We start from the raw sequence: 144,179 nt of genomic DNA on the forward strand, positions 1-144,179 counted from the left end.
ACAAAATAAATACAACGAAATTGGTTATATATAGCAGTGGTCCCCAACCTTTTTATCGCGGCGGACCAGTCAGCCTTTGATAATTTTACCGTGGCCCGCTGAGCGCGTCAATGACCAGAGCTAGTAGCGTAGCCTTGAGCAGGCGCAGTTCAGTATGGCTAGCGTAGATAGCGTAGCACAAACTGCGCCTACGCAAGGCTACGCTACTAGCGCTGTCTACGCTAGCCCTACGTAGCTGCGCAGGCGCTCTTAGGTTTTTTTCAGGAATCGGCCAGCGCTGAAGCGCTGAAAAGGAATGAGAAGGGCGGCGCTGGACACAGGGGGGCGGTGGGCCGCTGGTGACGTCAGAGTGCCACCAGCGGTCCAGTAACACCCCTTGTGCCAGTTAGCCCTAATTTGCATACAGAAAGAAACTATGGCCCCCGGCCGCTGCAGCGATCATGGCCCCCGGCCGCTGCAGCGATCATGGCCCCCGGCCGCTGCAGCGATCATGGCCCCCGGCCGCTGCAGCGATCATGGCCCCCGGCCGCTGCGCGGCCCGGTGCCAGGTACTCCACGGCCTGGCACCGGTCCGCGGACCGGGGGTTGGGGATCACTGATATATAGGCATGTGGGTATACAATTTTCCAAATATATCAATTTTATTCCTGAATGTAACCTTTTAAGAAATCAAGAGTCAGCTAAGGAATTGTTGCTAGAGGAATGTGGGCAAGATTTCTGGATCGTCTTCATCATGGCTTTGCTCATCACCCCCTGATATTTTCTTGGGCAGGATATGAACTCTTTGGCTTCATCAGTCACATGGGAACATCCACCATGAGCGGCCATTACGTTTGTCATCTTAAAAAGGAAGGAAGGTAATATAGCATGGCATTATTGGTTGTGATACAATTGTTACACAGTGCCCAAAAGTTGAACAAAAAGTTTGAGATCGACACTTCCAAGGAAACCCAAAAGGGCTTTTTCAAAGGCCACTGGACTTGTTCTTTTTCCTTGAAGATGTTTCGAGGATGGAAGGATTTATAAATTCCTGTTGTAGCCCGCCAGCAGAGCTGCTGGCAGACTCAGACAGTGAGGAGGTTGGGGAGGAACATGGGCCAGTCCTGGAGTCTGGGGAAGGCTCTGATGAGGGCTCTGCATTGGAGACAGAGATGGGGCCTTCAGAGTCAGATATCAGTGGGGCAGAAGAACAGGTGGAGCCTTTTCCCAGTGTGTGCATGCACAGAGTTGCCAGGAGAAGGGAACAGCTAAGGAAGAAGAGCCGATTTGGTAGTAAAGGAATAGGTGGACGGTGAATGGCCCTTTCCATAAAGAGGAGCGAAAGGGGAATGGAGTTTGCAGGAGACAATTAGTTCAATTCATTAGGGTGAGGATCTGTTCCTGACTTCTTGGTGAGTAATTGCTGCTACAGCGTGGCGTTTGGAAGATATCGGCCTGGCAACTCTCCAAGCCTGATAAAGGTCTGTAGTTGTGAAATCTGATGAAAGACTGTTTGCCGGGACTTTGCTGGAGAGGAATTCTCTTTAACCTAATTAAAAGAAGTTTTATCGGGACAAGGAGTCTGCCTCATGATCGTGGGAAGCCTAGGTCAGAATAATTCCCTTCAAGTGGACTCAATGACTCTCAGAAAGAATGCTAAAGAGGAGATGGCTGCAAGGCATATAAATCCTTTCACCCTCCCCCATTCAGTCAGAACTGATGCAGCTTCTTTGGATGAGAAGTGAAACTTTACTCAAAGGTTAAAACAGTCCAGCTGTTTTTTGATAAAGCATTTTTGGAATAACCATGACTTGGATGACTGAGAATCTCCATAGTCTTCTATGGAAACCATGTCAGAAAATTCCATTTCTAACATGAATGAATGAATGAATGAATGAATGAATGAATGAATGAATGAATGAATGAAGGAAGGAAGGAAGGAAGGAAGGAAGGAAGGAGGCTGACTTCCATATTGGCAGTGGTTTTGGATGTGGATTAAGATCCTACCACAGATTCTTTTAAATGTTGGAAGCAGTCAAGCTGCGGCTTGTTCCTTATCTTAATTATCCAGATAAGAAAAATCAATATTGTCAGAGTTTGTGGAGCAACACATCTGACTAGCACACAAATAAATGAACTTCTGCAGGATTCAATTATATATAAGAAACTTCTTTAGATACAATACCATACATCAGAAGTCAGCATACAAAATCAGGAACACAGAAGCAATGTTCATAGAAGCAAGTCATTACAGGGTAGAGAGATACAGAGGCCTATATTGTACAGAAGCTGCGAAGTTACAGAGTCCAAACGAACTCTTACATACAGTTCAGCAAGTCTAAACCACGCCCACTCTCTAAACTGTCTCTTATGGCCCCATACAAACAAATACTATGTTTCAGTTTCCAAACAGTCCCCATTGGCTGTTACCATGCCTATCCAAACAATCCTTTGGCTGGCCTGTTACCATGTCTATCCAAACAGTTCCCATTGGCTGAGCTGTTCCCATGTCTATTCCAGTCTATGAACATTCAGACTCTGACAAATATATGTGCTTAATCATATAAGATGGCGGTGATGGTAGTAGTGGTCTCAGCGGTTGTAAGCGTTCCTTGTCCATTTAATTTAATTTGATGATGTTCACTGCATTTTCTTCTTTTTTCTCCTTTTCAGGTGGGTTATCTACAACGACCATAAAGTTTGTGCCTCCGAGCAGCCACCCGTAGAGCTAGGATATATTTACTTCTATCACAGGATACCAAGTTAGACCTCACTATGTTCTGTGGCCTTAAGAAGCCATAAGCCTTTTTATTCTGCCAAAAATGTGTTTCAAGTAAGCAAAGCCTTTGGACTGCCAAAAAAGAAAAAAAAAGAAAAAGAAAAAGCAAAGCAAAGCAAGAAGGGAAATATTTGGTCCTATTTATAGCTTAAATCAGGATAATTCAATTGATGCCTTCTTAAACCTTTAGAGGAGAGTTTTCTGTTAAATGATGGTGCACTGTAGGATTTTAAAGTTTGTCTACATTTTGTGGAGACCTTAAGACTGTTCTGAACCACTAGCAGAGGTTGCAGCAAACATCCAGAGAAAATTGTTCCCACACCGAGAAGAACCTGCCATTGTTTTAATCCTTAAAGACTGATGGTTGCTAAGCAGTTGCTTTGAACTAGGAATTCGTCACTCTGCTGGATGGAATCTATTTGCTAGCATGAAAAGTTGCTTATCTGGAGCCCTAAGTTTCCGATTAAAAAGGAAAAGGTAAAAAAAAAAGACCCCAGAATATTTTGCAGACTTCAGAGCTTGAAATTAAACCTAATCATTGAAGCCAAGGTGACTTATATTGTCTCCCAATACAGTCTGAATGTTCTTTTTTTTTTTTTTTCATTTGGGATTCGATCACATGCCATGATTTTTTTTTAAATTTCTGCACTGGATGATTGATGGCCTTAAAGTTCCTGTCTAAGAAAGTGCCCATGTCATCCACTGCCATGAATCAGTGTACACACAGTTGCGTTTATATAGCTGTGTAACTGTGTCCCTGCCACCACTCTGCACAAGTGTTTATGTGGATGGATTAACATCAGTAGGGCTGTTTTTCGTTTTCTGTTACGAATTGCGAATAAAGTTGTAAACATGCATCATAGAAATGCATAGGAAATGGCTCTCAATATTGTCTTGTGATGGGATGTAAACGGTAGCTAGTCCTCACTGAGCAACTGCTTGGTTGTTAAGCGAAGCAGTCCCTCCGTGAGAAGGGTCTAGGACAGTGTTCCTCAACCTTGGTGACTTTAAGTCCTGCGGACTTCAACTCCCAGAATTCCCCAGCCAGCTATGCTGGCTGGGGGATTCTGGGAGTTGAAGTCCGCAGGACTTAAAGTCGCCAAGGTTGAGGAACACTGGTCTAGGACAACTTGCCATGGCCAACTTGCTTGGCCAACTTGCCATGGCCAACTTGCTTGGCCAACTTGCCATGGCCAACTTGCTTGGCCAACTTACCACAGCAAACTTGCTGCGGAATAATAGTTACACTAATACCGAAGAAATGATTGAATAGAGTCATTAAAGAAAGGATGTCAAAGGAGGGACAAAATGAAATGTGTATGACAAAAATTAAAGTTATTTTTAAAATTATTTTAAATAATAAAACCGAATCGTAAAATTTCCCACGGGGAGCTGTTCCATGCCGAATTGGCTGTGGTGAGTTGGCCACGACGATTCGGCCGCGGCGAGTTAGTTGCGGCAAGTTGTGCCAAGTGAGAATCACATGACTGTGGCTGTGCTTATGATCTTACTTCAGTTTTCCTTTGGTTCTTGCTACTTTCTTCAGCTGAAAAGATCGTCTTCCTCCTTCTCTTTGAGGACATCTTGGTATGAGCTAAATAAGCAAATAATTGAGCAAGGGTGTCAAACTCAAGGCCCGTAGGCTGAATCCAGCCCAGAGACTGCTTAGATCTGGCCTATGGGGCCACCCTGGAACCAGCGAAGGACCGGCTCGCGGTCCCTCTGCCAGCGAAAACAGAGCTGGGCAGAGGGTTGTAGGACGTTGTGGCAGTCGAAAACAGAGCTCTGGAACCCGTTTTTGCTGGCGAGCACTCGGGCTACCACAGGCGCCCCTAACACAAGTGACAGTGGTGGGTTTCTACTGGTTCGGACCAGTTCAGACCATTAGCTCTGACTGCAAGCCGAGAGCAAACCTGTTCTCTGTTTCCGTGAAAGTGGGCCCGCCCGTCCCCGGGTTATACTGACCTTTATTTCTGCTTCCGAAGTCCAGCTGATCAATGGCAGCAGATTGAATCGCCTCCCCTCAGCTGCTTTCCTTGCTCCTTTCCTTGTTTGCAATGTGGCACAAAATGAAGTTGCGCATGGCACGCACGCAAAACCAACCAGTTGTTTAGCCAGTAGCAACCCACCCCTGACAAGTGACATTGACGTGACCATGCCCACCCTGGCCACGCCCCCAGCCCTGGTGGAACACAACATTGATGTGGCCCTCAATGAAATCGAGTTTGACACCCCTGTTGTGAAAGCCATAAATGTCAGGATTGATCGCTCAGTTGTTGTTTTTTAGCACTGTTTGAATGATGGCTAAAGGAAGGCGCCACTAAGCAAGGACTATTTATATCCAACTATTGAGCACCCTTGGATATCGTTCACAGCCAGAAAGCCATTTTTGGCACCAACACGATCGCAACACACCCTTTGGAACAAAGGTGCACCCGTCCTGTGTTTTTATTGCAACGTTCAGCATTTTAGCATTCAAGAACCCGTGTTGTTATATGCCTTCCACTGAGAATTTTAAAATAATAGCCCTGGTCATTTATAGAGAAATTTGATGAAGCCAGCCTCAACAACGAAGCAGTAGAAGTGATGTGCCAGTGCCTAGAGGCTGTTAGGGTCTGGATGGTAGCAAACAAGTTGGCACTCAATCCAGACAAGACCGAGTGGCTTCTGATGTTCCCTCCCAAAGATTGGCTAAGTATTCCATCTCTCAGGCTGGGGGGTGAAATTATACGCCCCTCAGAGAGGGTCCGCAATTTGGGAGTCCTCCTGGATCCCCAGCTGACGTCAGAACACCATTTGTCGGCTGTGACCAGGGGGACCTTTGCCCAGGTTCGCCTGGTGCACCAATTGTGACCCTACCTGGATCGGGAGGCCCTTCAGACAGTCACTCATGCCCTTGTGACCTCAAGACTGGATTACTGTAATGCGCTCTACATGGGGCTGCCCTTGAAGAGTGTTCGAAGACTTCAGTTAGTCCAGAATGCAGCCGCGCGAGCGATTGTGGGTGCACCCAGGTATACCCACGTCACACCTATCCTCCGTGAGCTGCACTGGCTACCCATTAGTCTCTGGACCCGCTTCAAGGTGCTGGTCGTCACCTATAAAGCCTACATGGCATCGGACCTGGGTACCTGAGAGACCGCCTCTTGCCGATTACCTCCCTTAGACCGATCAGATCTCACAGGTTAGGTCTCCTCCGGATTCCATCTGCCAGCCAATGTCGGCTGGCGACTCCCCGGGGGAGAGGCTTCTCTGTTGCAGCTCCAGCCCTCTGGAATGACCTCCCAGTGGAGATCCGGACCCTTACTACCCTCCCGGGCTTCCGCAAAGCCACCAAGTCCTGGCTGCTCCAGCAGGCCGGGGGGCTTGTGAAATATCCAGCCCCACGTTAACTGTGAATGTTGTGTATTTTAAAGTGTTGTTTTGTTTATTTATCCCCTTCCCTTGTTTATTGTGAGCCGCCCGGAGTCCTTCGGGAGTGGGCGGCATACAAGACCAATAAACTCAACTCAACTCAACTCAACCCAACAACGACATATGAGAAGAAACAGATTTGTGACAAAGCACACCTGTGCTTCCCAAACTTCTTTTAATTGCTCGAAACCACTTATCAGAATGTCCTTTTGATTCAATGTTGGTCAAACATTTTAAATCAATTTAAATATTCCTGTTGTGATCCGATAATCGATCGTTACTCAAAGAAAAAAAACCACTTTTATCCAAGTTTGGGTTATTTATCCAGGTCTGGGAAGCATTCGGATATACCGTCTTGATATCTGGCAAAGGTCTTTTAATAATTTAATTCTTGAGTGGAAATTATTGCTTAGTAAAAGTGCTGACCGATTGAGTTTTTTCCTCTTTTTCATTTTAAATACAAATCATGCTGACTCAACGGTAGTTTGCAAAGAAGTCAGTCTTCCAGCTCTTTCACATTGCTGCATATTGGAGACTTTGCTTCTGTTTTTTTTTTTCTTTTTAAATATCTCTTCCTGAACTTTTTAATAGCTTTTCTAGAGGTTTTAATCTGTGTTTTGGTTGTTTACATAAATCATAACCCCGAGAAGCATTATTTTTTTTTCATATGCAGTAACATTTGATCATTGAGGTATTTACAATGGCATGTAAAATCATTTCTTTTTTTTATTATTATAATTTTATTTTTTATTACATAGACAACATAATCACATAACAATAGGAAAAAAAAGGCAAAGGGAAAAGGAAAAAAAAAAGGAAAAAAAGACCCCATCATCCCATACAATATGTCATTTGATCACAAGTGCATCCCTACTACGTTTCCCCCCATACACACATCCCGTATCTCTCTGTTGTATATTTAATATACACCACAATAACCTAGGGTTTTAAAAAAAAAGGGGGGGGGGAGACAAAAAAGAAAAAAAACAAACCATCACATGCAGCATGTCGTTTGGTTACAAGTGTTTTAACATCTGTATCTTCAAATAATATTTACCGTCTCAAATATTTCATCTAATATAACTAAAGGCCTCATTTTCATTCTACAATATATATTCAGTTAACATTAGCATTATTTTCCCCCAGAGAGTATACTTCTATTTATTGTTAACCTTGCATTTCATACCTTCAAACAGAGATCTTATTCCTTCATTTTTCAACAAAGCATCACTGCCTATATATACCAGTTTTCATTTGTTCCCCTATTAGAATTGCTTATCAGCAGCGAAATATCATTATAATAAGTTCTTAACCTTATACATTATATCCCCAGACCTTATATTAATCATTTCTAATAATTGGAAAAGAAACTCAAATTGCAAGGGCAAGTAACTCAGATTAAAACAATGGAAGATTTGAAAGTGATTATAATGGATACAGGGATGCGGTGGCTCAGTGGCTAAGACCCTGAGATTGTCGATCAGAAAGGTCGGCAGTTCGGCAGTTCAAATCCCTAGCGCCGCGTAATGGAATGAGCTCCCGTTACTTGTCCCAGCTTCTGCCAACCTAGCAGTTCGAAAGCACGTAAAAAATGCAAATAAAAAAAAATAGGGACCACCGGAGGAAAGGTAACAGCATTCTGTGTGCCTTCGCCATTTAGTCATGCCGGCTACATGACCACGGAGACATCTTCGGACAGCACTGGCTCTTCAGCTTTGAAATGGAGATAAGCACTGCCCCCTAGAGTCGGGAACGACTAGCATGTATGTGCGAGAGGAACCTTTACCTTATGATGGATGCATGTATGAACAGATTTACATTGTGACACATTTATATAAGTATCCCCTAACACATACGGAAAGGTGGGAATTATAGTTCTTTATGTTTGAGGTCAGAATTCTATATTCTGCAGTTTAAGGGCTTGTGTCTAGAAGCTCACAAGACAAGGCATAATAATACATATTACTGTTATAAATAATAATGCTGCAGGGCATCGTTTTTCAACCTTAGCAAGTTTTAAGATGTCTATTCTCCTAGAATTCCATGGCCAGCATACTGACTAGTTAATTCTAGGAATTGAAGCCCACACATCTTAAACTTGCCAAGGTTTAGAAACCCTGCTGTAAGGAATATTTTGGTCTCCTTCCAACTCAATCTGGCAACTCTTGCTATTTCTCTGCAGGCATCTTGGCATACTGAACGTTCTTCCAACCTTGTCTGGAGTTGCTCTGCTTGGGGGTTTTTCAACACAAATTTGACCTTCTGTATCAGTGGTGGGATTCCATGTTTTTTACTACCGGTTCTTGGGGCGTGGCTTGATGGGCATGGCTTGGTGGGCATAGCAGAGGAAGGATACTGTAGAATCTCCATTCCCTCCCCACTCCAGGGGAAGGTTACTGCACAATCCCCATTCCCTCCTGATCAGCTGGGACTCGGGAGGCAGAGAATAGATGGGAGCGGGGTCAGTCAGAACTCATATTTACCAATTCTCCCAACGACTCAAAATTTCCACTACCGGTTCTCCAGAACAGATCAGAACCTGCTGAATACCATCTCTGTTCTCTATCCTTACTTTTAGCCAGATAGGCAATTGTCAAAATAATTTTCTTATTTTGATGCTTTCTCCAATCTGCCTTATTTCATTTTTTTTTCCAAATTTACCCCGAAAGGTTATCCTTAGGAATTAGGAAAGATAGACATGTAGCTGGACAGTTCCAGAAGGGGCTACTCATGAGTAAGGGCATCCAAAAGTCATTCAGACTGTCTTACTGGCATCTGGAACAATACTCAATACTCAAAATGGTCCAAAAGTCAAAAATATAATCATTCCAAGTCCTAGCTGGGTTTCCAGCGAGCCAGAACAAGAAAACAAAGCTCAAGGACAGGATCTCGCTAGCAAATAATCTGTATACCCAGAGGTTCTGTCAGGAAGTAAAGATTTACAATGCAACGATATCCAGAAATCGAGGTTTGCAACTTAATGGGTAGAGTCCTCAACTTGCAACTGTTCATTTACTGATTATTGAAGTTACAACAGCACTGAAAAAGGGACAATGATTTTTAACACTTAATATCAGCGTTGCCTCCCCATGGTCAGGAGATTTACATTTGGATGCTTGACAACCAACTCACATTTATGCTTCCCAAGAGCATGAAGCAAACTGCTTGTCCCGACAAAAAAACCCTTTTATTAATTTATATTGTGAATTCTTCTCATTCACATCCAGCAAAGTCTTTCAAGGGAAGATTTACAGTCACAGACCTTATCTGGCTTGGTGAGCTGACAGGCTGGTATCTGCAAAACTTGGCAAGGAGTCTCGGAGAGTCACGGACCAATTAAACAAACTGATTGTCTCCTGCAAACTCCACTCCCCTTTCGCTCCTCTTTTATTTCCTCTAGGAAGGGCCATTCACCTTCTGGCCTTACTCCCAAGTCGACCCCTGTTCTTTAGCTGTTCCTGTCGTGTGGCAACTCTGCATGTGCGCACACTGGGAACAGGCTCCAGCTGTTTGTCTGCCTCACTGATGTCTGACTCAGAAGGCAGCTGATAACTGGCGTACAACTCTGGCCCCCTCTCTGCTTCCGACACAGAGCCCTCATCAGAGCCTTCCCCAGACTCCAGGACTGTTCCTCCCCAACCTCCTCCCTCTCCGAATCTGCTGCCAGCTCTGCTGGCGGGCCACAACACCAGGACAGCCCCAGGGGACAGTTCTAACCACCCCACAGGTCAGATTTAGCCCACAGGCCTTGAGTTTGACACCCCTGCAGTAGAGTATAAATTAAGTGCAAATCCCACCCCCTACTCACACTGATGATATTACCTAGTTTGAGTAATGAATGTCTGCTAGAAAACAACCAAGCTTGGAGATCATCAAATACCCCTCAAACCATTATAAGGTTGAAATTAGGATTGCTTGAGGTAAGACTGGAAATGCCCATTTCGAAGATAAGGCAGCCGTTTTGAACATAAAACCTTCAATTGAGTCAGCTTTGCTGCCAACTGAAAATTTCCTTTCTTCTTAGAACATCAGATGTTATTGGTTTTCTTCTAAAAGAGCCACTTTTAAAAAGGACGCACCACTGAAATATACTGTATATGAAATCAGCAGGAAGGATAATTTTGATTGTGTGTAGAAAACAAGTCCCGAAGGAGTTATCTGCAAACCCCATGGAATAATGATCCTGTTAGACTCAATTTGCTGCTGATAAATTCAGAAGGAAAACATTTCACTAGAAAATGTTGTATCTTTTCTATCCTGTTCTACTCAGTAGAGAAAACCACTTGAAGAAACTAGAAGCATTTGAAATGTGGATTTACAGACGGCTGTTTACGTATAAGTTGGGTTGACAAAATCACAAATGAGGTGGTGATAAGCCACCTGGGAAAGCCAAGGGAGATCATCAAAGCCATTAAAAAGCAAAAGTTAGAATATTTTGGACATATATGACACCCAGAAAAATATGGGATACTTCACTTAATCCTCCAGAGAAAGATTGAAGGTAAACAAGGTCCACGCTGAAGAAGAACATCATGGCTTCAAAACTTAAGGGACTGGTTTGGATAACACTCAGCAGCACTTTTTCATGTGGCTGTTGACAAAAATAGGATTGCCAACATGACTCCAACATCTGATGACGGGTATGAGAATAGGCTCCAGCTGTTCGTCTGCCTCACTGATGTCTGACTCTGAAGGCAGCTGATAACTGTTAGATGGCCCTGACCCCCAATCTGCCTCCGACGCAGAGCCCTCATCAGAGCCTTCCCCAGACTCCAGGACTGGCCCATGTTCCTCCCAACCTTCTCACTGTCTGAATCTGCTGCCAGCTCTGCTGACTGCTGGTTGGCCACAACACTTCCATTTGATTTCATTCCTTTCTCACTTCTGAGAATATATCGGCTATGCAAAATTATGGTAGAATTGGATATGCCTCTGAAGTTCATCTCTTGGTTTCGCCCTGGTTTTCAAACTGAATTAAGTCACAGTACAAGGTCTCTCTTGTCATTTGCAGTTACCTCCTGTAGGTTTAGGTTTATTAGATTTATATGCTACCCTTCTCCCAAGGACTCAGGGCGACGTACAACATTAAAAAAAAACACATATTACAAAAGTTTTTTTAAAAAATTAAATAGAATATCCAAAAAACAAACCCAATTTAGATTAACAATAACATTTTAAAAAGAAATTTGATTAAAATTAACAATAATCAATAATTTATATTGTTTTGTTCAGGCCAAGCTGGCTTACTGGAAAAGCCAACTTTTTATCCATGGAGATGTTTGTAACTTAGATGAGTTTTGCATTGTTCACAATTCTTTCCTTGAACTGTTATTCCTGTTTTGGAAAGGCTTTGTCTGACTCAAAAAACAATGATTTGCCTTTTTTTTCAAGTAAAACAAACAAACTTGCATCTCTTAGTTCAGTTTGTCGTGTGTGTGTGTTTGTGTGTGTGTGTGTGTGTGTGTGTATGTGCGTGTGTGTGTCCACCATTTTCAACAGAATTTGCCTAGAAAGGAAATATGAAATTTCTGTAACTAGGGAATAGAATAGAATAACAGAGTTGGAAAGGACCTTTGAGGTCTTCTAGTCCAACCCACTCTTAGGTAGGAAACCCTACACCACTTCCGAGAAATGGTTATCAAACATCTTCTTAAAAACTTCCAGTGTTGGAGCATTCACAACTTCTGGAGGCAAGCTGTTCCACCAATTAATTGTTCTAACTGTCAGGAAATTTCTCCTCAGTTCTAAGTTGCTTCTCTCCTTGATTAGTTTCCACCCATTGCTTCTTGTTCTACCCTCAGGTGCCTTGGAGAATAGTTTGACTCCCTCTTCTTTATGGCAACCCCTGAGATATTGGAACACTGCTATCATGTCTCCCCTAGTCCTTCTTTTCATTAAACTAGACATACCCAGTTCCTGCAACCGTTCTTCATATGTTTTAGCCTCCAGTCCCCTAATCATCTTTGTTGCTCTTCTCTGCACTCTTTCTAGAGTCCCAACATCTTTTTTATATTGTGGAGACCAAAACTGAATGCAGAACTGAATGCAGAACTGTCATGGTTACCTCCAACAAAATCTATGCCTCACTTGTGGGAAGGTGCAATACAAAGAAAGCTTTCGTCTGCTTCCTTGGCCTAATTCAGTAACAAATACAAGAAATTAACTTCAAATAATAAGAAATGCATCACCAGTAGCAGAAATAATCCGTGCCAATGTCGAGCTAAGCAATGAACTTGAAGCCACAGAGAAAAGTTTATTTTTTTTAAAACTTATTTAAAAATCGCACAATTTTATAGAAATACAGGAAAATAAAACAGGAAGGCATGCTTCCATTACTGTACAAAAATACATTGACTGTGGTGCTCTGCAGATTTTGTCAGCCATATAAATTAAACACAGTTTTGATTCCATAAAAGTTCCAAAATAAAAGCGTAAGTTGCATTAATGAGCATAGCAAAAAGAAAATCACTTTAAAGATGCAGTAAACTGTAGAAATTTGTATCTGCTGCTAATAATGCAGTAAATATATGGTAGCAAAGTTTTCTATTGATTGGAGATGAACCTTATTGGTTTAGAAATTAGACAATAAATCCAGGTTTATCCTATCGCATGAAAAATGAACGGAACAAATTCTAAGAGGAAGGATTATTCTGCTGATACTTGCATCTTTGTTGTGTAGTCTGGAATAAACTTCTAATTTTGCAAAAATTGTGCATCTGTTTTCCCACTTGTTCAAGATTGTTTATATTCTCCCTGCCAGAGTCTAGCAATAGGTAAGGGAGGAAAAGTGGAGTGAGCAACGTAAAAAGTTGCAGATGTGAAGGGCGATTCCTTCAAAACAAACACAACCAATTTAAGCATGCTTTTTAAACATACCAAATGACTACACAATGCAGTTGGATCTTGAATGCATGGCCCCTATGTGCTAATATTTAGAGAGCTTGCCAGAGCTGATGCTGAATTCCCTTGCCCCCCTCAAAGTATGAAGTTCCATGAATTATGGCTTCTCCAACTGGTGCCCTCCAGTTGATACCCAACATATCTAGAAGACATCAGGTTGGAGACGAAATTGGCACTGTATACAGGTAGTCCTTGAGTTATGACCAGTTTGAAGTTAAAAAAAAGGGACTTACAACCCACATTGAAGTTCTGAATTCCATTACCTCCCCTCCCTAGAGTCACATGACTGCATTTTTGGCAATTGGCTGGCATTTTCGGCCATTTGCAGTGTCCACAGTCATGTGACCATGATTTACTATGGTTCTTTCTTCCAGAAACTGACATTTACATACTTCTGGTTTTTGGCAAAACACGCCCACCGAGAACAATGGTTTTACTTAATGATGGCTGTTTGCTTTATGATTGCCAACTCCTGTTTTGTGACTCGTGTTCACTTAATGACCATTGCAAAAAAAAAGACTGTAGGATGGGGTGGGGTTATACGAAGACCCATTTTATGACTATAATAAATTCTGATACAAATTGCAGACCCAATTATGGTCGTAAGTCAAGCACTACCTGTATAGTGATGTCAGTCCTTTGAATGTATTTTCCATGTGCTAGCAGTCAATGACAGAGGAAAAACATGTAACATGTAAAATGCACAAAAGTTGATAAAAGAACAGCACTCCTTAGAGCAAACAATGACCCTCCCCCCCCAATTCATGTAACAATCCAATAATTGCAAGTTTGATGCTTACACAAATTAACTTATATATCATGATGTAAATGGGGGCAGATTCTTTCTTCTTATCGACTGTAGTTCAAAAGAAAATGCCAGGTAAATGAGCTTAAATTCCAAACATCACACAGCAAAAGCAGCACAAGATTCTCCTGTAAATTATATGCTTGAGTTTCATCTAGACCTTATACTTGAGTTATCAAATATATATATATGTATATTTATAAATATATCCTCTAAATGTACAGCGGGTAGCATATATTAAAAGCTGCAAACTCTTATGCAGTCTTCATATCATCTATAAGTCCTAGAAATGATGCAGACAGAGGAATAGAAAACAGAAATACAGAAGTCTCACAAATGCATGAATCTTCGACTTGTCTACAGAACTGTAAGACCTGAGGCTGATTCACACACACAATGGTTTCACTCTCGTGCGGTGTTTCTCAACCTCGGCAACTTGAAAAGAGGTGGACTTTAACTCCTAGAATTCTCCAGCAAGTTTTTCTGGCTGAGGAATTCTAGGAGTTGGAAGTCCCCACCTCTTCAGAAATTGACAAAAGCTGAGTTACAGTGCTGTCGTGCTCTGTGGATCTATCACCTACAGCTAAGTGGATGCGTTGCCTTGATTTGGAGGGTGGATTTTGCTTGTGAGAATCTAAAAGTTGTTTCTAAGATTGATTCTGGGATGACTTTCCAGGTCTCTGATCATGGTCTGATGCTAAGGAGATGAGGGTCTGTTTGTAAACCTGGCTTTCTTTTTTTTTAAACCATTGCTACTCTTACCTATACATTACAGGCGCGCACCCTACAAATACTACACTCATGTGCTCCTTCTTTCAATCACTATAGAGATTATTAGTCATTCAGGTCACAGTTGTTCCAAAGGTGCTTTTTCAGGAGGCAACTGGACTCCCTTGTTTTTTCTTTTAAGATGTTTCATTTCTCATCCAAGAAGCTTCATCAGCTCTGACTGGATGGTGGGGAATGGAAGGATTTATATTCCTTGCAAACAGCTGGTCATTTGCATCCTTTTAGAGAGTCGCTGAGGCCACTTGGAGGTTTGACTGTATCCTCGTGGTCACCTGAATAGTATTAATGGTTCCTGTAGTCTGCAATTTCCCCCCCTCCCAAATCCATTCATATTCCCACACCATTTGAAGGGTGTTTAGGGTTTTCTAAAAGTTTAGACTTTTAGCTATGCAATTTGGGATAAACGCCCTTCAAATGGTGTGGGAATATGAATGGATTTCCAGGGGGAAAAAAGTAGCAGACTACAGGAACCATTAGCACTGCTCAGATGACCCTGAGGACACAGAGAAACCTTTAAGTGACCCCAATGATTCTGTAAAAGGATGCAAATGACCAGCTGCCTGCAAGGAGTATAAATCCTTCCATTCTCCACCATCCAGTTAGAGCTGAAGAAGCTTCTTGGATGAGAAGCGAAACATCTTCTAAGAAAAAAACAAGGAAGTCCAGTTTGCCTCCTGAAAAAGCACCTTTCGGACTTTTTTCAATGGCGTTTCACACTTCAGCGAACTATCTTCACACACATAAGAGATTGTCCTATCCATAGAGCAAACTTTTCCAACCTCAGATGCCTTTCAGAGTTGCTAAAATTAACTCCTATCATCCCCAAGGAATATGGTCAGTGAATCTGCTAGCTACAGATGCTGGGATTTTAGGGGAGACTAGATCAGGGAAGCTGCTACGCAGTACGTTTTGCTCTCTCTTGTTTTCTTCGTGAATCGACAAATCTGCATGTTTGAAGAGAGGAGAACTTTGGCTTTCTAGAAATGATCTATCCCAGTGGTCCCCAGACCCCCGAAGGCCGCAATATCACAGGCTCTGCAAAAGTTTGGGGGGAAAAATGTTACGATTTAAATCTTGAGTTAAGTCTTGGGAGTCCATCACCATGGCCCATGGTCCCAAAAGGTATTTAAATGGGTGGGGTCCATGGTGAAGAAAAGGTTGAGAACCACTGACCTACCCCAAAACTTCAAGATAAATTTCAGCTGCGGAGTCAAGATAAATTTCAGCTATGGACAATATCTGATTGAGCCAATTTCCGAGATATACAAATAGAGATCAAATCAATGTCTCTTCATTACATCCATTGTGTGACATGAATATATTTGGGTTGTTTCAGAGGTGGGTTGCCAATTTTTTCTACTACTGGTTCAAGTGCGGTCCCACGTGCACTCCTGCGTGTGCATAATGCTTCTGCGCATGCACAGAAGCGTCCAGGTGGGTGGGCGGAGCCTCCTATCACCGCTACTACCGGTTCACCCTATCCGGGCCAAACTAGCAGCAATCCACCTCCGGGTTGTTCCATCTGTGTAAGGTATTGTTCCTTTATCTTCTCCTGCACTTGGGTACATGCTGAGTGTTACATTATCATCTTAATGCTTCTCATCCTCCCATGACTGCTAAAAATCTCATGCTTTAATGATACATCTTCCATGGCAGGAAAGATGGATATATAGGAAGCTCTCGACTTACAACAGTTCGTTTAGTGACGGTTCAAACTTGCAACAGCACTTAAAAAGTGATTTATTATCCTTTTTAAAAAACATTTACAATCGTTTTCACACTTAAGACCTCATCACAGTCATGTGCACAAAATTCAGACGCTTGGCCACTGACTCGTATTTATGATGGCTGCAGTGTTCAAGGGTCCTATGGGGACCTTTTTGTGACCTCCTGTCAAAGCAAAATCAACGGGGAAGCCAGATTCACTTAACAATGGTGCTACTAACTTAACCCCTGCAGGGATTCAGTTAACAACGGTGGCAAGAAAGGTGTAAAATGAGGGAAAACTCAGAGATCCGAGCAGTTCTAAGACATTTGGAGACTGGGGAGAAAAGATCCAAAAAGACATACCCTGTTTCCCTGAAAATAAGACCTCCCTGGATAATAAGCCCAATTGGGCTTTTGAGCGCATGTGCTAAAATAAGCCCTCCCTGAAAATAAGGCCTCCCCGAAAATATTACCACACAGCATCAGCCATGAGGTAACCATGCTCGCCGCCTCCTGCCCCTCAAAAATAATAAGGCCTCCCCGATAATAAGGCCAAGCGCTTATTTCAAGGGGCAAAAGAAAATAAGGCCCTGTCTCATTTTCAGGGAAACACGGTACATGCCCTAAGAAAACTGTGGCTCATTAATGTTATTTTCTCAGGGACTGGTTAAGCCAGCTGTAGCATTTGCCAGGTTTTTTTAAAAAAAATCTGGCAAGCATTGTAATTGTACACTCTTGTTAAATATGGCTACATGCAGTGTACTGGTACCTGAGAGTCTATATATATATATATATTTTACAAAAAAATTATCTCTTTAGCACAAACTTTTACCCCTATAAGAGCAGACACACACTCTCTCTCACCGTCATACATGCACACATATACAAGCACACACACAAATATATAGTAAGGGAAAAGAAGAATGGTAACGAGATGGTATTTTGCTAACTTAAGTGGATATAGCTATGTATATTAGATAAAAATAGAAATGTCCTGTAAAAAACATGATTAAAATTTAAAAGGGGCGAAGGGAACCCATAAGACCAAAATGACTTCTAAAAGGACAAATGTGATTTTTACCCTTATCGAATAATATTGGATGCATGTATAAAATGGCCAGGGTTTTTTTGTTAAATGGAAGAAGTACGCATGCATAAAATGGAGGAGAAACTGTTGTCTGTTAGATCCAACATCCCCTCGACTGAAGAGGTCCAATGCATTGAAGGTTAATGTGTCTGCAAGGGGAAAGCCAGAACATTTAAAAAAATGGACCATATTTTTCGGAGTATAAGACGCACCAAAGTATAAGATGCACCGGAGTATAAGATGCACCAAGATGTTGAAGAGGCAAATAAAAAAAAAAGTTTTTGCACTCTGCAGACCTCCCAAAAATGGGTCTGTTTTTTTTGCCAAAAAAAGGGTATGCATAGCCTTTAAGAGGCTTCCAGAGTGCTCCTGGGGGCTGGGAGGGCAAAAATGAGCAAAAAATGGCCTGTTTTTTGCTTGTTTTTGCCCTCCCCAGTCTCCAGGAGCACTCTGGAAGCCTCCTAAAGTCTACGCATGGCCATTTTTGCAAAGGGGTGGCGGGGTTTCGGGAAGCCAAAATGCTGTATTCAGTGTATAAGATGCACCCAGATTTTCACCCTCTTTTCTGAGGGAAAAAGGTGCATTTTATACTCCGAAAAATACGGTAATTAAAATAAAAAGGGGTCTGCCCGAGCAATAGGAAGAAGGTCAGGCAGTAGTAGGTACCACTTTTAAGATGCTGGGTTGAATTCCTTCTCCATCCTATCATCCTGAACCATTTCACTGATGCTGTTGCACCACTCGTGAGCAGCCGGGAAAGCATCGTGCTAGACTCTCATGGAAAGAGAAGGGAGCAGAATAACCTTGACACAGGATGGACCATTTGGGGGACAGAGCTTGTGTATTGCATGTCATGCTACCACGATTCAGCCACCAACAAGGTCCGGCAAGCCCCAAATTTAATCCACAGTCAGTCCTGATTGAACATTTATAAAAGGAGAGGAGCCCCCACATGAAATATTTGGTCACGTAGGCAGCCGATCTCATCAAAGATCCTTTTCTGGGCTTGCCTCCTCTCTCCCTTATAAGGTACCCATCCATCAGGGGTGAAATCATCCCAGCTGAACTGGAAGGGACGATTGTCTTTGGTTCTGCAAACCGGTAGTAAAAAAAATGCTTCTGAGGATCACGCCGCACCATCTTCAGAAGCTTTCCCCCCACTTTTTAAAGCATTTTTCCCTGCTGGTTCCGATAGGAAAAAATGCTTTAAAAAGCAAAAAAAGCTTCTGATGATCGCGTGGATCAGCTGTCAGACGTACGATTGTTGGAACCTCTTTTTCCACTTTTTAAAGCATTTTTCCCCTGGCTATTCGCCCAAACGGGCAGGAAAAAAAATGCTTTAAAAAGTGAAAAAAAGTCAGCCACGCCCACCAAGTCACATGACAGCCCCCCCACCAACAAGCCACGCCCACAGAACCGATGCCAGAAAAAAATAGATTTCACCACTGCCATTCATGCCATTACACTGACATTCCAGTCTCCCATGAAACAATATAATGGAGTTCTTTCAGTCCCGCTAATGAACTCTTGCATCTCGACTCTCGGAGAGCCATCCGCGAGGCAGGAAGGGACTGAGGTCTTTTGCTCACTCACCATAAAAATAAATGGCACTTTCCAATAGATATGCACTGGTAGCTTTATAACCTCACTGGAGAGGCTGGGAGGGGTGAGGGAAACGGCAAGATGGATTGCAGCATTTGCATCTAAATGTTATTGCGTCTGCTAAGGTCCCTGCTTATTAGAAGCGAATCGCCTGGGCTGTGCTGAAAATACATTTGATTTCAGGCTGGTGGGAAGCCTTGCAAATTCACCTGTGGATCCACATTTGGAGATAAGAGTGGAGAGTTGTAAGAGTTAACAAAAAGAAATCCCAGATGTTTGCTTTCACCTGAAGATACATGTAGCATGCTGTGTGCAGTGATGGGATTTGAATAACTAAACTACTGGTCCCCTGGCTGGGTAGGCGTGGCCGGTTGGTCATGTGACTGGATGGGTGACATCACTCATCACACCCAGCTCCACCTCCTGGCCACTCGCCTCAAAGGCAGAGGTAAGATTCAGCCTGTTGGGGCTAATTCCACCACTGGCTGGCCTCGCCCCACCTATTTTTCGGCCTCTTTTCAGGCCATTTTTGGGCCAAAATGGGCTGAAAATGTGGGGGGGAGGGGAATCCAGTGGTGGGATTTGCCAGTTCACCGAATTGCGCAGAATCTTAACTACCCGTTCACCTGAACCAGTGAGAACTGGGAGCGGCCCACCTCTGACCGTATGTATGTATGTATGTATGTATGTATGTATGTATGTATGTATGTACTGTACTGTACTGTACTGTACTGTACATATGTATATAATCTGATATCCTGTGGTGGATGGAAGTCCAGAACTGCAGGAGCAAAGAAGGGCTCTTTCCCAGAGGGCAAAGATAGTGGCTCTAGGAATATCTGGTAGGCAGGAAGAGGGCAAAGGTGGCACCACCCTAGCAGTTCACAGAGTATGTAACAGAATAACAAAATTGGAAGAGACCTTGGTGGTTTTCTAGTCCAACCCCCTGTTCAAACAGGAGATCCTGTACCATTTCGGAAAAATGGTTATCCAATCTCTTTTTTTAAAAAAAACTCCAGTGATGGAGCGCCCACATCTTAGTAGAAACTGAACAATCGCAACAATTCACTTAACAATAGTGGGAAGCAAAGACATAACAAGGGGGCAAAACTCACTTAACAAATGTTCACTTGGCAACATAAATTTTGGGCTCAATCGTGGTGAAAAGTCGAGGGATACCTGTATTTGTATAACTGTTACCTTCACGCCCAAGATCCCAAGCCCTCCTGTCTCTTTGTTGTGTGGGAAAGAGCCTCTGCAAGTCGAGGCTATGTTCCACCACATTTCTGCCTCTGAGCAGTGTTGAAAACTGACAGCATGTTTTCCCAGCATTTGAAACCAGGGGTGGGATTCTACCAATTCGGGCCAGTTCGGGCGAACCTGTAGCTCCGACTATCAGCTGGGAGCGAACCGGTTCACTCTGACTTTGAAGTGGGCCCACCCACCCGCTCCTGGGGTATACTCGCCTATATTTCCTTTTCTGAAGTCCAGCTGATCGGGGCAGCAGAGTGAATTCCCGCGCTTCAACTGTTTTCCTCGCCAGCAGTAATGCTGAAGGTGAGATTTTGGTGTATTGCACATGTATGCGCGGCACATGTCAGGTGCGTGGGCGAATGCCCAGTGAACTGGTTGTTAAACCGGTAGGATCCCACCCCTATTTGAAACCCCACAAAGCCTGTAAAATGAACACGGAAATGGAAAACCCTATTGATAGAGCCCAATCACTCTTTCTCCATCCAGAACATGCAGAAAAATCCCACCAATGGTATTCTTCCATCCACATGTGACCTTTTGTCAATGAGTTAAGGGGAATTTTTATTTTATTTTTCATGAGGCACTTTATTGTCTTGAGGTACCTGGAGCCAATAGATCGCAAACTCCTGCATTTGTTTTTAAGGGAAACTATACAATACAATACAATACAATAGCAGAGTTGGAAGGGACCTTGGAGGTCTTCTAGTCCAACCTTCTGTCTAGGCAGGAAACCCTATACCGTTTCAGACAAATGGCTATTCAACATCTTCTTAAAGACTTCCAGTGTTGGGGCATTCACAACCTCTAGAGGCAAATTCTGTTCCACTGATTCATTGTTCTCAATTTGCTTCTTTCCTAGTGGTCTTCGTGGGGTATATCTGTGTATTTTTAACCTCCCTTTAAGGTTGACCAAAAGATTTGGCCATGTTTCTCTCAAGGATGGAAAGCAATTTTGCATTCCATCTGCAACTTCTTTATTATAGCAATAGAAAAGTGGGCTGGAGTTGCTTTGTTTGCCAAAGCAAGAATATAGAATAACAGAGTTGGAAGGGACCTTGGAGGTCTTCTCATCCAACCTCCTGTTTAGGCAGGCTACCCTACACCACTTCGGGCACTGATCCGCCCATATGCACATTTTCTTGAGATAGGTGAAGGAACAGTTGTACCTTCTCTCATTGCCAAAATTTGTCATCCATGTTATCTCAATGCTCCACTGTAATTGTGTAACTTCTATTTTTTTTAAAGATAGCCTTCTTCTTATGCTTTCCCAAACTTAGCAACTTTAAGGACCGTGAACTTCAACTCCCAGAATTCCCCAGCCAGCCATGGGAGCTGAAGTCCACACCCCCTAAAGCTAAGAAACCTTGGTTTAGGCCAGGGGTTGGCAACCCTAAACACCGAAAGAGCCACAAAGGTCCTAACTGGAAGCCCTCCCATTTCAATTCTGAAGCCGACCGGAAGTCCGGTTCCCCCACCATAGAGTCTCCTCCTAGCATGGCCTTCTTTTTCCTCTACCTTTCCTAACCAAAAGCCCTATCAATTGTGGAGCCAATCGGTGACAGGGAGCTGCAGCAGAGGGATGAAAGAGCCACATGCAGCTCCGGAGCCACAGTTTGCTGAACCCTGGTTTAGGCCAATGCAACCACTTTTGAGGAGTTGAAAGCACGGCATAAGGTCTTCCTTTTAAAAAAAAGCAAGAAAGCTAGATTAAAGTGCAAGTTTTATAAATTCTATCTAAGTTGTGAGCTCTGCTCAAAACAAGGATCCGCAGATACAATGGCCAGATACCTGCTGAGACATAATGCAGCCAGCTGCTAAAAAAACCCTCCTGTTTGCTTTTCACCATACCTGTGGCCAACAACGTTGGCCTGTTCATTGAAGGAAGCACATTGCTGTTGCCTAGCAACTGCATGAAACCTTCTCTGACCACTTTGGGGATGGCAGCCATCTTGAACTGATTCCAATTACAGGTAGTCCTTGACTGACTTTTGTTCAAAGTTATGACAGCACTGGAAAATGTGACTTATGACCAACTTTCACCGTTACAACCTTTGTAGCAGGATGGCGTGATTAGAATTCAGATGCTTGGTAACTGGTTCATACTTAGGACCACTGCTGTGTCCCGAGGTCATGTGATTCCCCCCTTTGAAATCATTGGACCGGAAAACCAGTTTTACTTAACCATCAGATTTTGAACTTACCAACTGCAGCGAGTCACTTAACAACGGTGGCAAGAAAGGTCGTAAAATGAGGCAAAAACTCACTTAACAAATGTCTCGCGTCACAACAGCAATTTTGAGCTCGATCGTGGTCGTAAGTCGAGGATTGCCTGTACATTCTGGCATTCTTAAGTAACATCCCGCCCAATATTTCAGTGCATTTCAGAAACACCTAAAACAGATGATTGAAAGCTAATGTTCTGAAATAAGCTAGCTGTCCAATGTTACAATGTGTGGTGTTTGGAGCTAGAAAGACAAAAGGGGCAGAGGTCACCCAGATACCTGTCTAAGGTGCCCAGTTAGGTCCAGCCCTACTCTTACATACCCCGACATCTAGTGCAAATAGCAGTTTACAATTGCATGACACACAGCCCTGATAGATATTATTTGACATGCACACATAGTTTTGGAATTGCGTGAGAGCTCTGTTGGATGGGATTCGCCGGGTAACAGCTTTCAGAATAAAAATTCGGCTAATAGAATTGAAATCCCTAAGTATCTGCCAGTTTAATACAGGTATGGAGAAAACACAGCTATCTAACATGCACATATACTGAAGATCACATCTGTGGGAAATGAAACCTTGAGTTACCCATTTCCCCCACTGATGCGATGGGTCAAGGGCAGCAAATCCAGTGGACTAGAAGACGACTTTTAAGAAAACGTGCCCTTTCTTCCTGGTTTATGTGCTCTTGAGTCTCTGTAGCATGGTAAGGCAACCTTCCTTTCTTCTTTGTACCTATGGATGTTGTATAGAACATGCAAGCAAGGTTGTTTCTTGAAGTGATGTTACTTTATCCAGATAGCTGTTCTTCTCTTAATTCCGTCACAGACATCCAAGCCCCGTCAGGTGTGTATTTACAAAATGTTGTGCTTATGAACGTCTTCCCCCCCCACCCCTCCCAGAAGATCTGATGGGATCCTTCACACTGGAAAGAAGTCCAAATTCATTTCTGTTCGTGTTGTTGTTCAGGTTGTGAATGTAAAGGATGTTTTCTCTTAGGGGAGAGCATTGATACGATTCATTTGGAAGATGTGAGCGAGAAAGACCGAGAGAGATCGTAGTTACGACTCGATGTTGAACGCTTTTAATAGCACATCCAGGTCACCCACATTGGCAGCCTGAAAGAGTTCTGGCTGGTCCATCATAGACAATGCAATCCGGAGAGCAGCCCAAATATTACCTGAAATTACCGGCTGAGACACCTGCTGTTGATTCCGACTCTTGCGTTGCAGATTGAGAGCTGTGAGGAAGTTGCTCACCGCCTCTCTGCAGGTTAGGAAAACAAAACAACAACAAAACATGGGCAAAAATAATCCACAGTTTCCACAATATCTAACCACCAAAATAGTCAAAACACTACACAAGTGACCCTCAGGACACAGATAAACCTCCATGTGGCCTCAATGACCCTCTAAAAGTATGCAAATGACCAGCTGTCTGCAAGGACTATAAATCCTGCCATTCCCCACTATCCTGTCAGAGCTGAAGAAGCTTCTTGGATGAGAAGCGAAACGTCTTCAAAAGGAAAAAAAACCCAAGAACGTCCAGTTGCCTCCTGTAAAAGCACCTTTGGGACAATCATGGCCTGGATGACTTAGAATCTCTACAAACCAAAATGCATATAGACCTGCTTACCTGTATGCACCTAGGTTGATGCAGCTGATTCCTAAATTGTATCTAGATCTTATAAAGCCAGGTTGAATCTCTAAGGCTCGAGTGTAGGCTTCTACCGCTTCTTCACTTCGATCCCCATTTGCTAAGGTTGCGCCTAGACGGTTCCACAGCGAATAATCCTGACAAGACAACAACAATTTAGGTGTAATCAGTGGTGGGATTCAGCCAGTTCGCACCACTTCGGGAGAACTGATTGTTAACTTTCTGAGCAGTTTGGTGAACTGGTTGTTGGAAGAAATCGTTAGGGCAGAGAATGGGTTGTTAAATTATTTGAATCACTGGGTATAATACTTGTGCATCAAGTACTTTGATATGGGTTTTTTTGCTCATTCTGTTCAAATGATATCAGAGGTAGGTTCCTACTGGGTTCGGACCGGTTCGGCCAAACCGGTAGTAATTTGGCGCCATTGGTCGCTGGAACCTGCAGTGACCCAGGTTTGCCATGCCCCCGAACCGTTTCTCCTGGTGGCGCCATTTTGTTTTTTGCTTCTGCACATGCACAGAGCAATTTTAGTGGTACTACACATGGGCGCACAGCACGCATCAAGAGCATGTGCGTGCCGTGCCCCTGGGCAAACCAGCAGTAGCGGCTGCTGGAACCCACCCCTGAATGATATGGGTGGTAATAGTAAGTGTCTTACTAGTCCTTTCACTAGTATGACATGTAATTCAATATTATTTTCTGAGATTGTCTGAAATGTTAGAGGGTTTCCTCCGTGACCAGGGGGCTGGATTAGAAGACCTCCAAGGTCCCTTCCAGCTGAGTCCTGATTCCGAATTCTGAATTCAAGATAATTTTCTGAGATTTACTCCTAATTTTTTTTGTTAGGCAAGCCAGAATTGGAAGAAGAGCTGTCACAGAAAGGAAGGGGCCAATCTGTTTTCAAAGTGCCTGAAGGCCAGACAAAGGATAATGGATGGAAACTGATCAAGGAGAAATTCAATCTAGAATTAAGGATATTTTTTTCTGACAGCGAGAACAATCAACCCATGAAACAGAAGTTGCCTTTGGAAGTTCATCACTGGAGGCTTTCAAGAAGAGACTGGACTGCCATTTGTCAGAAATGGTGTAGGGTCTTCTGCTTGGGAGGGGGCTGGACTAGATGACCTACAAGGTCCCTTACAACTCTGTTAATCTGCTAAACTATTTAAACTACCGTATTTTTCAGAGTATAAGACACACCTTTTTTTCCTCAAAAAAAGGGTGAAAATCTGGGTGCGTCTTATACACTGAATACAGCATTTTTGGCCTCCCGACCCCCCCCCCCCCTTTGCCAAAATAGCTGTGCATAGCCTTTAGGAGGCTTCCAGAGTGCTCCTGGGGGCTGAGGAGGGAAAAAATGGACTGTTTTTTTCTCGTTTTTGCTCCCCCAGCCCCCAGGAGCAGTCTATAAAAGGGGCTTGAAATTAATGATTCACTTTAGGCACTTTAATGGCTAAAGCGAACACTAATTAATAGTTTAAAGGGCATTGGGCAATAGAAGTAAACATTTTAATGCCAAACTTACCTCTGGGCGCACAGTGAGGGCTGCATTGAATGCATCTATTGCTCTGTTAAATTCCCCATTCAGATGGAAGAGCACTCCAAGTCCCGTCTGCAAGTCGGGGTCAATCAATTCACCATTATGATGAGCTCCTTCAAGAAATAACTCCTTCACTTCTTCCAGCAGGGAACTAGAAATAGCGCCGGGTAGAGATAAAGGTACAAGAGCAATGAAACTATGGCCCGGGGGGGGGGGGGGTGTCTCAGAACAGATGGTAGAATTCATTTGCTCCCATGTCTCCCTCCCTTTTTTCATGGAAAACATGATTTAAATTCAGGCTGAGTTGGGTGATGTTTCAGTGTCCCAATTTTTTTCCTTGTAAATCGGGTAATCCGGGATTATTGTTACCTTTCATCCGCTGTCTTCGACATCCTCCTGGGCAATGCCGGAGAACCTTTCTTGCTTCTGAAGAGAAATCTGTACTTGGGATTCTGTTTGATCCAGCCTCTTAAGACTTCACAGGCCTCCTGCTGGTGGCCAGTGTTTGTGAAGCTCACGGCTAAGGCCATGAGGGCTTTCAAGTTGTTTGGCTGAAGCTCTAAGCACCTTGAGCAGAGGAAAAAGGAAACTTGGTTAAGCAGATGGTTCTCAGTGGGCTGAAGAGATGGACTTACTATCACCAAGGCCCAGTGGTGGGTTTCAAAAATTGTTCGAACCTACTCTGTGGGTGTGGCCTCCTTTATGGGAGTGGCTTGCCACCCATGTGACCAGATGGGAGTGGCTTGCCGCCCATGTGACCAGATATGAAAATGCCGATGACACTTGTCAGAACCACCTTAAATTACCTCACACACAGCATTGGCATGCATAAGAATAGGATGTAAACTTGTTTTTTAAAAGGCATCTTTGGTTTGTGTTAAAACAACTTCAACACACGCAATGTTCTGATTGCACCACAAACGTAGTAGTCATCCTTACCTTTCACAGAGGCACTGAGTTTTATAAATATGAGCATGATAGTGTAGAATAATCATATCCAAGGATCAGCGGTGGGTTTCAAAAAAGTTTGAACCTCTTCTGTAGGTGTGGCCTCTTTCCGGGTCCACTGGTGGAACCTCTTCTAACAGGTTCGGTAGATTTGACGAACCGGTTCTACCGAATAGGTGCGAACTGGTAGGAACCCACCTCTGCCAAGGCCTCTTGCTCTATAGCAACCAGGGGTGGGCTGCTGATGGTTTGCATGGGTTCGGGTGATCCTCTAGATAGGATTCTGCCCGGTTCAGTGAATCTCCAAATGCCACCACTGGTTGGCCCCGCCTAACCCTCCCCTCCCAGGAGTCTCCACATGGCCTGTTCATCATTCCAGGTAAGTGCAGGGCCTACGTGGAGGCTCGGGGAGGGCGAAAAATGGACACTCTGGAAATAGGCCTGTTTCTGTATTGTATTGTATTGTATTGTATTGTATTTAATAGATTTATAGGCCACCCAATCCCGGAGGACTCCGGGCGGCTTACAGAAAAGAAACAAATCTTAAAAATAAAGAATTAAAAAAAAACAGAGAAGATAGATTAAAACCTCATCATGCACCCAATCTGGTCGGGGCTGGACCTTAGTCATGAGGTCAACAGCCCCAGGCCTGCCGGAATAGCCAGGTTTTGATAGCCTTTCGGAAGGCCATGAGAGTGGGTAGGGTCCGGATCTCTGGGGGTAGTTCATTCCATAGGGCCGGAGCGGCTATAGAGAAGGCCCTCCTCCGGGGAGCTGCCAGCCAACATTGTCTGGCTGACGGCACCTGAAGAAGTCCCACCCTGTGCGATCTTATCTTTCGAACTGCCAGGTTGGCAGAAGCTGGGACAAGTAACGGGAGCTCACTCCATTGTGCGGCGCTAGGGATTCGAACCACTGAACTGCCAACCTTTCTGGTTGACAAGCTCAGTGTTTTAGCCACTGAGCCACTGCATCTCTTCATTAAACTAGACGTAGTTTAAGGAATGACCAATTCCAGGGACTGGTCTTCATAAGTTTTAGCCTCCAGTCCCCTAAAGATATGTCCATGATTTACCGGGACTCCCTCTTTCCCTCTGAAAGCAATAAGACAACCATTTGGGTACCCACTGGGCACATAAAACCAACAGTCATTAGCATCACTTACCGTTGGAGGGCAACTATGGCTCCCTGTTCATTTTCATTTTCTGCTTGGGTTATTCCAAGAAACTGCCAGGCCTGCAAAATGGGAAGTGTGAGCATTATACCATGCTAGGTATCAGCATAATAAACTCTGGGAAATTATTTTGTTATGAATGCCATGTCGGTCTTTATTTTAAAAAGCAAGGCTGAAAAAAAAGTGTGCTTTATTCTGGCAAGATTGATGTCAAGCTCAGAAATAAAAAAAGATACACTGGGGTTCTAAGCAGTTTCCTTTAGATTTCTACAGACAGAGATCTTGCTAAACTAAAGCAGACCACTTGCACCATTAAACCTATACACAGGGAGCTCTTAGGGAGGAGCTTCCTTCACTCTCTTCTCCCTCACAAACCATCTAAATTCCTCTGACATGCAGCCCCTCCTTCCTGGGAATCCAGACTACATTCCACCACATTACTCCCTCCATTCTAAATCCTGAATGTCGACTTCAGAACCAATCAGAAAGATGTTGATTCTGACTGGACACAAGGATATAGTGCTCAAGGGAATGTAAAACAGTGTTATCACATTCAAATTATATATAAGTGAGAAAGCACCAAGGCTATGAAATATACCGTATTTTTCGGATTATAAGACGCACCTGACAATAAGGCGCACCTCTGCACGCCTCATTTTTGGCCCTTTTGGGGGCCTCTTTTTGGCTCTTTTCCAGCCTTTCTTCTACCCATTTTTGACATGTTTTGGGGGCTTTTTGGCCTGTTTGTGAGGCTTTTTTGGCTCGTTTTTGAGGCATTTCTTGGCCCATTTTCAAGGGTTTTTTTAGCCCATTTTTGAGGCTTTTTAGGTCTGTTGGGGAGGGGTTTGACACATTTGGGGGGCTTTTTGGTCCATTTTTGAGGCTTCTTTTGCCCCATTTTGAGGCTTTTTGGCCCATTTTCAAGGCTTTACTTGGTCCATTTTCAAAGCCTTTTCCAGCCCCTTTTAAGACTTTTCTTGGCCCATTTTGAGGCTTTTCTTGGCCTGTTTTTGAGGCTTTTGGGGGCTGTTTTTGAGGCTTTTTTGGCCCAGTTTTGAGGCTTTTTTTCAGCCCATTTTTTTGAAAACAGGTAGAAAAAAAGCATCAAAAACGGCCTGAAAAAAAGCCTAAGAAACTGCAGAAAAAACAATTACTGCCAACCTGCCTTCCATTGATGACTTGTATATTGCACGAGTCACAAAAGGGGCTTTTTGACTCCTCACACCCTGGACAGTTGAAATTGTTTCAACTCCTACCCTCAAAACGACGCTATAGGGCACTGCACCCCAAGACAATTAGACACAAGAACAGTTTTTCCCAAAAGCCATCTCTTTGCTAAACAAATAATTCCCTCCCCACTGTCAAACTATTCATTAAGGCTGAATTACTATTACTATTAGTCTTCTCATCATTCCTATCACCCACCTTCTCCCACTTATGACTGCAGGACTGTAACTTTGTTGCTTGTATTTATATTGATACTGATTGTTTCCTGATTGCTTATTTGTACCCTATGACTATCATTAAGTGTTGTACCTTATGAGTCTTGATGGATGTATCTTGTCTTTTTATGTATACTGAGAGGTTATGCACCAAAGACAAACTCCTTGTGTGTCCAATCACACTTGGCCAATAAAGAATTCTGTTCTGTTCTGTTCTGTTCTGTTCTACTCTACTCTACTCTACTCTACTCATCAAATAATACTCTAATCAAGGCATTAATAAAGGAGAACACCACACCTCCACCAAAACTGGAGGGGCAAGCTAATGTTTATCAACAGAGAGCAAACCCCACATTGATGATGTTACCTAGTTGGGCAATTAAAAGTCTGCAAGCAAACAACCAAGCTCAGAGAGCACCAAGAAATCCAAAGCTGTTTCTTCACAACTGATAAAAGACTCTGAAGGGAATTTTAACTAGTTCCAGATATTCAACAGGGTAGATACCTCAGCATCATGTGGGTCTTGGAGAATAGCTGCCTCTAAATATAGGATGGTGAGGGGCAAATCTCCTTCCCTCAGTTTTTTTAGTCCCTCTTCAAAAGCACCAGGCCAATCTTTGAAGGGATTTTCGGTGTGAAAGTAATAACCCTGAAAAAGGAAATTAAAGTGTTGGCAGTTAGATAGGGACACTTACGTAGAAAACTATCCACATGATCGTATGGAGATCTATTCACAAGAAAGTCTCAGGGAGCCTGGGAATAAAATTTGACTACCTTAAAATGAAATTATATGGGATTGTGGAAATACCATTCCCAAGAAAACATAAATTGAGATTTGAAAGAGACACCTATAACAATAGAAAAAGAAAGGGAGGGAAGAAGGAAGGAGAGGAGAGGAGGAAGGAAGTAGTGAAAAGAGGGAAGAAAGAAGGGAAAGGAGAGGAGGATGGAAGGGAGAGAAAGAGAAGGAGAGATAGTAGGGAAGGAAGAGGAGGAGTGGAGGAGAGGTAAGGGAAGAAGAAAGAGATAAGGAAAGGTGAGTAGAAGGGAGAGTAAGAGAAGGAGAGGAGGGAGGAAGGGAGAAAAAAGAGAAGGAGAGAGAGTAGGAGGGGGAAGAGAGAGGGTAAGAGTAGGAGAGAGGTAAGGGAAGGAAGAAGGGGAAGGAGAGGAGGTAGGAAGGAAGTAGAGAAGGAAGGGAGAGAGAAAAGAAAAGAAAGAGAAAATAAGGTGGTGTCATAATAGATGCTTGGGATGGTAAACAATACAACCCAAACTGTACTCTATAATCTCTTAAAGGGAATAACAATAGTATAAGATTGGCAAAGAAAAAGAATAACCATGTGAATGTTTACCTGGAATTGTATGTGTATATATAGCACATTAGAGATAAACAATATTTGGTTATAAATAGCTAATTATAGAAAGGGAAAACACTAACTGCAAAGAAACCGATACGGAACTGCTGTATGATATATGATGGAACTTCTTGTTCCTATGTTGTCTTAAGTCATGTGTTTGTTCTTGTTGATGTGTTTATGTGTGTAAAATAAAAACTTAAAAAAAAAAAAATCAAATCATCGATTGTCTTTCATTTATCCAGGAAGGTATTTTTGGTAAGTGTCTGAATAGCTTGCACATTATTTTATGCGATGCAGGGGCTTATTTTCAGCAATGGGACTACAGCAATGTTGGTGAACCTTTTTGGCCCTGACTGCTGAAACGGGAGTGCACACATGCACGCAGGGGGGCACCAGAAAGTGGAAGAACAGCTCCCTGTCGCATGTGTCAGGAGTGCCAGAAACTGGAAGAGCAGTTCACCGGAGCGCACATGCGCATGCTGATAAGCCGATCTTCTGGTTTCTGGTCCGGGGTGGGTTCCTGCCAGTTCTAACCTCTTCTATAGAAGAGGTTCCACAAATCTACAGTGCCATTTTAGAACCAGTTCCAGCTCCCTCCCCTCGCCCGTCCGAACATCATCAAGTTTAAGAGCGAGAGGAGGAATTCTGGGAGTTGAAGTCCACAAGTCTTAAAGCTGTCAAGTTTGAACACCCCTGGGTTTTTTTTCTAAAGGGTTAGGGGTGCAAGGGTCTTGTAACTTGACATCTTTAAGACTTGCATGCTTCAAAGAGTTTCTGAGCCAACATTTTGGTTGCTAAGCAAGAGCGTTTTAAGTGAGTTTCACCACATTTTACAAGTTGGCCACGCCCACCCAATCACATGGCTGGCAAGACACGCCCACCTGGTGACATGGCTGACAAGCTACTCCCACAAAGCAGGCCACACCTACAGAAGAGGTTCTAAATTTTTTTTGAAACCCACCACTGTTTCTGGTGTGCATGAGCGCATGAAGACCAGCTGGCCAGCATGCATGCACATACCAGGAACTGCAAGCTCAGCTTCCTGGCACGCACATGTGCACCGGGGAGTTGCTCTTCCAGTTTCACACATGTGCAAAACCAGCTGGCCAATGTGCACGGACACACTTGTACCCTGAAGAACAATGGGCAACAGCTGGTGTGCCTGGAGAGATGGCTCTGGAGCTGGAACGAAAGATGGGAGTTCAATCCCACTCCATGGCAGCACTTGGGTCTCGAACGTGGGCTTGCTAACCTCCATCCCAGCATCCTAACCATGTAAGCCACCATAATCCACAGAAAGGGGTTTATTGAAAAAGATCCATGGTGTTCTGACCTAGGCTTCCACAGCAGTACGGAGCTGAGTCCTCGTCCCAATAAACCCCTTTCATTTAATTTACAGTGAATTCCTCTCCAGCAAAGTCTTTCCTCTCCCCCAGTCTTTCATGATAGTTCACAATTACCGACCTTTATCAGGCTTGGCGAGTGGCCAGGTCGATATCTCTCAGATGCCACAATACTTGGCAAGAATGCAGGAATGAACTAATTGTCTCCTGCAAACACCCATTCCCCTTTCGCTCCTCTTTTATTTTCTCTGGGAGGGGCCATTCACCATCCACCTGTTGCTTTACTCCCAAGTTGACCCTGTTCCTTAGCTGTTCCCTTCATCTGACAACTCTGTGCATGCGCACACTGGGAACAGGCTCCAGCTGTCTGCTGTCTGACGCTGACAACAGCTGATAACTGTCGGACGGCCCTGGCCCCATCTCTGCCTCTGATGCAGAGCCCTCATCAGAGTCTTCCCCTGACTCCAGAACTGGCGCATGTTCCTCTCCGATCTTCTCATTGTCCGAATCTGCTGCCAGCTCCGCTGGCCCCTGGCAGGCCACAACACATGGTAGGAGGTATTATCATGGAGGAAAGTGTTTCTACATATTAGGTGCCTTGAAGAGAAGGCCCATTTTCTAGGTCTCAAGAAGTGACCATTTTTAATTCAGAGCATGCCAACTGTACGAGATCATACAAATGACTGGGATAGATGGTCCTTTAGATAACCAGGTCCTATGTGATGATATGCAAATTTGCCTTTTACTTATGTTGGACTACCATAAAGATATTCTTCTCCGTTCTTCCACAATCCCAGCTTACCTTCTCATTAATGGAGACGGCCACTTGTCCTTGTGTTTCTTGGCTGTCTGAAATCCACTTTCTCCGAGCCATTTCTTCCCACTCTGCCTGCATCTTGTCCCAAAACTCTGTGTCTGACTGGGGAGAAAGGAACCAAACAAACGAGTATGAAACATGGAAGAAGTAGAATGGAACAAACAATTCCTTTAGCCCAAGGGGTCTCCAATCTGGGCAACTTTAGGACTTGTGGACTTCAACTCCAGAATTCCTCAGCCAGCGCATTGAGTTGAAGTCCACAAGTCCTAAAGTCGCCAAGGTTGGGACCCCTGCTTTAGCCTAAGGTAGGAGTGTCAAACTCGATTTCATTGAGGGCCGCAACAGGGTTGTGTTTGACCTTTGGGGACTGGGGGCGTGGAAGAGGGCATGGCCAGGGCCAGCCCAATGCCCCTCATGTGGGGGACATCTGGGGTGGTCTGAGCGCTCTGTTTTCGGTTGCAAAGGCCTCCTGCAACTGCCAGCAAAAATGGAGCTGGGCCAATCACCAGGAGACTGGGAGTTCTAGTCTTAAATAAATAAATAAATAAATAAATAAATAAATAAATAAATAAATAAATAAATAAATAAATAAATAAATGCAACACAACTGGATAAATGAATGAACTAATATATATTTATTCCTTGCTATTTGCCATTATTAAGCCTATCTTTTTATTTCCCCAACAATAATATTGTGGTTTTTTTTTTCCCTAGTGATTATGGAAATACTCTAACAAATGGTGTCATTTATACATACAGTGTTTCTTTTCCTTCCCTCCCTTCCCCTTTTCCTTTCATTTCCTCTTCCCTTTCCTTTCCTCCTTTCCTTTCCTTCCCTCCCTTCCCTTTTTCCTTTCGTTTCCTCTTCCCTTTCCTTTCCTCCTTTCCTTCCCTCCCTTCCCTTTTTCCTTTCATTTCCTCTTCCCTTTCCTTTCCTCCTTTCCTTTCCTTCCCTCCCTTCCCTTTTTCCTTTCATTTCCTTTCCTTCTTTCCTTTCATTTCCTTCCCTTCCCTCCCTTCCCTTCCCTTCCCCTTTTAAAATCCACTCTATCTAGAAATAAATTACCGCTCTAACTAATGGTCCTTTCCACCCCTATCCTGAATACTATAGTAAAAAATTGTTCTACTTATCTCTTTAAGTAAAGTATTTTAGAGAAGGATGCTATTAAAAACAGCCTCTTTATTTTTGACTCTATGTTTTGTAATTGAATAGCATAATCACTAGCACTTTATGGATATCTGGAATCTAAGCCTGGTGTAGGGGGAAAAAAGCTCATCTCTCTCACATAGCTAAGAAAATCTTAAAAGGCCCAATATTATGCATTCTGTTCTTAGAAAGGGAGGGGGAATGTTTATGGAATATTGCAAACATTTAGCATTTCTATAGTGTTGCCAGACCATTTCATGTTATCTCAATAGTTCCTTATTATTTCATTTATAATGCCCCTAAGACCATTTTCCAGACAGAAAATGCAATTTAAATAGTCCATACCAGGTCCTGAAAAACAGCCAGTCTCTCTGGATAAAGTTTCAATCTACATTTGTGTGCAATGTTAGCCACAAATGGGGTCAGAAAAATCAAGATGGCGGCTGCTTTTAATTCCCCTCTGCCTGTGGGATTGTGCTTGCATCAACTTTTCTTCCTTAAAATTTACATTTACAGAAAGGAAAAGGAAAAAAAAACCCTAAAGTATTCAAAATATTGCAGGTAGTCCTTGACTTACAACTATAATTGAGCCCACAATTATGGCCATACGTTGTGACAGTCATTAAGTAGGTCATCACATGACTGAGCAACATTTTTTTTTTGCAGCCTTTAAATCAGTGGTCCCCAACCTGTGGGCTATGGCCAATGGTGGGATTCAAATGATTTAACAACCGGTTCTCTGCCCTAATGACCAGCTGGGTAGGTGGGGCTTGGTGGTCATGTGTCTGGGTGGGCGTGGCCAACTCAACATCACTCACACCGATGGGCGCTTCGCCTTAGCTGTGACAATGTCATAAGGGTTAACTGGAGAGGCAGTTTCTGTAAGCAGAGCAATAAAGATGAGGCTAGAAACAACACCAGAATGTTTCCTTCCTGCCTTCCTTACAGGATTAGCCCTGTGAAGTGGAAAAAAACAAAATATTTCTTCCAACAGCCAATTCTCCGAACTGCTTAGTTTAACAACCAGTTCTTTCGAATAGGTGCCAACTGGCTGAATCCCACCACTGTGGCCCACTACTGTGTCGTGGCCTATTCACAACTGGGCCACATGAATGGTTGGCTGGCACAGCCCCATTCGCGTGACATCCTGGGCACTTGGGGCCTCGCTCGTGCGAGCAATGGGTGCGGCTATCCCCTCATAAAACCATCCCCCTTTCCCCCTCTCCCCCCTCTGGGCTGCAAATCCAGAAAGGTTGGGGAAACTCTGCTTCAAGTGAATGCTCTGGTCATAAAGCGAAGACTGTGGTTGTAAAGTGAGTGCAGCAGTTATTAAGTTAACAATGCAACCATCAAGTGAATCCATTGTTGGCTATAGTTGTTGTTGTTGTTTTGCCAGAAAACGGAAGTAAACACCTGTTTCTGTCAAACACATCACAAAACACGGTCTCATGATCATGAGATGCTTCATACAGCCACAAATGCAGGACGGTTGCCAAGGGCCCATAATGTGGTCACGTGACTACGAATGGGGCATCAGAACTTCAAATCTGGGTCATAAGTTCTGGTTTGGAGAATCTTGTCAAGGGAAATTAGGAGATTCAGGCAGTTTGAATGAGTTAAAACGATTTATTGCAAACTTAAGCTCTCTAGAAGAATCTGACCAACCAACGGTCAAGGGAAATGAGCAGGAGATAAGAAAGGCATTCAAGGTGGGCTGGACTTAGATCTCTCGTGGGCAGACTTATGACACGTTTGATCCCTCCTTCAGGTTCAATTTGGTCATCTTTTACATCTCCTGTCATAACTTCAAACAATTGCTAAACATATTAACAATATTAACTTCAAACAATTGCTAAACATCCATATTTCTTTCTTAAATTATGTTATTGATCTGGAAAGGAAGAAGGAAGGAAGGAAGGAAGGAAGGAAGGAAGGGAGGAAGGAAGGAAGGAAGGAAAAATGCTAAGTTTCTCACCCCTTCTGCCAATGATCTATGCCAGTGTTTCTCAACCTTGGTGACTTTAAGTCCTGTGGACTTCAACTCCCAGCGCTGGCTGGGGGATTCTGGGAGTTGAAGTCCACAGGACTTAAAGTCACCAAGGTTGAGAAACACTGATCTATGCAAATGATGTTGCGGGGGAGTGTTGTGGGGGATTATGTGCTGCGCCTGCTTAATTGTGAGACAGTCACAAGTTCTGGAAACTGTATTTGCTTATTAAGGGCACAGCACACAGTTCAGTCCAATCTCTGCTAGACTTCAAATGGAAGCACAAGGGGCACATTTTGTAATTATGAGAGAAGAGGAAAAACAGGTGTTTAGGGAGATATTTAACACCACTCTAGCCTCACATATTTACATTGCTTTAATTCAGTTTACTGTGTGCAAACTTGCCCAGGTTTGGACTATTTTAGTGCCATGCATTTAATGGAGATATTTTCTTAACAAGCAATCCCTTCTAATTGATGGGGTGGTGGGCGGGGGTGGTGGTGAAGAAGAGACAGGACATTTTCTTTTCGGTTCTCTGCTTGGCAAACTGCCACTAAAGTAATTAATTTCTAATTTTATCAGCAAACACACTCTGTGATTAAGTTCCGTCCCTTCCTGTCCATTTCCAAAGGACTCCAGAATATAAATGTTTTTGCTTTGTTTCATATCGAATACAAAGAGTAAGCTCAGAATTGGGGCTGTAATAAAGGTTTTCCCTGTGACACCAGTCTACGGAAGTGAAAATTGGATTTTGAAGAAGCCAGCTAGAAAGTGTATTGGTGCTTTTGAACTTTGTTATTGGAAAAGACCGCTGAGAATATCACGCACAGCCAAGGAAACACACAAATTGATCACAAAACAAACTCAACCCAGAATTGTCACTTGAGCCACAAATGGATAGGCTCAAATTGTCATGTTTTGGATACATTTCTATAATGCTAAGCAGGGCTTCTTTTACTGCCGGTACACTCAGGGTTTGATGCACACCAGAGGTGGGTTCCTACCAGTTCGCACCTATTCGGTAGAACCGGTTAGTCAAATCTACTGAACCGGTTAGAAGAGTTTCCACCAGTGGACCTGGAAAGCAGGCCACACCTACAGAAGAGGTTCCAAATTTTTTTGAAACCCACCACTGGCAAGGATCTTGTAACTTGACAGCTTTAAGACTTGCATGATTCAATGCCAGAGTTTCTGAATAGCTACTTGGACCGACCTAAGTACTAATTCATAATTTCATATCCGGTCACATGGGCGGCAAGCCACTCCCATCCGGTCACATGGGTGGCAAGCCACTCCCACAAAGGAGGCCACACCCACAGAGTAGGTTCCAACAATTTTTGAAACCCACCACTGATGCACACTACGTGTCCATGCGCAAAAGTAAAAAAAAAAAACCATTGCTACTGTGCAGAAGCAGAAGCAAAAATCAAGATGGTAGCCCCTTTGGCGGCACTGATAGAACCAGTTCAGATGTGTGCACGGCTGAGTTACTACCTACTTGGCCAAACCGATAGGAATGCACCTCTGATGCTAAGATAAGTGAAAGGAAACCAGAGAAGGAACATGGCTAGCATGCTGATCTAGTACAAAGGAATAAATAACAACAAGGTCACACCGATATGTTTAGCTAATTGATGTTATTAATAGTCACACCATGCTGTAATTTTCATTGTCTGCCTTTATGAGTGTCTTGTCTTTGAAATGCAGTTTAACCTCTGGTTGTGCTTTGGCACAAGGCTGCTGGGCTTTGTTTGATACCCAGGACATTCTGAACTGGGTCAAACCAGGGGCAACCCACCAGAAGTGGATTCGGGTTAATGTCAGTGTTCCAAATATCATCCAAAATTAAATCAGAGTCCAAGGCAGAACTTTCCTCAAACTTCCAATTTAGTCAGAGAGACCTGTTGGCACATCTGTGAAAAACCCGAATCTGAAAGCTTCCTGGGTTTTCCACCCAGTTGAAAGTTCATGATCTTGCCCCCACACCCACAAGTCCATCACATGGTCCAATCTTCCATGGCCATGCTGGCATCTCCACCCATCCATTTCCGGAGAGGTGCAGAGACAAAGAATGACCTTGGGCTTCTAGAAAGGAATGTTTTATTTTGACCTCAACACATTCTACTCCTTACTATTCCCCCTCCCAATTACCCTACTAATGAAACAGCAGAGTAAAATAATAGAGAGTGTGGTAGGCCAAAGATCCTAAAAGGAATATGACTGCAGGCCTGACACTCTGATTAGCACCTGCTTGGATTTAGATAAGGGACAACAGAATTCAAGGGAGGTAGGACTTATTTCACTTGTCACTATGTAGGGATTCTAGGCTGATTCCTCTTTTAACGCTGCCCTCAGGTTCTGCCACTCTTTCTCCTACACTATTACAGTACAGGGAGCCCTCAACCTACAACAGTTCATTTCGTGACAAAGTTACAATGGCACTGAAAAAACTGACTTATGACCATTTTTCACGCTTATGACTCTTGCAGCATCCCCATGGTCACGTGATTTACATTTGTGACCACTGGCTCACATTTATGATGGTTGCAGTGTCCCGTGACTCATGTGATCACCTTTTGCAACCTTCTGACAAGCAAAATCAACGAGGAAGCCAGATTCACTTAACATTACTAATATTCACTTAGTATTACTAATTGAACCGCTTCAATGATTCACTTAACAACTGTGGCAAGAAAAGCAGAACCACATGGGTTTGTGGTTCTGGCACAGCTGACAACATGGAGTTGAGAGTGGGTGGATTTTTATACCTTCTTTAGGCTTTGCACTCGAGCTTCCTATTCCTGTGCAACAACATGTATTCTATTGGCTATTGTCAGGCTCCTATGGAGCCATGGAGGGGTTATGTAGGGGTCATAGCTGGCTCTATAGGCAAAAGAGAAAATGCAAATCCTAGGTGTTTGTCTGAGCTAATCTGGTTTACCTCTGTCTTATTTTTTTATCTGAGCTCCCGGTTGAAGTTTGGACTTAACGTAAGTTTGGGCTAGGGGGTCATGCAATGAAGGGACTTGTGTTCTGAAAGGGTGTTGGGCAATTCCTAAGGGCCTTTGTCCTGGGTTGGATCTTGGGTGATGGCTGCTTCTAATCCTACCATTCTGCCTTTCTTTCAAAATATCCTGTCTTGAATGGATTACCAAATCTGCATTTCTAAAAAGCTGCCTCCTCAGTTTCTGTTCAGGGGCAGGGAGATTGAATCTGCTTTCTGTCTTTTAAGAGCATGTTTTTTTTTAATATTCTCCAAAATATTTCATTCTTTTTTTGGGGAGGAGGGGGCACTACTATAGTATAACACTACTATAGTTTAGATGGCTCATTATCACATTGTGTTTTTAATCAATGTCCAGAGTTGAGTGGAAGGCAAGGGACCCATTGCAGGAGATGATTTCTCATTCCAATTGTACTAGTTCTTGAAATGCCAAGGAATACCTCAACTGCAGCTTTAGCGCGTTCAAATTCCTCTTCCATGGAATGATTTCGGGACAGGAGTGGTCCTGCCATCCATTGCTCTTTGGCTGACCGGCCCTGGAAGAACATCACAGTCAGAAAATAAGGCAAACTGAAGCATGATATTCATTGAAAGAGTCAGAATCAGTCAATGCTTAGGGCTAAATTGAAGTTTGTAAATTGAGGTTTATAAAGATATTTTCAAATTGAGCTTAACTCCTAGCGATTGCATCCTTTCTTTTTTTTTTTACATTCGGATGTAAAAAAGTATTTCTTTATTCAAATTTACTATAGTTGCTAAACTTCAATTGACTCCTTTTTTAGGAATAAATTTTATTTGTACATTTTTCTTTAACACAGATGAATGCTTAATAAACAGTCAATTTACTTATACATAGTATCAATAATAACAACAATATTTACTTGTATATAGTGGTATTCTTCCAGCTTCTAATTTCTACCTTTATTATCTAACCATCTATAAAAAATCCCATGTTAAAAAATATTCTGTATCTTCTTTATCCTGTATCTTTAACGTTAGCCTACCCATTTCCGCACAGTCTAATACTTTTTAAATTATGTTTTCATCTGCAGGAATGTTCTCATTTTTCCAATATTGTGCAAATACAATTCTTGCTGCTGTCAACACATGTAATATTAAATATACAACCGCTTTGTCATGTTTTTCTGCTAATATACCTAACAAAAATATTTCTGGCTTTAAATCTATATATTGCTTTATCATTTTCTCTAGCCATGTATGTATTTTTGTCCATTTTTTTTTGCCTTTGGGCAAACAGTGGTGGGTAGCTTTTGCCGTCGCTACCAGTACGCTGCTTGTGGTCTGTTCATGCACGCGCCAGACATGTGCACTGCGCAAGCGTGCACACTCCATTGCCCCTGCGACACCCAGATATTCATTGGAGGTCATGCAGGTGTCACACGCTGTGCACATGTGCGCAATTGGCCCGGTTGCTTCAGAAGCAGGTATGGAACCCGGGCGGGCAGGTGAGCCAAACGCCACCGTATTGGTACGGGGGCCACTGCTCCCGACTTCTAGGTGGAACCCACCACTGATCTGATTGCATTTCCAAAATTTGTCGGGCAAGTTTGCTAGCCTTGCCGGTGGTAAATGCCACCTGTAAAACATTTTATGTACTGCATTTTTTGGAGTATAAGACGCACCTTTTCCCCTCAAAAAAGAGGCTGAAAATCTGTTTGCGTCTTATACACTGAATACAGCATTTTTTGCGTCCCGAAACCCCACCTTCACCAAAATGGCCATGTAAGCCGTTTTTGCTCAATTTTACCCCCTTCCCCAGCCCCCGAGGAGCACTCTATAAGCTTTCTAAAGGCTATCCATGCCTTTCTTTTTTTATGAAAAACGGGCCCGTTTTCGTGAAAAATGGACTGTTTTTTGCTTGTTTTTGCTCCCCCCCCCCCCCGGAGCACTCTGCAAGCCCCCTAAAGGCTATTCATGCCTTTTTTGTGGGGGGGAAACGGGCTCATTTTTGGGAGGTTTGCAGAGTGCAAAAACCTTTTTTTTTATTTACCTCTTCAAAACCTTGGTGCGTGTTATACTCCGAAAAATATGGTAAGTTTTCCTTATATGCAGTTGCCATTGTAAATTTATAATTTCCATCTCAAAGTTTTTGCCATTTGTCAAATTCTATTGTATATGCAGGGATGCAGTGGCTCAGTGGCTAAGACGCTGACCACTTTGGGACAATAGGGACCACTTTGGTGGGAAGGTAACAGAATTCCGTGCGCCTTCGGCATTTAGTCATGCTGTCCACATGACCACAGAGACGTCTTCGGACAGCGCTGGCTCTTCGGCTTTGAACTGGAGATGAGCACCGCCCCCTAGAATCAGGAAGAACTAGCACATTTGTGTGAGGGGGGAACCTTTTACCTAACATAGTTACTTTGTAAAGGGCTCATGTGGCCGGCATGACTAAATGCCGAAGGCGCACGGAATGCTGTTACCTCCCCACCAAAGGTGGTTCTTATTTTTCTACTTGCATTTTACATGCTTTCGAACTGCTAGGTTGGCAGAAGCTGGGACAAGTAACAGGAGCTGACTCCATTATGTGGCGCTAGGGATTCGAAACGCCGAACTGCCAACCTTTTTGATCGACAAGCTCCATTATTAAGTCTTAGCCACTGAGCCACCACGTCCTAACTATGTTAGTTAGCAAGTTAACAAAATCCATGTCATGTGCCCTTCCCTCACAAGTGCTTGGGGAAAAAAAATTATTTTGAATAGAGTGGAAAGTACTTTGCTAGATGAAAGCTGGAATCATGGCTGCCTAACAACAATATTGGGGGGTCAAAGGCCAAGCTTTGCCTCATTGTTAATCTCTTCACTTTGCCTGAAGTGAAGCCATTGCTCGATCATAGCCCAGTCCTTTATCAACAGCAGTGAAGCCCGCATCAAACATTTTCTCATCAATCTCAGCTTCTAAGCCCCCCGCTGTTTTCATTTTCCACTTTGACCAGGATTTGTAGTGATTTGTCGATATACCTGTGCTATTCCTAGCTTTTTTCCTTTGTTCCGGCTCTTTCTTTGGATTCCTCCCATGGGAACAAGTACAATGCAAGTTGATAAGCCCCTTTTTTCATTTAAAATAAAAGCCCCTTTCTAAACTCATGGACAGGGTGAAAAGAAATTTCAACTTTCAAGGCAGGGATAAGCCAGGGAGTGACCTAAAAACGTTGGCCTTGCTGAGCCCATAATCTCAATACTTCTCTGAGGTCAAACTCATTAACCAGAAGTTCTTCCAACAGAAGAGGGGAAATATGTGCTTACATGATTTTACTTTGGATGATCATTATTTTCACAGTTACTCAGTTGTAAAGGGTGGCCAGAGTGCATAAAATACTGAGCTAGGTGTTGGGGTTTTTTCCCCTTCCTTTGGGTGGGTGAAAAGGATCTGCTGATCTTAGGCTGAGCCAGTGGTGGGATTCAAATAACTTAACAACCGGTTCTCTGCCCGAATGACCAGCTGAATAGGTGGGGCTCGGTGGTCATGTGATTGGGTGGGTGTGGTCAACTCAACGTCACTCACATCGACCCATGCTTTGCCTTAGTTGTTAGAATGTAATAAGGGTTAACCGGAGAGGAAGTTTCTGTAAGCAGGGCGATAAAGATTAGGCTAGAAACAACACCAGAATGTTTCCTTCCTGCCTTCCTTACAGGATTAGCCCTGTAAAGTGGAAAAAAAGAAAAGGAGATTTCTTCCAACAACCGGTTCTCCCAACTGCTTAGAAAGATAACAACCGGTTCTCCTAAATAGGTACGAACTGGCTGAATCCCACCACTGGGCCGAGCACTACTGAATGAAAAAGAAGTTGGAGCAGGCTGGGGGCTGGGGAATTCTGGGAGTTGAAGTGCACACATCTTAAAGTTGCCAAGGTTGAAAAACAGTGGGTTAGAGCAGTGTTTCTCAACCTTGGCAACTTGAAGATGTTCGGACTTCAACTCCCAGAATTCCCCAGCTGGCATTTGCTGGCTGGGGAATTCTGGGAGTTGAAGTCCAGACATCTTCAAGTTGCCAAGGTTGAGAAACACTGGGTTAGAGCATGCTGCTTCACAATTCTCAGCTGATTAGGATGGCACTAGAAGTAATACATTGTAATAAGCCAGTGGTGGGTTTCAAATTTTTTAGAACCTCTTCTGTAGGTGTGGCCTGCTTTGTGGGAGTGGCTTGCTGACCATGTGACCAGGTGGGAGTGGCTTGCCAACCATGTGACCGGGTGGGCATGGCCAACTTGTAAAATGTGGTGAAACTCACTTAACAACGCTCTTGCTTAGCAACCAAAATGTTGGCTCAGAAACTCTGGCATTTGAATACGCAAGTCTTAAAGCTGTCAAGTTACAAGACCCTCGCACCCCTAACCCTTTAGAAAAAAAACCCAGGGGTGTTTAAACTTGACAGCTTTAAGACTTGTGGACTTCAACTCCCAGAATTCCTCCTCTCGCTCTTCATCTTGAACTGGCAGGAACCCACCCCTGTAATAGGCTCAAAGGAGCATAAGCAGGTATGTAAAGTAAGGCCTTAACAGCTCATTAGACTGTTTAATATTCATAAACGTTAATATCAAGACAAGGCTATATGGAACGCAGATGGTTTTCCTACTGCCGCTAAGCATTTAATGGCTAGAAATGTCCTCTATCGGTATGTTCATACACATTGTCCCACAGGTGGTTTTTTTCAAAAGGCAACTGGACTTTCTTTGTTTTTCATTGAAGACGTTTCGCAATCAGAGGTGGTATTCAGCCGGTTCTGAACCAGTTCTAGAGAACCAGTAACAGAAATTTTGAGTAGTTTGGAGAACAGGCAAATACCACTTCTGGCTGTCCCTGCCCCCATCTATTCGCTGTCTCCCAAATCCCAGTTGATTGGCTGCGTCTTCATTTGTTGCCATGCACAGGAGAATGGAGCTGGAAAGCAGGTTAGTGTGGTGGGGTGGGGTATGGAGATTTTGCAGCATCTTTCCCCTGCCACGCCCACCAAGCAACACCCACCAAGCCACGCCCACAGAACCGGTAGTAATTTTTTTTTGGGAATCCCACCACTGGTTTCACTTCTCATCCATAAAATATAAAATGATAAGAGTTGGAAGGAACCTTGGAGGTCTTCTAGTCCAACCCCTGCTCAAGCGAGAGGCCCTACACCATTTCATATAAATGGTTGCCCAGTCTCTTTCTGAATGCCTGCAGTGGTGGAGCGCCCACAACTTCTGAAGGGAAGCTGTTCCATTAATTAATTGCTCTCACCGTTAGGAATTTTCTCCTTAGTTCTAGGTTGCTTGTCTCCTTGGTTAGTTTCCATCCATTGTTTCTCATCTTGCCTTTTGGTGTTTTGACCTCTTCATCTTTATAGGAGCCGTTCAAATATTGGAACACATATCATGTCTCCCCTAGTCCTTTTTTTTCTCCAATAGACTATACATAAGCAACTCCTGTAACCGTTCTTCGTATGTTTTAGCCTCCAGCCCCCTAATCATTGTTGCTCTTCTCTGTGCTCTTTCTGAACTGAAGAAGCTTCTAGTATGACAAGCACAATGTCTTCAATGACAATCCAAGAAAGACCATTTGCCTTTTGAAAAAGCACATTCGGGACCACCATGACCTGAATGACTGAGAATCTCCATAGATATTCATGCATATTCAACATATTCCATCCCTCTACTGTTCCCTTAATATTGCATACTTTCTGCATCTATGGAAGGAGAGGAATACTGGTGTACCATAATGGTTAAAATATTTCTCTAGCCTGAATTGGGCTTAAGCAAACTCAAGCCTTTGTAACAACATTTGTGGTAGAGTGATTCCTGTTCATATCACTTCTGCATTATTGAGATACTATTCTGAATAAAGTATGCCCCACATTCATAGCTGTTCTGCAACTCCCACTGTTTTTTTAAAACGTTGATTTAATTCTTGTTATGTTAAGTACACATCAGAGGTGATATTCAGCAGTTCTGGAGAATCAGTAGCAGAAATTTTGAGTAGTTCAGAAAACTGGTAAACGCCACCTCTGACTGGGCCTGCCTCTTCTCTGCCTCCTGAGTCCCAGCTGATTTGGAGGAAATGGGGATTTTGCAGTAACCTTCCCCTGGAGTGGGAAGGAAATGGAGATTTTACAGCATCCTTCCCCTGCCACACCCACCAAGCCACGTCCACCGAATCGATAGTAAAAACTTTTGAATCCCACCACTGGTATGCATGGTCTTAAAAGCTGCCAATCAGTCAACTGATGAAATCAAAAACAATTCTGCAAGAGTCCAGAGGTTAAATCTGACATAATCAAACATTTTTTTAAAGGCATGCTTTCTTCTCAAGTGTCTTCAATCTTTGTGCAAGATATTTCAATGTGCATTAATTTATATGAACTTTTCCAGATGGGAACAACTGACCCCAGTGTTTGATTGATTGGCTGACTGATTTAGCATCAGAATATTTCCTGTTTACTGCTGTTCTGAAGAATGGATCAATCCTGCTTCAGGGTAACATTTAATAAATGCTACCCTAATGGTTTCTGTGCCCTTTCAAGTAGTTGTGCTTGGGAGATACATCAGCAAATGACATGGCTAGAGTAACCATCCTTGCTCTTGAAAGGGGATTGGATAACTTGCCACAGCCAACTTGCTGTGGCCAACTCACCATGGCCAACTTGCAACAGCCAACTCGTCAATGCCAACTCACTATGGGAAAACTCACTGCAGGACAATTTTAACAATTCTATTTAAATATTTTAAATAAATAAAAATTATTTTAATTTTTGCCATTCACATTTCAATCTGTCTCTCCCTTTACATCTTTTCCTTAATGACTCTATTCCACCAATTCTTTGATATTAGTGTAATTCTTGTGCTGTGATGAGTTGTCTTGAGTTGGCCATGGCAAGTTGGCTGTGGTGAGTTAGCCATGATCAGTTGGCCACAGTGTGCTGGCCATGGCGATCTGGCCATGGTGAATTGTCATAGACCCAAGGAATTAAACTCAAAAGGTTTCTATTGCTAGTTATCCAGATTATGACGCCTATGCATAGAGATTACAGTTTAATATAAAGGGTATAATTTGCCTTCCGTAAAGGATTCTGGTCAGTCCTAGAGGAAATCAACCCTGACTGTTCTTTAGAAGGCCAGATCCTGAAGATGAAACTCAAATACTTTGACCACGTAATGAGAAGGAAGAACTCACTGGAGAAGAGCCTAATGCTGGGAAAGACTGAGGGCAAAAGAAGAAGGGGATGACAGAGAATGAGGTGGATGGATGGAGTCACTGAAGCAGACAGCATGGGCTTAAATGGACTCCAGAAGATGGTAGAGGACAGGAAGGCCTGGAGGAATGTTGTCCATGGGGTTGCGATGAATCAGACACGACTTCGCAACTAACAACAATGTGTAAATACACAATATAAGAAAAGGAGCAACTTTGCAATTGCTAACTTTGCAATTGCAATGATTAACTGAACAACTGTGGCAAGAAAGTTTGTAAAATGGGGCAAAACTCACATAACAACTGTCTCCCTTAGCAGCAGAAATTTTGGGCTCAATTGTAGTTGTTAAATCACTTGTAAATTGTACCTATAGATCCTGGACTGTTTTTATAAGGGCATCATAAAAATATTACATTGAACGTCAACTACTATTAATATTACTAATAGCATTCATAAAGATGCAGATATCAGGATTAATATTATTGATTTGCAAAATATTAATGTTATCTGGAATATACAATTTTGGCCTGCTTCAAAACATGACTAGTTGAAATAAATGCCCCCTCTTACCTTTGGTGCGGGGGCTAATTCTAAATCCGTGGTTGAAATAGATTCTAATGTGGTTTTACAGGTGGCCAGTTCAGGCTGGGACCTGTTTTCTGCCAACCTACAAAAGAACAAAATTGTACATTCTCAGACTGCAACACCAACATAACTGGCCTTGATCACATCACTTACAAATCATGGTCCTAAGCCCTTTCGCAGTAAACAAAATTCAGGGCACAAAATGGATAGCAGAAATACAAGAAAGGCCCCGCATTCTCAGCCTTCAGTTGCATGAGGATTTGAGTGAGGGTAGAGGAGAGGATTGCATCCTTCCCCTTCATTTACTGTATTTTTCGGAGTATAAAATGCACCGGAGTATAAGACATCCCAAGGTTTTGAAGAGGCAAATTAAAAAAAAAGTAGGTAGGTAGATAGAGGGATAGAAAAGGAGAGAGAGAGAAATACAGTAGGTAGGCACGGAGAGAGAATAGGTAGGTAGAGGGATAGAGAGAGAGAGAGAAATACAGTAGGTAGGTAGGGAGAGAGAGAGAGAGAGAGAGAGAGAGAGAGTAGGTAGGTAGATAGGTAGAGAGAGGGAGAGAGAGAGAAATACAGTAAATAGGTAGGGAGATGTTTCCAGGTGTATTTATCCATGTGCTGGAGAAGAAAATTGCTCTCAATCTGCAGCACCTAAAACTTTGTTTCTGCTGGCCCAGAACTTGATCAATGTAATTCTCATCAATCAATTAAAGAGCTTTCCAAAAGGGGAAAAAAAAAACTTTTTGCATTCTGCAAACCTCCCCAAAATGGTCCTTTTTAAAAAAACACAGGCCCGTTTTTTTTTTTCAAATAAAAGGCATGAATAGCCTTGGGGGGACTTACAGAGTGCTCATGGGGGGTGAGCCAAAAATGAGCAAAAAATGGCCCATTTTTCGCAAAAACGGGCCAATTTTTTGTCAAAAAAAAATGCATGCATAGCCTTATGGAGGCTTTTAGAGTGCTACTGGGGACTTGGGGGGTGGACAGCCCATTTTTGGCTCATTTCTGTCCTCCCCAACCCCTAGGAGCTCTCTGAAAGCCTTCATAAGGGTATACATGGCCATTTTTGTGAAGGGGCGGGGCTTCAGGAGGCAAAAATATGCTGTATTTGATGTATGACATCCCCAGATTTTCAGCCTCTTTTTTGAGGAAAAAAGGTGCATCTTATACTCCAAAAAATACGGTATGCATGTTGTAAAAAGAACTGGATTGCAAACTCCATGGGAATGTGGAAAGCAACAGTAGTCTGATTTCTATCTTGATTAGTGAATTGGTCATTTGCTAAATTCATAATACTTATATAATGTGCTGCTTCTAACTTAAACAAAATGTCTGTCTCTGTCTGTCTGTCTGTCTGTCTATCTATCTATCTATCTATCTATCTATCTATCTATCTATCTATCTATCTATCTATCTATCTATCTAAATATCTATCTATCTATCTATCTATCTATCTATCTATCTATCTATCTATCTATCTATCTATCTATCTATCTATCCTCTGTCCATCCATCCATTCATCCATGCATCTTTTAACTGTCATTTCTCTCTTATCTATCATCTACCACCTATTTATCATATCTATCTATCTATCTATCTATCTATCTATCTATCTATCTATCTATCTATCTTCCATCCTTCCATCCATTCTTCCATCCATCCAATTTTAGAACTATCTAACTCCAATGATTATGAAAAGCCACACACCTCTCCATTCTCAAGGTGACTGAAAAACATGTGATTGTAAGAATGAGTAAGAATGAAGAATTGTTAGAATCCATGGGCTTTTGTTTTCTGACCATTTTATGTTCAGGTCATGCTTAACTTGAAATACTAACAAGCATTTATCTTTGTTCTCTTGGTTCTCTTTCTGTAGTGTATTATTATACATTGCACACATGTCTTATTCTGAGCTTTTCTTTGCTTTCCCATTGGTTTGGGTGATCTCCTTACAGGCATGATAGTCAACTCAACTGCAGGTGTGGGATGGTAGGCTATGAATGGTGTATGGCTAAGGAATTAACTACAGGTTGCCCAGTATCTGTACAATAATAGAATAACAACGTTGGAAGGGATCTTGGAAGTCTTCTAATAAGTCTCTGCTCAAGCAGGAGACCCTATACCAGTGGTTACCAACTAGTGGTCCATGGACCATTGCAGATCCATGAGAAAATTTTGGTGGTCTGCAAAAAATTATTTGCATTTTTATATTGCACTAAACCAGGGGTCCTCAAACTACGGCCCCTGGGACAGATACATGTAATGGACATTTTTATTGCTGCAGAGAATCTTGCCTTTTGGGGTCTTTTTGACAGGAGGAGAGGAGCAGGAATTCCGACTTAGAGTCTGCTTCAGCCTCCTGGTGTGGGGCTTTGGGCAAAGGCTGGAGGGAAGTGCCACTGGTGACAAAGAGCTGGAGGGCCTTGTTCCAGTGGGACTGCATCATGGCCTGGAACTGGCTAACCATCTGAGCCCGCTGAGCCTCCAGGTGCCAGTACCTGGCCTTGCACTCCCACAGGTCTTCCCTCTGCTTGGAAAGCCTATGCTCGTAGTCCTCAGTGAGGTGCTTCTGCTGAGCCTCCTTCTTGGTCAGATCCAATTTGAACTGAGCTGCTTTGCCAACTCTTTCTCGTGGTAGCTACTTAGCTCCAACAAATGCTTTCTATTGGGGCCCTAAGGAGCACGGGTGGGCAGGCGAGGAGTGGCGAGTAGAGGCTGGAGAGGTGCCCCTCGACATAAGTGACATTGAGTTGACCACGCCCACCCAGTCACATGACCACACCCACCCAGCTGGTCATTAGGCAGATCATATTAATGGTCCGCGGGATTTAAAATTATGAATTTAGTGGTCCCTGAGGTCCGAAAGGTTGTGACCCCTGCCCTATACTATATCAGACAAGTGTATGTCCAATCTCTTCTTAAAAACCTCCAGCAATGGAGCACCCACAACCTCTGAAGGCAACTTCTGTTCCACTGGTTGTTCTCACGCTTAGGATGGTACAGAAAGATGGTTGATCTCATCCAATGCCAGGATTGGCCTCAGATAAAGTTAAAAGTACAAATTACCACACAAATTCTTTGGGTGGTGCTTTAGAAGTGGATGATTTTCTCTCAGAACCTGAAGAACCTTTGCCAGCTCTTTCTCCACGATGCTTGACTTCATCCCATTTTTCTAGTTGAGCCTGGATATTGGCTAGATAAAAGAAAAGAAAACGAATTTTCAGAAGAAAAGCATATATGAAGACTCTCTTCAACATAGGAGCCTTGTAGTTTTATTAGCAACAGCAAGAATCGCTAGCTACAGGTGGTCCTCGACCTACAAAAATTTGTTTAGTGACTATTCAAAGTTACGTCGGCACTGAAAACAGTGACTTATGACTGTTTTTTTCACACTTACAACCGTTGCACTCAGGTAGGGTGTGTCAAATTTTTCAACTTTCAATTTCCAAACATTAGGGGTGCTGAAAAGTTGCGACATTCCTTGGGGATTGTAAAGATGTTTTGGTTACTTTAATATAATTTAGATGCGTTTGGTAAGTAACTAGGTAATTGTCATAACTTTTTAAAACTCTGTTTCTTTCATTTGGCGTAGCTGCATTCCCATGGTCGCATGATCAAAATTCAGAAGCTTTACTTGCCACAGTTGTTAAGCGAATTATTGCAGTTGATAAGTTAGTAAGCCAGTTGCTAAGTGAATCTGGCTTCCCCACTGACTTTGCTTGTCAGAAGGTCACAAGGGGGGGAATCACATGACCTTGGGACATAGCAACTGTCATAAAGACGAACCAGTTGTCAATCATCTGAATGTTGATCACATGTCCATGGGGATGCTGCAAAAGTCGTAACTGAAAAACGGTCGTAAGTCACATTTTTCAGTGCCGTCGTAACTTTGAACAGTCACTAAATGAACTGTTGTAAGTCAAGGACTGCCTGTACTTCTTTCTTCCAAGATGTTCATTTGACTTCTTGGTCCAGCCTATTGTCTGGACTGGAATGATGATCTTTTATTTCAGCATGAATTAAGGCTGACCCGGATTGGTTTTTCCATTTCAGAAAGGTTAGCTAACTCAGTGCAGGAAAAGGGCATCGGAGAAATAGATTTTTTTCCTCCTCAAAACCAAAGAAAGGAGGAAATTGTCCCAAGCCCCCTCCTCTATGATTTTTATCTATGCTGTGTTGCAATAGAGAATACAATAAAAGCCTTAACCCCTTAAAGGGGATAACAACTTGGTGGCTGCATTTGCATCAACTACTAAACTTAGTTAGAGTTAAACTTAGGTGTATTTTAGTTGGGTTGGGAGAAGCACAAACCCAGACAGATTTATAGTTCAATATAAAATAGAGTAGAGTAGAGTAATATAGTGTAGAATAGTGTAGAGTGTAGAGTGTAGTGTAGTGTAGTGTAGTGTAGTGTAGTGTAGTTGAGTAGTGTAGAGTAGAGTAGAGTAGAGTAGAGTAGAGTAGAGTAGAGTAGAGTAGAGTAGTATAGAGTGGAATGGAGTGGAGTGGAATAGAGTAGAGTAGAAAATAGAATATAATAGAATAATAGAGTAATAATAGAATAATAGCACAGCACAGCACAGCACAGCATAGCATATTCTTTATTGGCCAAGAGTGATTGGACACACAAGGAATTTGTCTTCGGTGCATAAGATTGTACATAAAAGCTATAAGTGATAAATCATGATCATAGTCATCCTAAAAATACATTTGTCATAAATCATACAACTCTTAGCGATAGCCATAGGATACTAAATAAGCAATCAACATAAATCACACTAGGAAAACTAATAAAACAATATAAATCGTAGAGATACAAGCAACGAAGTTATGGTCATAAGTAGAAAAGGAGATAGGTAATAGGAAAGATGAGAAGAATTGTAGTAATAATACAGCCTTACTAGACAGTTTGATAGTGCGGTGGGAGTATAATGTATACATTTAGAAAATGTACACTTAATTTAACAGGTTGGTTAAGCTTGTGTGAACACAGTGAAGTAATTTCAAAGGTCAGCAGATAAACAGAGTAACAACTTGAAGATATTCTCTGAAAAAGAACGACTTTTTCCCCTGATCCATAAAACCAGCTGGAGAAGAAGAACCTTAGAAGAGCTGTAGATCATTAGAGGCCACAACTGTGAAGGTCCAGCATTTTGTATGCTGCTTCTTCCAGCTGGATCCCTTCTACATGTGTTGAACTACAACTCCCAGCATCCTCCCCTAGACAAAAACATGGGACTTCTAATCTAGCCCATCTGAAGGGTACCAGGCAGTGTGGTATTCAGTTGGTTCAGACCGATTCGGGCGAACTGGTAGGGGCGACCTGCGGGTGGCACACCCACCCGCCCTGGCTCTATGTCATTCTATTTCGCCATGTTTTCTAAGCCGCACATATACATACAAGCTGTGTGTGCGAGCAAAGTGCATGCATGGAAGACCACACAAATGTGCAGAAGGGAGGCAGTATTCATCTCTGTTTCCTAGCCCAGGGAGGTGCTGTTGTCCAAAGATACTTACATGGTCATTTGGCCAGCATGAGGCACATGGAACACCATTACCTTCCCACCGAAATGGTACCTATTTATCTACTTGCATTTGCATGCTTTTGAATTGCTAGGTTGGCAGGAGCTGGGACATGTAATGGGAGATCACCCTGTCATGCGGCACTTGGGTCTCCAACCTGGGCTGTCAGCTTTCCCGCTGATAAGCTCAGTCTTTTTAACCACTGGGCCATCGCTGCCCCTAAAGATGGTGGATATGTCTAGCAATACCATGCTCTGTCTACCGTCTTCCTGATCATGGTCCCTGTTGCAGGTAAAAACTACATACCTAAATCCAATGATTTCTCTGGACCCTTGAGTGGTTGGATCTTTTGTTCGGTGTCCACAAAGATAAGATCTGGTTTGCCCGTCTTTCTTCTGAGGGTCGATCCTTTCAAGCTTTCCCTTCTTGAGGAATTCTCCCACTTCTTCACTTTGCTTTGGGTTTGGGAAACAGGTTCACTGAGGTCGAGGAGATCCAGACCTGTTGAAAGGACTAACACAGGACCATTGTGAAAAGAGAGAGTCATTTTAATACCTTCGCAATGCTTTGTAACTCCAATGTTTGAAAAAAATATGCTGAGTTTCCCTTGTCTTTGTTAAGGTGGAATCCAAACTAAATGTAACATGGGATAATTATGTGTGTGTATCAGAGGTGGTATTCAGCAGGTTCTGACCAGTTCTGGAGAACCGGTAGCGGATATTTTGGAGAACCGGCAAATACCACCTCTGACTGGCCCCGCCCCCATCTTTTCTCTGCCTCTGGAGTCAAAGCTGATTGGGAGGGAATGGGATTTTGCAGTAACCTTCCCCTGCCACGCCCACTAAGCCATGCCACATCCACCAAGCCACGCTCACAGAACCCATAGTGAAAAATTTGAATCCCACCACTGGTAACATGGGATAATTAAGTGTGTGCATGTGTGTGTGTGTGTGTGTGTGTGTGTGTGTGTGGGTGGGTGGGTGTGGGTGTGTGGTTGTGTCCGTGTTTGTGTGTGTGTGCATTTCTGTTGGCAAGGGAGGGTAGATTCCTGTATTTCAAGTTTGGATTGAAAAAACATGGTCTGTAGGAAAGAATGGTGACTCTCTAAATGAATTCCCTGCTTACACATATGATTTTCATTTATTATAGCCCACAAAATTACCACATTTACTTTTTATATTTTGAGAAAAAATACTACATTTACTTTTTATATTTCAAGAAAAATTGCATTTACTTTTTATATTTCAAGAAAAATTACCACATTTACTTTTTATATTTCAGGAAAAATTACCACATTTACTTCTTATATTTCAGGAAAAATTACCACATTTACTTTTTATATTTCAAGAAAAATTACCACATTTACTTTTTATATTTCAGGAAAAATTACCACATTTACTTTTTATATTTCAAGACAAATTACCATATTTACTTTTTATATTTCAGGAAAAATTACCACATTTACTTTTTATATTTCAAGAAAAATTGCATTTACTTTTTATATTTCAAGAAAAATTACCACATTTACTTTTTATATTTCAAGAAAAATTGCATTTACTTTTTATATTTCAAGAAAAATTACCATATTTACTTTTTATATTTCAGGAAAAATTACCACATTTACTTTTTATATTTCAAGAAAAATTGCATTTACTTTTTATATTTAAAGAAAAATTACCATATTTACTTTTTATATTTCAGGAAAAATTACCACATTTACTTTTTATATTTCAAGAAAAATTGCATTTACTTTTTATATTTCAAGAAATATTACCACATTTACTTTTTATATTTCAAGAAAAATTACCACATTTATTTTTTATATTTCAAGAAAAATTACCACATTTATTTTTTATATTTCAAGAAAAATTACCATATTTACTTTTTATACTTTCCAGCTCGTAGAGGTTCTGCACTAATGATTTACATAAGGGGATCAGCTCAGGGGCTCTATTAATTTGTACCCCACTAATCAAAATCAACCATTCTTCTTTTAATTATTATTTTTTCTTTGCTCCAGGTAATTCAAATAATCTCTTCGATAAACCTGATACCGTAGTATGGTTGTCCTAAAATGTATTCAGATGGTTTGCCACTCTCTCCTCCTGTGATTTCCCAGTGTAGCCACCAAACACACTGGAATTTTTCCTATTAAAATACCAATCAGGAGATTCTCTTAGCTTCTAAGAGTGATACCTCATCCGGATACGGCCACTTGCTGAGGTCCTTTGAGTTGTTGTTGTTGTTAGTTGTGATGTCGTGTCTGACCCATCACAACCCTATGGACAATGTTCCTCCAGGCCTTCCTGTCCTCTACCATCCTCTGGAGTCCATTAAGCTCAGGCCTACTGCTTCGGGAACTCCATCCAGCCACCTCATTCTCTGTCATCCCTTTCTTCTTTTGCCCTCCATCTTTCCCAGCATCAGGCTCTTCTCCAGTGAGTCCTTCCTTCTCATTAGGTGACCAAAGTATTTGAGTTTCATCTTCAGGATCTGGCCTTCTAAAGAGCAGTCAGGGTTGATATCTTCTAGGACTGACTGGTTTGATCACCTTGCAGTCCAAGGGACTTGCAAGAGTCTTCTCCAGCACCATAGTTCAAAGATCTCCATTCTTTGATGCTCAGCCTTCCTTATGGTCCAACTTTCACAGCCATACATTGCAACTGGGAAAACCATAGCCTTGACTATACACACTTTTGTTGGCAGGGTGATGTCTCTGCTTTTTAGTATGCTGTCTAGATTTGCCATAGCTTTCCTCCCCAGGAACAAGCGTCTTTTAATTTCTTGGCTGCAGTCCCCATCTGTGGTGATCTTGGAACCGAGGAAAGTAAAATCTGAGGTCCTTTGAGAGTGCTAGCCAAATGAAATTTCTTGCTTTAACCCTAATTCTGATACCTCAAGACAATAGAAGCACTGAGGGAGACCCAAAAGTGTCCATGGATGTGATCCCAGCCACGAGTCCTTAATTATCAATACTTTTCCTCACATTTGGTCAGCTGGTGATTTCCTACTATTTCAGAAGGGACTTAAATTAATGTAGAAACATGATAAAATGGCTGCACAAAGCAGTGTCTTGTTAAGGAGACTGAAGGATTCAATAAAAGCACACCGATAAGATTCCAAATGAAAAACTGAACCAATTGTTGCTCATAACATTTAATGAACATTTTCATTTTCCACATATTTTAAGTGTTTGCATTAATTAGGAATGTCCAGGCAGATAATTATCTAGGACTAAAGATAGGATTAATAAAATCTGTGCTGTGAATTATGTAATTTTTATTTCACTTCTAGTTTTCTCTTTATACTTTTTTAATCTTTCAAAAACAGTGGTGGGTTAGGGTTAGGGCTAGGGTTAGGGTTAGGGTTAGTCTAATTTTTTTACTATTGGTTTGCTTGTGCGCACTGGCACGCAACCCTTCTGCACATGCACAGAAGTGGGCAGGTGGGCGGAGCCTCCCACCACCACTACTACTGGTTTTCCCAATCTGGGCCGAACCAGGAGCAACCCACCTCTGTTTCAAACCCATCTCCTTAGGCATGAGAATGATCCAAAAATGAAAATGTTTAAGGCTTGTTATTTCAATGGAAGGCTTTAAATCTTATGGTCGGTGTTGACTGGCTTTCTTTGCGGGGTGGGAAAGGACTTCAGCGTTCTCAAATTTGGGATTTTGTTTTCCATTACAGGAAGACATTTGTCATGTCTGGTTTAAGCTTGGCAACATGGCCAATGTCAAAATATTCACTCAAAGTTCTGCATTGGAGATTATGAAGTAAGCAATTTAAAAGAAAGAGGCCGTTGCAAGAGCAACACAGAGGCCACATATTTTTAGGTGCTCATTAGCAATTTTGATTGAAGGCCAAGGTCTTTGTGGTTTTGAAGATTGTCCAGCCATCCTCATTTCTTAACCAAGCTCTTATAAAATTCCCTTGTTTTGGGGGTTGGCTTGATACATGGAACTTATACATCATGCCAACCTAATTAATCATGGTTGGGAAGGACCTTGGCAGCTCACTTAATCCAAACTACTTAATCACGGTTGTTAATGATTTAGCCAACTCACTTAATCCAACCTACTTCATCATGGTTGGTAATGACTTAGACAACCCCCTTAATCCAATATACTTACCGTATTTATCGGCGTATAACACGCAGTTTTAAAACTAAAATTGCAAGCTTAAACCCTGCCTGCGTGTTATACGCCGATACTGCGTGTTATACGCCGGGTCCCAAACTGCCTGCTCCAGCTGATTCACCGGCGCCCATGATCACTGTTCCGCGCCTGCGCGGCCGCGCACATAAAAAGAAATCCCCGCGCAGAGGTTTCTAACTGCCGCGCAGAGATTTCTACCAAAGCAAACGTGGGGAAGTCCTTTGCAGGCGGCTAGAACTGGCCGCCCGCAAAGGACCTCCCCAGACTTGTTTTGATGAGCCGCCAGTCCTCTTGCTTCTTCTCCTTCACCAGCAAAGCTCCCGCTGGCTTCCCGGCCCATGGCTTTGGCGTCTCTCCCTCCACGCGGAGCACCTGAGCTGGCTCCCGCGTTATCCCTCCCCCTTCCTCCTCTGCCGTGCTTTTGAGGCAGAGGAGGAAGGGGGAGGGATAACGCGGGAGCCAGCTCAGGTGCTCCGCGTGGAGGGAGAGACGCCAAAGCCATGGGCCGGGAAGCCAGCGGGAGCTTTGCTGGTGAAGGAGAAGAAGCAAGAGGACTGGCGGCTTTGAAATGCAACCCCTGCCTTGGTCCCGCCGGCCGCGGATTTGATTCGGCGTAAGTGTGGGCCGAACACATGCTGAGCCGACTTTGCGCAGTGAGGCGGAGTAATTCAACCCCCCCCAAAGAACGTGTGTGTGTGTGTGAGAGAGAGAGAGAGAGAGAGAATTGGATCAAAATTGGTGCCCAAAGGAGTGGAGGGAGGGAGGGAAGGAAGGAAGGAAGCCCTCCCCCTGTGAAAAAAACTGAAGATGGAGCAGTGAATGAATAAACCATAAAAGCAACAAACAGTTAATGCGTAAGTAAGCTGAGGAGGAAGTTCTCAACTAAGGAAGAAATATTAGAAAGAAATATAAAAAGCTCAATATGCCAAAACACTTATTTTAGTCTTCATTTAATTACTTGTATTGTAAAAAATTTTTACTCAAATTTTTGTGTTAAAATGGGGGGTGCGTGTTATACGCCGGTGCGTGTTATACGCCGATAAATACGGTAATCATGGTTGGTAATGATTTAGCCAATCCACTTGATCCAATTTACTTAGGAGGGGTGGTAATGACTTAGCAGAAACACTTGCACAACACACTATGTCTAATTTTGTCAAGGTTTGTGTATGTGGTTTAATGTGCAATGATCTGATTTGTTCAGTCTATGGTTTCATGCATTTTGAGAACTAAGAAAATGAGTTGATGCTGTAACTTGGTTTAAGTGGGTCATAAGCACAGCCACTCGATCCAAATATTAAGTTGATTGGAGTCACTCAACATGCAGAAATAAAAATCAATCTGTAGTTAATACCCAAACATGTGGTGTGTATGTAACTGTTATCTCTTTAATTTGGGATGGTTAAGATTATTATGTTAATATTTTCCTTTTTATTCTTTTTATTTCTTTCATATGCTGTTTTTGTATCCCTGTAAGCTGCTTTGAGTTGCCATGTGCGAGTAGGCGGCAATATAAAATTTTAAAATAAATGACAAATAATACATAAATCTTGAATAAACACAGTCATGGAATGTGATTTTCAGCAGCAAAGAGATTGAGCAGAAAGGATTTGTATTACTCTTTCCCATCATATTGAAAGTCTTTGATTTTTAAACCAGTGAAATTAGAGAGAATTAGAGATATTATAATTGCATATTCCTTGCTTTGTGTTAATTGTCATCTGCAGTAGTTTTAAGTGAACCCTAAAACTATATAGTTCGATTACAACAAGTTATGCTCAAAGTTTGCTTACAGAGTATAATGTGCTTCAAGCAGAAATAAGGGGGTAGATACAGGTATATTACAGTACAACCTGAGTCCTATTATAAGCACTTTTTCAGTTTGTCCAAATCTCATTGAGCTAATTCTATAAATAGCAATCACGGTTTATATTCATTGTTTCCTAATATGATTTGATTGCTTATTTGTACTCTATGACTATCATTAAGTTTTGTACCTTATGATTCGTGTTGAATGTATCTTTTCTTTTATGCACACTGAGAGCATATGCTCCAAAGACAAATTCCTTGTGCATCCAATCAAACTTGGCCAATAACAAATTCTGTTCAAATTCTGTTCATTTTGAAATGGCCTCAAAACCAAATATTAACTTGAAGTTGTAAATTTTTTTCTTATTACTATTCAAAATACCAGCTTCAATTTTGTAAAAGGCTTTCTTATCCAGCTGCGTTACAAGATGGCGATTTTATAGCTTCTGCGTTTGATATATGACACACTCAATCAGCTCTATTCTCCTGAAGACTTCTCCTTATTAACTGTTAAAAGTCTATAAATAGTATCCCATTTAAAACCGAGGGGAGCAGAGACCTTGTTTGTTTGCTTATTTGTTTGTGCGTTTTTTATAATGGCTCCCAAATCGAAGCAGTCTAAGCGTTTCCTTAATAATACATCTCAAGAAATTGTTACAAAATCGCTGCCCTTGCCTCCCACGCCCTCTACTGGAGATCTCTTAATGCAAGAATTTCTTTTTGAAACCCTTAAAGAGTTCAGACAGGAAATTAAACAACTTTTATCGGACTTATATGATAAACTGGACGCCAAGATTGCTCAAACAAGGGAAGATACGATCAGAGTTATGACTGTTATGACAGATTATGTTTCTGAAATGGAGGACAAATTGGAACTTTTGGAAAAAACTAATTCTAATTTGACATCTAAAATTCAAACGTTACAACAGGAAGTTGAAAATGCTCAAAAACAACTCGTTATGATAAATTACAATAAGACTGCGTTTGCAATAAGAGTCAGAGGATTGCGTGAAAAGGAACAGGAGAATTTGAAACAGACCTTTTTTGAGGCTTTCAGACGTTCGGTGGGAAGTCCGGGATTTAACTTTGACTGGCAGATTCAAAAAATTTATCGCCAGAACTCGTGTGTAGCAAAACAACGACAGCTTCCAAGGGACATAATTATATATTTCACCACAAGAGAATCCAGAAATGCGATAATACAGAAGTTTTACAATAACAGGCTGCGAATCGATGGACAGGACTTGATTGTTTTTAAAGAAATACCATCTCAAATATTAAGAGCAAGGAGAGACTACACTTTCTTAACTGAAAAACTCAGAGATTCTCAGATACAATATAAATGGGAAGTGCCATCTGGTATCACAGTCACATTTGAGAACCAAAAATATCGTCTCAATTCTGTTTGCGAAGCCCGAGATTTTTACTACAAAACTCTGAAGGCGGGACTTCCTGATTCACCCGGACTTGGAGAAAGACAAGGAGAAGGAGAAGATAAGCAGCGGGACACGTGGCTACAAGGCGGAGGGTGTTGCTTTCCCCTTCCAGAAGGGCAGAAGAGTAAAGAATAAAGATCCAGCTATGCCTTTAAAATACTTCTTAAATCTTTAATTTGAATAAAATTTCAGGACTCCTGTCTGGTATAAAATGACAAAGCTGTATACCGATGAAGAGATATTGAGACTGAAAGAAGTGGTGCTGAATTTGGACATATATTGTATGGGACTTATATAAGACTTGTTTGAATCTTAATTTAAACTGCGCATGATCTATTCTTTGGGGCGAGGAGAGCGGAGATCATAGTTTTCTTGGATTGTGGTTTGGGATGAATGGAGTCGGATGGAAGGGTAGTGAAAGTTCAATTAGATTACCTTGATCCAGAATGTAAGCTGATTTTTGTATAAATTGTTATTTGAATACAAGGTTAAGAAAGATTATCTGGAGAGTCTACACGAGGGTGGAGTAAATATGAGAGGAGCAATGGATGAGGATAAAATATATATGCGGACACGGGTAAAGGCAGGATGGAAGGTTTAGAATTTATATGCGGAAGCAGGTAAAGACATTGTTTAAGATTTTAAAAATAATGAGAAGCTGAGTTTAATGTTAGAGAGTATATTGACTTCTCTTTCTTGGGGGGGGGTTCCCCCCCCCTTTTTTTCTTTTTATTATTCTTTTCTTTTTTGTTCTTTATTTTTTTTTTAAATTATTATTATTTTGTAACTTCTAATCTATTTGGTTTCAATATACTCCAGACTTTGCTTGATAAAGAACGATGCCGGGAATGGGACCTGGGAAGTCGGAAGGGGGTCAGGGAGGGGGGTTCAGGGGGTGGGTGGGGGGGAGGGTGGAAATACAGACTCAATTTTCAGAACAATGAATGCACTTGGATACTGTTGCTTTTTTTTCCTTTTTTTTCTTTTCTTCTTTCTTTTCCTTTTATTTTTCTTTTGTTTTAGTACAAAACAAATAGACCAATGAATACTAGAAATACACCGAAGTGAGGTGTAGAGGGAAAGAAGAGGGGGGAATTAAGAGGGAGTGAGAAGGGAATGTAAGGAGGGTGAGATGGTGGGAAGGGGAGAAAGGAATGGCTGAGGGGGAGGGGAAGTAGAAGAGGGGATTGTTGGAAGGGAGAAACAAATTCTGTTCTGTTCTACTCTGTTCTGTCCTGCCCTATTCTATTCTATTCTGTTCTGTTCTGTTTTGTTTTGTTTAGAAGTGTTAAATAGAAGCCTGACATGATTAAGTGTTAGTTGTGTCAATGTACAGCAAAATTTCAGTATCAGGAATCAGCAAGGAAGGATACAACAGGTAGTCCACGACCACAATTGAGCCCCCAATTTCTGTTGTTCACATTTGTTAAGTGAGTTTTGCCCCCATTTTATGATATTTCTTGCCACCGTTGTTGAGTGAATCGCTGCAGTTGGTTAAGTCAGTAACCTGGTTTGCTAAGTGAATCTGGCTTCCCCACTGTCTTTGCTTGTCAGAAGATCACAAAACGTGATCACATGACCGTGGGATGCTGCAACGGTCATAAGTATGAACCAGTTGCCAAACATCTGGATTTTGATCCCATGGCCATGGGGAAGGCTGCAAAGATTGTAACTGCAACAAACAGTCATAAACTCCACTTTTTTCCAGTGCTGTTATAACTGTTGCAAGGAACTGTTGCAAGTTGAGGACTATCTATGTATGTATACTATTATTAAAAGGCTGGAATCAAGTAGGCAATGGCAAGGGATTGAATCAGGGGTGGGCTGCTACGGGTTCAGAAGAACCCATGGCTAACGTTGTGGCCGGTTCAGAGAACCTCCAAACCCTACCCCTGGCGGTTCTGCCCATCCTCCCCTCCCAGGAGTCCCCACGCAGCCCATTTTGGATGTAAGGTAAGTGCAGGGCCCACCTGGAGGCTCAGGGAGAGGGGGGAAATGGCCTCCCAGAAGGTCTCTGAAGCCTGGGGGAGGAAGTTTTCACCCTCCCCAGGGGCTCGAGGAAAGCCTCCAGGCCTGGAGAAGATGAAAACACCACCCCCCCCCCGGCTGCCATGGTGCAGGAGGCTGAGTAGGCCATGCCCACCATGGCCACGCCCACACAGAAATCAGGCACAGAACCCATTGCTGAAATTTTTGAAGCCAACCCTTGGATTGAATCTTACAAAAGGACTGACCCAGTGGTGGGTTCCGGATCCCGTTGCAATAGGGTCCAGGGTCCAGCGTCCACCAGGGGCGTACTGCCTGCAACCCACCACTGGACTGACCTATAGCCCAAAATAGCAGTGGCCCAAGGCTTAAGATCTGTGTAGTTAAAAAAGAGAAACTGACATGTCTTCGTCATTCTCTGGTCTTATCTTTCCATTCAGGTAAATAATTAGAATAATTATATTCTAATAAAATAATCACGTACATTGTTTTCCTTTTGGATGACTTCTTTTTAAAAAAAAGTAACTATTAAAAATTACAATTCCAAAAATGCAAACTAAAAAAAAAGAAAGATTAAAAACAAAAATAGAAAATGCAGAAAAGAAGGAAAAAAATAAATGTGCAGTAAAGAACAAGAAAATAAATATAATAAACAAAACATTTTCCCCTTCATCACAAGTATAAACAATTTTAGTAATTTATCACCTCTTAAAATATAACTATTTATTTTTTCCCATAACCTATTTTTTTATCTTTATAAACTCCCTTTTTAAAAGACTCCCTTCTTATGACACTGCAATCCCTTAATTTGGGGGAGAGTTGGGGCAACTGGATGGAGCTGAGTATTTAGTGGCTGGATGCCCTTCCTGATGACTATGAAGAGTTCCCAGCAGATATTTTTTCTTTTCGATCTAAGAGAGAAACATCTGCTGCTACTTAGGATTGAACTTTCAACCTTCCGAGTGAGAAGACAATGTCTTCACCACTAGGTCACCATGCCGCTCATCTTTTATCTCTGAACAAAACCCTAAACCTTTTCATTTCAGTCTGATCAGCTAAAGCCCATTAAGGGTTACGCAAAATAACAGCATATCTATTTTAACCTTGGTCAAGTAAATCAATTTTATATCCCTTTCTTCTACTTGTAACAAACTTGATCTTTAATCTCTTTGAATAGACTTCTTTTTTCTTTGTCCTTTTTCACACAATTCTTTAAGGCTTTAACAAGCCGCCTTGTAAATCCAATATAAGGAGATTATTCAGGTTACTCTCCCTTTTATTTAGACCTCAGTTGATTTCTTTCGTATGTCTAGTGTAGCATCTTTTTTCTGTATCGTTCTTGTAGCCTGTCATTTGTAAATCCATTTCCAGATCTGTCTCAATCTTGACAGGTAAAATTTGTTCTTCTTTCATAACATCTGAAAACACAATCTATTATAGAAGCAGGCTTAACATTAACTTTTGAATCCATTGTTCAAACTTAACCTTCAACATATCCAAGGTTAAAATACTGTATCTTGCGTCATTCAGTATTAGTAAGTCATATTTAAGTGTTCTTCTCCTTTAATTGGGATATTGAATTCTTTCTGGTTCCCTCTTTGGAGGCTCTTTTGAAATTATTGTCCTACCATGCTCATTTGATTATGTAGAATAGAGGGTATAAAGGTCATATTCAATGTGTGACTACAAATATTGTTGGAGAAACCAGAAATGAATGAGAAGACAGACAAAATTTCTTTTCTTTTTTCTCCCTCCTTCCTTCCTTCCTCCCTCCTCCCTCTTTCTTTCTTTCTTTATTTCCTTCCTTCCTTCCTTCCTTCCTTCCTTCCTTCCTTCCTTCATCAAGAACCAGCTCCAGCCTTGGGTGGAATGGCAATAAGACTAAATAGCCTTAAAATTCGATCTAAACCTAATACTGTTTGTGAATCCAATATGCAAAGGTGTATTTCCCCAATGACAGCTGGGAGGACAGATTAATTTATTTGCAACCCTATATTCAAATCAGCTCATTTGGATGCATACATAACACATCCCTTGCATGCAAATGGTTTGTGGTTCAACTTTACCAGCCCCTAGACACACACACACACCCTTAGAGGGTTCTTGCCACTCAGAATGCATATGTGATTTGACAGTCTCACTTGGAATATGTAACACAACTATGTTTCTATTAGACTAAGCTAAGTGAAATAACTAGCAAAAATGTTTTAGGAAGACTGGATGTTGCCATTACATTTTCCTTCTGTAGCCAAGATTTGTTGGGATTGCATGATGGTTGGAAATTCTAAGAATGACAACTGGAGGGTATCAGGTCATTTAAAAAATCTTACATAGAATTTATAGGTCCACAGTGTTCTCCTCTTTGATTCACCCCACATAAGTTGGATTGCAAATTTCACATTTCCCAGTCAGTTTAGGACAAAGATCATCTCAAGGAAGTTGGGTTGGAGAAGGATGGCTAAAACAACTTGTAGTAACATCTGAAGGTTATAGAGCAGGGGTGTCAAACTCAAGGTCTGGGGGCCGGATCTGGTCCACAGGGTGCTTAAATCCAGCCCGCAAACTGCCTGGAAATATCAAAGGACCAGCCTGCAGTGCCTCTGCCAGTTTTTGGCTGGCAGAGTGCTGCTGGAGTTAGTGGAGGCTGAAAACGGGGTACATGGGGTCCCATGTCCCATGGGGTCCCTCCTGCAGAGTGCAGGAGGTCGTGGAGGGTGAAAAAGAGTTGTGGGGGCCCGTTTTGGCCAACAGGGTACTGTAGGAGATGTCCACCCTATCTCCCCCCTGTTCCCCCCTCCACGCCAGGGGTGTGTTTCTGCCAGCATTACTGCCAGTTCAATGTGCACACGGTTTGCGCATTGCCTGTAAATAGGTCTGCGCATATGCACAGCATTAAAAATGTCAAAAAAACATGCCACAGCAACCGGGAATCGGTTCGGTGGTATGGCGAGCCTGCTGTCCCTACTGGTTTGGCGACTCAGTCACAATTTCTACTACTGGTTCACCTGAACTGGTGCGAGCTGGTGGCAACCCACCTCTGCCCCATGCCGGCCTGCGGAGAACTATAATGCTGATCCGACCCTCAAAGAAATCCAGTTTGACACCCCTATTATGGAGAAGATTTTCTCATGTGTTGCCATCAGGCGAATGTGAGATTGTACGTTTACTGCTGTAAAATTGCCTTCAAATCTTAGGCAAAAAGCTTTTGCCTTTATGAAGTACTAATGGCTCCTGAACCTCTTAAAATTTCTTTTATGAGTCTTTCACCTTTTCCATCACTGTCAGTTTTCTTGTGAATCTCTTTTTCTCTCCCTCTCTTCCTCTGTCCCCCCCTCTCCCTCCATCCCTCTCTCTTGACTTTGCAGAAATGCACTCCTAACTTTTTTAAAATGAGATTTCTTGGAAATCTTTGCAAAGAGAATGGCCATGAAATTGTATGGAAATAGCAACCACTTGTCTTGAATGGTATAAGGTCTCCTGCTTGATCAGGGGATCGGAGTACTAGACCTCCAAGGTCCCTTCCGAGTCTGTTATCTATATACATATAAGTGAAATACCACTCATGCATCATCACGAAATCTCCAGGACGGTAAAGCCTACAAACTTGAAATTTGGCAACTCTGTTCCTGTTCGCTTCTAGGTGCTCACTTTGACCAACAGAGCATTAGTATTTCTTATATTAACACGCTATGATGCTAAAGAGTTAGACGTTCTACTCCCCTTCCCCACCTGAAAAGACCTCTGTTCCAACTGCCTCCTGGGCATGCGCGTGGTCAGCGCATGACTCATCCATGCTGGGATGAGGATCAATGGGGTCAGCCTGAGGGAGAGAAGGGGATAAGATAGAAGAGGCCTCTGTGGGGCAAGCCTGTGGAAGAGAAGGGGATAGGAGAGGATAAATGGGGGCAGCCTGAGGGAGAGAAGGGGATAGGATAAGATAAATGGGGTAAGCCTGAGGGAGAGAAGGGGAGAGAAAGGGTTAGGGTTAGGGTTAGGGTTAGGGTTAGGGTTAGGGTTAGAGAAGGGGAGAGAAAGGTCAACTACTTAATTAATGAGTAGTACTCATTAATGTTCAAGCTTTAACTATCAATTTATCAAGCTCAATCACATAATTCCATACCGAAGCAAAATATTATTGTCCTTTTCTCTTCTAGAGAGAAATTTCTTGGCATCATGATATTTTTATCCAGGCTGACCTGACCTGCTAAACATCAACAGGAGCCAAGCAACTTGTCTTCACACCTTGTTTGCCAAAACTCAGTTTTTTGTGCTACTCGTATTCCCACCCCCCTTACATTTATACTGAATTTTTAAAAGCAACGGTGAACTTTATTTAGCATCAAAACTATCTTCATATGCCAGATGAAAAATGTATTCCATCCAGAAACCCAGCTCTATGATTAGCCAATAACATTTTGTTTCAGGAGAGTTTTGGTCGCCACGATGTAGAAAAGATGTGGAGACTCTAGAAAGAGTGCAGAAAAGAGCAACAAAGAGGATTAGGGGACTGGAGATTAAAACATATGAAGAACGGTTGCAGGAATTGTATATGTCTAGTTTAATGGAAAGAAGGACTAGGGGAGACATGATAGCAGTCTTCCAATATCTCAGGGGTTGCCACAAAGAAGAGGGAGTCAAACTATTCTCCAGGGCACCTGAGGGTAGAACAAGAAGCAATGGGTGGAAACTAATCAAGGAGAGAAGCAACTTAGAACTGAGGAGAAATTTCCTGACAGAACAATTAATCAGTGGAACCGCTTGCCTCCAGAAGTTGTGAGTACCCCAACACTGGAAGTCTTTAAGAAGATGTTGGATAGCCATTTGTCTGAAATGGTATAGAGTTTCCTGCCTAGGCAGGGGGTTGGACTAGAAGACCTCCAAGGTCCCTTCCAACTCTGCTATTGTATTGTAAACCAATGATATGAATATCTAAGAATATAGCTTTCAACTCACATGCCAAGTTCTGTGCTTGTATATATGCATACAGCAGTCCTTTCTTTTGCAAGCCTCAATGATGCTCATCGGTTTTCAATTGTTCTGGACATAGTTGAACATTATCAAATATCACAAGCTATAATCATGACTTTCTAGCCCATGTACCATGAAGAACCCACGGATTTCTTCCCCCGCAAAATGAGAGAAAAACCATTATTGTTTCTGGCATGGAGCTTCAAAAAGCAGTAGGCAGAGGAACAAACATCAGGCAGAATTTGGAAACGAACCACAACCGAACAAGAGTGAACGGAAGAGCTGTTACCTGCTGTATTGGATGTCACCGGACGTGCAATGGCTTCTGATTTGGTTTCGCAAAGAAAGTCATCTATAGAAGGACTCAGCAGGGGTCGGCTTTCTTGTTGCTCATTCACAAGCTAGTGACAAAAAGCAAGAGGAGAGGGTTGGATGTGTGTGCATGTCGGTACCGCTTAACTATGCACACAAATGTCACAACAGCATCAAACGGCTTAATATATATAAATATATATTATTCCATTTCTGAAAACATCAGGTGGCTTAAATTGGCATACGATTTTCCTTGAAATTAAATGAGATGAATATAAGCAACTAAATGAGAGGAAGCAGAAAAAAAAAAGATAAAACAACACTCATCAGTACCTAACTTCAGATTTCAGACTTCTGCTAGGAGGGGGGTTATCGTCCTTTCAATAATTATATGCTAATCAGGTTCCAAAGGATATGCTTTTTATGATTTGGGATCTAATGAAGCCCCAATTTAGCTGGGTTCACACAATAGGTTAAACCCCACCTTCTTGTTAGCAAAATACAGTTGCTGTCCTTGTGTAACTTGCTATACTCAAATAAATAATGGATTAAGGTTTTAGGCTTATCATGGTTTAACCCGATGAGCTGCTTTCTTCAATCTGTGCCAGAAATCTATTTAGCCTACTTTAGCCTGGTGCACAAATCCAGCCAGGCGGATGGGCCGTGCAGATTCACCTGCCTTTTTGCATTTATGCATTGTTCCCTGTTCGGCAACGAGCCAGAAATATGGCAATCTGCCTTTTCTCACATAAAGAGAGCCCACCTCAACTGCAAAAAGCAAGAGGAGGCAAGAGACCAGATTCATCATCCAGGTGCCTTTCCTTTCCATCCTTTGTTCAATTCGGCTGGATAAACCATCCCAGGCACATTTCAAAAACTTTTGGAAAACAGGATGCTATGGATGTCATCTGCATGAAGGCAGGAGCCCTTATAAGGGCAGAGGGTGCATGTGAAACTTCCATTGCCGTCTATGTTGACTCAAAGTGAAACTTTAGATTGTCATCTTCAACATTGGCCACTTCTTGATGGACTCCTTCCATCCACAGATGTCAGTGCCAATGAGGAGGAGAGTGAAAGAATGAAAATTAACCCTTAACCCTTTCCCCCTCTAAACTACGAAGATCTAATCTATGAAGTTCTCTCAAGAGCCTTTCCGCTCTAATCTATGAAGATCTCCTAAAGGTCTTTCAACAAGATGTTTTGGAGCACCATGAAGAGCCCTTATAAGGGCAGAGGGTGAATGTGAAACTTCCATTGCCGTCTATGTTGGCTCAAAGTGAAACTTTAGATTGTCATCTTCAACATTGGCCACTTCTTGATGGACTCCTTCCATCCACAGATATCAGTGCCAATGAGGAGGAGAGTGGTCATTTCAGACCAATCATATCTGACAACTCAAGAATGAAAATTAACCCTTAACCCTTTCCCCCTCTAAACTACGAAGATCTAATCTATGAAGTTCTCTCAAGAGCCTTTCTGCTCTAATCTCTGAAGATCTAATTTATGAGTCTATGAAGATCTCCTAAAGATCTTTCAACAAGATGTTTTGGAGCACCATGAAGAGAACATTTGGTGTCTAGCATGCTAATTATGTGCCCACGTGTCCATTAAAGGTTCTGAATCTGAAATAGGAAATTGCAAGGTGAATTAAAGTTTGCTCCTGCACCTTCTTGAACATTGACCTCACACATAAGAAATGGCCGCTGATTGCATCTCTCCATTTGATTGAGCCTATTGTTATACATTCTTTCATAGCTTGTTTTTCCGGTGAGACCAGTGTATCAGGCTAACTTGGTCTACCCAATTATGAGACAGCGCATACTGCTTCCACTTTTGCCTTTCGGCCCCAATCCAGGAGCCTTCGCAGGCAGTCACTTTCAAGACAAACTATTTTTGTGTTGAATTTACATTTATTGACCAATCTAATCTATAGCTTATAGATCTTTTGTGATTCATCCTCCTCCTTTTCTGCACCATCAATGCTTTCTATTCAAGATCCAAAATGTTGAATGGCTACATAATATTCTATTTATATATTTCCCTGCAATAGCAATAGCAATAGCAGTTAGACTTATATACCGCTTCATAGGGCTTTCAGCCCTCTCTAAGCGGTTTACAGAGTCAGCGTATTGCCCCCACAGTCTGGGTCCTCATTTCACCCACCTCAGAAGGATGGAAGGCTGAGTCAACCTTGAGCCGATGAGATTTGAACCTCTGAACTGCAGATAGCAGTCAGCTGAAGTGGCCTGCACCCTAACCACTGCGCCACCTCAGCTCTAAGAGTCTGAGATGGTGTATGTCTTATCTGATTTCATCTCATAACCAGGGTGGGTTGCAAATCCCGCCGCTACCGGTTTGCTCATGCATGCACTCATGCGCAATGCTTCTGCGCATGTGCAGAAGCATCTGGGCGGAACCTGCCACCAGTACCGGTTCACCCGAACCGGGCCGAACCGAGAGCAACCCAAACCTGCTTATAACTATCTATTCCCACTAGGTTGGAGTGAGTCCCAACAATTGACTGAAGTTATTCGGTAAGCTTTCATAGCTGAAGGAAAATTGTAACTTGTTTTTTCCCCCCAGGCTCACTTACTACCTTAGGTGCCATGCTAACACCCTTCTAATGATTTAAAAATTATCCATCAACTTGAGGAAGAAACCCACAAACAGATATAGCAATCTAGGGTCCAGGTATGGGCTGCTGGGGGGCTGCAGGGGTTTGGGACAACCTCTAGCTAAGATTCTGTGCAGTTTGGAGAACCCCCAAATCTTACTCCTGGCTGGCCACACCCTTCCTGCCCCTCCCAGGAGTCCCCACATGGCCTGTTTTGGATGCAGGCAAGTACAGAGCACATGTGGAGGCTCGGGGAGGGCAAAAAATGGACCTACCGGAAGTTCGGGAAGGCTGGAAATGGGCCCATTTCTGGCCTCCAGAGGGTCTCTGGAGCCTGGGGAGGCTATTTTCACCCTCCCGGAGGCTCACCTGGCCCATCTTGGCCATGCCCACCCAGCAATCGGGCAGACAACCTTCTGCTAAAATTTTTGAAGCCCACCCCTGACTGTCTACCCATGTTAATATCCAGATGATAGATTAATCCAGATGATAGATTTATCAGAACCAATGGCATTACTCTTGGTCTCTAGAAGGAAGACTGTATTCAGTTTAATGCATGGAGGATTGGCTCTCTTTCCAGGCATCTGTGTATTGCTGAAGGAAACAAAGTTAAGGAAGGGTCAGGTTTCCTCCCCAGGGATGCTTGGTCTAATGGAGAAAAGGGGTGGTATTTTAGCCTTTAAACCTCCCCCCACCCCAAGAACAGGGGTCACATTGCTTTGGCAATATCATAATGCAACCAGCCACATACTTTGCAATCCTTTTGAGGCTGGAATTAAAGTATAAAAACAACATGGTTCCCAATTGCAAGAACATTTTCCACTTCTGGAGTTAATGTTGCTTGCAAAGTTGGAAGTACAGGCAGTCCTTGACTTACTCACTGGCTGTGATTCCCTTAATGACCACCCTGCTTAGCAACATAAATTCTGATTGTGGTCATGTATTGAAGAATACTTACAACTATTACTGTATTGCCTTCTTCCAGATTGCTGGTTTTAAAAAAAACAAACGTTCTGATTGGGCTAAAGTTTTAGAATTTTCAGGTGGTCACCCATTCAAATATGAACCATAGCCAGTCCTGCTTAGCTTCACCCAGATAACATAGGTGCTATCATCCATTTAGCCATAAGAATGGAAAATTATTTCTTAAATAAAGTCCTTTAGAAAAGAAAGGAAATATCCAAGCAAATGAGCCGCAGTGGCACAGTGGTTAGAGTGCAGTACTGCAGATTATTTCTGCTGATCACTTAATTTAATTTAATTTAATTTAATTTAATTATTTAATAGATTTGTATGCCGCCCAATCCCGAAGGACTCTGGGCGGCTTACATAAAACAATTTAAAAAAAGATTAAAAAAGATTAAAAACACAAGACAGAATGACTTAAAAAACAGAAACACAACATGCACTCATTTGTAATGGGGCTGAAGCTCAGTCATGGGCAGTTGTAAGTCAAGGGTTAGCTGTACGCCTTGTTTTTGTTATATCTGGGAAAATAAAATTTAGAGGAGTTTCTATTCTGCTGGGATTCACAGATATCGAGACCTAGTGGGGTTTGACCCACGTAAGCAATTGCTACGTCGTTTACCGCGCTTTGTAAAATTAAATGGATGTGTCAATCCTTATTTATCTGAAACTACCGGCTGCAAGGGATAAGATTTCATATGTTCTCTTACATTGAAACACTTTCACTGATCAGATGTTCCCCCTTTCCAATATTCTATTCATCTATTTATGGACAGAAAGCCAACCCTGCTACGCGGCTGAGTCTTTGTAATCAAGTTAGCCGTTCTGTGTAACGAAAGAATCCAGCCAGCTAATGCATTATCTGGAAAGATTAATTTAGACCATGTTGGCTGGCCTGTGAGATTAAAAAAAAAAAGCTCTCTGAGCTGGCACCCTTCAAACATATTAGAACTGAAGCTGTTATTAAGGAATTAATTAATTCTGCAGATGGAGTGGCAGGTTTTCAAGCCTAACTTTAAACAGAAGCTTCTTCAGGAAGAGGCAACGAAGGGAAAAAAAAAATGTGTGAAACAAGGAATAATTTAGTGTTACACATTGAGTGAGGAGAAAGGCGATGGTATGGGATAAAGGACGTGGATGTGAATAGGGATACTCAAGAATTCTTCCATACCACAAGATCAGAATTCCAAAGGACTTTTGCAATTCATTTGTTCCCTGTAGTGCAAGGTGCAATCTTCCAAATACTTGAGGGAATGTCACAAAATTGACATTCTCTAGGGCAAGGGTATCAAACTCAATTTCATTGAGGGCTACATCAGAGGGCTACATTGTGTTTGACCTCCAGGGGTTGGGGTGGGTGCGGCCAGAGTGGGCGTGGCCAGCTTGACTGTCAGGCCTGCAGCCAGTTCCTTTTGGGATCTTTAGCCTGCTACACTAATATTCTATTCTACTATGCTGTTTCATTAGTGGGTAATTGGGAGGGGGAATAGTAAGGAGTAGAATGTGATGTTGTCAAAATAAAATTCCTTTCTAGAATCCAAGGTCATCCTTTGTCTGTACACCTCTGCACCTGGATGGGTAGAACTGCCAGCATGGCAGTGGGAGATTGGGCCATGTGATGGACTTGTGGATGTGGGGGCAGGATCTTGAACTTTCAATTGGGTGGGGAAAACCGGGAAGCTTTCAGATTTGGGTTTTCCCAGATATTCCAACATGGCTCTCTTAATAAATTGGAACTTTGAGCAATACTTTGCCTTGGACTCTGATTTAATTTTGGATGTTATTTGGAACCCTGACATTGACATCATTTGTGTTGGGGTTGACTGTGGTGCCCTGAGTGCTCTGCCAGTGAGAATGGGCTCCTGAGCTCCGTTTTTGGTTGCGACACCCTCCTGCAGCCCTCTGCCAACAAAAATGGAGCTCGAGAGAGCTGCCCATGGCCTTCCAAAGCTCCGTTTTCACTGGCAGAGGCACCACGGCCTGGTCCTTCGCTGTTTCCAAGGCAACCCTGCGGGCCCGATCTAAGCAACCCACGGGCTGAATTTGGCCTTCAGGCCTTGAGTTTGATACCTCTGCTCTAGGGCACCAGAGAACAAGAAGTAATAGGTGGAAGCTTGTTAAAGAGAGATAGAAGTAAGGAGAAGCTTTCTGACCAAGCAACTAATCAGTGGGGCAGCTTGCCACCTGGTGTTGTAGATGATCCATCACTGGAGGATTTCAAACAATAGACTGGACAACTCGTTGACTGGGATGGTATACTTCTGACTTGAGATGGGAGTTGGACTAGAAGACCTCTGAGATCCCGTCCACTGCTATGATTCTACAGCCTTAGGCAAACTTGCATCTCATATGCAAACACTGTGCATAGAGCAAGTCAAATAGATTGTCATGGCAGACAATAGGACAGACTGCATGTGTATAGATAAAGTATAATGGTAAAGGTTCCCCTTGCACATATGTGCTAGTAGTTCCAAACTCTAGGAGACAGTGCTAATCTCCGATTCAAAGCCGAAGAGCTAGCACTGTCCGAGGAGTCTTTGTGGTCATGTGGCTGCCATGACTAAATGCCGAAGGCGCATGGAACACTGTTACCTTCCCACCAAAAGTGGTTCCTATTTTTCTACCTGCTTTCAAACGGGAGCTCACTCCGTTACACGGCGCTAGGGATTCAAACCATCACACTACCAACCTTTCTGATGGACAAGCTCAGCATCTTAGCCACTGAGCTTTATAGATAAAGTATATTTTCCTCTAAATGAGAACACATAAGTGCATATGTGAAGTGTAGAAAGGGAATGGTGAATATGTTTTTGTGGCCCTGTCCACTGGGGACCCACAGGTCATCTTTTCCTAAACATTGGTGGCATTCCTGAAGAAATTCTCAACTATTAATCTGGCTCTTGGCCTAAATAGATGAGCATCCAGCTTGCTTCCCTGGTACATTATTTCTCAACCTTGGCAACCTGAAGATGTGTGGATTTCAACTCCCAGAATTCTGAGAGTTGAAGTCCACACATCTCCAAGTTGCCACAGCTGGGAAACCCCAACCTAGTAGAAGATAGTTCATCGCTTCCTGGTTCTTGATCTAAGCACACAAACAGATGGACACCCAATTCCTTTCCATATTGAAGATGGTCCATCACTTCCCAGTGAGGTCCATCCCACCACCAAAGAGTTCCTGCTCTCAGGAGGTGCTACTAATACTACTTGAAACAGGATTCTCCTCCATTTGCTTTAGGGTGGTGTCACCAGTTACTAATGGCAAAATAAGGTTTATGTGTCCTGCAATTCCAGCCATATACAATTAAATCAATATGCCATAGTTAAATAAATAATGGCTTAAATCCATCCATCCATTCTTCTATAACTGCCCATCTTAGCCAGGTGAAATGGGCTGTTTACAGTTGTAAAACTATAAAACACTTAAAGATGCCATGTTTGTATCCACACATAATTATTAATTGGGATACTGAGAATTTGGAAGGGGGAGGAAAGATGGAGGCCAGGAGAAGGCCCAATCCAGTGTTCACCCTCAGTGACTTACCTTTTCCCTGCACTTAATGGGAGCTAGTCTAGAATCACATTAGCTGTGTAAAGAGATTTATAACAGTCCTACCCCTATTTGTGAGAGTGCTAGCTCAAGAAAGTTTATAAAAGCAGCTTTAAAAATAAACTTGTAAGGAACATAGTCAATAAGAGGCTTTTAAAGTCTGCCTTACATGAAGTATTTAACTAGGAGACTCAAAAACTCAGCAGATTCAAATACATAATGTGTTAACCTGAGTTTTTTAATGGCTTAGTGTGTGAGGGTAACTTTACCTTATGAACTAATTTTAGGATTCTGTTTTTTTTGCCAAAAGGGGGCCATTTTTCATTAAAAAAGGCCATGGATAGCCTTTAGGAAGCTTATAGAGTGCTCCTTGGGACTGGGGGGGGGGTGTAAAATTGAGCAAAGAATGGGTCTTTTTTGCTCATTTCTACCCTCTCCAGCCCCCAGGAGCTCTCTAAAAGCTTCCTAGAGGCTATGCATGGCCATTTTGGTGAAGGGGGGGGGGGGTAGGGAGGCAAAAAATGCTGTATTCAGTGTATAAGATGTGCCCAGATTTTCAGCCTCTTTCTTGAGGGAAAAAGGTACGTCTTATACTCTGAAAAATATGGTAAAACATGCTGGCAATGCCATGGGTGACCGGAGAATCGGTTTGGAGGGCGTGGCCAGCCTGAGTCGCTGCTGGTTCTACAACCCAGCCCAACATACCACTACCGGTTGGCCGAACCGAGGCGAACTGGTAGCAACCCACCTCTGCTGTCCCTACCTTATGAAACACTCTCCCCTCCTCTCCCCTCCCCACACCCCCATGATCTGGAATTTGCAGTTCTGTTTAGTGAAACAGGAGCTTTCGAGAATAGGCTATCAAGTCCTTAATCTCTCAGTGTTGCATGGCAACTTATAGCAATAGCAACAGCAGTTAGACTTATATACCGCTTCATAGGGCTTTCAGCCCTCTCTAAGTGGTTTACAGAGTCAGCATATCACCCCCACAGTCTGGGTCCTCATTTTACCCACCTCGGAAGGATGGAAGGCTGAGTCAACCCTGAGCCAGTGAGATTTGAACCGCCGAACTGCAGCTAACAGTCAGCTGAAGTGGCTGCAGTACTGCACTCTAACCACTGCGCCATCTCGGCTCTTATAAACAAATCAGTCACTCAGCTAAAAAAAACAACAACCCCTATTTCATTTCTACAAAGAAATGGCAGTTTGGCAGGGAGCCAACATTTATTCCAGGCAATGTTTAAAACATGGCCTTTCAGAGGTACTGAAAGCTGATATTATACATGTCCTCCTGAAATAAATAAAACGTTGAATAATTAATTTACAAATGGTCCTACATAATCTAATAACTGTTGCGGCTTAACAGTTTTATTGGTCTTTAATTTGAAAAAAAAAATGATTTGGTAAGGTGCATGCAGATCATGTAGTTGTCATGTCCAAAAATCATAGAAGAATCCGTCTCAACCTTAGAATTCCCAGAAGCTGTCCTTTACTTTGCTTCTGTGAAAATTGAAATCCCCAAGGATGGAAACCAACATTTCAAAATGTTAGGGATTATTAAGTAGCGCCTCAAACTAGCTTTCACTAGGGCCATGTTAGATTACAGGCAATCCACAATTTAGTAAAGGTAAAGGTTCCCTCACACATATGAGCTACTCATTCCAGACTCTAGGGGGCGGTGTTCATCTCTGTTTCAAAGCCGAAGAGCCAGAGCTGTCCGAAGACATTTCCGTGGTCATGTGGCTGGCAGAACTAAATGCCAAAGGCGCACGGAAGGCTGTTACCTTCCCACCAAAGGTGGTTCCTATTTTTCTACTTGCATTTGTACATGCTTTCGAACTGCTAGGTTGGCAGAAGCTGGCAGACAAGTCACGGGAGCTCACTCCCTTATGCTGGAGTAGGGATTTGAACCACCAAACTGCCGACCTTTCTGATCAACAAGCTTAGTGTCTCAGTCCCTGAGCTACCACATCCCTCAATTTATAAACATTCAATTAGTGACTGTTCGAAATTGTCACTGGAAAAAAAGTTAATTAGGACTGTTTTCCATCCTTATGATCGTTGTAGCACCCCCATGGTGCTATGAGATTTGTCTTCAGAGGGCATTGTTCAATCCTTACATGATAAACATCACAACAGTGGCTCCTTAAAATATACTACAAGTATTCAGATTGTAGTAAGTCCCATTAAACCTTAGACAGTTTAACTAATCTCAGAAAAAGCTAAAGTGGTTAGGCCAAGTGAATATTTGAAAAATAATTATTACAAAATCCCAAGGTTATAAGATATACATGGAAGTTGGAAAAAAATATCATACAGCTAGTCCTTGGCATATAACCATTCGTTTAGTGACTGTTTGAAGTTACAACAGCCGTGAAAAAAAGTGATTTATGGCCATGTTTCACACTTACACCTTCATGGTCATGTGATCAAAATTCAGTTGCTTGGCAACTGGTCCATATTTATCACAAATATGGGGGAGGCCAGATTCACTTAACAACGACGTTACTAACAGCAACTGCAGCGATTCACTTAAGAACTGGGGCAAGGAAGGCTTTGCAATGGGGCAAAAGTTCATTTAATAAGCGCCTCGCTTAGCAACAGAAATTTTGGCCTCAATTGTGGTGGTGAGCCAAGAATTACCTGTAGATTATTCTGGAAGATGGTTCAGAGTTGAAGTAGGCTGCAATCTTTAGAAACATGAAATTGCTGTGATTCCAATACATTTGGAAAACGTCAGGTTGAGAATGCTGCTACTTTTAGTTATCAAGCTCTTGTTAATGTTGTTACCATTCTTGGACATTAATGCTGCTGGGTAATTGCAAGCCATTAAAACAATAATGGTGCTGTCAGGACTTGGAGTTCTATTCAATACATTTGGAAGGCATTGTTCTGACTTAGGCTTCCCAAGAGCAGGAAGCAAACTCCTTGTCCTCAACAAAAACCCTTTCATTAGTTTACTGTGAATTCTGCTCATTCACATCCAGCAAAGTCTTTCAAGGGAGGATTTACAGTCACAGACCTTATCTGGCTTGGAGAGTTGCCAGGCCGATATCTGCGAATCAATTAAGCGAACTAATTGTCTCCTGCAAACTCCACTCCACTCCTCTTTTATTTCCTCTTGGAGGGGCCATTCATCATGCACCTGTGGCCTTACTCCCAAGCCAATCCCTGTTCTTTGGCTGTTCCCTTCATCTGGCAACTCTGTGCATGCGCACACTGGGAACAGGCTCCAGCTGTTCGTCTGCTTCACTAATGTCTGACTCTGAAGGCAGCTGATAACTGGCATATGGCTCTGGCCCCCTCTCTGCCTCTGACAGAGCCCTCATCAGAGCCTTCCCCAGACTCCAGGACCGGCCCATGTTTCTCCCCAACCTCCTCACTGTCTGAATCTGCTGTCAGCTTCACTGGCAGGCCACAACAGGCATGGTTGAGAAGCTAAGGTAGACAATCTAATTTAGAATGAAATTAAATGTTTTCCTTTTCTACATTAAGCTGAGTTTGTAGACTACATACAGCCATGTCATGGAAACCACTGAAAATAGGCTCCCCATGGATAGACTCCAGCAGTGAAGAAATATCACACATCCATTCGGGTTGCATCCAATCATTTTTGATCCCACTCGTATCAACTCCAGAGGAGATACGATTGTGCTGGGAAACAGTCACATGACCAAGGCAATCCCTTTGATCTATGCCTTTATGCATTAAGAACACAACATGGGAGTCTCTAGCATAGAGAGAATTCTTAAATGGCTTCCCTGCTACCGACGAAACACATAAAGTTGGATCTAAAACTTCCTTGCAGCATTACACGAGGTCAGACAAATGCTCACTATGAGAGGTGCATGGGGGGATCAGCATTACAAGGCAGCAAAGTATTTATAGCAGTCTGCAACACGATCAAAATACAGCAAAGCAGATCCGGAGGCAATTATCAGAAATACGTGTCCACTCAACGATGGCAAAGATGAGGTCAGTTCACACACAGGAGGACAAAAACATGCACAAACCAAGAACGGTTCACTCTGGAAAACTCTTACGGTTACTGGAAATAAAAGCAAAATGGGCATGAAACACATTAGGATATGAATCAGGAGTTCCACTCTCTCGTTCAATGTGCCCGATTCATAAACTGGTTTGCATGTAAAACTAAAGCAGGATGTACCAAAGCAAAGCTTCCTGCGCCATCACTGTAAATATCTATAGGTCAATAAAAAAGTGGCATCAAACAGGTAGATTTTCCTACAAGGATTGTTACCTGTGTGTGATATACATATACAAAGACCACTCAGGTATTTATTTTTCTTTGCATGTTTGTGAAGGAGCTGCCCTTGGGAACTGGCAAGGCGTTAACACAGATTCACGTAAAATACAGACAGAATCACAACCTTCTTACATAGTGGGAAACCAATATGTTTTCACTCTAGTACCTGGTGGGACCATGGCCTTCTGAAGTTATCTATTTACCTTGACGTATGTGTGTGGATAATTCAATATTGCAAATCTGTAAAAGGCAACTGAGAAGGAGTTATTTTAAGGCACAGAAGCATATTGGCAATTGCTAATAACTTGAATTAAGCTGCTTTGGGATTTTATACAAATGGAGTAAATTGAATGAAATAATTGCAAGGTTTGAGCTGCCTTTGAATTAGTTGGAATCCTTCAAGTAATTTAACATTCAGGGGTATTTGAATATGTAGAAATAATCATAAAGAGGTGGGCTGGTATTTTAATACATGCATTTGCAAATTGTTGATAACAACAGGGCCTATATATCGTTTATGATTGCTATGGTTGTCATTATTTTAAACACAATGTACAATTCAAACTGGCGAATGGTATAGAATTCATTTATTTCGGTTGGGGAAAAAAATCCATTTGAATTGCTCCCATGAAGTTAAAAAGGAACATGATTCACATGAGGATGAAGCAGCTTTTGAAGCTGAATTTCCTTTACAACCAGAAATACTTTTATTCAACGTTTGATTAAGCCATGTGTCATATTGAACTTCTTATGCTAATTATTACATGTTCCTTATTGGAAAACATGTTTGATTTGCTCCTTTGAAAGATGGAAGTTATGGGGCTATGTTTTGATATAGAAATCATTTCTAACTGGAAACTTTTCTTAAATTATGGCTTAGTGTATGGATTTATGCCACATCCCAAATATTTCTTATTATACATTTAGTTTATATTTTAACTGTACAAGCAATTAGAATATGCGATTCTATAGTTATAATTAGATCATCTATAATTAGAATTATGTTGCCTATAATTCTAGCTATTATGTATATACCGTGTTAATCAGATACTCTTCATTTAAAGTTTTTAGGTAAAGGTAAAGTTTCCCCTTGCACATATGTGCGAGTCGTTCCTGACTAGGAGGAGGTGCTCATCTCTGTTTCAAAGTCGAAGAGCCAGTGCTGTCTGAAGACGTCTCCGTGGTCATGTGGCCAGCACATGATGCTGAAGGCGCACGGAACATTGTTACCTTCCTACCAAAGGTGGTTCCTATTTTTATACTTGCATTTTTTACATGTTTTCGAACTGCTAGGTTGGCAGAAGCTGGGACAAGTAACGGGAGCTCACTCCGTTACACGGCGCTAGGGATTCAAAACACTGACCTGCTGACCTTTCTGATTAACAAGCTCAGCGTCTTAATCACTGAGCCACCACGTTAGTCTTAATTTAGTCTTAGTCTTAGCTTTTGTTTTACAAACCAATCAGAGGTGGGCTGCTCCCGGTTTTACTACTGGTTTGCTTTGCATCCGCACCTATCCACACAGTTCAATGTAAATTGTTCTTTGCGCATGCGCAGGGCAATTTACAGTGAACTGCGCACATACGCGCACTACTAAACAACATGCTAGCAACTGCAGTGGCGACCGGGAAACTGGTTTGAGGGCCTGGCCAGCCTGGGTCGCTGCTAGTTCTGTGACTCAGGCCAAAATAACACTACCGATTCAGCCGAACTGGGCCGAACAGGGAGAAACCCAACTCTGAAACCAATGTAACATTTGTATACAGTAAGTGGGGGCAGAGTCAAAAAAGGGCTTATCTTAGAATCCCTATGTAGACACAAGTGAACAGTCCAATTTCTCCTGAATTTCGGTAACTCCTAGCAGGGGCTAACCTTAGTTGAGACTATTCCTGTGCACAGGTATGAGTAGCAATAAATCAGTTTAATTGGACTTTCATGAGTGGATCTGATCTTCCCTGTGTTTGAGACAGCTAAAGAAACATTAATCTCCTTGACAATTCAGATCCTATGTTTACTTACATTTACTTTCTTAATTACATGTTACTATTTTTTTTTGTATGTCTCTTATCTATCTTGGTTTGGCTTTAGTAATGAGTTTGGTAAATAAAATGAAGTTAAAAGCATAAAGCCTTTGGGCTGTGTTTTGTTTTAAAGGTAACTTTCCATTTATTCCATAGAAAAACAACAACAATAGTAATAATAATAATGAGTATTGATCCAATAATTAAGGGAAGAACCAAAATTTAGAGTCGCAGCCCACATTTTAATGCAGAAAGTCTAAAAAAAAATCAAAGTATTTCAGAGTTAATATTTAAGACTGGCCAAGGCACTTGAGGGTCCATAGATAGTACAATTCAGAACCTTAATTAAAATAGTTGATTATTAGGGTTAATTTAACAAGAGATCCCTGTCCAGGCTGTTCCTTAGAGCCCTTCCTGTTTAGTATTACTGCATCCTGTGGCAACCTATTTTCCTCTCCGTTTTGTTATGCATTCAGATGAAAGATGCAATTAATGTCATTGTGTAATCAAACTACTGAAAAATCCTTCAGATTATATTATGACACTAAATTTAGCAATTTCCTCCAAATGCTAAATGTTATTCATTTTATCTCAGGGATCTGAATCAAACATCTCCATTTATTCCACCCAAGCCTTGTTAGCTAACCACATTTTACTGAGTAACTATTTATCGTCTGGTTTATCATATTCAGAGCTTTTCTGCAGTTTCCTAAAACAAGCCTATTTCATAACAGTGAGAAGTCAACTTGTTTTTATAAACGATACCTAATGCTAATCACGGTATAGATTCAAAAGTAACGCCAATGTGAAACAAAATGGAAACTTGATTTTAGATTTTCATGATTAGAATGACTTTGTTATTATAGAAATGGCTTGAAATGTTGTGAAATGTAAAGCAAATGGTTGAAGTATTTGTATTTCACTGCACAGAAAAAGTCAGAAAGCACTTTTTTCTCTCTTTGCATTTTCTCTCTCCTCTTAGTTTTCTAACTTTTGTTTTTTCTGTATTTTTATCTTATAATGAAACAATAACCAGTGTAGTGTAGTGTAGTGCAATGCAATGCAATGCAATGCAATACAATATAATATTTCTATGCTATGTGCACAGTTAAAAAAGAACCAATATTTATTGTCCTCTCACACCAGGAATTAGAAAGTTAAGGACATTCATTCCTGTTGACCTTAGCTTTAAGTTATAAGATTGAAGTCTCAATCTTATAGAAGTCAATATATTGATTGTCCATATATATATATTGATTACTTAAGCAGACTGTTTCAACAAAATAGATTGGTCATTAAATTGCTTGTTTGATTGTTGGCTTTTGAAGAAACTCCTTTTCAGTTGTGCCTTGTTTCATTGAATCTGTTAATGTATAACCTAGCTTTTCTAAAGTTGAGAACTGCAGACTGCAAAACTGAAGACAATTGGGTACAATTTGGATAAGATCTCGCATGAGCCACAGCAAAAAGAACATTCTAAAGAAAAATGGCCTCCTCATTCAACATGGCGGACTTGGGTGAAGGAGGTAGGGGTGGTAGAAATCAGTAAACATGACTATTTCAAAAGCATTAAGTACTGTGAAGTATGGCACAAAACTCAACAAACCAAGTATGTTTTATCTTTTTTGCGATTAATGTTCATTTATATCACTGCTTTATGTAACTATGGACAGCATGGATCACAGCTGGCATTTTTGAACAGTTTTAGATGCTTTGTTAATGACTAACATGCACAATCTTGTTGCGTATGCCATTTTACTTCGAACACCTGCCTTAAAAAAAAATCCAACATTAATGCAGAATATGTGAAATGGTGAACCAGAGGTAATCTTTTTCTCTGCCTTATACTATATTATGTCTTTCATACTTCTTTGAAAAATTTTGTAACAATATATTCCATATAGTATTATAATACTGTAAGACGGACCCTGAGAGCAATGCCAAAGGGAAAAAAAAATCATAAATAGAGCTATAAATAAATGCTGGACATAGTTTATTTTTTTTTGTAAAGGATACAGGTGAACATATTCTATTAAACACCTCAGCAAGGTGATTTAAAAATTTAACATTTTTCATCTATTATTATTATTATTGCCAATATGCCTTCAGTGTAATTTGGATGGAGAATATGTGGATTGAAATAGCTCTCTCCCAGTGTGGTGATAAAGTTAGAACAAGAGGAGCGGGAGAGAAAACGAAGAAAGAAAAAGATACAGCAAGAATAAGAGAAAGCAGAGGGAGGGAGGGAGGGAGGGAGGGGGAGAGGAAGAGAGAGGGAGGGAGGGAGAGAGAGAGGTAGGTTGGTAGGTAGGTAAGTATAATTGAACATAGAAGTCAAGAAGAATGGAAGACTTCTAGAAAATGATTGCGCTACCATATCTCAGCGGAAGAGAACCAGTGACCATGGGATGGCAGCAAATAGATACTAAAATGATACTTCTCTACTGCCACCTAGTGGCTGGGTGTTTGCAACCAAAATATGGCAGCGCTACTAATGGTTGATCTCCATTTGCATTGAAATACGCCAGCTTCCTCCTTCAAATCCGGACCATTCTGCCCACCTGTGATTTCATAGTAAGGAGGGGTTTTTCCTCCGGAGACTCCTCCCTCGGTATCTCCTTCATCACCATGGCAACAGCCTTATCTGCCGCCCTAGAGCCTTTACCCTATAACAGTGAAATCAACAATGACTTGTGTCAGGAGGAAACGTATGACATTCCTGTTACAGATGTAGAAATAGCTTTAATATGACATTATTATCATCAATTTCAATTCCCTTCCTCGTCTCCTCCCGCCAAACAAACACACCAAAAAGCAAAGAAGTTAAACTAACATGTAAAATAGTGGAAGCAAATTGTTGGTGCTGGAAATGAAAATTTTAAAGCAGTTAAGCAATCATACAAGGTATTGGCACAGCTGTTAACAATAAGATGTAATATACACATTTATAGATGCATGGTGTCCAATCCAACATACTTTATCATTTTCCAAGTGATGTTTTAATCCCATTTCAGTTTTCCATAGATGATACAATGGATTATTTAAAGCAATTTTTCATGGTGTCTAACCAGAAATCTTGGAGCTATATGTCCTTAATGTGGCTCTAGAATTTGCTGCTAAATTGCCATTTTCCTGGGTCAGTAAGAGGATATGTTTAAATCCATTGGGATGACTGAATTAAGTTCAGGTTAAAATTATATTATATTTAGGATTTTTCCTGGCCAAGCCATTTTAGAAGCACATCTTACAGCATACCAAAGGCCATAGGAAATTCCCCACGCCCTAAAAATAGCCAAATCCTCCTATATTTTGTTTCCCGGTGGGCTGCAATTTCATAATTTCATTTATACAATATGCAGGATGAATATTTGGACCACTTACTGCCACGGGTTAAATTATAAATCAGCCTCCAGTCTGAATCTCAGAAAGCCTGAACTCTGGAGAGCTTACGCCATAGCACTTCTCCGTAAAAAGATAATTTCATTCTATTTAAGATTATTGTGGTGGACAAGAAGGCCTATCTCTCCAAGTTGCAGTGAGACACACAAAGTAATGTACAGGTAGTCCTCAACGTACGGCCACAATTGAGCCCCAAATTTCTGTTGCCAAGTGAGACATTTGTTAAATACGTTTTGCTCCATTTTATGGCTTTTTTGATAAATGGATCACTGCAATTGTTAAGCTAGTAAGACAGTTGTTAAGTGAATGTGGTCACATGACCCTGGAACACTGCAACCGTCATAAATATGAGTCAGTTGCTAAGTGCCTGCCTTTTGATCAAGGGACCATGAAAAAAAGTCACTTTTTTCATTGTCAGGGTAACTTTTTAACGGCCATTCAATGAACTGTTTTAAGCCAAGGATTACCTGTATATGAATATTTCAAAACATTGTGTTTAATGTGGAGGTTTTGCTAGGTTAACAAGATATCAGATCAAAGTTAAAGTTGTAGGATTGGTCACCATGTGCGGTATTGATTGAAAAAGAATTTAGATCACAATGAACATCCCCCCCCCCCAATTCTTATTTGCAAATACCATCCTTCTGAACCCTTTGATTGTTGTCAGTCTTCAGAGACTCTGTATCATTAACACAGTCATCTAAATTTATCAGGTTACTGCTTTCTTCCATTGTGTCTTTTCTCTTCTTTTTTTTTTTTTGGAGACCAGAGATCGGGATATAATACAGCTCATTTCCCATCACCTGCCATGTAATGGAAGCTTCAGTGGGCCAATTGTCTGAAGATAATTTTAACCATCCACTGCATGGCACAGTTAGCTAGAAAAGTATCTTAATGGCAGAAGCTACCCATTGGCACATGGCAGTGTTTTCCTCTGCAATGGAATTGCTAAAGAAGAAGAAGTAGGACATTGAGAGTGACATACCAATATTTGCAAAAAATAAAATAAAAGAGAGAGAGAGAGAGAGAGAGAGAGAGAGAGAGAGAGGGAGGGAAGGAGAAATTAATTTAATTCTCTCTAGAGCAGCAGTCCCCAATATTTGCAGCTCGCCAGGGTGAGTGGGTGGAAGGGAAGTGGACTGCGTGAGTGAGCAAGTTGAACTGCGCGTGTGAGCATTCCTGCCTGCTACCCGTGCGGCCTGGTTTTGAATAGGCTATTGCCTGGTACTAGGCCACAGCCTGGGGGTTAGGGACCCCTGCTCTGGAGAATGCAATGACTCCCTTCTTTAAAACACAATTAACAAAATGCAGGTACAATATGTGTTGCCTCAGGAGACAAAGCAATTCTAAAATTCATTTTTTAAAGAAAAGTAAAGATAGCAGGAACCAAGGAACTTCTCTGGGAAAAACCATACTGATGACAGGAATTTTTTCCCCCTTCAAACTGGCTTTGATATCTAAGGCCAATTGGGTGACACATCTTATTCAGATGCATGACTATAATAAAAAAAACCCCTTCATTCCTAAACAATATTTTGCTGACGTATAAACCATTTTAGTTCAATATGGCAGAATTTCAATTCTGCCTTTCTTGCTTACAACAGAAAAGTATCTTTTGGAGAGGTCCTACATCAATCAAACACTATTACAACTTTGTTGTAAAACCGTGTAGGTCTCTGGCGTTTCTTTGAATGTATAATTGTGCTGTGCATATGTGATGAGGTCCTCTCCAGTAATCTGACAATGTTGATCAGATGTTCTCCTGATTTATGATAAAATGCAATTATGATCACCCTAATATCAGGTCAAAGCTGCCTGCAGGTAGTCCTCAATTTAGGACTGCCATGATTACATGCCGGTGCCAACTACCTGAATTTTGATCATGTGACTGTGCAGATGCTGTGACGGTTGTAAATGCGAGGACACAAGTTGCAGGTTACTTTTTTCAATGCTGTGGCAATTCTGAGCACTTGCTAAATGAATTATTGTAAGTACAAGACTACCTGAAGTCAACGGGAGCAAAAGATTACGGTAATAGCTTAGCTAAGTGTTGACTACTATCCTTGAGTTATTCTTTGCATGGAGACAGCAATATCCACTTCAGTGACTTGAATTATAACTACCCTTCTATCCTCCTGATAGGGCTATAATGGGTTCTTTGATATCAACTATCAATAAAGGAGAATATTTGCCACTCGGGGTTGAAATGAGGGATCCTTGGTGCTCTCTGAAGTTGGCTGTTTTGTTGCAGATGTTTCATGACCAAACTAAGTAACTGTTGTGGCCCGCTGGTGGCCAGCAGAGCTGGCAGCAGAGTCTGACAGTGAGGAGGTTGGGGAGGAACATGGGCCAGTCCTGGGGGCTGAGGAAGGCTCAGATGAGGACTCTGCGTTGGAGGCAGAGAGGGAGCTAGACAGCAGTGAGGCAGAGGAACAGCTGGAGCCTGTTCCCAGTGTGCGCATGTGCAGAGCTGCCAGAAGACAAGACTAACTAAGAAAGCAGGGTTGACTTGGGAGTAAAGTCACATCTTGCAGGCGATTGACCCCTCCCATAGGAAACAAAAGAGGAACGAACAGGAGTGGGCTTTTTCAGGAAACAATTCTTTCATTTGGTCATTTCAAGGGTGGAAAGTTCTGTTTGTGACTATAAGAGACTGTGGACCACGTTTTGCCATGCCCTGAGTTTGGAAACTAGTTATTTGGCAGTTCTCCAAATGAGATAAGGTTCGTAGTGATAAACATTCCTCTGAAAGACTGTTTGCTAATCCTTGCAGACTGTGAATGAAAAGAATTCACAGTCGTGCAAATAAAAGGAGTTTTGCCAGGACCAAGACTCTGCTTTTGGCTTTTTAAGGAAGCCTGGGTCAGAACAGTAACATCATCAGTACATTATTGAAACATCTTCAGGAAAACAGCCAAGCTCAGAGAGCACTAAGCCACCTTGATATACATCTTAGATTCTGCTTATTACCATTATTTCATCTGCTTATTTTTCTAAGCAGGAATTATGATGTAGAACTTCATTGGAAGTAAAAACATGAAAAGCCACAAATGTGGCACCTGTATCTTTATTAGCAATATCTATATATCAGATTTTAGGGCAATGTTGTTTCATTCCATCCAAGTCATAGTTGATAGTATAAATAAAATAACAATACAATTTTGTTTGTTGCTTGTAAAGTGCCATCAAGGAACCACAGTTCTGAATAACTCCGGTGTCCAGCTTAACATTTGGAAACAATATACAAGATACAAGAATCTCCAGTCATGTCCAAAGCATGCTTATATAAAATACATCAAATCTAAACATGCTTCTTCCCTTTGCACACTTCTGTTTATACCCAAACTGCAAAATGCACAGTGTTGTGAATTGTAATCGGGATATGGTATTTTATCCGATGAAAAGCACATTCTGTTTGCTAAGCGTCAACAAAACATTATCTGGCCAAATGTGCAGAGTTTTATGTATGATTCACTCTGTGGCAGTACCCTTGGATGCGATAAATATATACAGTATATATAAATGGGGCTGTTGTTGCACTAGCGGTAAATAACATGCTTTTTTTTTTTGGCAAAAGAGCGCACGCCTTTCGTGCTGAAGGTTGGAATAAAAGCAACTTTCGTCAGTCGGAAAAGATGCATTAGAAAACATGCGATGCTTTTGAAATGTCTGGCACAGGAGGAGAAAAAACCCACCAAGGCAAAGAGGAGCTTGCATTTTTGAAGCCACAGCCACTTTTTCTTCAAGGTCTCACCTACTGCCTGAAAACAGTCATGATACTCATATTAGTGCCTGTTAATCTGTCAATCAATCAATCAATCAAATCATCATTATCATTAATCCACTGGATGGCTGTAATCATCATGACACCATAACATTCTATTTGTTTGTTCCACAAGGATAATCCACCATCCCTGTTGTTTTCCGCTGTAGAAGACTGCAAAATCCTCACAGAAGGTGTGTTGGATGGCGAAAAGGCTGGAAAGATAGGGTGCTGTAACATAGAACCATAATCAGCTTCAAACATGCTCCTTTCCTGGCTGAAAACAGTCATGATACTCATATTAGTGCTTGTGAATCAATCAATCTGTTGTAATATAGCTCCTTGTGCAGGTTTGTGTCCTCCATGGCCTAGTCCATACTAGGGCCTGCAGAGTCACGCTGAATCACACAGGAGAAAACAAACTCCAATGTGAAGTTTCCGCTGTTCGCCCATGAAGCCAATGTTGAGAAAAGACAGGAGACAGTGCGGCATCAGCCCCCCCCCCACCCCATGTCAATGTTTGTTCTGCTATCACACCTTGGGATAGCCACTCTTACTTTCTAGATGTACTCCTAGAAAGCCATAACATCTTGATAGTGAATAACATAACATTCTGAGATGTGCCTTACCATTGACGTCCAGGATTTGACCATATATAGACAGAACTTCCCTGAGCAGTAGATTAGAAATTGTACTTTTACAGGCTGTTTTTAAGCACATGCTATTGCTCCTCCTGCCTTTGTCCTATCTCAATAAAAGGGGCTCTCAGACCCCCAATCTGGGTCGCTCCATCTCGAGAAAGTTCGTGTCCTGTCTTTTCTCAACATTGGCCTCATGGATGACCCACGGGAACATCACATTTGGTAGCATCAGCATTAATCCATTGGGTAGCTGTAATAACACCACAACGTTCTATTTGTCCCGCAGAAGGATAATCCACAATTCCTGTTATTTTTGCTGGAGAACACTGCAGACGTTGTATCGAGGAAAGGGCTGGGAAAACAGGGTACTATGACACAGAACATAGGTAAAGGTAAAGATTCCCCTCACACATATGTGCTAGTCGTTTCCGACTCTAGGGGCCAGTGCTCATCTCCGTTTCAAAGCCGAAGAGCCAGCGCTGTCTGAAGACATCTCCGTAGTCATGTGGCTGGCATGGCTAAATGCTGAAGGCACACAGAACGCAGTTACTTTCCCACCAAAGGTGGTTCAAAGTTTTCTACTTGCATTTTTACCTGCTTTCAAACTGCTAAGTTGGCAGAAGCTGGGACAAGTAACGGGAGCTCACTCCATTACACGGCGCTAGGGATTTGAACCACTGAACTGCCGACCTTTCTGATCGACAAGCTCAGCATCTTAGCCACTGAGCCACGGCGTCCCTACAGAACATAGTCAGCTTCAAAAATTCCCCCAGTTTCTGCATGTAACAGCAGATCAAAAAGATCTGAGAATGGCAATTGAAATTTTAGAGTGATTAATGCCTGCAATTAATGCCAGCAGGTGCAAGTTCTAAAAAGTGAACATAATAATAACGCATAATTAATTAAGGGAATTTGCTGCAAAGAATCTTTCTTAGGACTCTCCTAAATTCTGTTCTTATTATGGCAAAATTCACTGAGATTCTTTGGCAAGGCTGTTGTGCTTAAGATGTGTCTTTAGAAAGCTGTTACAATTTTTTATTAGGACTGGGAGAAAAAGTACTTTAACCAAACAGTCATGGAACATTTATCGTATCTCCAAAATAAAATAAAAAAACCTTTTTGTGAGAATGGGTTTTCTATCATTTTATTTCTATAACATTTATTTAGTGATTCTTCAATAGAAATAGCTGGGAGTCAGTCGTAAGAAAATCAACCAGACGTACCTTCGATCAGAAATCTTTTACATGAAATGCATAATTTAAAAAAAAAAAGAATAATAATACGATAGAAATACGCTTTCCCTTGTATACAAAATCTGAAAATGGGAAAATATAGTAGGACAGTTTCTATGTTAAATTGTGAATTGGAGGATGTCTGAGGAAGGGTTAGATAGCCTTAGAGCAGGGGTGTCAAACTCGTATCATCACGGTGGCGTCTCATGATGTATCGCGCATTTCCCCTCCCCCCTTTGCTAAACTGGATGTGGCGGTGGTCAGCATGTGACACATTCGGCCTGAATTAGACAGCCCTGCCTTAGAGGAAACAGCTCTGGCCTCCTTTGAAAAGCACCTGGAAAGCATATGAGCTTCTTTAAATAAAGTTTGCTGACACAGCTTATGTCCATTAACAAGATGAGGATATTTTGGTAACTGCTTTGTTTTACAGGTAATATGTGTTTTCTCTGTAATCAACTTGTACTTCCTTACTGATGTAACTAATCTATCTATCTATCTATCTATCTATCTATCTATCTATCTATCTATCTATCTATCTATCATCTATCTATCTATCTATCTATCTATCTATCTATCTATCTATCTATCTATCATCTATCTATCTATCTATCTATCATCTATCTATATCTATCTATCTATCATCTATCTATCTATCTATCTATCTATCATCTATCTATCTATCTATCTATCTATCTATCTATCATCTATCTATCTATCTATCTATCTATCTATCATCTATCTATCTATATCTATCTATCTATCTATCTATCTATTATCTATCTATCTATCTATCTATCTATCTATCTATCTATCTATCATCTATCTATCTATCTATCTATCTATCTATCATCTATCTATCTATCTATCTATCTATCTATCTATCTATCATCTATGTATCTATCTATCTATCTATCTATCTATCTATCTATCTATCTATCTATCTATCTATCTATCTATCTATCTGGCAAACACCATTAATTCATCACGAAATCTCCAGAACTGTAAAGCTGACAAACTTGACATTTGGCATGTATGTTCCTCTTGGCTTCTAGTGTTCACTACGAAAGGATTTTTCAAAATGACCATCAGATCATCAGTATTTGTTATACAGTAATTAACATGCTCTGATGCAGGGGTGGGTTCCTGACAGTTCTAACCTCTTCTATAGAAGAGGTTCCACAAATCTACCGTGCTGTTTAGAACCGGTTCCAGCTCCCTCCCTCCACCTGTCCACACATCATCAAGATGAAGAGCAAGAGGAGGAATTCTGAGAGTTGAAGTCCACAAGTCTTAAAGCTGTCAAGTTTGAACATGCCTGGGTTTTTTTCTAAAGGGTTAGGGGTGCAAGGGTCTTGTAACCTGACAGCTTTAAGACTTATACACTTCAATACCAGAGTTCCTGAGCCAACATGACTGGAGGAGGAATTCTGGGAGTTGAAGTCCACAAGTCTTAAAGCTGTCAAGTTTGAACACCCCTGGGGGTTTTTTCCCAAAGGGTTAGGGTTGCAAGGGTCTTGTAACTTGACAGCTTTAAGACTTCTGTGCTTCAAATGCCAGAGTTTCTGAGCCAACATTTTGGTTGCTAAACAAGAGCGTTGTTAAGTGAGTTTCACCGCACTTTACAAGTTGGCCACACCCACCCAGTCACATGGCCGGCAAGCCACTCCCACCCGGTCACATGGCTGGCAAGCCACTCCCATATAGCAGGCCACACTTACAGAAGAGGTTCTAAAAAAATTTGAAACCCACCACTGCTCTGATGCTATGGAGTTCTACTCCCCCTCCCCACCTGAAAAGAACTCAGTTCCAACTACCAGTTGCCTCACATTCCGTTACCTCAGTTCAAAGTGGCAGACATTCCAGTCCTTCCCTCAGGATCAATCTGGGGCTCCTTACAGTACTGAACGTCAGTACCTCACCAAAATGTCTAAGCCTTCCATTTATGGAACTTCTTCCGGACTCAAGGTGGCAGGACTGATATTCCCTTATGTATTTCAAACACTGACCAGCACTGAGCCAATGGATTGTGAACAGAATTTCTCCTGCATAGCCCAATCACATAGTTTCACCGCAAAGGGCGGGTATCCAGCTAGTAAAATATAAATGCTGACTCAACCATTGGACGTAGTCCTTTTCCAGCCTTATGGGAGGACCCACTTTTTGTTAAGATCCAAAATAAACATGTCACTCTTCATACTGGGCTTGACCTAGACAGTGTGCAAGACAATATGAAGCTGAAATACAGCTTGTCCTCAACTTACGACAATTCATTTAGTGACCGTTTGAAGATACAACGCCCAAAAAGCGACTTATGATCGTTTTTCACACTTACGATCTTTTTCTATGCTTTTCATCTGGCCTGAACTTCTGAAGCTGGTTTGTAAAAAGTGTGCATGCTCTAAAATATTCAAACATCGCCTATTTAAATAGCGGTTTCCAGCAAAAGGCCAGGAGAGAGGAGACCGACTTTTACAACCAAGATGTAAATATTATTATAAGTGTAGCTCAGAATGAAAGCTGTAATATACCTTTTCTATGATCTTAACTTACTTCCCTTAAAATAACTAACTTAATGAACTGTGCTAAAATTATTATTTGCCAGGCTCTGGAACAAGATGATGACAGTCCCTGGGAATTTCCCCACTTTTAAACCCACTCAAAAGACTTTGTGGTAGAAATAAACTGACATCTGACTCATTTGACTCTGCCAAATTAATGCCTAGGGAAGTGGCAAAGCTTTGCTTCAATAATGATTTAAGTAAAGCAACTCTTTGAAGCGCCTTCATTACACAATGCGTTCTTCTCTAATGAAATAAAGCTGCTACATTACTTTGATTTAATTGGTCCTCTTATCAGTCCCAATTCCTGGAAAAGGTCCCCACATGTGTCCAGCAGAGGTGGGTTGCTGCTGGTACGGCCCGGATTGGGCAAACCAGTAGTAGCGGCGGTGGGAGGCTCTGCCCACCCGCTCGGATGCTTCTGCACATGCGCAGAAGCATCGTGTGCATGCACGAGTGAACCAGTAGGAAAAAAAAATTAGAAACCTACCACTGGTGTCCAGTGCATGATCAAACCCTGTTGTAACTACTACTGAATGTACAAAAACTAGGGAACTTACTCTCCCAAAAACTAATCCCTTCTGAGAGACTTGCAGACAAACCTTTTGATATGCAAAAGAGCTCAGCTTAACCAAAGAAGCCACATCAAAAACATGAACCTTTGGTGCAGAAATGAATAAACTAACATTTGAACTTAAAGAAAAGGAAGACACTGAATATTTTGAGGTATGGAATCTGTTCTGTCGATGGTTAGATGAGAGAAACAGGAGTTAGAACTTTGAAAATTAAAAGAGAAAGATTAATTTTATTATTAAGGTTGTTTACTGTAACTTTTTAATTTTGATTAATCTTGATTAGTATTAATCATTAATATGTATTAATATCATGAGGGAAAAGCACTGTTATTATGAGATTACTATTGGAGAATGCTATTATTGTTACAACTCAAAAGAATTGTAACCAGACAACACACTGTTTATATGGATTTTGAACATGTTGCTCTTTTTATCTATGTTAATAGAAAAAATTGTTAAAAAAACACGAACCTTTGCTTTGCCTTAATAATATAATAAGATCCACCTCCTTTGGATCTATTTTTGTACCCTTTCAGGTTTTGCAGTTAATTTGATATATAGTGCTGAAGAAGGCAGCTCCTATCTAGTCACCAAACGTTGATGATACAAATGGAGAAGTTGGGAAAGAGGCAAGAGCATTGCATGTGTGAAAAGAAGACTAAAGGGGTCAGTGAGAAAATAACCCGAGGTTATGCTACATCTAAGTTTTAAAACAAGGGTAGTATTATAGATAGCAATAGCCTCCCTAAGTGGTTTACAAAATTAGCATATTGCCCACAAGTACCTGGGTCCTCTTGGGGTGAAGGATGGAAGGCTGAGTCAACCTTGAGAATCGAACTGCCAAACGGCAGGCAGCCGGTAGTCAGCAGAAGTAGCCTGCAGTACTGCACTCTAACCATTGCGCCACCATGACTCTTGGAAAGGTAACCTTGGATTTTGCCTCCAATGGAATGCTTAGGAATTAATTCTTGTTTGTCCAGCACCCTTTCACCTGACCCTGTTTCTCAAACACCAATGAAGTACTAAATGAACCTGTACGGGTGGTGTCACAATATACCAGGAAGCTCTTAAGAGACATTCACTCCTTCTCCTCCTCCTCCTCTTCCCTGCCTTACTTCCAATTTCCAACTTTCTTTTTCTCTTCCCCATATTTAGGATGTGGAACCTTATAATCGAACTATCAAGTTTGATAGAGGTCAGAGACTGACCCACTCTTTTGTCTGGATGTCTTCCCAGCCTACAGCTCTACTGAGTTCTTAGTGCCCAGGGTTTTCAAGCCAACATTCTCACTGCCTAATATGTTGTGATCTGTGGAGAATTGCTCCCAGCCCAAAGATAAGGTGCAAATTTGAGATCCATGGTTTAGCTGTTATCAGGCCAGGTATTTCATTATAGGCACTGTAAATAATCGATCTATCTTCCCATGTCCCAAAGTATAATACTACTGGTAATATGTAGCATGTTCACAATGTCATTAAAAGTATTAACTGCATCCAAATTAGGGAGAAGAGAGTTGGTTTTTTTTTAAAAAAACATTAAAGTTTGGTATCTATTAGTTGTGACTGCAACTTAGCTTTCCAGTGTTATATTCTGGGATGAAGGGAGACTAATATTTTCTTTTCATAAAGGAAGCCCCTTAAAAAACTTGGCAGATGAATTTGTAATATGGAAACTTTAAATTCAACATGCCAGACGCAAAAACTGAAACCTGCTAAGGTTCTTTGGCACGCTGTACTAGGACACAGGCAAGCTTTATTTTCAGAGAATTCATTCTAACATTGAGAGCTAAGTCTGATGCTCTAGTTTTCACCCAGCAGTAGACGTAAGAAAGAAAGGTAATTCCTGGGATTCAAATCAAGATGCTGAGAAAATCCATTGATGCAAGTTTAAAAATTGGGACGTATTAAAGCTACAGGAAACAAAAAGTGAACATAATAAAAACATGAACAGAATGCTGGCAAGGAAAAGCATTTCATGGCCAATGAGGGCAAAGTGGATAAAGATAAAACCTGGCAATGACTTATAGTATAAAGCATTAAAAAGAAAAAAAGGAAGAAACCGAAACCTTAGATTTTGGCTATGCAATATTCAAACTAATGCAATCAAAGCCAGAATGCAATCAAGGTCAGAATTGAAAAATCATCAAATGATCTGAAGTTCAGAAAGTGATGAAAAGCAAAAGAAACAGTAGAACATATACTCAGTTTGTACAACAGGATTGTATAAATTGATTATAAACTATGACATAAGGTAGTCACCAAACTGATTCACTGGAACATCTGAAGAGGAACTTGATTTGATTTGATTTTATTATATTTATATGCCGCCCTTTTCCCCCGAAGGGGACTCAGGGCGGCTCACAATTCAAATCAGGGAAGGGGGGTACAGACAAAAAATAAAAGACGAAACATAACAATACATAATTTAAAAACACACAACAGTCATACCATTCGAGACGGGGGCAACAGCTCTTTAGCCCCAGGCCTGTTGGAACAGCCAGGTTTTAACGGCTTTGCGGAAGGCCTGGAGGGTGGTGAGGGTTCGAATCTCCACGGGGAGTTCGTTCCAGAGGGTCGGAGCAGCCACAGAGAAGGCTCTCCTCCGGGTAGTCGCCAGTCGGCACTGGACGGCGGATGGAATTCGGAGGAGGCCTAATCTGTGGGATCTAATCGGTCTAGTGGAGGTGATTGGCAGCAGGCGGTCTCTCAAGTACCCAGGTCCAATACCATGAAGAGCCTCTTGATGGGGGTGAAGTAGGAGAGGGCAAAAGTTGGCTTGAAACTCAATATTAAGAAAACTAAGATCATGGCATTCAGCCCTCTCAATTTCTGGCAAATAGATGGGGAAGAAATGGAGGTAGTGACAGATCTTTTTTCCTGGTCTTGAAGATCACTGCAGATGGGGACTGCAGCCAAGAAATCAAAAGACGCTTGCTCCTGGGGAGGAAAGCTATGGCAAATCTAGACAGCATACTAAAAAGCAGAGACATCACCCTGCCAACAAAAGTGCGATGAGCCAGCGGTGTCTGAAGATGTCTCTGTGGCCATGTGGCCGGCATGACTAAACGTCAAAGATGCACGGAGCGCTATTACCTGCCCACCAAATTGGTCTCTATTTTTTTTACTTGCATTTTTACGTGGTTTCGAACTGCTAGGTTGGCAGAAGCTGGGACAAGTCATGAGAGCTCACTCCGTTGTGTGGTGCTAGGGATTTGAACTGCTGAACTGCCGACCTTCTGATTGACGAGCTCAGCATCTTAGCCACTGTGCCACTGAGACCCTGCATTTGTAGATTACCCATAAAATAATAATAATTTTAGCTCAACCTAGCATGTTGCTGGAACCTAGTTTGGGATTTTGCAAGTGGCCTTTTCTTTTCGAAATCAAAACTATAGGACAGTGCCACAAATAGGCACTAAGGTAAATGATGCTTTAAAGATCAGTAGTTTAATATATCGATCCCTTTACAAAACATTGGGAATATGACATTGTCCTCATATGATGTTCCAACTCAATGCTTGACAAATGGGTTAGATTTTCTCTGTTCCCCACAGTAGCAAACCTCCAACTACAATGTTCGCCAATACTAATTTATTCTCCTATATAACACAGCCTTTCTGGAGTGGTTTATTTATAAGCCTAAAATAAACTTTGATAATATGATCTCAGATTTTGCCGGCTAGGTGCCCTTCAGTGCTATAAGGTTGCAATTTTTGAAATGTCCAGGAAGTACAAGTATTAGGTAATTTTATTGCGTCCCTCTTGGCTTTTATCCAGATAATAAAGTCAAAGTTTATCCCCACAATAGCCAATTTAGGAAATTATTTAGGCTTATAGTCACCCAATGAGTTAATAGGGTTGGGGAAAAAAAATCTGAACCTGGGTCTCCAGATTTCAAAGATATAATTAGTTCACAGGGAACACATGACCAACCATGCATTGGACTATTGAAATGCAAACTGTTCCCTTCTTATACTTGAGACTTGTCACATACATACACACACACAAATGCGCGCGCGCGCGCACACACACACACACACACACACTCACACACAATATAAGGGACAGCACCCAACACATATCATCATTCTGATGAAGTCTTGCCTTGTTGTGGATGGCCCTGAATCAGTCTGATTTCTAATTTAATTTTAAACACAAAATGAAGACCTATTATTAAACCAGGAGGCAAAACCGCTAATTGGTTAAATTATGTAGTTTGGATATTGTATCTATTTTTAATGATGCACTTCCACAGGGCGTGTTGAAGAAACAACCTCTAGGGAACATTAGGCTTAAAAACATTAGTCTTAAATGTGTGATATCCCACCTCTTGTTTGCCTGTCTATGTGAGGGGGACTTTACACAGAGTGGAACAAGTTCTACATTTAGGCAAGAAAAACAAAACACGCAGGTACGGTATATGTGGTACCTTGCTCAACAGTAGTAACTGTGAGAGGGATCTTGGAGTCCTAGTGAACAACATTTAAATATGAGCCAGCCGTGTGTAGCAGCTGCCAAAAAAGCCAACACAGTTCTAGGCTGCATAAACAGAGGGATAGAATCAAGATCACATGAAGTGTTAATACCACTTTATAATGCCTTGGTAAGGCCACACTTGGAATACTGCATTCAGTTTTGGTCGCTATGGTGTAGAAAAGATGTGGAGGCTCTGGAAAGAGTGCAGAGAAGAGCAACAAAGATGATTAGGGGACTGGAGGCTAAAACATATGAAGAACGGTTGCAGGAATTGGATATGTCTAGTTTAATGAAAAGAAGGACTAGGGGAGACATGATAGCTGTCTTCCAATATCTCCGCGGCTGCCACAAAGAAGGAAGAATCAAACTATTCTCCAAGGCACCTGAGAGTAGAACAAGAAGCAATGGGTGGAAACTTATCAAGGAGTTAAGCAACTTAGAACTGAGGAGAAATTTCCTGACAGTGAGAACAATTAATCAGTGGAACAATTTGCCTCTTACTGATAGTCAAGGTTATTAATGAGCTATCAATTGTACTAGGAAACAAATAAAAACAATATAAATTGAAAGATTTATATTGCAATATGGTTACCATATTTTTCGGAATATTATACGCACCTTCCCCCCCGCCAAAAAGAGTGTGGAAATGTTGGTGCATCTTATACACTGAATACAGCCATTTTTGGCCTCCCGAAGCCCTGCCCCCGCATCCAAATTTTGTGAAAAATAGACGAAAAACGGGTTGTTTTTTTTGCAAAAACAGGGGAGTTTTTGCCTTCCCCCACCTCCCAGAAGCACTCTGCAGGCTTCATCAGGGCTGCAGGAAGGGAAAATGCCCCTGTTTTGGTAAAAAAAGAGGCGAAAAACAAGTGAAAAACGGGCTGGTTTTTGCAAAAATGGGGGATTTTTTGCCTTCCCCCATCCTCCAGAAACACTCTGCAGGCTTCATCAGGGCTGCAGGAAGGGAAAATGCCCCTGTTTTGGTGAAAAACGGGGGCAATTTTGCCTTCCTCCAGCCCTGCTGAAGCCTGCAGAGTGCTCCTGGGGGCTGGGGAGGACAAAAACTTTTTTTTCTTACTTACCTCTTTGAAATCTTGGTGCGTCTTATAGTCCGAAAAATACCTTATATTCATAAGGGGGGAGAGATAGATACTAGGAAGGAAGAGAAGAATAATAGTAATATATTCTTAGTAAATTATTGACAGTGTTGTGGGAATTGATTGTTAAGCAGAGTGATGGCATTTGGGGAAAAATGTCCTTGTGCCTAGTTGTATTTAGTATTAGTATTTATTGGTTTTGTATGCTGCCCACTCCCGAAGGGCTCCGGTGTTCTGGTGTGCAGTGCTCTATAGTGTTGTTTTGAGGTTAGAAGTTGAAACAATTTATGTCCAGGATGTGAGGGGTCTGTAGATATTTTCATGCCCCTCTTTTTGACTCGTGCAGTGTACAGGTCCTCAATGGAAGGCAGGTTGGTAGCAATGGTTTTTTCTGCAGTTCTGATTATCCATTGAAGTCTGTGTTTGTCTTGTTTCGTTGCAGAGCCAAACCGGACAAATTAGACCAGAGTATTAAATCTGAAAAAATTAGCATTTGTAAATCACTGCTTTGGTAGAAAACCCAAAGCAGAAACAAATATTTGACTGAGATTGGATGTAAACCTCAGCACAGTTCTACTTTGCATGTTTTATTTAGTTTTATTTCCCCTAACATTTTCATGGTGTATTTTAGCTTTTTAAAGAAAGATGTTACATGTATAATTGCTCAGCCAGGCCAGCACAAAAATTAAGTGCTCCCAAGAATGCACTCTTGATTTTGAAAAAAAAAATGCCTGCCTTTTCTTACCTTGATTTATTTAAACCAGATTCCTTCCAGCAAGCAAGGAACCAGCAAAAGTGCAGTCATCCATTCGAATTTGGCCACTGGCCAATTGCTGAAGTCATTACCCTATCTACCACCTGATCCCCTCTTGATCCATTATTAGTAGTAACATGTCACCTTTCTGGTTGCTGGTCCTCCTATGCAGCTGTTTTGATGAAGATTCAGTTCTTATAAGAACTATTTAATGAGGTTTTAATTAAACTACAGCTATAGAAAATTAATTTGAAAGCTCTAAGACAATTAGATGGGGCTTGTCACTCAACCAAAGTACTTAATCATTCAAAAATGTCAGAAGGCAAAATAATTTAACTATCTCACATTGAAGCCCCTGATTTTTTTTTTAATTGCAGGCTTTGAAGAACATAACAGTCTCTAAAACTCAGGCTAGGGTAATTGTTAAAATGTTGGCCTGGGATTGAGAAAATACAGTTTGAAACCTACATGTGATCTTGAAGTAAGTGAGCTTCATGTATTCTTTTTGAGTGCCCCCAACTCGCGGGTCTATTGTTGAGAGCACTCAGAGAAGGGTGGCATATACATTTATCCATTTTATTTATTAAGACCCGGTCTAATGACCTATGGATGCTATCATAGATTTCAAATGCCTAGGAAATCTGGAGTAGCTTTCACAAAATCCCTGAAGATGTAAGATGACATCCCAGGCACTGTGTCTCCTTAGCCCAGTGGTTCCCAAACTTGGCAACTTTAAGACTTGTGGACTTCAACTCCCAGAATTCTCCAGCCAGCAGAGCTCTTCAACTCTGGGAGTTGAAGTCCACAAGTCTTAAAGTTGCCAAGTTTGGGAACCACTGCCCTACCCAAATCTTTAGAAATAATCTAGACAGAACCACATTTAAAGAACTAAACTCTCACGGGTATCTTCATATACAACCAAGGTTGAATCCTGCAGAAAGATTTTAGTATGCTGAGAAAGTTTTATGCTCTTTTTATAGCCTCCCTCCCTCCAACGCTACCTAGTTTGTTAATGAAACATTATCAAGAAAACAACCAAGCCCAGAATAAAACCTTCCTTCCTTCCTTCCTTCCTTCCTTCCTTCCTCCCTCCCTCCCTCCCTCCCTCCCTCCGATGATACCTAGTTTGATAATGAAACATTATCAAGAAAACAAACAAGCTGAGACAGCACCAAAACTCCCTTCCTTCTTTCCTTCCCTCCCTCCTCTCTCCCTCCCTTCCTCGGACTTGTCTGAAATATTTACTCATTTTGACTAAGCCAAGTCCAATAACATCAGAGAATTCCTGGAAGCCTGGCACTTAAGCTGAATCGGCCATCAATAGGCTCATAGAGATAAACAACATTTATACACCCTTCAAAAAAGATAACCAGAAAGCTAAAAAGAGAACAAAAAGACCCATGCACCACCATACCTACAATCCATACCCAGATGAGCAGAGAATAACACCCAGTGAATTTATTTCTCCATCCTTTTTATTCTCTTTATTTACAGTCATATTTAAATCTTTCATAGTCTGAGAAGAGAGAGATAGAGCTATGAACACAAGCTATTTCCGCTTTTTCCAAATTCTTAAGGTTTAGATACAGATGCGTAGCAGCAAATATTAATGTTTTATGGAGAGGAAATGAGGAGATGGAAGATGAGTATGTACCTATTAAAAATTCCTTTAGGATTTTGTCTTAACTGATTTAAAAAAAACACCTTTTACATTTAAAAGTATCATCTGAAATCTTTCATTTATATTGTAGTCTGTCTAATTCTTGGGGATGATTTAAATGTTGTATAAATGAAAGTGCAGTAACAATGCAGAAAGAAGAAAAAAATGCCTATGAAAACTGCACAATTCTAAAATAAGAACTATACACAGCATTATTCCCATTCTTCCACTTTTTAATATAACCATCACAAACACATTATATGCAGTAGTGGGATTCAATTTTTTTTACTAACAGTTCTGTGGGCGTGGCGTGGTGGGCGTGGCATGGCTTGGTGGGCATGGCTGGTGGGCATGGCAGGGGAAGGATACTGAAAAATCCCTATTCCCTCCCCATCCCACTAATCTGCTTTCCAGCTTCATTCTCCTGTTCAGGGCAACAAAAGAAGATCAGCTGGGAGGCAGCAGGGGCGGGGCCAGCCTATTTGCTGGTTCTCTGAACTACTCAAAATGTCTGCTACCGGTTCTCCAGAACCTGTCAGAACTGGCTGAATACCACTTCTGATTGTATGGGCCCTATTAACATTTTAAAAGAAACCTGGTTTGCACTCCTTTGAGCCTATTTAATAATGTATTGCATTGTTTTTTTTAACTGTTAAGCACCAGAAAGTGCTACTCTAGCTGACATCACTAACATTTCCTGGAAAAAATCAGTAATTCAAGACCGATTGGTTTTAGATATGAGACCCCTGTGGTCAAGAAATCAATATATGTTATTAAAACAGTAAGATCTGCATCAGCTTCTCTTTCTTTGATCTCAGAATGTCTTTAATCTTAGGGCTATTTGTTTTTCTGAATGAGAAATTTCATACTCTTTTTAAGGAAAAAACCCCTCCTATTATTATTATTATTACACAATTGTATCACAGCGGCCAGTTGTTTCGCCGGATTTGGCATTGGTTACTAGTCGGGCCTCACTCAGGGGCCTAGGACATCATAACGTATTTTCGTAATATGCATGCAGATTATTATTATTATCATTATACAATTGTATCACAGCGGCCAGTTGTTTCACCGGATTTGGCATTGGTTACTAGTCGGGCCCCACCCAGGGGCCTAGGACGTCGTAACGTATTTTTGTAATATGTGTGCAGATCCAAGCAGTGTGGCTTTTTGCATTTGACTGATGGTGATTTTGTCAATTTTTAACTGTTTTAAATGTAATTCCAGTGCTTTTGGAATAGCACCCAGTGTGCCAATTACCACTGGAATTACCACTGCTGGTTTGTGCCATAGTCATTGAATTTCGATTTTTAAGTCCTGGTATTTTGCAATTTTTTCATGTTCCTTCTCGGCAACCCTGCTATCACCTGGTATTGCGATGTCTATGATTGTGACCTTATTTTTCTCAGTGTGATGTCTGGTGTATTATGCGCCAGTATTTTGTCGGTTTGTATACGGAAATCCCACAAGATCTTGACCATCTGATTTTCGGTGACTTTTTCAGGCTGATGTTCCCACCAGTTTGTTGCTGTTTTAATATTATAATTTTTGCACAAATTCCAATGGATCATATGTGCTACTGAATTGTGCCACAATTTATAATCAGTCTGCACGATTTTTTTACAGCAGCTGAGGATGTGATCAACAGTTTCCCAACTCTCCTGGTTTCTAGACTGCTGCCTTAACCATTATACCAAACTGGCTACATCTTTTTAAAAAATTAAAATTGAGTCTTTATTAAGCCATTAACCCAGAACAATAAATACCATGATTTTATATTTAATTTGGCTTATTATATTGCATAAGTGGAAGCAAAAATTATTTTAATGTTCGAATTACATTATACTTTATAGCTGAATACAGTCATGTTTCTCCCCTCTCCAGCTTCAGTGAAAAGCAGATAATTTCCAATGCCTTTTCTCAAAAAGCAGGTATACAAAATTAATCAGCCTTCTAGCATACATTCATCATATTGAATGACTCACTAGCTATTTTTGCACAATAGACTTAATCAGGTGAGTTAAAAGACCCAGCAGCTGCACAGCTGCATTTACACCACAGGCTAACTTAGATCAGGGTTAGCCTTGATTTAGCCCAAAATAGAATTCTTGGGGTTAGTGTATGTGGCTCAGTGAATTAGCTGAACCCAGAAAATGAAAATTAATTCAATAGCCTAGTTAGTGTGCTGCGGATTTTGTATATCTAGGCAGCTACTGAATCTGCTTTATAAAAAAAAAATTATATAGAAATATTATATAAAAGTATATACAAATGCATAGGTACAGAATAGGAGTACTACTGGCTCTACAGCAGTAATTGTGAAAGAGAGGTATGGGGTCTTAGTGGGCTACTATTTAAATATGAGCCAGCAGTGTGCTGCAGCTGCTCAAATAGCCAATGCAGTCCTAGGTTGTATCAACAGATGGATAGCATCAAAATCACAAGAAGTGACAATACCACTTTACATCACACTAGTGAGGCCACACTGAGATACTGGGATGCTGGAAAGTGTGCAGCGAAGATCAAGAAAGGTGATAAGCACCTCTGCCTTCTGGAATATCTTTCCCACTGGTTTGAGGTCCCTGATTTCCTGGGCGAGCCTAAAGACCTACCTCTGCCAATTAGCTTGGGGCTCCAATGGGAAAGAATTACAGTGGAAGTGGTTGATTAATAAGATCTCCCACAATCCTGGCCTCCTCCCCATCTTTAATTGGATAATAATGTTTGGTTTGTATTAACTTATATGAATGGATGGATGCATGAATGGATGGTTTGGAGGCTAAATCATATGATGAATGGTTGAGGGAGCTAGCTATGTTTAGTCTTTCAAGGAGAATGCTTAGGAGGGGGAGGACGTGATAACTGTCTTTCAGTACTTGGGGGAAGAGACACAGAGAAGAGGGGATTGACTCATTCTTCAAAGCAGGGGTAAAATTCAGCAGGTTCTGGAGAACCGGTAGCAGAAACTTTGAGTAGTTCAGAGAACTGGCAAATACCACCTCTGGCTGGCTCCAGAGTGGGGTGGGAATGGAGATTTTGCAGTATCCTTCCCCTGCCACGCCCACCAAGCCACGCCCACAGAATAAGTTGAGGACTGCCTATAGGCTCACCAAATCTTGTTTTGCCTTTTGAATCTAGAGGATAACTTTCACCGCAATCACAATTTTCATTTTCTATTAATGCTTGTAAGGCCTTTGTGGAGCCCAGAAGCATCACTGGAAATTGAGATGGAGTGCGTTGAGTCTACGCATGTAAAAGCAACATTAAATGACAAGTCGTTATTCCCTTTTCTGAAGCCCAGCTGATAGGCACAGCAGATTGACACGCCTCAGCTGTTTTCCTCCCCAGCAGTAATGCGGAAAGTGATTTCTTTGTCACCTGTGCATGGGTGTGCCGCCCCCATCTGGCGCTTGCACGAGCGAATCTGGCGCACATGCGCAAAGCATGCGCTCAGCAAACCAGTTGTTAAACCAGTAGGATCCCACCCCATTTTTTAACTGATTTGGATAAGAGGTGTTGTGTGAACTCTTCCAGCATTTTGCCTTCTGCTGCTCTTCAATCTTCTGCTCCCAACGACTACATTATCGCTTGAGCTGGTTTCTTAGCTCCCATTACCCCGAATGACCCCAGAGTACAAAACGCACTGTGGTGTAAGCGATTTGGAGGAAAGTTATGCAACGACCTAGATTAGAAGGGCAAAAGGTGATTCAGAGCGTGGGAGGACATGCCTGCTGCTTCTACCAAAAATGTGTTCACCTTCCAATGAACACCTTCTCTTTCCAGGATGACGTTGCCAATCACCCAAGCTGATAAAAGACTCAGCTGCTTTAATACAGTTAATACAGTTTAATATACTGTATTTTTCGGAGTATAAGACACACCGGAGTATGAGACGCACCAAGGTTTTGGAGAGGCAAATTAAAAAAAAAGTTTTTGCACTCTACAAACCCCCCCAAAATGGCCTGTTTTTTGCAAAAAATGGGCCCGTTTTTTTTTTTAAAAAGGGCATGAATAGCCTTTAGGAGGCTTATAGAGTGCTCTGGAGCATGGCACGTCAAAACCGCGGTCCACTAAAGCGCGCCCGATTAAAGCGCGTACATGACGTCATCAGCAGCGCGACAAGAAAGAAAAAGGGCACTTTTAAAGCAAGCCGATTCACATAAAGGTAAGGGTTAGGGTTAGGGTTAGGGTTAGGTTTAGGGTTAGGGTTAGGGTTAGGTTTAGGGTTACGTTAAGCGTTAGGGTTAGGTTTAGGGTTAGGTTAAGGGTTAGCGTTAGGTTTAGCGTTAGGTTAAGGGTTAGGTTTAGGGTTAGGTTAAGGGTTAGGCTTAGGGTTAGGTTTAGGGTTAGGTTTGGGGGGTTAGGTTTAGATTTACGCGTTAATTTTAAGTTTACCGCTCACAGCGTGCTGTTTTCGTCGCACTGTGATGACGCCACGTATGCGCTTTCGTCGAGCGCGCTTTAGTCTACTGCGGTTTTGTGGTGGAACCCTCCGGAGGGGTAGGCAAAGATGAGCAAAAAAAAGCTCATTTTTCACAAAAATTTGTCAAAAAAGGGCATGGATAGCCTTTAGGAGGCTTATGAGTACTCCTGGGTGCTGGGGTAAAATTGAGCAAAATATGGCCCATTTTCTGCTCATTTCTGCCCTCTCCAGCCCTCAGGAGCACTCTGCAAGCCTCCTACAAGCTATGCACTGCCATTTTGGTGAAGGGGGAGGGGTTTCGGGAGGCAAAAAATGGTGTATTCAGTGTATAAGATGCGCCCAGATTTTCAGCCTCTTTTTTGAGGAAAAAGGGTGTGTCTTATACTCCCAAAAAAATACAGTAGTCCTCCTAGATCTATAACCATTTGTTTAGTGATTGTTTGAAATTACAACAGCACTGAAAAATGTGACTTTATGACCGTTTTTCTGTTTTATGGCTTTAAATCTCTTTGGCTGCCCATACTGGTAATCTTGGAATTACAACCATTTGCTTCGTTAGTGTTTGAAGTTATAACGGCAATGAAAAAAGTGACTTATGACCAGTTTTCATATTTATGATTGCTGCAGTTTCCCTATGGTCACGTGATCAAAATTCAGACACTTGGCAACTGGCTGGTACTTATGACGGTTGCAGTGTCCTGGGGTCATGGGATCACTTTTTGCGACCTTCTGACCTGTAAAATCAACGTGGAAGCCAAATTCACTTAGTAACTGTGTTAATAAATTAACAACTGCAGTGATTCCTGTAGCAACTGTGGCAAGAAAATGGTGTTAAAACAGGGCCAAATCCTCTAAACAATTGTCTCATTTAACCACAGAAGTTTTGGGCTCAATTGTGATCATAAGTTGAGGACTGCCTATCTGCTCACCAAATCTCATTTTGCCTTTTGAATCTAGAGGATAACTTTCACCGCAATCACAATTTTCATTTTCTATTAACACTCGTAAGGCCTTTGTGGAGCCCAGAAGTGAATTGAGTCTACGCATGTAAAAGCAACATGAAATGACAAGTCATTTGGCTGTGAGCAATTCAGGAACAGACAAATATCCAATTTCCAGAGCTTACGTTCCACCTCCTTCAACACCTCGTCTCTGCATCTCCATCCTATGATAAAAAGCCAGTATATTGGAATTGCTCACGATTGTATCGCTGTAATTAAATGAGGATTACAACAACACAGTATTGAAAAACAACAAATAATGAAGCAGCCCAACGAGATGGGACTTTGGACCCAATTTTTGTTCAGGGAAAATGTGTATTCAGTCAAACCTAAAGGGATGGGGTATCTAGCAATACAAAAATGAAACAGACCAAAAAGAAAACCAACCAAACCCCATAGAGCTACAGTTTAATGACTGTACTCAGCAGGGTGATTCGCTTTCTAATGTTGTCTATTTTTTTATTTAGGGTTGCACATTTTAAACATTTCGATGTATGTGTATTAGGATGGAAACGCACCAAAGGGCATTTTTGGATGGACAAACCTAAATTTCTCCTACGTTCTGAATGAGTACAGTGTTTAGGAATCCGGTTAAAGATGCACAAGAGTGAGGCTCCCCATTTTAATTCAAACCCCAGATGTGCCTGCCAGAAACCTGAAAATGACCCAACACTGAAATTCATCTCTGACAGAAAGGGGCATTTTGCTAAACGTTATCAGTGGAAGCATATTAATTACGTTTAACTGAACTTAAAAATAAAGTCAGTACAACCTTTATCTCCTTTTCCCCCATTCTTTCGCAATTTGGGGCTTCTGGCATACGACTCATAGGTCATATTATTAAAATTAGACTGGCAGCCATTTTAACATTCTGTCCTAATGCCCTGAAGACTTTATTTATTTTATTTATTTTATTTATTAGACTTATATACTGCTTCATAGGGCTTTCAGCCCTCTCTAAGCGGTTTACAGATTTTTTTAGCAAATTGAGTCAACAACTTGCCCCCACAGTCTGGGTCCTCATTTCACCCACCTCGGAAGGATGGAAGGCTGAGTCGACCTTGAGCCGGTGAGATATGAACCGCTGAACTGCAGATCACAGTCAGCTGAAGTGGCCTGCAGTACTGCACCCTAACCACTGCGCCATCTCGGCTCTTGGTTTTGCCAGTGGCCTGGACAACCCAGAGTGAAGGACACACATAAGCTAAAAATCCATGTGAGACAATGTGATGGAGTGGTTAAGGGTTGAAGCAAGAATGGGAAGACTCAGGTTCCTTAAGTCTTCTTCATCCATGGAAACTTCTTGGGCAATTTTGGGCTACATACTCGGTCTCATTCCAACCTACCACAGAGGGTTGTGATGAGTGGGGATAAAATAAGGGTGGAAGTGTTATGGGGCTGCCTTTAGTCTTGGAAGAAACAGTGGGTCTAAACCAGAGGTGGGTTCCTACCAGTTCGCACCTATTCGGTAGAACTGGTTCGTCAAATCTACCGAACCGGTTAGAAGAGGTTCCACCAGTGGACCCGGAAAGCCGGCCACACCTACAGAAGAGGTTCCAAAATTTTTTGAAACCCACCACTGGTCCTTGGATACGATTATTCTACACTATCATGCTCATATTTATAAAACTCAGTGCCTCTGTGAAAGGTAAGGATGACTACTGCGTTTGTGGTGCAATCAGAACATTGCGTGTGTTGAAGTTGTTTTAACGCAAACCAAAGATGCCTTTTAAAAAACAAGTTTACATCATATTCTTATGCATCCCAGTGCTGTGTGTGAGGTAATTTAAGGTGGTTCTGACAAGTGTCGTCGGCATCTTCATATCCGGTCACATGGGCGGCAAGCCACTCCCATCCAGTCACATGGGCGGCAAGCCACTCCCACAAAGGAGGCCACACCCACAGAGTAGGTTCAAACACTTTTTGAAACCCACCACTGGTCTAAACCTAATAAACTGATTAATAATGCCATGCTGATATAGTCCTTCAGACCAGGCTTATGTCAAGAATTAAACTTGCTGCAAAGCTTCTTTAGAGCTTTTCTTTTCTTGGAAAGCTATGTCAAGCTATGTAATGCTGCGTGCATTTCCAAATTGGATTATAGGACAAGGCAATACCTTTTGTTGAACTGTAATTCTAATCAGGTGCATCTATGGCAAGAAGATAAATCAGCAGTTAGGAATAAGGTAAAGGTAAAGGTTTCACTTGCACATATGTGCTAGTCGTTCCCAACTCTAGGGGACGGTGCTCATCTCCGTTTCAAAGCCGAAGAGCCAGCGCTGTCCGAAGACATCTCTGTGGTCATGTGGTTGGCATGACTAAACGCTGAAGGCACACAGAACACAGTTACCTTCCCACCAAAGGTGGTTCATAGTTTTCTACTTGCATTTTTACATGCTTTCGAACTGCTAGGTTGTCAGAAGCTGGGACAACTAACGGGAGCTCACTCCATTACGTGGCGCTAGCGATTCGAACCACCGAACTGCTGACCTTTCTGATCCACAAGTTCAGTAACAGCCACTGAGCCACCTTTTCAGTTAGGAATAAACGCCCATAATTTCTTTATTGCTCAAGGCACCATCGTATACAATAGTGGTGGGTTTCAAAAAAATTTGGAACCTCTTCTATAGGTGTGGCCTGCTTTCCGGGTCCACTGGTGGAACCTCTTCTAACCGGTTCGGTAGATTTGACGAACCGGTTCTACCGAATAGGTGCGAACTGGTAGGAATCCACCTCTGGTATACAAATACTCCTTGACTTTCAACAGTGACCATTCAAAGTTATAATGGCCCTGAAAAAAGTGACTTATGATCATTTTCCACACTGCTGCAGTCATCCTCATGTGATCAAAATCCAGGCGCTTGGCCACTGATTCATATTTATGACGGTTGCAATGTCCTGGGACATTGCAAACCCTGTCCCCGCATGTGGATCATGTTTTACGACCTTCTGACAAGCAAAGTCAATGGGGAAGCCAGATTCACTTAACAACTGTGTTAAGTTACTAACTACTTCAGTGATTCACTTAACCACAGTGCCATGAAAGGTCGTAAAACGAGGCAAAATTGACAAACTGTCACTTCGCGACACAAAGTTTGAGCTCTGTTGTGGTCATAAGTCGAGGACTAGCTGTAAAATGTGGGAGGTTGAACCAAATGACAGGCAGGTTGGCTTGGCTTCAAAAACATTATTGATGAGATTCTCCTGATTGTATCCTGGGCTACAGTTTCAGGACATCTTCCTGGGAGTCTCCCTTCCAGCTTCTGCAGGAGGCTGTTCTCATCCATCAAAAACAATTTTCCTCAAGGGAGGGCAGGTCGATGTAGCAGAACTGCTCGGAGTAGGAAATCATAATTTGCTTGCTGGTCGAGAAAGAACATTTTCTACCTAACAAGTTGAAGGAAGGGCTGAATTAAAGAAGCTGGAGACAAATCTTTGCCCCACATTTTTCTCTCATAATCTTGGGTTGTACTCTCTCCCTGAGGTAATTTTTGGATGTATTTGGTTCGAAGGTGATGGAGGTGGCTTCTTATCGTTGGCTGGGAGTTGCATATTCTGTGGCATGGCTTTGAATCTCCTTGGCTGCCCATACCGGTAGTCTTGGAATTACATTTGCTTCGTTACTGTTTGAAGTTATAACGACAATGAAAAAAGTGACTTATGATCACTTTTCATACTTTTGACCATTGCAGCATCCCCTTGGTCATGTGATCATAATTGAGGTGCTTGGCAACTGGCATGTACTTATGACAGTTGCACTCTCCTGGGGTCATGTGATCCCCATTTGTAACCTTCCCAACTGGCTTCCGACAAGCAAAGTCAATGCGGGAAGCCAGTTTCGCTTAAGAACACACAATCTGAGGGTACTTGGTACTTTCTGAATTTGCTTGTTTTCTTCCAGAGGTTTCATTACCCAACTAGGCAACATCATCAGTGCTAATAAAGTGTGCAGTTTGTTGTCAATTTACTAGAATATTCTAGTAGAATATAAACTGACAGAATATAGAATATAAACCTCATTCCTTATCAGCACTGATGATGTTACCTAGATGGGTAATGAAATGTCTGCATGAAAACAAGCAAGGTCAAAGAGCACCAAGGACCCCCCCATGTCAACCCTGAGCTACAAATATTCTCCTTTATTAGTAGCTCATAATTTGCATAACAACAACAGTGATAATAGAAGAGAATAGAATAGAATAAGTGATTTGCTTAACAATTGTGGCAAGAAAGATAATAAATGGGGCAAAGTTCACTTAACAACTGCTTTGCTTAACAACAGACACTTTGGGCTCAATTGTAGTCAGTCAATAATTCCTCATCCAAAAATGCGTCCTGGGAGGAATTCCTCTATGGTGTCTCACTTTGCGACTCAAATGCAGGAGAGAGCTGCTGGGAGTTCGCAGGGGTTCGGGAGAACCTCTAGCTGAGATTCTGTGCAGTTCGGAGAACCTCCCAAATCCCACTCCTGGCTGGCCCCGCCCCACCCACCCCTCCCACGTGGCCTGTTTTGGATGCAGGTAAGTGCAGGGCACGCACGGAAGCTCAGGGAGGGCCTACAGGAGCCCCCCCCCACTATGGTACAGAAGGCCAACAAGGCCATACCCACCATGGCCATGCCCAGCCAGCAACCAGGGAGAGAACCCCTTGCTAAAAATTTTGAAGCCCACCCCTGCTCAAATGATGTGGCCAGAAGCTAAAGAAGCCGCAGAAGAAATCTGGAAGCCAGATTTGGCTATTGCAATGACAAGAGAGTCACCCACTATCATTGGACAACTCAAAATTATATAATGGTAAGAAGAGCTATTCTTACGGTGAGTCCTGGTGGCGCAGTGGCTAGAATGCAAATCCATGGCAATTCACCATGGGCAAAGTGGGATAAGTCACTGCGGGGCAAGAGTTACATTAGCATCAAAGAAATAGTGGAATAGAATTATTTTTAAAAAAAGGATGCAAAAGGAGGGACAGAATGAAATGTGAATTGCAAAAAATAAAACATTGTTTATTTATTTTAAATAATGAAACTGAATTGTTAAATTGTCCTGCATCAAGTTGGTTGTGGTGAGTTGTCCCATTCCATTAGAAGGCAGAATTGCAAGCAAACTCTGCCCACAGTCTGGAGTTCAATCCTGAGGATTGGAAGGATGACTTCCAACCTTCCGAGGTAGCAATAGCAATAGCAATAGCAATAGCAGTAGACTTATATACCGCTTCATAGGCCTTTCAGGCCTCTCTAAGCGGTTTACAGAGAGTCAGCATATTGCCCCCAACAATCTGGGTCCTCATTTTACCCACCTCGGAAGGATGGAAGGCTGAGTCAACCCTGAGCCGGTGAGATTTGAACCGCTGACCTGCTGATCTAGCAGTAGCCTGCAGTGCTGCATTTAACCACTGCGCCACCTTAGGTTGCTAAGATGAGGACCAAGATTGTTTGGGGCAATATGCTGACATTTGTAAACTGCCCAGAGTGTGCTGTAAAACACTATGGGGCAGTATATAAGTCTAAGTCAGTGTTTCTCAACCTTGGCAACTTGAAGATGTCCGGACTTCAACTCCCAGAATTCCCCAGCCAGCATTCCGGACATCTTCAAGTTGCTAAGGTTGAGAAACACTGGTCTAAGTGCTATTGTTATTGCTTTTTTTTAAATTAAAATTGCATCAACATTTTCTTCTGGCTTAAAAGATGCTTCAAAGCACCTTTTTAAGAGGTGTTTTAAAAAGAAATTATCTTTCATCACAGTAAAAGAAAACAATAAGATAGATGGATGGATGGATGGATAGTTTTTTCCAGCCCCCTTCGAGGTTATGACTGTTGTTGTATTTTAAATTTCTGTTTTCTATTTTTATTTTTGTACCCCCTCCCCTTCTGATTATTAGCTGCCCTGAGTCTTTCGGGAATAGGACGGCATACAAGTCAAATAAAACCTAAACCTAAACCTTTTTTTAATGCTAATTCTTTTACCAATTAGTAGTTTGAGGGGGGAAAATACTTTCTAGTGACTCAGGGCAAATTACTCGGCAATTAAAATGAGCATTGTACCTCCAATTAATATTTAATTACTGAAGGATAAGTGCAGAGAAGTCAGAGGTAGAGGATAATTATTATGCCAATTAGAAAAAAACCCTGATTTTTACCTCCAGCATTTCTATTTAGAAAAAACATGTACATATTTAAGTAATATCTGCTAATGGAGTTTTTTTTTTTTTAAAGAAACACCTATGCTCACACTTTGTTAGAAAGGCAGATTATAGTAAACCTAAAGGTGTAAGTAAGCCTTGAATAATGTGCAGTTATGTATTTTCCATTAAGAGCACATCAATGCAGGACATGCTGTAAAGGAAATAAATGCCCTTGCAATACATTATTTAGTGATTGTTCTGGTCACAGATGGCATCAAGTAGACTTATAAAAATCTAGTCCATGCATAGTAAATTCTACAGCCAGAAAAACCACATTTTTCACCAGAATCATTTTATCTGCATTATACATTGTTTCCAAAATTATTATTTTTTTCCAAAGACATTTGAGATGTAAATGATCATTGAAGTGCGTGGACCATAGTGAAAAAAGACATCAATTTGCCCCCAAAAAAGGGGATAGCTAGGTTGCAAGATGCTATATTTGTCAGGGGCAAGAAATCAGGAAGCAAGGTGGTTCCAATGGCTACAGGTTTATCACATACTAATTTACTCTGTACAGGAATCTGAACTACTAACAGTCAAAGCAAATTGGCGGTAGATAAGAGTCAATGGAATTCAAGGTGGCTTGGATTTAGATCTCTTGTGAGCATGAAGGGACTCAAGGCTGATGATGTGGTTGATGCCTCCCTCGGTTTCATCCTGGTCATCTCCTACAATATTTTTGCCACCAAGGCACAAAAATACTTGCTTAATATTCATTGCAGATTAACTTCCATCAGGTTTTGGTTTGAGGATAAACCTAGAAAAAGAATTCACCAGAGTGATTCTTCATTAAAAACTGAAAGTGGTTTGTCAGATGCAAAGAATTGGGACCATTAAGTTCCAGTTAAGCTGATGTATTGCTCATGCTTATACACAAGCATCTAGTGAACTATTGGTCAGCTCTAAATTGGCGCTAGATAAAAGTTAACGGATTGACCACTTGTGGAAACATAATGATTCTAGGTTGATTCCTCTCTTGACTCCTCCCCTGGGCCCTTCTGGACCTCCTACACTATTCTAGGTAATAGTTGATCTCACAGATGGTGTCCTTAATCTTCCAAATCTATTCCTCCAGAATTTACTTTCATACTTTCTATTTCTCCACCCAAGCAGAGACATCTCTCTCTCTCTCTCTCTCTCTCTCTCTCTCTCTCTCTCTCTCTCTCTCTGTGTGTGTGTGTGTGTGTGTGCGTGTGTGTGTGTGTGTCAGGGACGTGCAGTCACTAGAGGCAAGGGAGGCGGAGCCTCCCCAGTCTCCTGAGAGAAAGGAAAGAGTTTTAAATATTTTTTTAATGAATTAAAACCAGGATAGTTGCTACCAGATTTCAAGTCACAGTGGCTTGGTGTCTGCTCTCAGTGTTAACTAGGAGGAGGCGAGAGAACTCAGGGCCTCTTTTGCTTAAGGAATTTTTCGCCTTTTAAAAGTTAAGGCGGAGTTAAAAAGCAAAAGATTTAATATGCAAAAGAGGCACTGATTCTCCCGCCTCCTGATCTGGGAGCAGCGAATCATGTCTTGCACTTGAGTGACTGCGCAAGTGCAAGGGTGATTCTGGAGAGGTTTTTCTTTCAGCAGCCGCCATTTCTTCTGCAGCCAGCCCAGCACCGAGCGGGGAGGACGAGGAGGAGGAGGAGGAGAAGAGCGGTGAGCCCTTGTGGCTGGCTGGGGAGGGACTCACCGCTCTTCTCCCAGCCAGCCAGCCACTCACCCCCACCCGACCTGCTCCCTGCTTGGCCGGCCGGCCGGCACAAAGACTCACCGCTCTTCTCCTCCCAGCCAGCCAGCCAGCCACCCCCACCCGACCTGCTCCCTGCCTGGCCGGCCAGCCGGCACAAAGACTCACCGCTCTTCTCCTCCCAGCCAGCCAGCCACCCGACCTGCTCCCAAGAATGTCAGCGGGGACGGAGGAGGTGGGGGGTGAGGCGGCAGAGCGCGGCAGCGGCGAGAAGCAACACTCCTGCCGCTGTGTCTGACAGGCATCTCGCGTTTATGTCCATCATAAACGAGAGACGCCTGTCGGACACAGCGGCGGGGACGTTGCTTCTCGCCGCTGCCGCGCTCTTGCCTCACCAACGGTATCCCTCACCTCACGTCACTGCTGTGTGTGTGTCTCTGTCTCTCTCTCTCTCTGTGTCTATCTCTCTCCTCTATTATTTCTTCATCCACAAACTCCTTGATTATCATTCCTCTTCAAGCCAACTGTTCCTCATTAATGCCCCCAGACAGCTTAATTAGTGATGAGGAATGCTGGGAACTGTAGTTCAATCATTTCCGGAGGCCATAAATTTATCGCCCCATTTCTGCAAGAAAAGATAATTAGAAATGGTGATGCTGTCCTGAAGATATCGATCTTGCCAAAAGGAACCTTGATAGCCCTCAAAGGGCATTCGGGGTTCTTTGGAATACAATTCTAATTGCTAGTTCTATATTAAATCCTTCCTGGCAAAGCTACTTTAAAAGGTCCACCTATATAAAGTAAGATGTATTCGATTATTCATTTCCTGAGCCAGTGGCTCCTTGAGTTAATATCCTGCATGACAGGACTAAATCTATTAGAAACTATTTCAGGGCCTGTTCTAATTTCCCCTGGCTCTCACACATTTCTTTTTCAAGGATGCTTCTTTGCCAGCCTGAAAGCACCGAGAACAATGCGAGTATCTGGAGTTCTTGTTCCACCAAGAATGGAAGAGCAACTCCATCTCGGCTGATGGAGAGACCTGCCAATTTCCAATGGATCATTGGCCTTGCTTCTCCTTTCCATCGCTTTAGCCAGGGCTGAGATTCTCAGCCCAGAGCTAATTGCATTTTCTTGGCAGAGGGCATGCAAAGGGATTGCAAATTTATGAAGCCGATTGAAACACTAAGAATGACAAGTATTCTGACTGACTACTGCCCAGCTTCTCACAAGCAAACAAAGGGAGTGTGTTGTGGCCCACCAGCAGAACTGGCAGCAGATTCGGAGAGTGAGGAGGTTGGGGAGGAACATGGGCCAGTCCTGGAGTCTGAGGAAGGCTCTGATGAGGGCTCTGTGTCGGAGGCAGAGGGAGGATGGCGCAGTGGTTAGGGTGCAGTACTGCAGCCACTTCAGCTGACTGCTAGTTCTGCAGCTCGGCGGTTCAAATCTCACCGGCTCAGGGTTGACTCAGCCTTCCATCCTTCCGAGGTGGGTAAAATGAGGACCCAGATTGTGCAGGCAATATGCCGACTCTGTAAACCGCTTAGAGAGGGCTGAAAGCCCTATGAAGCAGTATATAAGTCTAACTGCTATTGCTATTGCTATGCCAGTTATCAGCTGCTTTCAGAGTCAGACACCAGTGAGGCAGATGAACAGCTGGAGCCTGTTCCCGGTGTGGGCATCGGGGTCGACTTGGGAGTAAGGCCACAAGTGGATGATGAATGGCCCCTCCCAGAGGAAATAAAAGAGGAGCAAAAGGGGGGTGGAGTTTTCAGGAGACAATTAGTTCGCTAATTGGTTCTTGACTCTCTGAGACTCCTTGCCAAGTTTTGCAGATATCAGCCTGGCAGCTCTCCAAGCCAGATAAGGTCGGTAACTGTAAATCCTCCCTTGAAAGCCTTTGCTGGATGTGAATGAGCAGAATTCACAGTAAATTAATAAAAAGGGGGTTTTGTCGGGACAAGTGGTTTGCTTAACGCTCTTGGGAAGCCTCAGTCAGAACAGAGTGGTGGGCTTTTTAAAGATTTGGTGATGGGACAAACGAGGTTCGGCCTGAAAAAGCCCTTGACTTACAACCACAATTGAGCCCAGAATTTATGTTGCTAAACAAGACAGTTGTTAAGGGAGCTTTGCCCCCTTTTATGACCTTTCCTGCCCCAGCTGTTAAGTGAATTGCTGCAGTCATTAAATTAGTTACGTGGTTGTTAAGTGAATCTGCCTTCCCCATTGACTTTGCTTGTTGGATGGTTTGCTTAAGGGGGATCACGTGATCCATGGACACTGCAACCATCATAAGGATGAGCCAATTGCCAAGCGGTCAAATTTCTATCACGTGACCTTGGGGAAACTGCAACGGTTGTAAGTGTGAAAATTGGTCCCAAATCACTTTTTTCAGGACCGCTGTAACTTTGAATGGTCACTAAATGGTTGCCAGTCAAGGACTACCTCTATACCTCCTATGAGCCTTGGTGGAGTTACAATAATGTAGATGAAAACATAGTCACCATTACCGACCTGAACGAAGCAATTAATATAGCATTGAATTGTCCTACGGTGAGTTGTGGCGAGTTGGCCATGGTGAGTTGGTCACAGTACTGTATTTTTCGGAGTATAAGACGCACCAAGATTTTGAAGAGGCAAATTAAAAAAGAAGTTTTTGCACTCTGTAGACCTCCCAAAAACGACCGTTTCTTTGCAAAAATGGGCCCGTTTTTTTATCCAAAAAAGGGCAGGCATACCTTTTAGGAGGCTTATAGAGTGCTCCTGGGGGGCTGGAGGGCACAAATGAGAAAAAAAGGCCCATTTTTCACTCATTTCTGCCCTCCCCAGCCTCCAGGAGCACTCTGAAAGCCTCTTAAAGGTTCTGCATGGCCATTTTGGTGAAGGGGCAGGGTTTCAGGAGGCAACAAATGCTGTATTCAGTGTATAAGACTCACCCAGATTTTCATCCTTTTTTTTTTTTTAGCAATAGCAATAGCAGTAAGACTTATACACCGCTTCATAGGGCTTTCAGCCCTCTCTAAGTGGTTTAAAGAGTCAGCATATTGCCCCCAACAATCCAGGTCCTCATTTCACCCACCTCGGAAGGATGGAAGGCTGAGTCAACCTTGAGCTGGTGAGATTAGAACCGCTGAACTGCAGATAACAGTCAGCTGAAGTGGCCTGCAGTACTGCACCCTAACCACTGTGCCACCTCGGCTCTTTTGAGGGAAAAAGGTGCGTCTTATACTCTGAAAAATACAAAAATACAATAGGTTGTCTTAGACCCTGCCATAGTAGCCCCTTGTAATAGTCTCAGAAACAGTATATCTAATTGTTTCTCAACCTTGGCTGCTTGAAGATGTGTGGACTTCAATTCTCAGAATTCCCTAGCTAGCAGTTCATACATCTTCAAGCTGCTAAGGTCAATCAACACTGATCCAGTTATATGATTTATGCCTGGTAAAGCTCCAGTCTCATTAGTCTCATTACTGTTGAAACCAGTTGAAGCAATTTGAGTCGGTAGACCAATTTTGGTCTCCCTTTTTACATTAATGAATAGCGTTTCTCAATCTTGGCAAATTTAAGATGTATTTTAATTTTGGGAGTTGAAGCCCATGTGTCTTAGAATTTCTTAGAATCTTTATCTTAGATTGAGAAACTCTGTTCTTCTTAGGCTCCAAAATCAAAAATGTCATGTGGTGAGTTCTATGGTGTTTCCACACCTAGAGACAGAATCTTGCCCAATTAAGCACTCTACTATCTGCATCTACAATACAGTAAGTGAATTATTAAGGAGGGACTGTCTTCATCCTCTTTCTCTCACACAAAATATCTGAGCTGAGTTTTCTCTTATTCCTCTACAATGCACCTCCTCCCTTCTAGGAATCTAGTTTACTATAGCCCATTGCAATCATAGACAGTAAGGAACTGATTGCAAAGAAAACTGGTTTGGCTTCATAGACGGTTCTTCCCGGGGAAAAATGAATTGGAATTGGAATTGGAAAAAGTAAAAGGAATATGCTAATGACAGGTCCATTAGCCTCTTTAGCAGAGATTAAATATTCTATTCATTTACATAATACCATATTTTTCAGAGTATAAGACGCACGCTTTTCCCTAAAAAAAGGCTAAAAATCTGGTTCGTCTTATACACTGAATACAGCATTTTTTTGCCTCCTGAAACCCCGCCCTTCACCAAAATGGCCATGCATAGCCTTTAGGAGGCTTCCAGAGTGTTCCTGGAGGCTGGGGAGGGCAGAAATGATGAAAAAGTGATCACTTTTTTGCTCAATTTTGCCCCCCCCCAGTCCCCAGGAGCACTCTATAAGCCTCCTAAAGGCATGCTGTTTTTTTTGACAAAAAATGGGCCCATTTTAGCAAAAACGGCTTATATCCCGGTGCGTCTTATACTCCAAAAATACGGTACTCAAAATTTCTGCTACCGTTTCTCCAGAACTGGTCAGAACCTGCTGAATACCACCTCTGCCCACCTTCCTTCAAAATTGAAGGTTGGACACATTGCAATCCTGCTTAGGCAGATGATGCCAGACTACTATCTCCAAAAGGCCTAAAGTGCGTTTTAGCCCTTTAAGCTATATGTTGCTAAAAGTGACGTATCTAAAAATTAAACTCTTATTTTTTGTTAAGTACCCTAACAATTCATAATCTCCTTAACTGAACCAAATCTTCAAGTTATTGATAGTGTTCCAATATCTCAGGGGCTGCCACAAAGAAGAGGGAATCAAGCTATTCTCCCAAGCACTTGAAGGTAGGACAAGAGGCAATGGATGGAAACTAATCAAGGAGAGAAGCAATCTTGAACTAAGGAGAAACTTCCAGACAGAATAATTAATCAGTGGAACAACTTATCTCCAGAAGTTGTGGCAGTGGTGGGATTCAAATTTTTTTACTACTGGTTCTATGGGGGTGGCTTGGTGGGGGTGGCTTGTTGGACATGGCAGGGGAAGGATACTGTAAAATCTCCATTCCTCCCCACTCCAGGGGAAGGATACTGCAAAATCCCCATTCCCTCCCAATCAGCTGGGACTCAGGAGGCAGAAAATAGATGGGGCGGGGCCAGCCAGAGACGGTATTTACCAGTTCTCTGAACTACTCAAAACGTCTGCTACTGGTTCTGCAGAATTGGTCAGAACCTGCTAAATAACACCTCTGAGTTATGGGTGGTCTTTTAAGAAGATATTGGACAACCAATTTGTCTGAAATGTTATAAGGTTTCCTGCCTGAGCAGGGGATTAGACTAGAAGACCTCTAAGGTCCCTTCCAACTCTGTTATTTCACATGTGGGATGTGTTCTGCAAAATGCACAGATATCAGGCCTAGTTGTGCAGTGTTTTTTATGATTTAGAGGTGCCCTTATTCATTTTTTGCTGCACTAAAACTATTTTCAGCCACAGTCTGGGTACAACTATTCTGAGCATAGCTGGGTCCATATAGAGTCAATGCATTGTTCCCAGGACAGGGTGCAATCAAATACTTAAGGAACAAATATCAAGTCCCTTTGTGTTCCTAATATTATTTTGCACAATGAGGCCAGAGGGATCAAAATTGTGACTCATATTTGGGCATCCATCCTCACATTTTGGCTAAAGCTCCTCCCCCCCCCCCAATTTTAACTGATGATTTTGTTTTATCCTGAGTAGGACATTGCGTGACAAAGGGAAACACTACGACCTCCTACTTGAAGTTTCACATACCATTGCTTATTTTAAGTCTGCAGGAACGATCCAAATCTCCTGAGAAATGTTGAATTTTCTACCCTAACCAGTTCATCACTTCCAAGCTCAGCACGCTGTGAGAACGGGAAGCGGTATAGAAATAGATTAAACTGGCATGTATTTATGATGATTGACATCGATGGTGGGATTCAAAATTTTTACTACTGGTTCTGTGGGCGTGGCTTGGTGGGTGTGGCAGGGGAAGGATGCTGTAAAATCCCCATTTCCTCCCGATCAGCTGGGACTCGGGAGGCAGAGAATAGATGGAGGCGGGGCCAGTCAGAGGTGGCATTTACCGGTTCTCCAAATTACTCAAAATTTCAGCTACCGGTTCTCCAGAACTGGTCAGAACCTGCTGAATACCACCTATGTGTGTCCCTGAGTTATGTGATCACCTGTTGTGACCTTCTGACAAACAAAGTCAATGAGGAAACCAGATTCAATTCACAACCGGGTTATAAACTTAACAACTGCAGTGATTCGCTGAACAACTGTGGCAAGTAAGGTTGTAAAATGGGGCAAAATTCACTTAATTCTTGCTTAATGTCTACGGAGATTCTCAGTTATTCAGGTTGTCCCAAAGGAGCTATTTCAAGAGGGAACTGGACTTTCTGGTTTTTCTTTGAAGACGTTTCGCTTTTCATCCAAGGAGCTGAAGAGCTAAAGAAGCTTCTCATTCTGAAGAGCTGAAAAAGCCTCTTAGATGAGAAGCGAAATGTCTTCACAGAAAAACCAGAAAGTCCTGTTGCCTCTTGAAAAAGCACATTTGGGACAACTATCTTGCTTAGCAACATAAAGTTTGGGCTCATATCTGGTTATAAATCAAGGATTAAAGGTAAAGGTAACACATACGTGCTAGCAGGGGTGGGCTTCAAAAATTTCAAGAACAGGTTATCTTCCCGGTTGCTGGGTGGGTGTGGCCATGGTGGGCATGGTCTAGTCGGCCTCCTGCACCACAGCAGGGGGGGGGGTTTACCTTCCCCATGCTCCGGAGATTTTCATCGAGCCTCTGGGAGGGCGACAACCAGTGGTGGGATTCAAATAATTTAACAACCAGTTCTCTGCCCTAATGACCAGTTGGGAAGGCGTGGCTCAGTGGTCATGTGACTGGGTGGGTGTGGCCAACTCAATGTCACTCACGTCGACGGGCGCATCATCTTAGCTGTTACAATGTATAATAAGGGTTAACCGGAGAGGCAGTTTCTGTAAGCAGGGCAATAAAGATCAGGCTAGAAACAACACCAGAATGTTTCCTTCCTGCCTTCCTTACAGGATTAGCCCTGTAAAGTGGAAAAAAACAAAAGGAGATTTCTTCCAACAACCAATTCTCCGAACTGCTTAGAAAGTTACCAACTGGTTCTCCCGAATAGGTGCGAACTGGCTGAATCCCACCACTGTGTGCTAGTCATTTCTGGCTCCAGGGGACGGTGCTCATTTCCGTTTCAAAGCCGAAGAGCCAGTGCTGTCTGAAGACGTCTCCGTGGTTATTTGGCTGGCATGACTAAATGCTGAAGGCGCACGGAACGCTGTTACCTTCCCACCAAAAGTGGTTCCTATTTTTCTACTTTCATTTTTACATGCTTTCAAACTGCTAGGTTGGCAGAAGCTGGGACAAGTAACGGAAGCTCACTCCATTATGCGGCGCTAGGGATTTGAACCACTGAACTGCCGACCTTCTGATCGACAAGCTCAGTGTCTTAACCACTGAACCACCGCGTCCCTAAATCAAGGACTACCTGTAGCAAAATTTGAAATCTCTGAAATACAGAGACACAAATGCCAGATTACAGAGAAAAGATGAACAATGACCATCACCTTTATGTCTTAATTATGGGTTTTCAGAAATATATCTGGTTGCCCAGCAGTTATAGAATTGCAAGGTTAGATCCAACAAGAAGATATCCCTACATTTTACAAGGATCTGAACATTTCAAAGTAGTAGAGAGAGGAACAAAACCGTTAATTCGATGATGCCTTTATGACCTCTGCTAAGTGGAGAGTGAGTTTAAATAAACTTCATGGTCCACTTTGCTGCCCTTTTTCCTCTCTCAAAATAAAAGTGGATTTTCATGTTCCAGCTGGTGAGACATCATTTCCTCCAGCTGTACATTCTATGCTTGTGCGCAGAGATTTTTTCACTCTTCTGCATATTCTCATCTCATTAGTCAAAGTTATCATCATTTTAACAACTGTGTTCCACCCTGAAGAATATATTGGTTTAACAGTTCGATCCACCTACACCTTTTTTATGTATATAAAAAAGGAATAAAACAACTATAGAACCCTCCTACACACCTAACATGCATTTTTAATCATTTCTTTGTATTACATTCTCAGCTGAGAGAATTCAGTTTTTGAGGGGTTTTTTTTGGAATCAGCACAGACCAGTTTTACTCTAATTAGTTTCTAACTAGTGGCTTCATCTCTCTGAAAATGCACCCAGAAAGATCCCTAGGAAAGTAGTACAGTGTTCCAATTACAGGTAGTTTGCAGATTAACAGAGTTGGAAGGGACCTTGTAGGTCATCTAGTCCAACCCCCGCCCTATCCTCAACTTACGACAGCAATTGGGAAAGGATTTTTCCGTTGCAAAGTGATGTACCCGTTCCTGGATTCGGAAGCTCTGCTCACAGTTACACATGTCCCAATTATGGCTAGTTCTTGACTTACGACCACAGGTGGTGAACCCAACGTTTATGTTGCTAAGTGAGAAATTTGTTAAATGAGAAATTTGAAACGGCATTGAACACTGCAGTTGTTAAGTTAGTGACACCATTGTCAAGTGAATCTGGCTTCTCCATTAACTTTGTTTGTCAAAAGATCGCCAAAAACCCCCAAAAGTCACATGATCCGTGGGACACGGCGATCGTCGTAGATATGAATCAGTTGTCAAGCATCTGAATGCGAATCACACGACCATGGGGATGCTGCAATGTTTTTCATAAGTGTGAAATATGGTCCTAAGTCACTTTTTTTCCAGTGGCGTTGTAATTTTGAATAGTCACTAAATGAACTGTTATAAGACGAGGATTACCTGTAGCTCCCTAATAGACTACTGTATTGCATTCTACATGGAGCTGCCCTTGAAGAGAATCTGGAAGCTTCAGCTGGTGCCAAAGGAGATGGCATGGGCAGTTATGTGCCCCCCTTAAGTGAGCAAATGGTACGGCCCAGTTTTGTGAGCCTCTCTGGTTACGAGTTTGCTCAGTAGTGGGTTCCGGATCCCATTCCAACCAATACAGTTGGAACAGGCCCAGAATCGCCCACATGGACGGGCGTGGCACGCTTGCACACCCATGCAATGCGCTCATGTGTTGCAGCTGCAAATGACGCTTCCACAAGCGTCCGTGATGCTCCAGCTACTTGGCAGAGCATCGCGCAGGCGCTGTACGCGCCATGCGCCTGCGCGGAAGTGCCAAAAGCTTTAAAACACGGTAAGGAGCTTGGGTGGGCGGGCAGGCCCTCCGGAGCACCGGAACGGAATGGTACCCAGTGCTCCGGGCAGGCTCCGGTACGCCCAAAATGGGGCGTACCGCCTGCAACCCACCACTGTCCTGGATCCAATTCAAGGTGTTTTTTTACCTTTAAGGCTCTATGTGGCACAGAGGCTGGTTACCTGAGGGACTACCTCTCCTCTCAGGTATCACAGGAAAAGCATGTTGCAAGTCTTGTCTGAAAAGAGTTCCATCTTTTGGGAGAGTCGTGGTGGCGCAGTGGTTGGAATGCAGTATTGCAGGCTAACTCTGCTGAGTGCCAGCAGTTCGATTTTCACTGGCTCAGTTTTTAACTCCGCTTTCCATTGTTCCAAAGTCATTAAAACGTGAACCCAGGTTGCTGGGGGCAATAGGCTGACTCTGTAAACCACTTAGACAGGGCTGTAAAGCATTGTGAAGTGGTATATAAGTCTAAGTGCTACAACAATCTGATGGGACCTTGAAAGACTTTTTTTGTGCCAAGGGACCTATTCTCTGGAACTTCATCCCTCCAGAGGTGAGATTAGCCCCACGGCCTTCTTGGCCTTCCAGAAAACCATTAAGACCTGGGTTTTCCTGGTAACAGGGAGCTTACATGTTGGTTGCATGAAGTGCAATGTTGTCCTGCTTTTGTTTTTGTTTTTATTTTTGTTTACTATTTTAATTGTTTTTTATTTGTTTTCTAGTACATTTTTGATAGTGGCTTTTATTCAGTGGTGGGATTCATTTTTTTACTACAGGTCTGTGGGCGTGGCTTGGTGGCCATGGTGTGGTTTGGTGGGCATGCCTTGGTGGGTGTGGCAGGGGAAGGTTACTGCAAAATCCCCATTCTCTCCTCACTCCAGGGGAAGGTTACTGCAAAATTCCCATTCCCCCCTCACACCAGGGGAAGGATACTGCAAAATTCCCATTCCCTCCTCACTCCAGGGGAAGGATACTGCAAAATTCCCATTCCCTCCTCACTCTGGTGGAAGGTTACTGCAAAATCCCCATTCCCTCCTCACTCCAGGGGAAGGTTACTGCAAAATCCCCATTCCCTCCTCACACCAGTGGAAGGATACTGCAAAATTCCCATTCCCTCCTCACTCCAGTGGAAGGTTACTGCAAAATCCCCATTCCCTCCTCACTCCAGGGGAAGGTTACTGCAAAATTCCCATTCCCTCCTCACTCTGGTGGAAGGTTACTGCAAAATCCCCATTCTCTCCTCACTCCAGGGGAAGGTTACTGCAAAATCCCCATCCCTCCTCACTCCAGGGGAAGATTACTGCAAAATTCCCATTCCCTCCTCACACCAGGGGAAGGTTACTGCAAAATCCTCATTCCCTCCTCACTCCAGGGGAAGGTTACTGAAAAATTCCCATTCCCTCCTCACACCAGGGGAAGGATACTGCAAAATCCCCATTCCCTCCTCACTCTGGTGGAAGGTTACTGCAAAATCCCCATTCCCTCCTCACTCCAGGGGAAGGTTACCGCAAAATTCCCATTCCCTCCTCACTCTGGTGGAAGGTTACTGCAAAATCCCCATTCTCTCCTCACTCCAGGGGAAGGTTACTGCAAAATCCCCATCCTTCCTCACTCCAGGGGAAGGTTACTGCAAAATCCCCATTCCCTCCTCCCACCAGGGGAAGGTTACTGCAAAATCCCCATTCCCTCCTCACTCCAGGGGAAGGTTACTGCAAAATCCCCATTCCCTCCTCACTCCAGGGGAAGGTTACTGCAAAATTCCCATTCCCTCCTCACTCTGGTGGAAGGTTACTGCAAAATCCCCATTCTCTCCTCACTCCAGGGGAAGGTTACTGCAAAATCCCCATCCTTCCTCACTCCAGGGGAAGGTTACTGCAAAATCCCCATTCCCTCCTCCCACCAGGGGAAGGTTACTGCAAAATTCCCATTCCCTCCTCACTCCAGGGGAAGGTTACCGCAAAATTCCCATTCCCTCCTCACTCTGGTGGAAGGTTACTGCAAAATCCCCATTCTCTCCTCACTCCAGGGGAAGGTTACTGCAAAATCCCCATCCTTCCTCACTCCAGGGGAAGGTTACTGCAAAATCCCCATTCCCTCCTCACTCTGGTGGAAGGTTACTGCAAAATCCCCATTCTCTCCTCACTCCAGGGGAAGGTTACTGCAAAATCCCCATCCCTCCTCACTCCAGGGGAAGATTACTGCAAAATTCCCATTCCCTCCTCACACCAGGGGAAGGTTACTGCAAAATCCTCATTCCCTCCTCACTCCAGGGGAAGGTTACTGAAAAATTCCCATTCCCTCCTCACACCAGGGGAAGGATACTGCAAAATCCCCATTCCCTCCTCACTCTGGTGGAAGGTTACTGCAAAATCCCCATTCCCTCCTCACTCCAGGGGAAGGTTACCGCAAAATTCCCATTCCCTCCTCACTCTGGTGGAAGGTTACTGCAAAATCCCCATTCTCTCCTCACTCCAGGGGAAGGTTACTGCAAAATCCCCATCCTTCCTCACTCCAGGGGAAGGTTACTGCAAAATCCCCATTCCCTCCTCCCACCAGGGGAAGGTTACTGCAAAATCCCCATTCCCTCCTCACTCCAGGGGAAGGTTAAAGGGTAAAATGAGGACCCAGATTGTTGGGGGCAATATGCTGACTCTCTGTAAACCGCTTAGAGAGGCCTGAAAGGCCTATGAAGCGGTATATAAGTCTACTGCTATTGCTGCTATTGCAAAATTCCCATTCTCTCCTCACTCCAGGGGAAGGTTACTGCAAAATTCCCATTCCCTCCTCACTCCAGGGGAAGGTTACTGCAAAATCCCCATCCCTCCTCACTCCAGGGGAAGGTTACTGCAAAATCCCCATTCTCATCCCACTCCAGGGGAGGTTATTGCAAAATTCCCATTCTCTCCTCACGCCAGGGGAAGGTTACTGCAAAATCCCCATTCTCTCCTCACTCCAGGGGACGGTTACTGCAAAATCCCCATTCCCTCCTCACTCCAGGGGAGGTTACTGCAAAATTCCCATTCTCTCCTCATGCTAGGGGAAGGTTACTGCAAAATCCCAATTCTCTCCTCACTCCAGGGGAAGGCTACTGCAAAATTCCCATTCCCTCCTCACACCAGAGGAAAGTTACTGCAAAATCTCCATTCCCTCCCGATCAGCTGCAACTCGGGAGGCAGAGAATATATGGGGCGGGGCCAGTCAGAGGTGGTATTTGCCGGTTCTCTGAACTACTCAAAATTTCTGCTACCGGTTCTCCAGAACTGGTCAGAACCTGCTGAATACCACCTCTGCTTGTATTGTATGCCATCCAGAGTCACTTTGTGATGCCAGCTGAGGAATTCTGGGAGTTGAAGCCCGCAAGTCATAAAGTTGGCAAGATTGGGCACCCCTGATCTAATCCATAACTTTCTCTCTAAATAATTGAAGGGAACGATACCTATTCCGGTTACCTGTGTTCTGAGCTGCACTATAAAGGTCAGTCGGATGGGGACCATCGTTATAGGTTATCGTCCCTCCATCCAATCACTCTGCAAATTCTAAGTGTTTCAACATACTTGCAGGACACCTCGATGGCAAAGACACCGGCGTTATTTGTCATTAACCTTGTCAGGTTCCAAAGGCTTAAAAACTTGTCATGGGGGAAAAAAACCAGAGGGTTTTTTTTTTCTCAAGCCATTGCTTTTAGAGTTGTTTACACTTTTTTTCCTTTTTGGCAAAATTATCTTTGGTTGTTCCTGTTCTTCAATTGCTTGGGAACTAATTGGGTCTCTGGGCACCCCGCTCAGTGCAGCTTTGCTGTTGTGGCGCTCATTAGCAATTCTGCAGGTGCTTTTGAAAGAACATTCAAGCGTTCAAGGTTGAAGCCACACTTTCCACCTGAGGTGGGGGAGGCCGACTGTTTCATCTCCCTTGACACTTCCGGGGACACTTTGAACTTGCTGGTTCAATATTTTTTTTTGTGGAGGGTTGGGTAATGGAACCACCTCCCTGGTTCCTCTGGCTATATGACGTACGGCATATATGGTATACACCAAGCTTAATCTGATTTAACTGAGTTAACCCAGTTAATTGGGTATGTGTAGTTTAATGAAAAAAAGGGCTAGGGGTGACAGGATAGCAGTGTTCCAATGTCTCAGGGGTTGCCACAAAGAAGAGGGAGTCAAGCTATTCTCCAAAGCATATGAGGGCAGGACAAGAAGAAATGGGTGGAAACTAATTAAGGAGAGAAGCAACCTAGAACTAAGGCAGGGATCAGCAACCTGTGGTTCTGAGCCGCATGTGGCTCTTTCATCCCTCTGCTGCAGCTCCCTGTTGCTGGTCAGCTCCACAATTGATAGGGCTTTTGGTTAGGACAGATAGTGGAAAATGGATGCCACACTCGGAGGAGACTCTATGGTGTGGGAACCAGATTTCCAGTGGGCTCCAGAATTGAGCTTCCAGTTAGGACCTTTGTGGCTCTTTGAGTGTTTAAGGTTACTGACCCCTGAACTAAGGAGAAATTTCCTGACAAATAGAACAATTAATCAGCGCCTCCAGACGTTGTGAATGCTCCAATGCTGGAAGTTTTTAATAAGAGATTGGACAACCATTTGTCTGAAATTGTAATAGGGCTTCCTGCCTGAGCAAGGGGTTGAAGGTTCCTTCCAAATATTCTATTCTATTCTATTCTATTCTATTCTACTCTACTCCATTCCACTCCACTCCTCTCCACTCCTCTCCACTCCACTCCACTCCACTCCACTCCACTCCACTCTATTCTAGTTTTCCAACCCATTTTCTGTGTTCCCACAGTTTAGATCAAGCAATAAACTCAGAAACTCAACTTGCTGGCTTTACACAGGACCCTAAACTATAGGAAAACAAACCAAGTACAGATAGTCCTCAACTTATGACCACAATTGAGCCCCAAATCTGGCTTTCCCCATTGACTTTGCTATTCAAAAGGTAGCAAAGGGTGATCAAATGACTCCATGGGACACTGCAACTGTCATCAGTATGAGTCAATTGCCCAGCATGTGAATTTCAATTACATGGCCATTAGGATGCGATAGTTATAAGTGTGAAAAACGGTCAATGCCATTGTAGCTTCAGATGGCCCCTAAGCAAATAGTTGCAAGTCAGGGACTACCTGTAGGCAAAAAGAAAGATGACAATGGGTTGCTAAACTATTACAGCATTCATTGTATGATTGTGCCATTTGATTTATGACTGTGGCGGTCGCCTGACAACCACAGCATTTGCCCAAGAACTGCCCGCAAAAAGTGTTGCAAAATTAGGTTGCTCACCATGACGATCTGTTTAACAACTGGCATGAGTTACAACTGTAATTCTTGGCTCAATTATAGTTATAAGTGAACAACTACAATATGGTACGAAATGGTGACACCAAGCCATACCCTGGGTAATAAAAGTATACAGGTAAAGGTTCCCCTCCTACATATGTGCTAGTTGTTCCCAACTCTAGGGGGTGATATTCATCTGTTTCAAAGCCAAAGAGCCAGCACTGACCGAAGATGTCTCCACAGTCATGTGGCTGGCATGACTAAATGCTGAAGGCGCATGGAACACTGTTACCTTCCTACCAAAGGTTCCCATTTTTCTACTTGTATTTTTTACATGCTTTCAGAATGCTAGGTTGGCAGAAGCTGGGACAAGTAATGGGAGCTCACTCCATTACGCGGCACTAGGGATTCGAACCACCTAACTGCCGAGCTTTCTGATCAATAAGCTCAGTGTCTTAGCCACTGTTTCTAAACCACCAGTTCTTTAACTGACCCGGTTAAGCAAGCAGTGTGATCTTTACATGAGTTAAAACCTTATTTTTGCCAAAATGCTTCCGTCCCTATCTCTGGGAAGTCCACTGAAGGCAAATTCACATCTCCTTGTCATTTGGTGACATATATCCTCAGAAATTTTATTTTGCTTTTTTACGTAACTGTAATGTATAAGGGACGCGGTGGCTCAGTGGCTAAGATGCTGAGCTTTTCGACCAAAAAGGTTGACAGTTCACCGGTTCAAATCCCTAGCACCGTGTAAAGGAGTGAGCTGCCATTACTTGTCCCAGCTTCTGCCAACCTAGGAATTTGAAAGCACGTAAAAATGCACGTAGAAAAATAGGAACCACCTTTGGTGGGAAGGTAACAGCATTCCATGCGCCTTCGGCATTTAGTCATGCTGGCCACATGACCACGGAGACGTCTTCGGACAGCGCTGGCTCTTCGGCTTTGAAATGGAGATGAGCACTGCTTCCTAGAGCCAGAAATGACTAGCACATATGTGCGAGGAGAACCTTTACCTTTATATATATATTTCTAATCGTGTTTATTTCACAAGTATGTTTTCATGTGGTTGGGAAGCACTACAGCGTTCTTCGTTGTTCTTTGGGGCCTACAGAATGCTTTGTGTAAGAGCAGAGACATTGAGATTAACACTTGATCAACAACCAAGAAGTAAACAATATCTCAATCAAGGAGCCATCAAAGCAGACAAGCAAATTAATAATAAACAACAGCCTTATAAAGGAACCACCACAACCGTTCTCACCAACACTGAGATGGCAAGCCACTAATATATAAAAATTAAGAGCAAACTCTTACAGCACTGATGACGTTACCTAGTTTGGTAATGAAAGAGTATAAGAAAACCATCAAACCCAGATGTCAGCATTCTGAAATTATCCAAAGTTAAATCAGAGTCCAAGGCAAAGCATTGCTCTAAGTTCCAATTTATTAAGAGAGACATGTTGGCACATCTGTGGTAACCTGAATCTGAAAACTTCCTGGGGTTTCCACCCCAGTTGAATGTTCATGAACTTGCCCCCACACCTACAAGTCCATCACATGGTCCAATCTTCCATTGCCATGCTGGCATCTCCACCCATCCACTTCTGATCAGGTGCAGGAGTGCAGAGACAAAGAATGAACTTGGGCTTCTAGAAAGGAATGTTTTATTTTGACAACAACAAATTCTACTCCTTACTATTCCTCCTCCCAATTACCCCACAGCATAGTAAAATAACAGAGAGTGTGGCAGGCCAGAGATCCTAAAAGAAATATGACTGCAGGCCTGACACAACAAAGAACCCCAACGTTACAAATATTCTCTTCTGCCAGCACTTTGTATAAGCATTGTATAAATACACATAGAAACATATTCTTTGCTCAACGGAAGAGCAGCCACATTTATTAATCTTCTAAGCTATCAGTTGCTTGGAATTTCTATTTTACACTGTAGGAAAATACAAGTTGGATTTTTTTTTAAAGCGAGAATTAAGCCCTACTAAACTTTTCCCGGGAATCATGTTTGTCCTCACTAATATGCAGACATGAATAAAATTCATTTTCCAGTTGCAAACTTTTATTCTAACAATGGTGCCCTAAGGAGAGTAAAACAACCCAACAAGACAGATACAGACTTCAGAGGAAAATTAGAACTGCAGAAAAAACAATTACTACAAACCTGGCTTCCATTGAGGACCTGTACACTGCACGAGTCAAAAAGAGGGCTGTGAAAATATTTACAGATCCCTCACATCCTGGACATATTTCAACTTCTACCCTCAAAATGACACTGTAGAGCACTGCACACCAGAACAACTAGATACAAGAACAGTTTTTCCCCGAACGCCATCACTCTGCTAAACAAATAATTCCCTCAACAGTGTCAAACTATTCACTAAGTCTGCATTGCTATTACTATTAATCTTCTCATCGTTCTTATCACCCATCTCCTCCCACTTATGACTGTAACTTTGTTGCTTGTATCCTTACAATTTATATTGATTATTTCCTAGTATGATTTGATTGCTTACTTGTTCCCTATGACTATCATTAAATGTTGTACCTTATGATTTGTGATGAATGTATCTCTTCTTTTATGTATATTAGAGCATATGCACCAAAGACAAATTCCTTGTTTGGCCAATAAAGAATTCTATTCTATTCTATTCTATTCTGTTCTGTTCTGTTCTGTTCTGTTCCGTTCCGTTCCGTTCCATTCCATGCTATGCTATGCTATGCTATTCTAGTCTATTCAGCAGTTTTAATTCCATAATTTTGCCTCTGATGCGAAATAAAGGAGGAACACTCTCGAGAGAATGGGACTCTATCAGTTCTGCAGCCTGGTCTACGCCTCCAAAGATAATCTGATAAGGTCTGAACTTGTAAATTCTATTCATTGCCATGTTAAAATAAAAAAGCAAATGCTGTATGTTGAATAGAAAAAAGGGCCACCAATATCTTTCTTTATAGAAGCCCTAGTTTCTAACCTGCATATGATTTTCTACCAAATCTACTGATTTTATAGCCCTGCTTATTTCCAATGAATATCCACGAAGACATAGTTGGATGCTTAGCTGAAAAAGGAGGTATGGCATTCATTGGAAGGAAGCCAAGTGGACATTACATGTTTACACAGGAAAAGCATTACTCCTATTTTGTTTATAACTGTATATTTCAGTATAATCTGTGGAATTCTATGGCGGTGCCCTATTGTCTTCCAATATATGCTGACAAAATATATTTTGGAAGGTAGCGAGTGACCCTAGATTTTCCTTCAACGAAAGTTAGGGCTATTGTTCTCATTGAATATTGAGTGGGACAGCCACCGGTATTCCTTTTCTAAAATATTTATGATGTTGAACCGAACTTTTATGATGAACCTTGTTAAGATCATCTATAACAGATACTGGCTAAAGATAATGGAAGTTGAATACAGCTGAAGGCTAGAGTAAGCCATAAATACTCTAAAAATGGATATAAACTGTCCATGGTACTGAAATTCTTCTTTCAAAGTGTGCTCCGCTCTTATTCGGGGTTCCTGCCTAAAAGCCAATTTCTCTTATACATCATTCCATTCCATCTAGACTTACAGTGTCAAGTGAGATTTACAAACCTATGTATTTTCATTTTTCACTAGATTCCCCCCTCCCCTTCCTGGTCTAGTTAGGTGTCTTGTTTTTCTGGAGAATTTGTGAACCTTTCCACTTCAAAATTAAAAGCAAGAATACTCTCCTGGAAGACAATTCAGTTTTGTTGAATGCAGGTAACACTGCTAAAGCATTTTGTGAAACCTGGAATGCTATATTTCTTCTCTCTAAATGAAACTGATTTTATACCAAATTATCTTCGCAACAATCCATTTTATACCCTCATCATCTCATAGTATCAGCTGTGTCCAACCTATTTTCAGACGCATAGAGCCCTTTGTTCTATGTTGAAGTAGTATTATCCTCAATAGACTCCTTAATTACCACTATCTGCTCCTTCTGTCTAACCTGCTGTTCTGCAAGCCATCTGTCACTTTGATTAATGTTCAAAAAAGTATTCTCTAAATTCAGTTCTAATGATCTAAGTTCAACCTTTTTTTAAATAGATACACCAGAATACAATCTGGGTATCTTCGACAAGCACCGTGATTAATGTTGCTAAGGGTCTGTAGAGCAATGGCTGGCATATCTATGGTAGCTGAGGGTCATTCTTAACATCTGAAAATACCAGTGGACAAAATGATAGTGCCATGGGGGGAAAGATTTGCTTTTTTAAAATTTTCTATTAAAGTATAGAATACACAATAACAGAGTTGGAAGGAACCTTGGAGGTCTTCTAGTCCAACCCTCTGCTTAGGCAGGAAACCTTACACCACTTCAGACAAATGGTTATCCAACATCTTCTTTAAAACTTCCAGTGTTGGAGCATTCACAACTTCTGGAGGCAAGTTGTTCCACTGATTAATTGCTCTGTCGGGAAATGCCTCCTCAGTTCTAAGTGGCTTCTCTCCTTGATTAGTTTCCACCCATTGCTTTTTGTTCTGCCCTCAGGTGCCTTGGAGAATAGTTTGACTCCCTCTTCTTTGTGGCAACCCCTGAGATATTGAAACACTTCTATCCCGTCTCCCCTAGTCCTTCTTTTCATTAAACTAGACATACCCAGTTCCTGAGATTGTTCTTCATATGTTTTAGCCTCCAGTCCCTAATCATCTTTGTTGCTCTTCTCTGCACTCTTTCTAGAGTCTCCACATCTTTTTTACATTGTGGTGACCAAAACTGGATGCAGTGGTATTAACACTTCACGTGATGTTGATTCTATCCCTCTGGAATATATATTCCTTCTCAAAAATTTAGATCAGTGGTAGTCAACCTGGTCCCTACCGCCCACTTGTGGGTGTTCCAGCTTTCATGGTGGGTGGTAGGGGTTTTTGTCCGATACTGAAGCACTTTCCTTTTTTTAATTTAATTGACTTCCCTACTTTATAAATCACCATTACTATGGAACCAGTGGGGGGTTAGAAAATTTTACTACTAACAGAGATACAAAAGTGGGCGGTAGGTATAAAAAGGTTGACTACCCCTGATTTAGATAGATGAAAGATAGCTAGCTAGCTAGATAGATAGATAGAGATAGAAATATATAGATACAGATATATAGATATAAATTGCTTTCATTATGTCACTTTCTCAAAAACAAAATCTGAGCAGATAAGAGCCAAAGCAGAATATCTTGGTGCTAGATCTCACTTAAGAGATTTCACACTGGCTAAAATAAGAGTGGGCTGCTTTGTGCAAGCCAAGGTATTCTCAAAGAGTTTAAACTTGTCATTTCCTTGTTCTCTGAGAAACTAATTAAACATCAAACAAGTATTCCTTCTCTTTTTGCTCTTATGATGAGAAACACAAGTAAAAGTCTAATTTACATCAGTTCTCAGCAACGGATGGATAGGAAAAAGACAATTCGTACAGTTCACACCTCTCTGCTTCCCACCCAGTGATATCTTATAATTTGCCTTCTTTCATTTCTTTGCCTTTTCCCTATCCCTTGACTTTAAAAATGCCCTAAGAAGACAATATATGGACAGCTTACTTACTTATTTATAGTTGCGTGCATCATACATCAAATGAAAATACCCATGTTGAGAGATTAGCATCACTGTAATTGTCTCCATGAAAATATAGAGACCTCCATAGTAAATTAAGCTTGTGACAGATTGGAAGTTAATAGCTTTACAATGCCATAGGCTTACAGAAATTATTGTTAACTTCGTTATATGCAATAACAGAGATAAAAAAGCAACTGTGAATAACAATCAAGTATTTACTGTAGTAAATTAGAGTATCAAATCTGGACTGCCAATCTCTAGATCACCACTAGAGGGCAACAAGGAATTAGATTAGAGCTTTCTGTTTCTCTTTGCTGCCAACTATTGGTGGTGATTGTTGTTGTTGTTGTTGTTGTTCTTCTTCTTCTTCTCCTCCTCCTCCTCCTCCTCCTCCTCCTCCTCCTCCTGCTCCTGCTCCTCCTCCTCCTCTTCCTCTTCTTCTTTAAATAATTTCCAAATCTGAAAGTCTTACAATAGGCTTTATAATGCAAATCCTGCAATCTATTGCTATTGGTGCCACATTTTAATAGCGTCAACATGCTTTAACATGCCCATTCAGTTTTGCAGTCATTATTTGGGGAAAAAGTGAGGTGCAAAGTAAATTTGAAGAAGAGCAGAGTTCAACATTTTCACTTACAGTTCTTCCATCCAGACAACCTACGCTTCTCCTGAGCTGAGGACATAATTTATGGGCCAATGCATAAGGACACAATAATACAATAGCTTTCTCATAGCCTTAATGCTGTAGCAGCAATCACTTTGAATTGTCAGAGTTGCACAAGGGATAACTCTAACTGACTATCTAGGTCAGGGATCTCAAACTCAATTTCATTGAGGGCCGTACCAGGGGAGTGGTTGACCTCAGGAGCCCTGGTGGGCATGGCCAACTGGGTGGGCGTGGCCAGCTTGACGCCACTCCCCAAACTGCTGACATGTTTCCTCTTCGCAATGCGTAGACCGGGCCAAAGGGATGCTGGATTGATGTTTCCTCTTCACGTTGGGTAGACCGGACTGTAGCAACACAGGCCGGCCCCTTACATTTTCAAGGATGGCCCCATGGGCCAGATCCAACTACATTGCAACTGAATCTGGCCCTCAGTCCTTGAATTTGACACCCCTGATCTAGGTAATAGAAGTTGAATCAGAGGAGGAAAGACTTGGAAAAGGGGACTAGTATAAATCAATCTAGACACAAAGGGCCCAAACTGGAAGGCGTGCACCCACCCGTGGGCATACAGATGCCCCACAGCACCAGAAACCCAATAACCAGCTGTCCAGCACACATGTGCACCTCGGAAACCTGACCAGCTGGCCGACACGCAGGCATGCCTTGAAAACCCAGCGACCAACTGGCTGGGACACATGCGCATCTCGGAAACCCAACCACCAGCTGACCGAGCTGGGATGATAGTGCACATGCCCACAGACAGGGCTCTGCGTGCCACCTTTGGCACGCATGCCATAGCCTTGCCATCATGGATCTAGGCCAGTGGTTCCCAAACTTGGCAACTTTAAGACTTGTGGAGAGCTGGCTGGAGAATTCTGGGAGTTGAAGTCCACAAGTCTTAAAGTTGCCAAGTTTGGGAACCACTGATCTAGGCTGTAGCAATTAGCAGGAGTCCAATCAAACATTAGAGGTGCCAAAGCATAATAACCAACAACAAAGAAACAAGCTGAGCACTATTGAATAGACCTTGTTCCAGCAAATATTCCATTAAGGGTTTACTCATAAGCGAGATCTTAGTCACAACTAGGCAGCCAAGAATTAAAAAAAAAGCGAAATCTAAAAATGCAAGTGTAAAAAAACATGACTAGGAAAGCACACAACATACTTAACAAGGTTAGAGAAAGAGCTGGTGTTTGCATTTATACAATATGTTAAGCTTAGTAGATTATTTTTGGTGGTTCGGTATGTAGCATATTATGAACCACAGCAAAAGGTTAACCACATTCAATGCAATGAATATTCCTTCCAACTTCTGAATTATAATGGAAGCACGAACTTTCATAATTATCTTGCCCAAAGCTTGCCCCGGGTACGAAGTATGTGCCTGACTACAGAAGGTGTTGGAGATTTTGCATTGCTATATAAACTCGGATGTTATGCCAAGATGCAGGCAGGTCGTATACTTCCAACATGTAAGATCTAGTTAGCTGTTGTATCTGCTCCTTCTGTCCTCCATACCCTTGCCTGAAATAACTGTTCTCTCTTGTCAATCAGAGTTTCCCCTCTGCATATCTGAAGGAGGTGTGCACAGTGCCCCAATTTCAAACTAGTTACTTAACTGTTCCAAGCTTGAGAGAAAACCCATCCGATTCTCTGCTTTATCTCAAACCTGGAATAGAAGTTGCCATTTTGACCCAAGCTCAAGATTAAAAACAAACGACGTCTTCTTACATTGTCCTGAGTGTTGGGCCATCCCATGACGTACCTGGTATTTTGTTTTTCAGTTTGTCAGTCGACCAAGTAGAGAAGATTTGTCTCCAAATATGGTCAGGAGACTCAAGTTCATTTCTGTAGCCATTAAAGGTAAAGGTAAAGGTTCCCCTCGCACATATGTGCTAGTCGTTCCCGACTCTAGGGGGCGGTGCTCATCTCTGTTTCAAAGCCAAAGAGCCAGAGCTGTCCAAAGATGTCTCTGTGGTTATATGGCCGGCATGACTAAACGCCGAAGGCGCATGGAATGCTGTTACTTTCCCACCAAAGGTGGTTCTTATTTTTCTACTTGCATTTTTACGTGCTTTAGAACTACTAGGTTGGCAGAAGCTGGGAAAACTAATGGGGGCTCACTCTGTTATGCGGCGCTAGGGATTTGAAGCGCCAGACTGCTGACCTTTCTGATCGACCAGCTCGCATCTTAGCCACTGAATGACCGCATCCCTTCTATAGCCATTAGGCAGAACCAAATGAATGGATTGTGGGAATAATGAGGAAAAGCGAGTTAAACTGGAAGGCTGGGTAGCACACCTTGGACCCAGGAGAGCAAATTTGAAAGGCATTCTTTTAAAAAGTTTTAAAAGCATACCAGTCAGGAGATTGGTTTCTAGACTTTCCTTCGCCATCAAGTCAGTTGGTGCTTTTTCAAAAGGCAACTGGACTTTGTTTTTCCCTGAAGACATTTCACTTCTCATCCAAGAAGCTTCATGAGAACTATTCTATTCTATTCCATTCCATTCCATATTCTATTCTATTCCATTCCAATCCATTCCAATCCATTCCAATCCATTCCAATCCATTCCAATCCATTCCAATCCATTCCAATCCATTCCAATCCATTCCATATTCTATTCTATTCTATTCCAAACCATTCTGTTCCATATTCTATTCTATTCTATTCCAGTCCAGTCCATATTCTATTCTATTCTATTCTATTCCAATCCATTCCATATTCTATTCTATTCTATTCCAATCCATTCTATATTCTATTCTATTCCAATCCATTCCATATTCTATTCTGTTCTATTCTATTCTATTCTATTCCAATCCATTCCAATCCATTCCAATCCATTCCAATCCATTCCAATCCATTCCATATTCTATTCTATTCTATTCCAAACCATTCTGTTCCATATTCTATTCTATTCTATTCTATTCTATTCCAGTCCAGTCCATATTCTATTCTATTCTATTCTATTCCAATCCATTCCATATTCTATTCTATTCTATTCCAATCCATTCCATATTCTATTCCACTCCAGTGCAGTCCAGTCCATATTCTATTCCATTCCATTTTCTATTCTATTCTATTCTATTCCATTCAATTTCATATTCTATTCCATTCTATTCTGTTCTGTTCTGTTCTGTTCCGTTCCATTCCGTTCCACTCCACTTCACTCCATCCCATCCCATCCCTACAATACCAACAATTGTTACCAATAATAAACAGTGTTCTAAGTTCAGAACTGATGAAACCTCTTTGATGAGAAGCAAAACGTCTTCAAGACAAAACAAAGAACGCCCACTTGCCTTTTGAAAAAGCACCTTTGGGACAACCATGACCTGGATGCCTGAGAGTCTCCCTAGACAAGTCAATTGGATAACTTAGGGCTCCTAACACACAGCCTTAGGAAGAAGGCAATGACAAACCACTTCTAAAAAGGTTTCCCAAAATATTGCATGGCCCTGTTCATCTCATTACTAGGAGTCAAGATAAACCCAAAGGCAATAAATAAATAAATAAATAAATAAATAAATAAATAAATAAATAAATAAATAAATAAATAATAATGCAGGCAGGCAGGCAGGCAGGCAGGCAGGCAGGCAGGCAGGCAGTAAAGGCAAAATCTGCTGCCTGTGTTGGTAGGTAAATTTACTTCTCTGTTCTTTTAAATTTCTTTGCCTTGTAGAGGCTGACTTCCTGAATTGCCATCTACAAGTAAATCCTTGATTGAATAGACAAACATGTACATTCTCACTCCAAGGAATGATGGACAAACTGTACTCACTGCATTCCAAATCTGCTGAACTGACCTCCATTAAACTGATGGTGTGTCGTGACGATAATGCAGCAATGAATCCCGCTTTCTTTTTCAGACAGATTCCCAATGGCAGAAGGGTGATTTTTGGAGTTAGCTGATAAGCTACTTTCTCCACAGAGAATTTGCTTAGCTGTATAACTGCCAACAAAAGTGTGTATGGTTTTCCCCATGTATGGCTGTGAAAGTTGAACCATAAGAAAGGTTGAGCGCCAAAAATTGAGGCCTTTGAACTCTGGTGCTGGAGAAGTCTAGTTTAATGAAAAGAAGGAACAGGGGAGACATGATAGCAGTGTTCCAATATCTCAGGGGTTGCCACAAAGAAGAGGGAGTCGCACTATTCTCCAGGGCACCTGACGGTAGAACAAGAAGCGATGGATGGAAACTAATCAAGGAGAGAAGCAACTTAGAACTGAGGAGAAATTTCCTGACAGTTAGAACAATTAATCAAAACTTGCCTCCAGAAGTTGTGAATGCCCCAACACTGAAAGTCTTTAAGAAGATGTTGGCTAGCCATTTGTCTGAAACAGTATAAGGTTTCCTGTCAAGGCAGGGGGTTGAACTAGAAGACCTCCAAGGTCCCTTCCAGTTCTGCTATTGTATTGTACTCCTGCGAGTCCCTTGGACTGCAAAGTGATCAAGCCATTCAGTCCTAGAGGAGATCAACCCTGACTGCTCTTTAGAAGGCCAGATCCTGAAGATGAAACTCAAATACTTTGGCCACCTAATGAGAAGAAAGGACTCACTGGAGAAGAGCCTCATGCTGGGAAAGATTGAGGGCCAAAGAAGAAGGGGACGACAGACAATGAGGTGACTGGATGGAGTCACCGAAGCAATTGGTGTGAGCTTAAATAAACTCAGAGGATTGTAGAAGACAGGAAGGCCTGGAGGATCGCGATGTCCATAGGGTCGCGATGGGTCAAACATAACTTCGCAACTAACAACAAAATAACTGAATTAAGAACAAATCACAAGCCAGCAGTTAGACAAGTGAAATCTTGTTTTTATTATGTTGTTCCCAGGCTATTTTGAAATGAATCTACTGCTGACGCTGCTTTGCTAAATTCAGTTCCATTGTTGATGCCGGCACGAGTGTGTGCTTAATAGTTGCTTCCACTGTTTATTGGAAAATATTTTTCTGACGTTTTGATAATATCTAATTTCTTCCACCTTTTGTTCTATCTATGAACTAAGGGGGACTAACTGTAGCATTGAAATCCTAGTTATTCCTGTAATGAAACACATAAAACACGTGCAGTTTTGTTTCAACAGATCTCAAAAAGACTCTGACAAAACATTCCAAGTGAGCTCATAACTAAATGTCATTTTTGTCTACTAACTCAACCAAAGCTTGGGAAAATGTTTTCAACACTGGCAAACTGCAAGAAAAGAGGAGTGATCTTCTATATCAAAGACAATATAGCAGCAAAATTAATTTATGCAGATGAAGAGGGAAGAATTTTGATGGTGGAAATTATGGATATCAAAAAAGCACTTCTAATTAGAATCTATGCCCCCAATGAAAAACAAGACGAATTTTATAAAAAAACTACATAAAAGAATTTGGGACTTAGACTATGTTGATATTTGTATGTTTGTCTCTTGGTTCTTCACTTCCTTAACATAGGCTCATTGGAAAGCCTTTCTATTCCAGGGCTATAATCATATTAACAGCCTTTAATCTCAAGAAGAGTTTAATCTGGGTATAATTGGGAACAATCCAGCTCAAAGATATTCAGGAATCATACAAAACAGGAACAAACCCGCGGCAATTTTAAGTGCCCTTTTGGGAACTTGGAACATTGTCAGTTTATTCTTATTAAACAATGTTGGCATTGGAATAGAATGGGATGGGATGGGGTGGGGTGGAGTTGAGTGGAGTAGAAAAGAGTAGAGTAGAGTAGAGTAGAGTAGAGTAGAGTAGAGTAGAGTAGAGTAGAGTAGAGTAGAGTAGAGTAGAGTAGCAATAGCAATAGCAATAGCAATAGCAATAGCAATAGCTTTATTTGGCCAAATGTGGTTACATACAGAAGGAATAAGTACAGAAGTAATTGGTCTACTTACAAACTAAGAGAAAATATTAGTATAAGAAAACCACTTTATAAGTTAAAAAAAAAAACAGAAATGGATAGGTTAAGCCTAAAAATCAAAGGAAAAGAAGACTCGGAATATTTTATATCAGGAACTATTTTACAAATGGTTAATTGACAGATACTGTGGTTAGAGGAGTGGATTTGTATAAAATATGGATTACATGAGGAGGAAAAACGAGTAAATCTTTTGACAGTTATATAATCGACACTATAATGGAACATAGTATACTTTTCCAAAATGATTGATGTTTTCACATTATGCTTATGTATATATGATTATAATCAGGGGTGGGTTGCTGCCAGCATTACTACTGGTTTGCAACCCCCCATGCAATGTGTGCAGTGTGTGTGTGTTCTTCAAAGTAAATTTTCTGAACTCATGCGCAGAACAATTTACAGTGAACTACGCATGCGCAGTCACTAAAATCCAAAATGGTGGTGGCAAAGTGGCACCGTGGGAACTGGTTCGGGAGTGTGGCAGGCCTGGGTCGCTGTCAGTTCTGCGACCCAGGCCTGAATTCCACTACCGGTTCAGCCAAATTGGGCCAAACCGACAGCAACCCACCTCTGATTATAATGATTACGACAATGTTTGCATGTTAACTCTCTGGACATCTAGAAAACACACTGTTTAACATAGAAATGAAATATGTGATATAAAACAATAACAAAATATTTATATATAAGTTAAAAAATCAATAAAAACCTCTAATATTCTTTTTCAATAACTTAGGCCTTTGTATATATATAATATGGTCCCCCAAACTTAGCAGTTATGGTCACTAAACTGTTGACAGTTCCTAGTGAGTGGGAAATGTGTCAAGCTGACATAAACAACATCACAACATGACAACACAAGCCTTGTCCATTTTTTTAAAAAATTCTGCTTCCCAACATTTCACGCATGGCCCAAAGAGGCACAGTTGTGGCATGCTGCAGATGCTGCTGTGTACACCTGTCACAGAGTGACGGCTCTTGTCACTCTGAGCTGTCAAAAGCTTTTATGATAGTCTTTTTCCAGCTACCGTTCAGAAAATGTCATGCTTGGCGAGAACCAAGCAAGTTTTCCACACTATGGATGTCGGAAATTAATACGATTGAGCGGGTCCAGAGGTCACTCCTCTGTTTACAATAGACTCTCTTATGCCACCAGGCTCGAAATGTTGGGCTTGGACAATCTGGAACTCCACTGCCTGCAGTCGGACCTAAGCATAGTACACAAAATTGTCTGCTACAACGTCCTACATGTCAATGACTACTTCAGCTTCAACCTCAATAATACACGGGCAAACAATCGATACAAACTCAAGGTGAACCGCTCCAAACTCGATTGCAGAAAATACGGCTTCACCAACAGAGTTGTCAACGCCTGGAATGCTCTACCCGACTCCATTGTTACATCCTCAAACCCCCACAGCTTCAACCTCAAACTGTCTACCATGAACCTCACCTCATTCCTAAGAGGTCCATAAAGGGGGCATGCATAAGTGCATCAGCGTGCCTACCGTCCCTGTCCTACTGTTCCAGTGGTGGGATTCAGCCAGTTTGCACCTATTTGGGAGAACCGGTTGGTAACTTTCTAAGTAGTTCAGAGAACCGATTGTTGGAAGAAATCTCCTTTTGTTTTTTTCCACTTTACAGGGCTAATCCTGTAAGGAAGGCAGGAAGGAAACATTCTGGAGTTGTTTCTAGCCTCATCTTTATTGACCTGCTTACAGAAACTGCCTCTCCGGTTAACTCTTATTACCTTGTAAGAGCTAAGGCAAAGCGCCCATCAACCTGAGTGACCTTGAGTTGGCCACGCCCACCCAGTCACATGACCGCCGAGCCCCACCTACCCAGATAGTCATTAGGGCAGAGAACCGGTTGTTAAATTATTTGAATGCCACCACTGTACTGTTCCCATTTCATTTCCTTTATTCATGTCTATGTTGATACTTATACCTGTTATCTTGTACATGTTTGTCAAACTAATGAATGAATGAATGAATGAATGAATGAATGAATGAATGAATGAATGAATAAGTGGATTTTAATGCGACCCTAGCTGCGTTCTAACTTTCCAAAATGTGCTTGCAATGACCCTCAAATGAGGGAGAATGTAGTTCCGACTCCATTGATCGAAAAATATCATTTGTCTGTGCCTCAGGTTATTGAGCTGCGTATCCCCAAACAGTTGGAAATTAATGCTGAAAATCACTGAAGGTAATGACCAGTAACAGAACAGCTGTAATAAGACATTATTGGAGAGAACGGATGCTCCATACAAACAGAAACTCTGTAAATACTGTATGTCATTGTCACAAGAAGGGATTTTGTTCAAAAGAAGGGCAATCATGATTAAGCAAGGATCAGGTGAGGGCTGAGGCAATTTGCATCCTCTCCAAAAGAGTAATGCCTTTATATATTTTTTATCCCCGTGTTCCTGTAATGAGTAAGCGCAACCAAGCAAGGAATAGTTATTAGAAAGCATGCCAGTAAACACATTCTCATTTGCCTGCTAAATTTCTTACCCTGATGCAGGCAAGTGATTCATCAAATTAGAGCTTTCATCATTAAATGAGACAACAGGCCCAAGATACTTCTTGCTTGAGGCGATGAAAAAGATGGCTCCCTCATTCACGCCACACACAAATTCTGACTGGAGAGGCAGTTGTGTCTTTGTTTTTGTTGTTGTTGTTTTGTTTGAAGTCTGGGCAGGGCATTGTGTTGTGAACTGAGCTGACTGCTGCAAAAAAGGGGGTTAAATCTGGACAGTCCCATAGGTAACCTGCTTTTCATAATGGGCAGTCTCTGTCACAAGTCATAAGTTCAGGACTACCTTCATATAGGTACAGGTAAAGGTTCCCCTCGTATATATGTGCTAGTTGTTCCCGACTCTAGGTGGTGGTGCTCATCTCCGTTTCAAAGCTGAAGAGCCAGCACTGCCCGAAGACATCTTTGTGGTCATGTGGCCGGCATGACTAAACAATAAACACTGAAGGCGCACAGAATGCTGTTACCTTCCCACCAAAGGTGGTCACTGTTTTTCTACTTGCATTTTTTACGTGCTTTCGAACTTCTAGGTTGGCAGAAGCTGGGACAAGCAACAGGAGCTCACTCCGTTATGCAGCGCTAGGGATTCTAACTGCCTAACTGCCGACCTTTCTGATCGACAAGCTCAGCGTCTTAGCCACTGAGCCTAACCCTAACCCTTACCTTAATATATTAAACTATAAACTCAACCAACCAAGCTTAAGATTAACCAGATTTAGCACGCTATTTAAATCTATCCACTGGGTCTTTAGCTGTCCTGGTTAAATATACTTATATGGGCTGAGTTTTAGGCTTTATTGCAACGTGCAAGTCTTCCACGCCAAGTCCTTGTCCCAAAAAATCCAAAACCCCATACAAACCTCTATTTGTATCTGCTAGTATCTTTTGTAGAATCTTGAATTGAGCAGATAAATAAACGCACCAAGACAGCTTTGGAAAAGGCTGTCAGTGGTGGGATTCAAAAACTTTTACTACTGGTTCTGTGGGTGTGGTTTGGTGGGCATGGCATGGCTTGGTGGGCATGGCAGGAGAAGGATACTGCAAAATCCCCATTCCCTCCCAATCAGTTGGCACTCGGGAGGCAGAGATTAAATGGAGGTAGGGCCAGTTAGAGGTGTTGTTTACTGGTTCTCTGAACTACTCAAAATTTCCGCTACCGGTTTTCCAGAACTGGTCAGAACCTGCTGAATACCACCTCTGGTCTCCATTCATCTTGGATTCTTAAATAACTTTCCAACAGGAAGACGTTCTTTCCTGTTTTTATGTTAAATAAATTAGCC

The 144,179-nt window shown here is 42.1% G+C and overlaps 2 protein-coding genes across 2 annotated transcripts in view; one reads left to right on the forward strand and one right to left on the reverse strand.

Annotated features, from left to right (window-relative positions):
- Positions 1 to 3,674, forward strand: part of USP13 (ubiquitin specific peptidase 13) — a 113,226-nt gene extending 109,552 nt beyond the window's left edge. Inside the window, 2 exon segments of the mRNA XM_032225993.1 lie at positions 773 to 857; positions 2,653 to 3,674. Of these exon segments, the coding sequence (XP_032081884.1) occupies positions 773 to 857; positions 2,653 to 2,746 (179 nt within the window). The 3' untranslated portion in view covers positions 2,747 to 3,674.
- A 19,926-nt stretch (positions 3,675 to 23,600) lies between these two features.
- On the reverse strand, positions 23,601 to 87,484 carry PEX5L (peroxisomal biogenesis factor 5 like). Its single transcript, XM_032224902.1, has 14 exons — positions 87,428 to 87,484; positions 82,895 to 82,999; positions 66,893 to 67,004; positions 52,557 to 52,763; positions 49,794 to 49,920; positions 46,713 to 46,809; positions 39,397 to 39,492; positions 32,804 to 32,920; positions 29,806 to 29,949; positions 27,850 to 27,920; positions 26,106 to 26,303; positions 25,722 to 25,887; positions 24,175 to 24,332; positions 23,601 to 23,805 (listed from the first exon to the last, which is right to left on the reverse strand). The coding sequence occupies exons 2-14, from the start codon at positions 82,961 to 82,963 to the stop codon at positions 23,601 to 23,603; spliced, it is 1,767 nt and encodes a 588-aa protein (XP_032080793.1). The 5' UTR covers positions 82,964 to 82,999; positions 87,428 to 87,484.
- Positions 87,485 to 144,179: the final 56,695 nt, after the last annotated feature.

The sequence above is a fragment of the Thamnophis elegans genome, chromosome 10 (genome assembly GCF_009769535.1).
Source record: "Thamnophis elegans isolate rThaEle1 chromosome 10, rThaEle1.pri, whole genome shotgun sequence".
Classification (NCBI taxonomy): Eukaryota; Metazoa; Chordata; class Lepidosauria; order Squamata; family Colubridae; genus Thamnophis; species Thamnophis elegans.

Excerpts from the sequence above, each read along its gene's own strand:
- PEX5L (XM_032224902.1), bottom strand. The coding sequence starts at position 82,963 with ATGGTGATGAAGGAGATACCGAGGGAGGAGTCTCCGGAGGAAAAACCC. Across the intron at positions 46,810-49,793 it reads CCACCCAAAGAATTTGTGTG|GTTGGCAGAAAACAGGTCCC; the intron begins GTAATTTGTACT and ends GTTCTTTTGTAG. Across the intron at positions 26,304-27,849 it reads GCCATAGTTGCCCTCCAACG|GTGCTTAGAGCTTCAGCCAA; the intron begins GTAAGTGATGCT and ends CCTCTGCTCAAG.